Source organism: Amphiura filiformis, chromosome 4 (assembly GCF_039555335.1).
Source record: "Amphiura filiformis chromosome 4, Afil_fr2py, whole genome shotgun sequence".
NCBI lineage: Eukaryota > Metazoa > Echinodermata > Ophiuroidea > Amphilepidida > Amphiuridae > Amphiura > Amphiura filiformis.
In genome coordinates this window covers 25170347-25299196 of record NC_092631.1, presented here as the reverse complement: position 1 = coordinate 25299196, position 128850 = coordinate 25170347, and the positions used below count along the sequence as shown (strand labels likewise).

General features: G+C 36.8%; 3 protein-coding genes and 1 long non-coding RNA gene across 10 annotated transcripts; 2 read left to right on the top strand and 2 right to left on the bottom strand.

Moving 5' to 3' along the window:
- The first annotated feature begins 11192 nt into the window (after positions 1-11192).
- On the top strand, positions 11193-18920 carry LOC140150079 (uncharacterized). The gene is made up of 3 exons (XM_072172082.1): positions 11193-11342; positions 16294-17640; positions 18808-18920. Exons 2-3 carry the CDS (start codon positions 16296-16298, stop codon positions 18918-18920), a joined length of 1458 nt encoding a protein of 485 aa, XP_072028183.1. The 5' UTR covers positions 11193-11342; positions 16294-16295.
- A 10788-nt stretch (positions 18921-29708) lies between these two features.
- LOC140150726 (uncharacterized) lies at positions 29709-33879 on the bottom strand. Its single transcript, XR_011858837.1, has 2 exons — positions 30042-33879; positions 29709-29911 (listed from the first exon to the last, which is right to left on the bottom strand). It is a non-coding gene; the product is annotated as an uncharacterized lncRNA (long non-coding RNA).
- Positions 33880-34032: 153 nt separating this feature from the next.
- Positions 34033-73334, bottom strand: LOC140150725 (uncharacterized). Of its 3 annotated transcripts, none has more exons than XM_072172823.1 (6): positions 73260-73334; positions 72600-72706; positions 65998-66038; positions 47913-48008; positions 39773-40022; positions 34033-35616 (listed from the first exon to the last, which is right to left on the bottom strand). In XM_072172823.1, exons 2-6 carry the CDS (start codon positions 72675-72677, stop codon positions 35356-35358), a joined length of 726 nt encoding a protein of 241 aa, XP_072028924.1. In that variant the 5' UTR covers positions 72678-72706; positions 73260-73334; the 3' UTR covers positions 34033-35355. The 3 variants fall into 3 exon arrangements, with proteins under 3 accessions (XP_072028924.1, XP_072028923.1, XP_072028925.1); XM_072172822.1 differs by having other exon boundaries at positions 73187-73274; XM_072172824.1 differs by having other exon boundaries at positions 73246-73271.
- Positions 73335-89905: 16571 nt separating this feature from the next.
- Positions 89906-125796, top strand: LOC140150723 (leucine-rich repeat flightless-interacting protein 2-like). 5 transcript variants are annotated; one of them, XM_072172817.1, is made up of 14 exons: positions 89906-90166; positions 93655-93741; positions 94538-94591; positions 100749-100877; positions 104949-104987; positions 110792-110962; positions 111991-112083; positions 112908-113105; positions 114318-114447; positions 116231-116290; positions 121229-121300; positions 123120-123199; positions 124338-124442; positions 125003-125796. In XM_072172817.1, exons 1-14 carry the CDS (start codon positions 90032-90034, stop codon positions 125102-125104), a joined length of 1455 nt encoding a protein of 484 aa, XP_072028918.1. In that variant the 5' UTR covers positions 89906-90031; the 3' UTR covers positions 125105-125796. The 5 variants fall into 5 exon arrangements, with proteins under 5 accessions (XP_072028918.1, XP_072028920.1, XP_072028919.1 ...); XM_072172819.1 differs by lacking the exon at positions 94538-94591; XM_072172818.1 differs by lacking the exon at positions 104949-104987.
- Positions 125797-128850: the final 3054 nt, after the last annotated feature.

Below are 128850 nucleotides of genomic sequence, written 5' to 3'. Positions count from 1 at the left end.
TTCAATGCCTTGTTTATCCTTTAGGGGGTACTACACCCATGTGGTAAATTGGTGACTATTTGTGCATTTTTCTCAAAAAATAATTACACACTGGTAACAAAAGTTATGTATATTATTGGGGCAAGGAATCCAATTACTACACTGAAATTTCAGTGACTCAAGACAAGCGGTTCAGATTATATGATAGGAAATGAGGTACATCCTAGCAGTACCTTATTTCTGATCATAAATAACAACCTGCTTGTCTTGAATCACTGAAATGCCATTGTAGTAATTGGATTCCTTGCCCTTATAATATACGCAACTTTATTTACAACTTTGTTATTAGTTTTAAAAAAAAATGCAAAAATAGACACAAATTTATCGAGGGTGTAGTACCCCTTAAACTTCGATTAGATATGATTTTGGTCAAATGTTATTCTTTGCCAAATATTATAAAATATTATTAGTAAAAATTGTCAAGAGTTTGGTGGTAATTCTAAGCCAAACTAATGAGGTAAAATGAAAGAAAATTCACTTAGCTGCTTAACTGTGGTATTCTATTGGGGAATTTTAAAAATGATGACCCTTATCCAAATTTGCTATGTTGTCCTAAAACACAATGAATTTGGCTACTGAAATCAAATAAGGTGTGAGTTGGGACATGTGTAAACATCTATATAATAATACGCTATTCTCTGTCTGTGGATCTGTCTGTAGATCTGTGTGTCTGTCTGTGACTGCTAATGTGAGGCCAACGTAGGTCGTACAGGGCTCAAACTTGGTGGGTGGGTGCAGCTTGGTATGAGGAAGAACGAGTTTATATTTTTTAAGGTCAAAGGTCAAGGACGGAGTCAAGTTCAATTGAAGTCTAATTTCAAATACTTTAAATGGCAAATCCAGCCATGCCATTGTGTTGACCTTGGACTATCAAACAAAAAGTTTCCACGGTGACCTTTTTGTCAGACCAACGGTTAAGAGGTCAAAGGTCAAGAAAGGTAAAAATTTCAAACAAACTTGGTGGGTGGATGGAACTTGGAATAACAAATAAAGGTTTCCACGATGACCTTTTTTGTCAGACCTACGGTTAAGAGGTCATAGGTCAAGAAAGGTAAATATATTTCAAATTGCCCCTATGGAGCTCAAACTTGGTGGATGGGTGGACCTTAGACTAACAAACAAAAGTTTCCACGGTGACCTTTTCGTCATATCTACGGTTAAGAGGTCATAGGTCAAGAAAGGTAAAAATTTCAAATTGCCCCTATGGAGCTCAAACTTGGTGGGTGGGTGGACCTTGGACTAACAAACAAAAGTTTCCACGGTGACCTTTTCATCATACATACGGTTAAGAGGTCATAGGTCAAGAAAGGTAACAATTTCAAATTGCTCCTATGGAGCTCAAACTTAGTGGGTGGGTGGACCTTGGACTAACAAACAAAAGTTTCCACGGTGACCTTTAAGTCATACATACGGTTAAGAGGTCATAGGTCAAGAAAGGTAACAATTTCAAATTGCTCCTATGGAGCTCAAACTTGGTGGGTGGGTGGACCTTGGACTAACAAACAAAAGTTTCCACGGTGACCTTTAAGTCATACCTACGGTTAAGAGGTCATAGTTCAAGAAAGGTAATAATTTCAAATTGCTCCCATTGAGCTCAAACTTGGTGGGTGGGTGGACCTTGGACTAACACACAAAAGTTTCCACGGTTATCTTTTTCGTCAGACCTACGGTTAAGAGGTCATAGGTCAAGAAATGTCAAAATTTTCAATTGTCCCTATGGATCTCAAACTTGGTAGGTGGGTGGACCTTGGACTAACAAACAAAAGTTTCCACGGTGACCTTTTTGTCAGACCAACGGTTAAGAGGTCAAAGGTCAAGAAAGGTAAAAATTTCAAACAAACTTGGTGGGTGGATGGAACTTGGAATAACAAATAAAGGTTTCCACGATGACCTTTTTGTCAGACCTACGGTTAAGAGGTCATAGGTCAAGAAAGGTAAATATATTTCAAATTGCCCCTATGGAGCTCAAACTTGGTGGGTGGGTGGACCTTAGACTAACAAACAAAGCGTTTCCACGGTGACCTTTTCGTCATATCTACGGTTAAGAGGTCATAGGTCAAGAAAGGTAAAATTTCAAATTGCCCCTATGGAGCTCAAACTTGGTGGGTGGGTGGACCTTGGACTAACAAACAAAAGTTTCCACGGTGACCTTTTCATCATACATACGGTTAAGAGGTCATAGGTCAAGAAAGGTAACAATTTCAAATTGCTCCTATGGAGCTCAAACTTAGTGGGTGGGTGGACCTTGGACTAACAAACAAAAGTTTCCACGGTGACCTTTAAGTCATACATACGGTTAAGAGGTCATAGGTCAAGAAAGGTAACAATTTCAAATTGCTCCTATGGAGCTCAAACTTGGTGGGTGGGTGGACCTTGGACTAACAAACAAAAGTTTCCACGGTGACCTTTAAGTCATACCTCACGGTTAAGAGGTCATAGTTCAAGAAAGGTAGTAATTTCAAATTGCTCCCATTGAGCTCAAACTTGGTGGGTGGGTGGACCTTGGACTAACAAACAAAAGTTTCCACGGTTATCTTTTTCATCAGACCTCACGGTTAAGAGGTCATAGGTCAAGAAATGTCAAAATTTTCAATTGTCCCTATGGATCTCAAACTTGGTAGGTGGGTGGACCTTGGACTAACAAACAAAAGTTTCCACGGTGACCTTTTCGTCAGACCTACGGTTAAGAGGTCATAGGTCAAAAAACAAAGATTTCAAATTGCTTATGGAGCTCATAACTTGGTCGGTTTGTGTAACTTTGGCCAAGGAAGCCCAGGTTTGAGATCTGCAAAAGCCAGTAACTATGACAGCCGAGAACCGCGAAATACGGGTAACCGCCTAGTTATAAATATTAATGACAAAAAATCATGTTTGAAAAAAAATGACCACTCATATTAAAAGATCATACATTATGTCTTTAAGGTAGTTACTGGCCTTATCACTTGCACGGTATGTTAGCATATACGCATTTATACAAGAAATGCAAAATGTTTGATTTTTTTTGGATTCAGCAGATTTTGCAAATCATTGAGCGCATTCAGCGAGGTTCCACTGTATATAAATATCTGTGGATTTCTTATTTTGTTTTAAAGAATTGACTTCATTTATATATGTATTAGGCCAAAAAAAAAAGGTTCATCTCAAAGCTTGCGCGCGCGTTTGTAAAATCCTACGATTTGACAAAAAACAATGCGGAAATTTTTTTTTATTTAAAAGAAAAATATTTTTATAGTTTTTTCCAGAAAAAATCGGCGAAAATCAGACTTTTTTCTCAAAATACCATGAAAAAAAGTCGGGAATAAAAATTTTTTTTTTTAAATCGCATTTCGCATTTGTTTTTAAATTTCTCATGAGCTTTGAGACAACCTTTTTTTGGCCTTATTGTATTTACATGTACTGTACAATCATTCCATTAAAGGAGTGTTTCGTGATCCTAGCATCCTCTTTTTATGACATTTTTCAGTACATATCCACGAAAAAAGCCTATTCCCAAAATTTCAGTTGATTCCGATTTTGCGTTTGCGAGTTATGCATGATTATGTGTATTACACTGCTCCATAGACAATGCGTTGTAATTTCGTTCTGGTGCACCAGAACGAAATTCAAATTTCACGATATCTTTGCAAAACGAATTAATCTGCAAGAAATATTTTGTAAATAAACATTATGTAGCCAGAGGTTTCCAGTGATTAAAAATCCCAACTTTTTTTTTAGAAAAGTGGGGGGATGAGGCTGTGGATCACGAAATGCCCCTTTAACCGCATTGTCCGCTCACTGCCCAGGGTGCTTAACAAAGTCATTTTGGATGGGCGCTTATTTTTTACATTGCTTACATAATTGAATATGTAATAAATGGCCCGAATTAAAAGTATGCTGGATTTTATGTTCTGTGTTTGATCCATGTGTATATAGTTGAATGCACAAATTGATGGTGGCCATATGTAGGAAAGTCGCTGGTTGGGCACTTATCCATGGTGGTTAATGGAATGAATATTTGGAATACTGCTCTACCACAACAAAATTAATATTGTAAGGTTTCTGGAAAACATGTTAGTTTAAGATCACTATCAGTTATCTGCCCTTTTAATTTTAAGCTGACCAAATAAGGTACAATATATGAGAGAAAAATCATCATGGCAGCACCATATCGTGAATGCTTTTGTCGGCAGATCTGATTGGCTGCATCAAATCTTGGGATCCGGAGATATAACTGATTTTTGTCACAAAATGATACAGCATTTCTGTGTTTATCAGGGTATTTCAGTTAAAGTAAATTAATTCAAATTAATAATTGAGTCAACATCAGAAAAAGCAAAACAGATTGAGGGTGCCCTCAGCATAGGCTCATATAAATCCCAACTTTGAAGCCGTGACTCTAAATCCAACCCTTGTAAAATTGGTGAGCACATACGTGTGACTGTATGAGTCAATGTAAAGTAACCAGTAATTTAGCTATTACCTCCAATACTTGTATTTGTTTACATTACTTCAGCGCTTTTGTTATGTTGTAAGATAGAATGTACTCCCAATTCCAGAAAAATACAGTACTAATTTTTTTGGATAAAAAATATATCCTGTTTTGCCAAATGAAACAGCTAACTCTTAATCCTATACTAGTAGTTAGTACTAGCTGGTTATGGTAATAAAAATTTTTAATATTTTTACAATTTGAGGGACAATGGTCCCAAAATCAACAAATCTAGAAATCTTAACAATTGCAGTTACAAAAGTTTGCCTATAATTTTATTATCTTATGTTAATTTGGATTTTTTTTAAATAATAAAAGATATTTGAAAATTATATGTTTTCCAAAAAATAGAATGCATATCCTGAAAGTAGTCTTTGTAGTCTTTATTGTTACACCATACAAAGAACACCCTAAAAATGAATGTTTTAGGCCATTATTTCCGAAAATTGTCCAAATATTAAAAACATGATAATATTCTCTTAATCCAAAACATTTAGAGCCATATTGTTCTGGAATTGGGAGTAGTGTTGTGTTTACTAGTATTTTAGCCTATAAGTCACAGTTTGACCTTAAAATTAAGAGTGTTGTGTAAGAACAATCATTGATTTGATAATTGCCACAACCCTGGCCCAAAACACTATTTTTCGAAAAAGCAAAATGCATAAAAATATGCCTAAAATACATCCAAATGTGAAACATGAAAGTGTTAAAACCTGACATTATTTTATCCATGAAGGTTGGATAAAATTGTATATTAGGTGACAAAAAACACTTTTTACTGAGCCTGATCAACCCAGAGTTTACGTGTTACCTTTGGCTAAAATCATGTAAAATCAGCCTGTTTTGGGCCAAAATGTATTGCTTTTGACTGAAAATTATTGAAAAAAAAATTCAGAACATTTTCAAAATATGTTTGCAAAAAGAAACATCAAATTTTTGCTAAATTTTACAAGCTTTTGGTGATATTTTAATGTCATTTTAGCCTCCAGAAAATGTTTTTATAAAAATCCTGACTCTACTTCAAAAGTCCACCCTCCCATAAAACACGTTTTTTTTTGTCTCCTTCTGTAAAGACTAGCCTAATGGCGCACTTGGGCTCTGTTGCCATGGGATAAATAGAGAGCTACACCTGCTATCTGAAATCCAAACAAGAATTAAGGTTCCATGTCCTTATTTTGCTGGTGGGTTCTCGTCCAGGTTTTGGAAAAATAGGAAGAAGAGGGGCTTTTTATTTTTTATTTTTTGTTGAAAAAATGCCCTAAATTGCCCTATTTAGATGCTTTTTATCCTTTTTATAGCGTAAAGATTAGAAGCTGAAAAACATGAAGAGGCTCTTTTTATTTTGTTGTTTTGAGATGTCAACCCCTCTGGTCATCACAAAACACTTCACAAATAAAGGCTTATAAGAAGAAGTTGCAACTTCTCTAGTATATTTACAAAAAGTTATGACAGAAAGATTGCAAAATAAAAATAAAAATGCAAAATCTTCAAAAAAGGAAGCGTGAGGGGATGAGAAACATGTTTTTTTATTTACTTGGCCTGGGAGGGCAATTTAGGTTGTGCTTAAAATTCCACTTTATGTCAAGAGAGCCCATAGCATCATTTATAGGCGAATCTTTGCGGTACTTTTTCTTCTCTTGTGTGGTTGTAAAATTATGGCCAGGGTCGGAAATATATATTAACAGTTTTTAATGGTACTCTAGAATAGATTATGTAGTTTTTTTTATAACAGTTTTTCAAAATTTTCAAGTTACACAGTTTCATTCTCTGGTTCCAGAAAGACATGTAATTTCTTGTACCTATTTTATTACCAGTACATCTTTTAAGGGTTTTTTTTCTTTTTTTCAAATTTGTACCAAATTTCATTCAGTTATCAGTCGTTTTGCTCAATTTCTCAAACATTCCGATTTGTTTTTACACAAGTCCAGTATCATACTCAGGCCCATCCGCAGGGGTTAACTAAAAATCTGCACCCCCCAACAAAATCCTGCGCATAGGCCTGATCATACCGTAGATAGTAAAATTCTCCTTACATTCATCAATTTGATTGCTTTAATCAATGTGGTCAAAGTTATGATCACTGAAACAATTGCATTCAGTGCTTGAAATAAGACAAAATCTTCAAGGCCCTTGGGTTTGACATCTATAATGGTCCCTCATCAATTTCCATGAACGAAGCTCAAATTACACTGGTCCTTTTTGTATTAAACACTTTGTAAGACTTCAGATTTGCAAATCAACAACAGGTAATGCCATGGATTGATCAAGTGAGCAATGAGTCATGTCAATGTGACTTTGACATGTTTGATGATAAAATCTCAAATGTCATGTGGGCCTGCCAGGGGGAGGGGGAGGATGATTTTCACAGGCTTTTTGCCTGGTGACCATTCTTATTTCAAGCTCTTATGTACCCAAAGTAGCAAATTAAGTTTAACACAAAATGATTTTACTAACACTGTAAACCAACTTTTAAATTGGTAGATACTGACATACTTGTCAATCCACTACATCCAGATCAATGTAATGTTTTAGCTAGTGCATATTAAATAAAAGGTCTATATTTGAATGGTATGATAATTCATTCCATAAAAAGGTGTGTGGACAGTGTGTTTCCATTATAACATGTCCGTGTTGTGTTTCTACGGGTTTCTACCTCACATTGGCTATTCCATGTAAAATCCACACTCCCCCTGTGGAAGATTTTGGAAGTATCTTCCACAGGGGGAGTATGAATTTCAAATGGAATGAACACATTAACAGCTCCATTTGAAACTCATTCTCCCTCAGTGGAAGATTCAGATTGAAACTTTTTAGAGGGTGTATGAAATTCAAATGGAGCAGCCTAAACAAAGATAATGAATGTCATTCAGATTTTGTTATTAATCTGGTTTGTAAAATCGCTTGGAAACCACTCTTTTGTGCCGAATAACTTGATAAATATGCAGTGGCTCTGTATAACTGGGGGGCGGCCCCCTCAATAACCCTAGAGCCCCCCCCCCCAATAATCTGAGGTAAAATTCATAATTTTAGGGTAAAATTCATAATTTTAGGATCAGATTCATAATGTTAGAGTATAATTCAAAATGTAAGGTACAATTCATGTAAAAATGTATGCATTTCAAAAGCTTCCGCACCCACCCCTTCAGTGTTTCGCACCTCAGTGCAGGCCAAAAAATTCAAAATCTTCCGGAGCCTCTGATGTCACCATTATAAATGGCTGTTAATTAAGTCATTTAAAAAAACTACCCCAAGTAAGAATTTCCTCTAAAAATTAAAGCACCCCTTCTAGTAAAATAAGTGTTTTGAGACCGTAATTGCAGATCCCTGTTTTGCTTTTGAAAAACACCCTAAAAATGTTTTCTTTCATACAACTTTTATAATTGAGTGCCTCCCCCGTAAAAAATATTTAGTGAGTTTGTAGTTGATGCTAACCAGTATACTCTGGTATTTGAAAGGTTTTGGGATATTTCTGAAAATTAACATTAATGTGAAAAATAATGTTGTGCTTCTATTGATGAGGCTAGTACTAGAAATTCTATGTAGCTGGGAATGTAGCAGGTTGCATTTGACTCCCCTCTAAGTGTAAATGGATCAGCCCAAACCAAAGGATAACCTCCTAATTGACCCTGACCTTCCTCACAACTCAACCTCAACAACCAGTAAACAGGTTCCTCTCCATGCATTCTCATCATGTATAATACAGGTATGTTGGATTATCCTTGTGGTTCTTCTTTTATTTCTTTGTTCATTCAATTTCTGTATTTTAGTAAACTTTCAAAAGCATTTCATCCCCAATTTGAGCTATATGTTTGGAGTATTTTGACTCTATTGTGAAGCTCTAATCAGAAAGCTTAATGTTCATTATGATTCTTTGGATGTACAGACAAGAATTAGCTGAGGTAGTTGATTAATTATTCAACTCATGCTTTGTATCATTTGTTTATTCTCCAGTTCATATTTTGTGATTTGCTTAAGGGATGTGGAATGAGCGTTTTTAGTGTTTCGACAGTATTTTTTGTGGGACAAGAGAGCATATCAGACATATCGAATTACATTCTGAATACGAAGAATGTCTTTCTGATATCAAATCATTTTCATTTTTTGAAATTCACAATATAATACAAATTTTATGACAAATTATTAAAATTTGATATTTTTCACATTTTTGATATAACAGTCCTCAAAGTAAATTTGATAAATCTAATGGTATATTCTTAAAGTGTATGTAACTGGGAGGAAAGCCGACAATCAATTGAACATTTTGGCCTTTCATAGGCCCTATTGAAGATATGGATTTTGTTCCCAAAAAGACCTAATTTTTTTTTGGTGTTTTGGGGGAAAAAATCCATTGGATTTATATCCATTTTGAAATCATTAAAAGACTATGACATGAACACAAACTATAACTTTGCATATTAAAGAAACAAAATGTTGTTTTTTTAAGTCGCCATGAATGATTGTAGCTTTTAGCTCTAGCTAGGTCCAGGTCCACCAAGTTTCATGCCCATCCAACAGTTTTTACTAATTTGACCTCAGATGACCCCTGTTGACCCCAAAAATGATCTTCCCAAAATTTGACTCTAAATGTTGAATGTACCCACAAAGTTTCATGCCCATCCAACAGTTTTTACTTATTTGACCTCAGATGACCCCTGGTGACCCTGAAATGACCTTCCAAAAATTTCACTCTAAATGTTGACTCTACCCACCAAGTTTCATGCCCATCCAACAGTTTTTACTTAATTGATCCCAGATAACCCCTGGTGACCTCAAAATGACCTTCCAAAAATTTGGCTCTAAATGTTGACTATAGACCACTTGGTATGTGATGTCATTGCCCGGCAGTATGCGCGCGCATTATGGCAATTTCCATTGTTCTTTGCCCTGCAGTGTGCGTACGCATCGTAGTTTGCTATGGGCACTTGCATTTTAAATCGCCCGCCACATCTTAATACTATTTACAGAGTGTCCGTCCGCGCGCTTCACGTTCTCGCGGTGCACTATCGCGGAGTATCAACGGGAGTGTGCGCGGAGTACAGTGTAACTAACAGGTGTCCAGTTGGGTCATTAAGAGACGCATTTCATAGTAGTTTAAAAGGTCAGGGCAGGTATATGGGTAACGGGGGGGGGGGGGGTAATTAGAAATAGGCCTATCACGAGAACCGCCCGACCCAAGAACTGCAAAATCTAGTTTCATATAGTACAAGAAAGCCATTGAACAGTGTAGGAGAGGAGAGGAGAGGAGAGGAGAGGAGAGGAGAGGAGAGCATATCGATAGACTAGTCCCTCGCCTTTGTTGATAAACAGTGATGTCAAGTGGTCTATATCCACCAAGTTTCATGCCCACATGACAGTTTTTACTACATGTAATTTGACCTCAGATGACCCCTGGATGGCCTCAGGTGACCTTGACCCACTAACCAATACAAGCTTGTTCCATCTTGGGTCAAGATGCACCCACCCACCAAGTTTGAGGAACGTGCGACCCCTCATATGGAAAACTTTTGCCCTGATTTGTGCATTAGCTATTTGTTTGCAACACTCAGTGTGTGTGTGACCTTTTTGTACACGACTACCTAATTGCACTGCTCATGGGTAAACATTAGCGTAACAGAGTGAGTTATAGCAGGAAGTAGGCCTATAGCGTCGACAAACACATCCCTGTATCGTAAAGTGTTGTGACCCGAATCGCGGGTCAAATAATCGAAAAGTCGCCCAATTTTTCTCTTTACCATTGGTTTCTATGGGACAGGAAACTGTCGGAAGTCGCGGGAGACCATGTTGAAAAGTTGTCCAAATTTTTTCTTAACCATTGGTTTCTATGGGACAGGAAATTGCCAAAAGTCGCGGGGAAAATCTTCAAAAGTCGCCCAATTGGGCTACCAAATCGTGGGTTTGGCAACCCTGGAGACACGGTCCTTGTGATTGGACAAGTTTTGCGGGGCTTTTGCCCACCTCTTCCCATGAACCAATCACGAAGTGTGTTATGTCACTGGAAAGAGAATATTATGTAGATTATGATTCCGTCCGACGACCTCACATTTGACAGATAGTTTAATTTTGCTGATGAATTTAGCGCTGGCAACCCGCAGAAAATCGTCAAAAACAGGCACTATCCTCATTGAAGCTTGAAAAAAATGCCCAAACGAAATCTAAATTGCCCACCGGTTCCCGTCATTGGATATAATCGAATTTAGGCTTATTTGAAAGAAGAAGTGTTATATTTTATGAAACCGTCCAACGATTATAAGAAAGTTTATTTTAAAAGCCATCAACAGCAAAAGTTTTGTCAAAAACAAAAAAATGTGCCGACGGAATCCCGTGTTTAATGAACCAATTAGGCCTGTGTTGAGCAGATGCGCGCAAGTTTTGCATATGGTCTCAGAGAAAATAGGCGAAAAGAAAAACCTAACCAAAATGGAACGTACATACAAGGAATACACTATCGCAATATCCCCTCATGACTAAACCCAGGGGGATAAAAATGGAAGTGAAAGGATGGAAAAAACATTTAACCTGTTTTACCAAAATAATACTCCAAACATACAGTTATTACCTACATGTAGTTTATAAAAATCCAATAAGTTAAATTTATGTGTTCAAGTAAGTGTGGGAGTCCCAGCCTTGATACACTGTTTTGATAACAAACCTTGCTATTCCATTCCATTCCAACAGAAATACACAGAATCATTGAGGAGTCATCTCGTACCAGTAGTGATTAACATAGGCAACAGACCAACAGAAGACAAAGTATCGACAAGAAAAGAGTCAGGAAGAAAGTTTTAAAGAAGAAGAGTGTATAGCGAACCATCAACGCTACAACTATAGATTCTGGGTAAGTTTGGTATCAAAACTAAACCTAAAATGAAATGCATGAATCCTTTGATAGACTGGTTCCATTTTGGAAATATGTGCCTATTTAAGCATCAAGCGGCAAGTTCACGAAAAAGCTGGCAACCAAATTATTTTGGTTAATTTGGGTATGCTGAATTCAAAAATTTTGTCTGCCAGCTATATTGGAACCCTGTGACCCTTAAAAAGACCCCAAAACCCCTACATACTCATACGGGGTGGGGGGATGAAACATGCTCCAAATTCACTAAAAAACATGGCAAATTCTTCTGGGTCTAATGATTACAAGAATGTAACATATATTTGCACATAGGATTAATAGTTACTGAGGCTTAACAGGTCCAAGGTCAATTTGCATGTTATACAGGGGTGAAAAATTACAGTTGCTCCAATTTTTGTTAAAATTGATGCAAACTGTTCATCAGGTTCAAGGGATTCAGGAAAAGAATAGTTTATACTATCGGCGATGTCAAGTTCAGAAGATAGATGTAATTAAATGCAAATTCCATTGAATCCTATGAAAACCTGCATATCTTTTGACTCTTTGCTACATAACATGCTAACTAGTTGTCGCAGATAGTGCTATTCTATGAACAATTTGCTTCAACTTTTACGAAAATTGGAGCAACTTTGACTTTTTACCCATACACAACAGACAAATCGACCTGTGACCTTTTGTGCCATAACGATAGGTCGTAGAGGCACAAACATTACATTTCTGGGATCCGCGGGGCCGACGCATATAATTTGACATGTTTGAAAGTGTTATTGTAATAAAAATATTTTCCCCCTATGCTATCCTATGGGGTCATTTGGGGGTCTTTTTGAGGGTCACTGTCTCAAAATATTGCTTGGCAGACAGCAGATTCGAGTACAGCTGGTTGCCAATTTTTACGCAAAATTGCCGTGAGGAAAGCAGTGCTTAATTTATATGCAGACCAAAAATAGGGGAGGGTTATAATTTTTAACACCCAAAATAGGGGGGTTATAGAATTACTAAGGGTTGGTGACTCAAAATTTTTGTGCGCTGCGCACACATTCTTAACTTATTAAAACAATCAAAATGTGCGCACAATCTTTAATTATATAATGCAAAACCTTTGCACACTCCGAGCGTCTTCTTTGCACTTCGATTGAAATGTTAACATGCTCCGCACATTTTCTTCAAGTTTTGGCGTGCTCCGCCCTTTAGTGCCAGTGATGGATGTTTTGTCTAGAGTCTGTGTAAGAGGAAGGGGGAGGGTCATAAAAATTTTCGACCCAAGACAGGGGGGTCGTAAAAAAATTTAGCCCGTGATGGGGGAGGGGGGTCATTAAAAAATTGACTCCGGTCACCGTACCGACATATTCATGACCCCCCTGCCAAAGAAAATGACATCCCCCTAAAGGATTAGAATTTCGCTAGGTTTGGGTTGTGCTTAAAAGTCTGGATGGGAATCGGGTATATTTTTTATCCTAGGTTCTGCAACGAAGTACAGCTACCTTTTGGTGTATACATATGCAAGAAGTCACAAACAATTGAAATACACTAGGCTTAATTATCTAAATGCTATGACATTAAAGGAAATTGGGTTGAGGTAGCTGTCTGATAAAACTGACCAAGAAATATTAAGTTTTTGCAATTTATTGGCTGTGTTGACATTTGTATAGATTAGAAAATCCATGTTCCAAACTGCAATGTGTTCCATACTTTTTTAATTCACAAGAAAATCTAAAAGTGATAAACATTAACTCAATTCACTCTATCTCTGCCACATTTCCCCACATTTTTCATGTAACGTGTGCAACTTATTTATTAATTTGAATGCCATTTTGAAATGCGATATGTGGTGATGTGTATAACAAAAATTCAGCTCAAAGTGACCATAGATGCCTCATTTACCTGCAGAACAGTGTATGCTGCTCATTAATTTTATGCTATTTATGGGATATTCCAGTTAAAATCCATACACCCCCTATGGGAAGACCTTAATCTCCCACACAGGGGGTGTTGTTTTCAAATTGATTTCACCCATTCAAGTAACCCTACATTAAAGCCACGATTTCTCCATGATACGGAAAAACAGAAAAAAAAACACGGAATTTGGGGTTTTCACATAAATTTGAAAATGCCACAAAATAGTGAAAAGTTGTGTAAAATTTATAACTTTTGTGTTGATTTGCAAAATAAAACAAAGAAAAGTGACTATTAAACAGTATTCAGTAATCAACCATTAAACAATCCATTCTAGCATTAATTCTAGGCCTACGATGCAAGATTCTGGCCATATTACAGCTAAAGGTAAGACAAAATACACTTTTAAAACATCTTTGTTTGAACTTTTCATTGATTTATAGTGGAAAACGGAAAATCGTGGAAATCGTCCAATTTGTAACACAGATTATAAATTTTGTAACACAGAGAAATTGTGGCTTTACCCTACATTCACATTCCCTGTATGTCTCCTGTATGAGGGTACTGTGATGGATTCAACTAGAATATAATTATAGCCCAATGCTATTATGAAGTCAAGTATGTGGTATAATTATGAGGTATATGTGGTTTGAAGACAAAGGTAAAATTAATGTGATCAAAATAATGTAAAAAGAGAGCTTTCAAAAAATTCTTGACCCACTCTTGAATGTCTTCATGCACTAATAAATTTTACTTATTTTATCATATATTCACTTATGCATGGAGAAAGTTGACTATTGCAGGAATCTTTGACCCACCCTTGTTAATGGGTATTTCTCTGAAAAGGTGTACTATTGGAAGATTGGCAAATATAAATTTGAAAATGATTATAAAAATGTTTCCTTTACATATCTGTAAGGATGTAAGTCTCTAGTGCATGAAAACAATATTTGGCGCAATCTTTAGGGCGACCTCTATATTATAGAGGGCGTAATCTGCAGGTTGTGCCAGGTGAGCATCATCTCTGTCACATTTAGGCCAAAAAGGAAAAAAGGACATAAAAATTGTTAAAACTCTTAATTATGAGTTTTATGGATAACTTGTATGTTGCTTGATTCATGTTTGCTTTTTTCATTTAAAAAAATATGATTTTGTACTTTCGTCATTTAGTTGGGACAATGAGAGGCAGGCTGTACGGAATATGTTATGTCTGTTAGTATTTTTTTATACAAACTTAAGTATATTCATAATTTTGCTTGAAATAACTAAATAAATTTCTATTGACATAGTAAACACATACAATATCAATTACATTTCCAAATAGTAAATTCCATGTTGTCTGGGTCAAAGGTCAAATAAAGGTCAACAACAATTGTGATGGAGATGACAATGCTGTGATGGAGATGATAGTGATGTGACGGAGATGATATTTCTACACAAATTCCTATAGAGAATCATCTCCGTCACAGACATTTGATTTCAGTAATTGACCTCTGATATTTGGTCTTCACCTCCAGCCGTTTTGATGCCAATGTGACGGCAATGATGCAAAACCAAGGGACAGCAATTTTTTGACACAAATTTTTGAATTATTCCATAAAATTGACTTTAGAAGTGGTTTTAAGCATTTAAACCTTCTTAGACATGATATTTACCCCAGTCAGTGGTAATTTTCACTTCCCACACTTGCTCACAAAAATACTACAAAATCACTAAAATTTGGTGCGTGACATCGGGACATGGGGTTTTCAGGGGGTCGTCAGATATTGAAGAATTTTTTGACTCCAAGAAATTAATTTTTCCCCACTTGGAAGTTCTTAACTATTTTTATACATACAAAAGTCCATGACTAAGCCAAAAAAGAAAAAGAAAATCCGCTTTTAAAACTTTTATGAGCGCCGAAAGTCGCGGGACTTAAAAGTTCCCCTTTTCAGAGAATCACCCTAATAAAACAATAAGTAACTAGATCCGCGATACCTTGTGCTCACAGAGCACGACCCTTAGCCAGTGATGTTTAGCCACCAGGCGGTTTTGTTGATAACTGGAAGTGATCCCTTAAATTACCTTTGCCCCCGCAAAATATTACATAGTGCTTAGGATGTCATAAGGAATATTCCTGGTGAATTTAAGCTTAATCGGAACTTATACATGGATTTTGATTTTTTCTAAATTTATGATTGACCTTTTGACCCCTTTAATGACCTTTGACCTCAATGAAAAAAAAACCATATGTACACCGACAAAATGCATTGTTTCAATTTTAATTAAAAAATTCTACTATGTACAGTTGTTGATGACCTTTGACCCCCAAAATAAAAATACCGTGCATACATCAGGTAACACCGATTCATGTATGATGGCTTTATTACTCTGGTCTGTTTACATTTTGAGATAAAAAATTTTAAAACATTTTTGATAATTTTGGTTTTTGACCGGAAGTAACCCCTTAATGACCTTTGACCCCAAAACTGTAAGCATCCTAAAGACCCTAGATAGTAGCGATGCATGTGTGCTAATGGCGACTCTCTGCTATGTAATTTGTAAAGACAGTGATTTTTTGAATATTTTTTACCAATTTTGCAGACTTTTACCGGAAGTGCCCCCTTAATGACCTTTGATTCCAATTTTGTGGTATAACTTTTAGACACTGGCTATGGATAATGCATGTGTGTAAGTGACATCACGATGCTATGTAATATGTGGGAGGAGTAGCATTTTTAGTGAAAATTCAATTTTTGGCCATTGACCAGAAGTGGATGACACTTGACCGGAAGTTGATCATGTGTCATCTGTGGCACCACCAAACGGTTCTACTGACCAAGTATGGTCAACATGGCTGAAAGCATGTGGCTACGATAGCTGATTTAATGATGTTGACATGATGTTGACAGAAGAAGAAAGAAGAAGAAAGAACGCGGTAAAAAGAAAACCTTAGCCGTGAAACTGGCTAAGGCAAGAAACACTCTCCCATTCAAGTACGGTAGAGCATTTGGCTAATTGATATTTTGTAGAATATTTTTATATCTGTTTATAATTACAGTGATGGGATCCAGAGCCAAGGAATTCATCAGCCAGGCTGGAAACAGTAACCAAGGTAACAAGGAACTACAGGGTATGGCACATACAGGTGATAAACCACATAAATGCAGATATTGTCACAAATGCTTTAGCCATGCTGGCGACAAGAAGCAACATGAAATGACACATACAGGTGATAAACCACATAAATGCAGATATTGTCACAAATGCTTTAGCCATGCTGGCGACAAGAAGCGATATGAAATGATGCACACAGGTGATATACCTCACAAATGCAGATATTGTGACAAGTGCTTTAGCCATGCTGGTAGCAAGAAGCGACATGAAATGACACACACAGGTGACAAACCACACAAATGCAGATATTGTGACAAGTGCTTTAGCCATGCATGTAACAAGAAGCAACATGAAATGACACACACAGGTGATAAACCACATAAATGCATATATTGTGACAAGTGCTTTAGCCAGGCTTGCGACAAGAAGCGACATGAAATGATGCACACAAGTGATATACCTCACAAATGCAGATATTGTGACAAGTGCTTTAGCCATGCTGGTAGCAAGAAGCGACATGAAATGACACACACAGGTGACAAACCACACAAATGCATATATTGTGACAAGTGCTTTAGCCATGCTGGTAGCAAGAAGCGACATGAAATGACACACACAGGTGATAAACCACACAAATGCAGATATTGTGACAAGTGCTTTAGCCATGCATGTAACAAGAAGCAACATGAAATGACACACACAGGTGATAAACCACACAAATGCAGCTATTGTGACAAGGGCTTTAGTCAGGCTTGCGACAAGAAGCGACATGAAATGACACACACAGGTGACAAACTACACAAATGCACATATTGTGACAAGTGCTTTAGCCATGCTGGTAGCAAGAAGCGACATGAAATGACACACACAGGTGATAAACCTCACAAATGCAGATATTGTGACAAGTGTTTTAGCCATGCTGGTAGCAAGAAACAACATGAAATGACACACACAGGTGATAAACCACACAAATGCAGCTATTGTCACAAGGGCTTTAGTCGGGCTTGTGACAAGAGGAAACATGAAATGACACATGCAGGTGATAAACCTCACAAATGCAGATATTGTGACAAGTGCTTTAGCCAGGCTGGTAGTAAGAAGCGACATGAAATGAGACACACAGGTGATAAACCACACAAATGCAGATATTGTGACAAGTGCTTTAGCCTGGCTAGTAACAAGAAGCAACATGAAATGACACACACAGGTGATAAACCACATAAATGCATATATTGTGACAAGGGCTTTAGCCGGGCTAGTAACAAGAAGCAACATGAAATGGCACACACAGGTGATAAACCACCCAAATGCAGCTATTGTGACAAGTGCTTTAGCCAGGCAGATAACAAGAAACAACATGAAATGATGCATACAGGTGATAAACCACACAAATGCAGATATTGTGACAAGTGCTTTAGCCGGGCAGATAACAAGAAACAACATGAAATGATGCATACAGGTGATAAACCACACAAATGCAGATATTGTGACAAGTGCTTTAGCCAGGCTAGTAAAAAGAAGCAACATGAAATGACACATACAGACCTGTAGTGTGATACACCACACAAATGCAGATATTTGTAGCTGACAAGTGCTTTAGCCAGGCTAGTAAAAGAAGCGACATTTAGCCAGGCTAGTAAAAAGAAGCGACATGAAATGACACATGCAGACTTGTAGTATGATAAGTGCTTCAGCCATGCACTGCTGATATCAAGAACTGGCATTGCAAATAATGCTGCAATGATACTTTTATTGCGGTCACGTACATTGATATTTATTGCAAACCTGTTAAAAAGTTCTTAACACAAATTCTTCATAAGACATGTGTTTTCATTAGTCAAATGTATATTCCTCTTATAAAGTATATATTGGAAACTATGCCTACTCTCTTGTAAATGTAAGAAATTGTAAATGTAAGAAGCGCCCATCCATTTTGGATGGGCGCTTATTTTTACATCGTTTACATAATTGAATATGTAATAAATGGCCCAAATTAATAATTGAGTCAAAATCAGAAAAAGCAAAACAAATTGAGGGTACCCTCTCAGCATATCTTAACTTTAACTTTTAGAAGCATACGATGGATGGCTTCAGTGCCAGCTCATAAATAAACCCTAATTTTAAAGCCATAAGCCTAAATCCAACACTTGTAAAATAGGTGTGCATGTGTGACTGTATGAGTCAATGTAAAAGAACCAGTCTTTTCCATTTACCCCACAATACCGTCTGGTATCTGTTAACATTTACTCCAGCACTTTTGTTGTTGTAAGATAGAATGTAACATTCTGTTTACTAGTATTATAGCCTAATTTTGACCTTAAAATTAAGAAAGTTGTAGCAGCGTATAGACTAGCTGATATTGGACTCAGTCATTTTAGACATTTGCTTATAAAAATCTTTTTTGCCGTCTCGATTTGCAGTGATGTATTATAATAGCTTAATTACGACACCATCACAGTGTCTTCATTCAGCGTAGTGTTTACACTAGAACCACAGCCCCCTAATAGCAGTCACTGTCAGTCAGTGAACACACATCTGATTACGGACACAACATCAGTCTTGACAATGTGAAAGTCACCCCCAGGAAGTCACCGGTAGGGAAGATCGTATCTGGAAAGGAAGATCAGATAATCCATATATAGATTAAAACTCAAAAACCTACGCTCAACAGGGATGTCAGATACAACCTGCCTGCCATTAACGATGATCTATCGGGTGGTCATGTGACTGCGGAGGATTGTAAACACTATGCTGAATGAAGAAGCATACCGTGATGGTGTCGCAAGCTACATCACTGAAAACTAAGACTCTGAAAAAGGTAACTTTTTAAGCAAATTAGAGTGTAAGGACAATCATTGATTTGATAAGCCACAACCCTCAAGTTTGGATTTCTGCATATTTGGAAAATGCAAAATGCATAAAAATAAACAATCCAAATGTGAAATATGAAAACATAACAAAACCTGATATTTATCATGAAGGTGGGATAAAATTGTTTATTATTTACATACATTACATTTACATAATTATGGTTGTCCAATTTTGAAACCATGGTCAGGGGCGGAAATATATGTTAAACAGTTCGAAGAGTTATGTTACTAGATTATGTAGTTTTATAACAGGGCTGCGTTTCACAAAGACTTATGACTGATTTAATAGGGGTTTATGTGGTAAATCAATTGTAAGATCGATCATAAGATTTTTTGAAACAAGCTCCAGGTACCGTAACTACAACCCTGGACAAAAGGGATGGAATGAAATTAGTACGGTATTGCAAATGAGCCCCCGTTCCCCCCGATCAATGTTGAATCCTGACATTTTGTTCATGTGCGCTCAGTAGTACCCAACATTGATTGGTGGGGCAGGGGGAGGTATTGGGGGTGAGGGTAATGTTTAGACTTGACACTCAAGAAAGTGCCATTTCATCACTCTAGAAATAACGAAAATATGGCCATTACAAGGTGCACATTCTATTTTTCATTCCAACCTATTTTGTCTAGCATTGTATTTGAAAAGTTGAAAAAAAAATCATCTAATTTTGTTTTTTTGGCCATAAAATAAAAAGTAAATAAGATATGGACCTGCACTTTGGAGGCTAAGCAGCTCTTATCATTATCCTTTACCACAAAAAGTAACAATAGCTAATCCGTCATATTTAGGGACTGGTCACTAAAATTCCTAATATCCTATTTTTGGCCCTGTTTAGAAACACAATTGATCATTTTAAATGCCAAAAAAATAAGTCTACAAACTTGTAAAACATTATTTAGATCAACAAATATCTGACATCTATTCTGTATAAATAAATACTAAGGAAAAATAAAATATCGGGATCAAAATAAAAAAGCGACCATGCAGGATTCGAACCCACGCTGTAAAATCTGCTCGTTTAACTGGTACGCGCTCTATCAATGGAGCTATTTAATGTTACTTGATTTGTTTGCGATAATTTAGACCATATCAATGTATGAGTTTTACGGTATGCAGACGCAATAAAGATTTTAATACTATGTCCCTATACTGTTTACAGGTTTGCATACCGTGCATTTTTCTATTTATGTCAAGTTTTGGAATCTAATTTGTGAAGAAAAGGTCTGAATACCGTGGTTCTCTATTCAATAAGCCAATTATTGTTGCATAAAACAAGTGGATTAGTTTAAAACACTTTTTATTCATTTATAAAGAATCTCTAGTACAAAAGTGCACGTTGAATTACAACGCCTCAATAGCTCAGTGGATAAGGCGACTGGCAGTTAACGGAAGGGCTTGGGTTCAATTCCCGGCATTTTTTAAAATTTCTTTTGTTTTAATTTGCTTTTGCCAATGAATAAAAATTAAATTAAATGCTTCGTTTTTGTACTGAACATTTGATTTTAATTTTCCTTTCTACAGACTTACAATAAGAACAATATAGCTATAAAACCTGCAAAATATACTACACATGTTGACTATCTACTGAAGACGAAATAATGATTTTCTATGTATTTTGTATATTTTTTAACTTCAAAAAACATTTATTTCAGTTTTTCATGTTCTGTTTCTAAGATTATACTTTCATGAATTACATTTATGATATTTCATTTACATGTAAAGGGTAAAATGAACATTTCTTGGACGTACAACACTTATAATGCAATATATGACGTTATAATGAGCTACTTTAGTTGAATTGCATGAACTTCAAATTAAAGGCTGCATGTACATGAATTGACCGCTCCCTTACACTAGTGACACTAAAACAATTTTGGTTTTGTCATTGAGGAAAAGACAATAATTTTTGTATTTTGTTGTAATTTTTCATGTACATCGGACAAAGAATAAAACACCTATAGCTATAAAACACGTGTCATTATGTAATTTCGGTAGCCTTAGAGACAACCCTGGACAAAAGGGTTGGAATGAAATTAGTACGGTATTGCAAATGAGCCCCGTTCCCCTGATCAATGTTGAATCCTGACATTTTGTTCATGTGCGCTCAGTAGTACCCAACATTGATTGGTGGGGCAGGGGGGGAGGTATTGGGGGGGTGAGGGTAATGTTTAGACTTGACACTCAAGAAAGTGCCATTTCATCACTCTAGAAATAACGAAAATATGGCCATTACAAGGTGCACATTCTATTTTTCATTCCAACCTATTTTGTCTAGCATTGTAGGTATTTGTGATTTTCACAAAATGTTTGTTGTTTTTTCCAAGTTACAGTTTCATCCTTTGTGTTATTTTCTTTCCAGTAAAAATATGTAAAATTTTATTATATACCTGTTTTGTTACCTTAGTTTTTTTCTTTCAAATTCCACCAAATTTCATTCAATTGTCATGTACTCAATCATTCTGATATGCTTTTACACAATTGCAGTACATGTATCATACTGCAGATTCTCCGTGATACAAGTGTATACTGCAGATTCTCCTTGATACAAGTGCAGTATACTGCAGATTCTCCTTGATACAAGTGCAGTATACTGCAGATTCTCCTTGATACAAGTGCAGTATACGGCAGATTCTCCTTGATACAAGTGCAGTATACTGCAGATTCTCTGTGATACAAGTGCAGTATACTGCAGATTCTCCTTGATACAAGTGCAGTATACTGCAGATTCTCCTTGACTAGTGCAGTATACTGCAGATTCTCCTTGATACATGTGCAGTATACTGCAGATTCTCCTTGATACAAGTGCAGTATACTGCAGATTCTCCTTGATACAAGTGTAGTATACTGCAGATTCCCTTGATACAAGTGCAGCATACTGCAGATTCTCCTTGATACAAGTGCAGTATACTGCAGATTCTCCTTGATACAAGTGCAGTATACTGCAGATTCTCCTTGATACAAGTGTAGTATACTGCATATTCTCCTTGATACAAGTGCAGTATACTGCAGATTCTCCTTGATACAAGTGCAGTATACTGCAGATTCTCCTTGATACAAGTGCAGTCTACTGCAGATTCTCCTGGATACAAGTGCAGTATACTGCAGATTCTCCTTGATACAAGTGCAGTATACTGCAGATTCTCCTTGATACAAGTGCAGTATACTGCAGATTCTCCTTGATACAAGTGCAGTATACTGCAGATTCTCCTTGATACAAGTGCAGTCTACTGCAGATTCTCCTTGATACAAGTGCAGTCTACTGCAGATTCTCCTTGATACAAGTGCAGCATACTGCAGATTCTCCTTGATACAAGTGCAGTCTACTGCAGATTCTCCATGATACAAGTGCAGTATACTGCAGATTCTCCTTGATACAAGTGCAGTATACTGCAGATTCTCCATGATACAAGTGCAGTATACTGCAGATTCTCCTTGATACAAGTGCAGTATATTGCAGATTCTCCTTGATACAAGTGCAGTATACTGCGGATTCTCCTTGATACAAGTGCAGTATACTGCAGATTCTCCTTGATACAAGTGCAGTATACTGCAGATTCTCCTTGATACAAGTGCAGTCTACTGCAGATTCTCCTTGATACAAGTGCAGTCTACTGCAGATTCTCCTTGATACAAGTGCAGTCTACTGCAGATTCTCCTTGATACAAGTGTACTATTGCAGATTCTCCTTGATACAAGTGCAGTATACTGCAGATTCTCCTTGATACAAGCTTGGGTTTGTCATTTATGGGCACTCATCATGTGCCAAGTTCAAATTATGATGGTCCACATTTCTATTATTTTATAAGACTTCAGATTTGCAAAACAACAACAGGTAATGCCATGGATTGATCAAGTCACCAATCTGACTTTGACATGTTAGGGGGAAATCTCATGCATGCCGCAGTGATTTACAGTCTTTTTTGCCTGACGGGCCATCTTATTTCAAGCATTATTATTATGAACCCAAAGTAGCAAAATGATTGTACCAGTTGTATAGTACAAGCTACCTTAACTTTTCCTCATTATCAATATTTCTTATGTAGATTTAGGTTTCCGGTACTTTTGTGATTAATGGTACCCACTCTTTCTAATTATGCAAGAAGCAAATCTTTTGACAATTCTAAAAACCTGTCTTTCAATAAAAATATAATACTATGTTGGACTTGTTGGTAAAAATGGTGTCTGCTTTGAGATATGCCACAAAATTTTTTTTGGTGTCAATAATTTTAAAGTTTTTGCATTTAGTAGTAAGTTTGTGGTGTCATTTACATAAGAATGCTTGACAGCATGCATGTATTTACATATTTTGGTTATTTTAAAGAGTCATTTGCTAAAAAAACGAAAGCACCTGACTGACTGTTCCTATGCTATATGTAGAAAGGTCCATCCATCTATTTATTCTGAGACCAAATTTGTTTTTATTAAAGTTAAAGTTGTTATGTAAGTTGCTATCACTGTTGCATGTTGTTAATAAAACAATCAAAGTTGATATAATCTGTCTGCCTGCTAGATTTATTTCAGAGAAGTCTTATATTTTTGGAAAGGGGCGAATAAGGAGCAGCATGAGTAGATGGTGCCTGGCTGTTGTGGCCGGCTGCTTAAGGTTTTTCCACATGCTATTGAGGTTAGCGATAGTGTTGTTTGAGCACACAATAATGGTCAATTTCGCACATTCTGCACATTTCATGCTTCCCAAACTTGTGTTGAGTTTATTTACATAGTGAGTCCTGATTCACCTAATTTAAGCTGAATATGACTTTTTCAAAAAATAGCAACAACAAGAGCTCAAACCCATTTTGGTTCACCATTTCAGCAGTCAACTGATGAGTATATGAAAAACACATCAAAATACAGGTTTTTCTAACAAATTTATTGACACTGTTTTATTTCCAGTTGGATTATGATTGAGGCAAAATCTTGCAAAATATAATTTTTGCTAATTTGGGTGAATTGTATTCTTCCAACATCACTAGCATGGTACATATATTAAATGACAACACTTCTGGTATCAAAAATCAAAATTAAGTACTCAGATTACACAAATACTCAATAAATATGAAGATATTTTAATAAGAAAATATTGCAAAAATCATTCCAATAAACATACACATATGATTACACTATTTCCAAACTACTTCTATACGAGCAACATTCTTACCTCATTTTGTCATATTTTAAAGTTCATTCACACAAGGTTCTTCAACATAATATATTTTGCCCAGTCAAAACTTGCAGCATTTCTTTCCATTTTGTAGAAAATTTACCGATACTATTGAAAATTACCTTACAATGTCACTCATTTATATTTTTAAGTTTCTCTGAGTCTTCCAGTTAATTCTTTTTTGTTTTGGTGTCAGACTATGAAAACTTTTTGATGAAATTATTCTGTACAGATGTTTTACAAATTAAACATGTGAAATGTTTCTTCACATCTCGATGCACCGCCACTTTGATAATTCAGAAACAAACTGCATTCTGGGTAATATGGTATACTCGAACATGAGGTGGGATCTTCTCCATTGACAGCTGTAGAAATGGAACTGGGCTCGTCAATAATTCTTGGGATTAACAACATACATGTAATATCAACCAGGCTCATTCAATACTTTGCTTGTTTATATGCAGGTGCTGTGAAGACAATAAGGACCAAACAATGTGTCAAGTACCAAACATTTTTTTATAAAGTGCAAAGTTCATCGCCATTAAAATGCAGTCTGATTTCCCGTCTGCTTAAATCCCACCCCACCTTGAAATCACTCACAATGTACTCTCTTCTGAATTATCAAAGTCACTTATTCAGATCATAATACTCAAAATAAATATGTGACGTGTCATGTCAAAAGGAGACACTTTTGGGCAGGATCGTAAATGGAGAAATAACCAAAAATCTGCCCGGGTCGAATTTTTCACAATTTGGGTTTGTTGCGAATTTGTGATGTTATTAATGTTAAAAATATTGTCTGATAGTTTCAGACCGAATATAACTGGCATCTTGTATTTTTTCAGACATTTTTCAAGGTAATTCCTACTCTCAACATTGTCAATAATATTTTTAAAGGCCGATATCTCAATTTCCAATTTTATAATACCATAACTTACGAACTCAATATCTTTGCTTAGGAATGTCCGATTTCATCGGGGGAAACTGCGTTGTGGAGCAAAATATCTCTATATTTAAGATATATAAAAACCTCAAAATTTATAACCTGCCCAAAAGTGTCTCCTTTTGACATGACACGTCACATATTATATTTCCTATACACACTCAAATCAGAATTTTTGTTTACAATAAAACAAGATACATTCTATTGTTGAATGCACGAATAGAAGAACAATAAAATCAAAATATATGATCTTGAGAGCACTGCTTTTGATGCATATCTTTCAAAGTAATCCCAACTCAAACTGAGTTACTTTGTTGGACATTATTATGAGACCTGCTCCCGGGACCTGCTCCCACAAAATGCTCATATTGTCTGCTTTAAAATGATTTGTCACATATTATGATTATTATGGATTATTCAATCTTATGCTTCAAAATTCTTTTGATTTCTATTAATTTTGGCATGTTTATTGGATTGTACCTCAACTTTGCCTGGGTTTAGTGGGAGCAGGTCTTATATAATTCAGTCAAACCCTAAATTCAGGTCATCAAAACAGAGCAGTACATTTTATTTAGATTGAGTGTTTGTTGCCCTCTATGATACTCACTCTCATTGAAGATAATACCTGCACAAAAATAAAGGTTACTCCAAACAGTCGTGGAACATATGACATAAAAACATGATTTAAATTTCCATACATTCAATAATTGAGTGTTCATGTGCAATTCACTGTTACACAGTGGTTCTGTGATAGCCTGCACTCCGGGTTGACTAAACTCGCCAATATATTATGCATCAAGGCCAGCTTTGAATGGTAGATAGTATTTCAATTCACTCTGGAACCTCATGCAATATTAATTAACACTGGTGACATTAATCCACACTATAGCCACATGGCTAATTTCGGGCAAATCTGAAGTAAAAACACATTGTTTGCTTTTGTAACCACTAGCTGATACAGCCTCTTACTTAGACCGCAGCCTAACTTTTACCCTTTTAAAGTAAAAAAGGCAATATCTGTTTATTTACAAATACCACCTACATGTATTTGCTTTGGATTTTGCAGAGTAGAACTTTTATCAAGGACCCTGTTGTTTGATTCATATCGTTATGAATTCGACAGACGGCCGAATCCGGATTCGGCTTTTGGTAAATTTATTTTTGGCATGCATTACTTTTGAATTAGAGAACAAGGGATCAATGCCTTACCTATAGAGGGCAGCATATCGATTTTTTAACGGTTATCGTCTTTGACCGTACTGTGAGTCGCCGTTACCTAACCCTGAATGCCGCCCTCTTTTGAATACTTACAATGCTGTTATCATCTGATCTCTGTTAAAAAATTGATATGATGCCCTCTATTATGTATAGCATTGATCCCTTATTCTCAAATTCAAAAGTAATGAATGCGTAAAATGAATTTACCAAAAGCCGAATCCGGATTCGGCCGTCTGCCGAATTTATAACGATATTAAAGAGATCTAGTATGAAGCAGTAAATCACCATGGAGTGCAAGATCCTGCAGAATAAAGGTTCGTTCATACTACCACCGCATTTGCGATGCGTTGCTTTACGATGCGTTGCTTTGCGATGCGTTGCTTTGCGATGCCGATATATCGATTATTTTTTGCCGCAACTCATCGCATTTCAAGTTAAAATGTATTTAACTTTATTGCGATATCGCACCGCAGTAGTTTGCAGTACAATGCAGTGCGGCAACGCACCACATCGCAAAGCAACGCATCGCAAATGCGGTGGTAGTATGAACGAACCTTAACAAAGGTTCCCTAAAAGCACAGATAGTTGCAGCTTCAGCTTATAAACCACTACACAATGCAATTACCTGGGAACAGCCACTGGCCACATGGATTGGAAGCAGGGCTGTCTACTCTTACGCATTGGCCGTGAGTCTCACGCATTGGGGCACTTTCTCACGCCAAGGTAGTATAATCTCACGCCTAGGTAGTAAATCTCACATAAAATGAGTAAAATCTCACGATCGTCATGAATAATTTGTTACTCCTACCCCTACCCCCCTGATTGGAACTTGAACCTTGGGGTCCATAGCAGAGAAAGTATTATATTGGACCAATGTTGGAATCTAGACATGCTTCTCCACACAACCTTTAATCCACATCCACCTGGATTTGCTCTGCATTGATCTCAGATATATCCAGTCCAGATTCATTTGGACCCAATTGGTCCAGATCCATCTAAAACCATGCAGTTCCACTTTGATCCAAACCAATCCTGAGAGAGCGCCATCTATCATATTCTACTTGAGGTAGCCTTTCAACAAGGCTTTGCCTAAAGCACCATAGTGAGAGCGCCATCTATCATCGCTGTCGTGGCTTCGCCGCTCTGTCGCGCCTTTGTCCCCCCTAGGATCGTGAGGTCTTTGACAAAGACTAAGCCAATCCTGTCCAATAGGTCAAGATGCATCCAAAACCACGCAGTTCCACTTTCATCCAAACCAATCCTGTCCAATACACCTACTCTCACTCAATCACCTGTGTCACTTTAATATCTAGCTGATAGTTGTTGACTGATCCAGATAGGTCCAGATCATGACGCTTTATATAAACTGGTCCAGATACATCTAAAACCATCTACAGTTCCACTTTGATCCAAACCAATCCTGTCCAATGGATATACCTACTATCACTCAGTCATCTATGTCACTTATCAAGCTGATAGTTGTTGACCGGTGTTATTAATAATCCTTACCTTTTAATAAATGCTACATAGGATAATCATTTCTTTCACAGCAATTAAATTTCACATTTTTCTTACCATACTTAACAAGCTGTTGTCAATGTCTACACAGGCATGAAAACAGACATGGTCTCGGAAAAAAAACCCACCGAAAACCATGTTTTTAACCATTTCCTGTGAATTTGATTCTGAAAATAACAAAACACGCTGAAATCAGCTAAAATTTTTCATGCCTGCTACATCTTTAACCCAAACGTGGAATCAATTTTGGAAGAGTCCACATACAAAATATGATAAATACAAATGCTGCCTTGTGTAATTTTTGTATTAATATTAATTATGTACAGATACCTTTGTAATGGATAATTATGGAGCGGCACAAGGCAGCACATGTCATATCTCAAATTTTGTGTCCAGACTCTTACTTTCACATTGAAATTTTGCTTTCATTAACTGAAATTATAACCAGGTGAATATTTCCTACTATGAAAAATTCTATTACAACTGATTATATTACCACAGATGGATTACTTCTCTTTGTACAGAGGATGCACACCAGAGATATCTGAAACAAAAGATGTATAATCGGTACTAATATATTGTTATAGCCTGTGTGCAGATAAATCTTATTAGAGTTGGACTATTCCAGTTGAAATCCATACACCCCATATGAAGACATGATCTTATAATCTTCCACACATAGAGAGTGAATTTCAAATGGGGTTACCTGAATGGGTGACTCCATTTGAAACCTACACCCCATGTGTGGGGGATTAAGGTCATGTCTTCCATAATTGGTGTATGGATTTCAACTGGAAGCTGCTAATGACGTCAGAGAAATTCAACACTTTTTTGTCACGCTACGTAAACACGGAAGTGCGGTTTGAATTTGCCAATTGAAACATGCCATAAAATGCTGCTAAACATCAACACCTCATTTGCTAACCAAGCCGTGTAGCATCAACTTAATTCTGGCCTGACCCTGTCCTTTTCATTACATGTGTGTCGGCAAGTGCAAAACTCTTCTGGTTGCAAGTGTAGCTTGGGTGTATTTTGGTGAGCCCAAACATAAGTTTTTATCGCTTTCATTTTTGTCATATTCATGCTTGTTTCACATACACCCAAAACTGACTTTTGATGAATTTTACATCATGGTGTTCTTGTTGGGCAAATAATTGATTGCGCCTTAAAGCCATAATGTTTGATTTCTGTCCAATTTCAATTTTGTTATTCTTTACCCAAAATGCTGAAATAATATTAATAATAATGCCGACAAGGGGTTTTGTCCATTTGAAGCTGAAATAAAAAGGTTAAGTGAAAGAAACCACACAGGCTATTTTGGCTGTTTAACATGGAGTTCTATGGTGGACTATGTCAAAATTGCCCTGTTGACCTACAAAAACACCAAATGTGGCAGATGTGTAAACATTACAAATATGCTCAAACAAATCGAAGTTTGACAAAATTAACCAATTTCATATTATTAGATCATACATTATGGCTTTAAAGGAAATAAAATTCTTCACAGTTGGACCAAGTTCCATCTTATTACATGAATAATGTTACTTCCCCTTTGTGATTACCAGATCCTGAAAACATACACACAGAAATCTTATCATGCTTCACAATAAATTATACTATACAATAAATAATAATTATATAACAATAGTTGAAAGTCCATGTTTATTGTTTATATCATTTAAATAGAATAGACACAATAAATATTTTACAAAAATATGATTTTCTTTAAAACTATACAAAAAGAATGAATTAAGATGATATTAAAGCAACATATTCCATCTACAGATGATATTTTGATCAGTACTAATAATACAGAAGCTAGACGGGTACACCATAGCCTAGCTACTCCACCTGCTCTCACTCATGCTATACCTAACTGAACATGTCTGTAGTGCACATTTTGTGGGCTCAGGGCAACAAAGGCTTATCTCCATTACCTACCTTGGGTAATATTGTGTACATCATAGCCAAGCTACTCCACCTGTTACCGTCTGCATTTTGCTCTGGTTCACCCCTGCTCTCACTCATGCTACACCTAACTGAACATGTATGATGTAGCATTACAGAAAATTCTGTAGTGCACATTTTGTGGGCTCAGGGCAACAAAGGCTTATCTCCATTAGCTACCCTGGGTAATTTTGTGTATCAATGCAATGGTGCTTATATGTTCATGTGTATAAATTCAATCGTGCATTAACATTACCAAGGGAGCTAAGAGAGCTGAGCCTTAGTTGCATTGAGTTCTTAATCATAATTGTATAAACCGAGAACTTAGTGCAACAACCGCTATCTCCAATAGTTACCCCTGGTAATGTTGTGTATAAATGCAATCATGCTTATGAATAACATTACCCAGGCCATGAGAGCTAACGGATATGAGACTTTGTTGCACTGAGTTCTCGATTTATACAATTATGCTCGAGTTGCACTAGCCTCACTTTTTGTTTCTTTGATTAGTCAATACTCAAAAAACATGACTACGAGATCAAAATTTGACAATTTTTGAAGAGTTCAAATTCAAAATGCTACACACCATTGCTACATTGTGTTACTTTTATCATTATCTTTGCTGATGTTATATTAAATTTTAGTGTACATGTTTCCTTTTTGAGTTGACACAAAGTTACTACCTGTATTTAACCTGATTAGTAACTCAATTAGATATTACATGAAATAAATGCTTCTGATATTCTTGTGCAATTAAATATCACAGCTACATCTAATAAAAAATGGTGCAATTCTGTTATATACATGTACACAACAACTTACTCAATTGAAAACTACATTAAGTTGCTAGAGTTTGGTGATTGGTTTGGAATTTCCATCCAATTCCCACACATGCTAGCTTCAACTCAAGTGAATATTGTTGCGATCATAGCTTCAGCTGCTATATGTGTACAGTACATTAATATCTTGTCCTCCTGCATATCTTGGTATTAATTGTTATCTTGTAATTGATACCATTCTATTAAATTTAATTATGACATGGTTCCTTTTGGCTTTTGAGACTCTTGCCAATGTCACTTTTAGTCTACATTCTATTCCAAGAAATTAGACCTGTTTCCATAAAATGAACAGAAACTTGCCAGAGATACATGCCACAAATCAACAGAAAACAAAGCTCAAGAAAAAGTTTGAACACCAAGTGAGGAATCAACACTGACATGTCCTGTATCATTTTGAAAAGATGATCTTGAGAAGATGAACTTGGTCATAACTCAGAAATGACATTTTGCAACTTTCCGTTCATTTTGTAGGGACAGGTCTCAAAATGATCTCTGCATTGATGATGGCCTATCACGGACCAATGTCAAAATAGCCTGAAATACTGGTACACTAATTCCCAGACTCAATAATAATACAGCTAAGCTTCCTCGAAATTTGACAACTGCTAAAGTCACAATATAAATGATTACCGAAGTCTGGGATACAATGTGCCCAATTTAAATTAGGCCATAATCACCCAAATTCACCATGTAGCATTAACTCTGTGGAGCAGCAGGCCTTATTTTTGTTTTGTTTTTTCCACGTGTAGGGTGCAGAAGCCATTATTTTCACCATTGCCAATGATGATCATGCCTGGAAAAAGGTGGAGACATTTTACCATTTGGAGAGAATTTTTTTTGTCTTTTAAATCAAAAAATACCAAAGAAATAGTGGGAAATTGTGCATCTTGAAGGGAAATTTTGATTATGTCCCAGGAAATAAAGCATTTTTCCAGGCATCATGATGATCATTGACATTGATGAGTCATTGATTCCCCATGGGTTTGCCAAAAGCAAGCTTTTCTACCCAGTATTTTTAACATGAAATAGCATGCATACATCGCGCTGTTTTAGTACTGATCAAATTCTAACTCAAATTCTGAGGAGCGTACATGGTGTAGTATAATTAAGTACCAGATACACTATTCCAATAGAAATCCACACCTTCACTCTGTGAAAGAATAATAGTACTGCTATCTCCGTTCCCCTTACATGAAACGCCATAATCCAGTTGGAAATATTTGCCTGTTCATATGTGACCATCCAGCACAACTGAGCCCTGAAGTCGCCAATCATCATTTTTGAGATATTCAACCAAAATATTCTGCTTGAAATTAGCTTTAAAATGATGTAAACTGAGCTCAAAAAGAAAATTTTTCACAAGGTCATATCTTGAAATCCTGTCCATCAAATTGAACCAAAATTACACACAGATTTACTTCAATACTCCACTCTTAACACATGTCAGTAACCAAGCAGTTATCCAACTGACACAACAGCAAAATGCACTGACATGGGACAGCTTCCTGGACCACATTCACAGCCCAGCCCTGTTTCATGAAAAAAGTGTATGAAAAGCAGAAAGCAGCACAGTTTTATCATTTGTGCAAGGATCTTGTGTGCATTCTCACAGATTTTTTGTCCTGGGTGCCAAATGTTGGGTTGTGAAAGTGAAGGAAGTCCAGGAAGCTGTCCCATGACAGTGCATTTTGCTGTTGTGTCAGTTGGACAACTGCTTGGTTACTGACATGTGTTTTGAGTATTAAGGTAATCCTGTGTGTAATTTTGGTTCATTTTGATTGACAGTATTTTAAGATATGACCTTGTGATTCACAACTTGTAAAAAAGTATAAGTTTCTTTTTGAGCTCAGTTTATATCATGTCTATAGTACTTGACATTTTTATTTATTTTTCACTACTTAAAAGTAGTGAAAATCAATAAAACAGTCAATAAATCCTTTGTTTCCTATTGTTTATTGTTAAGTTCGAGTGAGCATATCTCAATAGTGGCACTGGCGACATCCGGGCTCAGTTGTGCTGGATGGTCACATATTAATTTCCAGATGAAAATGTTTAAAATTTAGTCGGATTTTATCTAATTTGCCCTCAAATGGGGCAAATTTTGCATAAAATCTCAAAACCTTCCATGCATTTTCCACTATATTTGGAAGGAAATTGCTGGACCTGGAGCAACTAAAATGGTTGAACTTGGTTGACTTCTTCCTCAGAGGGGTGCAGATTTCAAATGGAACAGCTCTATACAAGGTTTCTCACAATTGTGAGCAAATATATGAAACTTGTAAAAAAAATGAGAACATCTTAGTGCCTCTATAGCCTACATTGATGATATTATGATTTAAGTGAATACATCAAGATGATTACCAGTGTATGTATATATGTGATGTGATCAAGGGGAATGAGTCCGATGTCACTAATATTGTTTTTGAGATATTGGCAAAAACAGTGTTCAAATTATTTTGTTTTCTTTTATTTTCAGCGATTGATAAATTTACGTAACTTTCGACCAGGGTTGACATGTGACTCATTCCCCTTGATCATGTCACATGTGTACAATATCAAAAGGATGCACTTGACTGCTGCTACATGTGTCTCTTTTTATATAACAATAGTAGCTAGGAATAAATACCTGCATTTCAAGTGGCACTCATCCTACGTCACTTGGTTATGATACAGAGAACATTCCTGAATAAGTTTCAAGTTTAATTCAATTCTTCAGACCCCAATGGGGTGTACAAGATTAACAAGATATAAATGATGGAGTAACTATAAAATGTATGAAAGCACCATGAACATAGTTTATAAAACAGTGACTTGGGGATGGTTTGAAGTGACTTCCACTTGAGATGAGTCTGGTATTTTATTCCAAGCTACTATCAGGCATGAGACTGCACTTTCCTGAAAAAATGAAAATGTGCATGAAATTGGGCAAAAAGTATCAAAAACAGGTTGAAATCAAATGAATACCTGAGTGGAAGAAGGGCCCAACTCCATCAAAACTGTTTTTGAGATATTAAGAAAAACTTCATATTTTGAAAAGTTTTATAGACAGAATGTTTTCATCTTCAGGGAACCTTCAATACATGATCCTACAATATTACATACATTGAAATTATATGTGATGTTTCCATGGCAACGGTACAGGTCTTAATACTGAGCTGGAGTTGGGCCCTTCTTCCACTAATATACTGTAAGTACCAGTTCCTTAAGCAGATGTGTTATAAATAACTACAGAAATCCATTAATTGCGCAAGTAGAAGCATGTAATATGCTAGCAAGAAAGTTTATTGTCGTGAAAAGCAGATTTCATGGATGAACAAAATTTCTCTTTCACCCAATATTTGTGGAAGAAGGGCCCAACTCCATGGAGTTGGGCCTTTCTTCCATGAAAACCATGATTAAGTGTACATGGAAGACTATTTAGAGAGTGGATTTTGGCTCATCTTTCACACACAAGGAAGAACAGTCTGCTGGCCATAAAATGATGGGTCTAACTCATTTTTGTGAAAAATTGGAGTTGGGCCCTTCTTCCACTCAGGTATTCAAATAAAGTTCTGGAAATTTTGACTCCACTAAAAAAACTTCATTCAGCTTTAAAACTGAAAATTCTTATGCCTGTATTATGCAAATACATACATGTGTAGCAGCAGACAAGTGCATCCTTTTGATATGGACGTACACATATTGACAATTGACCAGATATAATGGTTATTGGTTAAAGGGACATGCAGACATTATGATAAACAAAATATTAGCTCAACAGCTTACAAACATATTATGCCAATTTAATCATAATAGCTCGCTTTTTCATGAAATGGTCAAGTTATTCCTTCTGTAAGAGCCTATTGGTCAAATCGGATAGTCTTTTATAAATTATTTCCACATTTGACTGCCCCGTTTGTGCTGATTTTTCTTTTCTTCTTAACTTTGAAGAATTGTTACACCAACACATTGTTTTGGTCTTCTTAGAGGGTCTGAGTTTTTGTTCAGCTGGCATCTTGAAGAAAATCGCTGTAGGCCTGTTCACAAAGTAGCCTCCTGAACCTTCACACAGATCTGCCATCTTGCTACCGATACAGGTTAACATTGCAAACATGCAAAACTGTTGGAAGTGATGAAAATCGTGTTTGTCCGTTGTCATAAAGTCCTGCATGTTCCTTTAATAAACAAGCCCTCTTGTATATCAATTATCCGCTGAATATACAAGGAACTCATGTTTCATTATAAAGATGATCTCAAATCTGTCTTTTCCAATAATGCACATGTGGCTAGTTGCTCTCAAAACAACGCAGAGGAGCACAAAATATTCTACTATACATAGACAGCACACATATACAAACACCTATGCCTCATAAAGAATAGCTCCCCTATGTAAGCTATATGCAGATTGTGTATGCTCTATCATGTAGGGCATAGTTAAATACTGTACATAATACAGGACAAACATGTGAAATACAAATAAATTGACATTGAAAATATCTACACATGAAAACTTCAAACAAGCGACAATTTTCATGACGCTGCCTGCGCTGATGAGTTATTACTATTTACACCCGTTATAGCCTCACTCGGTGCTGTCGGTGTATATGGAGGTGGTGGCGCTGCTATACCATTGTCTATGTGTGGTGGTGGTGGTGATACAATGCCATTTTGGTACGGCAAACCGGGTCCAGGTGGTGGATGTGCTGGGTCACTGGTTGGATAGGGTACTGCTGAGCCATTTGTGTTTGTGTCTTGGTAAGCTTTAGGGTACATGTCTGGTTTAGATGTCACCTGAAAATAGGAAATAAGTAAAAACAAATATAAATATGTTAATTGACAATATTCCCCAAACAAGATTACGTACAGTGTACTATTATCTATACAATGTAGTCAAGAAAAATACAAAATTTTGAACAGATCAACAGATGCTAAATATTGTATCAAAGACATACCATGTTTTATCAAGATATAAATCACAATATCATTCTGAAGTGGCATACCAACCAGGAAGGCACAGGGGGAACCACCCTTCCACCACCAGAAACACATGCATGCATCTTTCTTCAGGCATATTTCAAACTTTGATTGAAAAATTATTGTCAAAGTTGCCAATTTTCATGGGTCTAGCACAAATTTTACCAGAATATTGCTTTTTGAAGTGAGACAGTGGGACAATTTTTCCCAATGTAGTTCTGACAAAGAATTTTTTATGTTTTGACCACAACCTGCATTTAAAGTTTTTCTCCCCTCCCCTGTGCACTTCACATTCACACATTACATTTTCAAGCCAATCTTTTCATGCTGATGTTATGCAACATCTTAGCTTTCAATATCATCCTCATCTGATTTACAAAAATTGGCATTATACTCCTACAGCCGACATGACTATGAAATGAAGCCTTGTTTACTCCTACACATCGCACATGTTCTGTAATCTTTTGAAATGTATTATGTGTCGCTTGAGTGTGAAACCTTGCTTCAACATCTAGGCTCTTATTACTATTTTAAAAGAAACATCTTTCCTTTCAACTTCCTAAAAGCATTTTCCTTCTCAGTGTGTTTGATGAAATGGAAAAATCAAGTTAATTTTAAAGAAGGACATAACTGTGACCTATCCCCATGAAACCCGGACAAAGTAGCGTACATGTAAGGGCTCATATTGAAATTCCCTTACACAGGAAGGTGTGCGCCATCCTGCAGCTTTCCTGTGCCAGCCTTCTTTTGTTAAAATCCTGTGTGATTATAACACTGCAATTAGCCACTTAAATTAGGAGCGCGCTTTCCTGGGTTGTGCGATGAGCCGATTAGTTCAATTAGTTCAACAATCAATAAAATTGCCAGTCTTTGATAAACTTTTATTATAATCCTTGTCACCAGACCACTTCAAAAGGCAGGGTGTATCACTGATGCATATAATCCATCCGTTTTATGACCGAGCTTTCCTGAGGCGCGCGCTTAGCGAGGGTAATCCTGCCTTCTTTCTGTGTGAAAGCGTGGTAGGGTATTTCAATATGAGCCCTAATAAAATTTTTGAGATAAGTCCAGACTAAAATCCTCAAATTTCAAAAATAATGTATCAGAAATGAGAGTTGCTCATTCTTTTGTCTGTTAAAATCAATATTTTACTTCCAATTTCTTTTCCCCCTATTGAAATGTATCTCTAAAAGTGTCCTGGTGACTTAGTCCATGTTTTGACAGAACACCAAAATGCAAGAAGCCAGGCACACTATAGAAAACTTCTGTATTTCCTATATATCTAACCATCATCACTGTCGTTGTATTTTTTTACAACTCACGTAAGTTATAGAAAATGTGGACAAATGGGTTCCATTGTTATTTCCATTATGAAACAGTAGCGTCTCCGTTATTGCACAACAAGAACATAATGACATTGATACATGTAATTCATTTACTGAATGTTTAAATGTCACACACAGGAAACCAGATGGAAAAATGCTTTCCTGTCTTTTGCTGCCAAGTTTAACAACTGCTCACATTCACTCAAATAATTTATGTATGGTAGGAAAACTAGCTATTAAGGAAGCAGAAATTCATGAGGATTCCATTCCAAGGACATGCTTTCACTGGTTGTTACTTCTGTTACTTCAAAGAACTAGTAAATAAATAAACTCCTTGTAATTTTAATGTTGCGAGTGTATTTTTCCGTTTTTCAAGTAGTGATGTTAAATGGGTAAGGTATTATGGGTAATATCGAGGTGAGATAAACATTGTTGGAACTCGCACAGTGCTTCAATGGTGGTGAACTTTGCACTTTGTCAAAAGCACTTTGTACTTTCGTCTTGCATCTTATTTGGTCTTGGTGTGTTCACATTTTTGTGCAAGCTTGTTCTTCACATCAACACAATTCGACCCATTCTTTAGAGTTAGGATTAGATTACACGAAATAATTACATGAAGGATCGACCATTCATTCACACAGCTCTTCAATGGAGGGAATTGCATTATTCACCCAATTTCAATATCTTACCCACCATGCACTCTGTTCTGAATTATCAAAATCACTAATTGGCGTGTATGGTCTCATACTTGCACTACTGCATCTATGTATGGTATAGTAAACACAATACATTGTATAGTGCAACAGTGCATTACGGAATACACTCCTCAAAGTAATTAAAGGATCAAAAAATTTAATTCAATATTTTTCAAAAAGTTATCTTTCAAGATGTTTAAGTACCAGATGAAACAGTCATGACGAGACTTTTTAGAGTGTGGAGCATGGACAAGGCCACATAATATAAAAAGATATTTCGATTAGGTACAAGTATGGTCAAGATAATCTGGATGAAATGTTTTGATCCTTTAATTACTTTGAGGAGTGTATATAAACAATGCACTTGAGCAGTCTTTTTGCAGTTTATCTAAAAATAGCAAAACTCATCAATATCAATTGACCAATCAAATGGCAAGAATATTTGTATAACTTGTTTAACTTGACTTAAAGGGGCATTTCGTGATCCACAGCCTCATCCCCCCACTTTTCCCAAACAAAGTTAAGATTTTTACACCACTGGATACCTCTGGCTACATAAAGTTTATGTACCAAATATTTCTTGCAGATTAATTCGTTTTGCAAAAATATCGCCAAATTTGAATACAACACATTGTCTATGGAGCAGTGTAATACACATAATCATGCATAACTCGCAAACGCAAAATCGGAATCAACTGAAATTTTGGAAATAAGCTTTTTTCGTGGATATCTACTGAAAAATGTCATAAAATGAGGATGCTAGGATCACGAAATCCTCCTTTAAGACTTGGTACATAGGGCTATTCTAGTTGAAATCCATACATCTCCTTTAAAAAGATATGTCCTTAATCTCCCACACAGGAGGTAGATTTCAAATGGAGTCACCCATTCAGGTAACCCCATTTGAAATTCACACACCCTGTGTGGGAGATTAAGATCATGTCTTCCATAGGGTGCATGGATTTCAACTGGAATAGCCCATTAAGGTAAGAGTCACACCATATTACACACTTAAGTATGAGGTGGGGTCAATATAGTAAGTAGTTTTATGGTTGTAGCCAGGCCGCGACAAATTTTATTTTTTAGCTTGCCCGATCGGGCAGGCAATAGTCAAAAATGCCCGATTGCCCGAAAATTACCCATATTCCCGGCAACAATTGTCAGCAAAGTCACATCATGCAGTGCATGTAACTCGTAGTCGTAAGTACGTCGAATTTGGCAGTTTCATTCTTGCGGAAAGTTGATACATAAATGAGTATTCATGAAACTACTATAAAAATAAACATTTCATATGCATTCAATACTGTTTGTTTCTTGTGGAAAAAATGTGCATTTTATGTGAAATTTTGTCAGTAAAGTCACGGCGATTTACGTATTTTGCCAACCACTAACACGTCTCAATCTCGATGTACATGCAAATACATGGTCATTGACGTTATAAAAACTCATTATATATGCACGAAACAGTTTCTGTAATTGGCTAAACTATAGTTTACAATAGTCTCCTCCGCAGCCAGTTTGGTTACGCTCCCTCCACTGTGTGGAGGAGCGGAACCAAACTGGCTGCTGTGGAGACTATAGTTTACAACCAATACGTCACGAACGTCATTTCATTAGCATATATGTCTGGTATGGATATGAGTGCTACAATGTACATGTAGCATCGGAAAAATTTGAGGGCCGTTTCAAAAAGTTTTCTACTTGGTTTCGACTGTTTTTTACTTCTGTGAACACGCCAGGTTTGACAGAAATACTCCTTTTGGCATCATCAAGCTTTAATTGGTTTTATTTTAGTCTTGCCCGATCGGGCACAGCTCTTCAGAGTTTTAGTTGCCCGACAAAAAATTTGATTGCCCAGGGCTATCGGACAGGCGATTTGTCGCGGCCTGGTTGTAGCTATTGAACACATATGAAAGGTATATGATCTACTCCAAAAATTGCAAGTATACTTACTTCACTATATGATGGGGGTCCAGAGAAATAGCTTTGAGGTGGTGGAGCTTGTGGATACATCATCGGATGCGCTATAACGGTGTGTCCATGCATCGTAGTAGACGAGTATGTCGTATGGTTGTGATTGAGCATACCAGGTGGAGGACCGGCGGCAAGGCTGCTTGCCTGGTGCTGACGTAGGACAACTTGACGTCGACGGTAAAACCCGCAGCCACCGCAACATGACATCAAGATGAAGAATATGATGAACCTGAAATGTAGGAAGGGACAAGAATTAGTGATTGTAAGAACTTCATCATCACAGGTGGAATTGAAAACCACTGCAATGGAACATGGATCTGAAATTTATAAAGAAACATAAATTTACTGTCATCAAAGGTAGAATAGATAACCAAAGCTTTAAAAACCAATTAACATTTTATAAATTAAGCTCAAAAAGATGGAATCAGAGACTTCCTTTTGAGAGGAGTGAGAGCCAGGGCTTGAATTAACCGATGGCTGAGGCCATGGCCTCCGGTGCCCTTAGACTTGGCATTAATGCCTCAGAACTGCTTTAAGTTTCAAAGCATTCTTCAGCACTAAATTGCATTGGTGCCTTTGCATAGAATTTGTTGATGGCCTTGAAATGGGTGCCCTTCAAAATTCCTAATTCGAGCCCTGGTGAGAGCAATCCCCCCTGCAGCTCCTCTTTACATTGCATTTGCAAGAGCAATTTATAGCTCATCTTGATAAATCGTTTAACTATTTATGCTTTAATGGCCACAGGTGCAAACAGCTCTTCTAAAGCTCTACTTGAAGAGGGCAGGAGAGCATTTTACAGTTGCTAACTTCATTTGCTCAAGATAGTCCCTGTAGATTCTACAACCAACGCAACATGACATTAAAGATATGGTAAATCTGAAATGAAAAGGTTATATCATTCATTACAAGCAGTCGCTACATGTATCGGCATAGTATTATTTGATGAGATTTTTTTACTTCGGAAAAGTGACCACTTGATACATTGATCAAGAGTAACTAGCAGGCTCATCATCATAAGTGAAGTGGCAGATTTCAAGGCAACTTGAGCACAAGTAGTAGGTGCAATTTGACATGTCTGAATCGACCACTAACATTTGCACAATTTTGATCTCAAGTCCAGCGCTCTGTGGCTCTATTGCTGCGATTGACACCAGGGCCCAGGGTACTCGAATTTCATTTTGACAGGGGTGTACTGCTGTAACTCTGAAACCACTAGCAACCCATGTTTAGGGATTTTTTACCCCCCCCAAAGCGACCAATTTTCTCAAATCAGGACCCATCTTTAGGGATATTTTTCTCAAATCAGGACCAATCTTTAGGGATGTTTTTCTCAAATTGGGACCCATCTTTAGCGATTTCCTTCAAAAAAGCGACCCTCTAGTGCAACACAACCCAGGGCCTCAAATATATAGCAACTGGCCCACCACAGCCTTGGTGGCCTCCCTGAAATATGAACCATGATTAGCACTTCTACATAACATCAGTACCAATATATCATGATCACCCCCAAGGTTTACGAGGACATAATTTACCGAAGATTCGCTCAAACATACTTGACTAATGCATTCAATTCTTGGATGATAAGTCATATGCTTCCTTTTCATATCCACTGAGTCTACTAGAATTTTGTAAATGGATATTTTCATGAGTTAAAATTCTGAGCATTATCAGTACCACTATCATCTATTCCAATTCCAGCGACATCTCATGCATATTTTTCTGGGAAGGATAAGGCCAATGTTCACTGGAGGGGTCATGAAAACTAGCATTCCATTTTTTATTGATTTTTGAAGTAAAAAGCTAATACTTAATTCAATGAATCCCTAGGTCTGTGGAAATTAATGAGGTATCACAGGAGCTGGAATAAATAATAATCCAAAACCAAACCAAAATGGGTCAGATTTCTAAACTAAAACCCTTAACATCAGCAACCCAGTCTATTACGACATGCTGGTATTTTAAATGCCAAAAGCATTTGTGTCATCATTATCATCTTCCGTGTAAATAGATTTCATCCCAAAATAAACACATCCATCTACTTCTCTGTCTCCCTTGACGTGGCTCAAAACCTCTGATACGCCTACACAAGCCTGTTTACCATTCATAAAAACGCTATATAACTAACCCTATGCATGTGGCAAATAGATTCTGCTATGGCTGAAAGAGATTCTTTACAATGTTTGTCTGGAAAAAAAATCCACTAAACCAGTACTAGGCATGTTTGTACTCATTTGAAGGTTTTCTCAACTATGATTACAAATCGCACCATGAATTCAAAGTAATTTCCCTCCTCACATAAAATTTTAATTTCAATTTTGTTTTTTTAAGTGCAATCACGGGTAGGTAATCAAAATGCTAATATTATGACCTTCATCATCTAGAATTGATATTTTTACAGCGTTCTACATCCTACTAGTTTTTCATCGGGTCTTCTCGAGCTCTAATTGGCAATTAAGTGATCCTTCTTTACATAAATAAGTAAGGTGCGTCTAACCTGTGTATATAATATGTCTGCGTAAAATGCCAAATTGTTCATCCGTAATCCTAAACACCGCAAATGGGACTAGTGTCTGTAACCAAGATAGTTTACCATCCTCCAAACTACAAGTACTATTTTAAGTGTATTTTTCTTTGCAAGGCCCGCTCCAACTTTTTTAAAATAGAAATACTTCTTGTTTTTATCAAATACAATGTATGTATTTAATGAATAAAATGAGTGAATAACAAATATAAAATGTCCTTGATACTGTCAAAATTTCAAGGGTATTTTTCGGTCGGTCGCAGAGGGCAACCAAACATTTTTTTTTTTGCCTCCCAATTTTACAGTTGCTCCAGAGGCATCACAAATGTGATGCGATCAAGCAAAATCAGTCGGAACTCGGAAATATTAAATTTTCCATTTCTTATAGGATAGTAAAAAAATTTACAAATCTAGATTTTGCAGAAAACACCACTGAAATTGAACACCCCGTTCCAAAGATATGAGCAATTAAAGAGTTTCCAAAACAAGAGGAAACAAAAGGAAATATTTCCTTTGTATGGCTATATCTCAAAATCAATATTTCCAAGTTCCGACTGATTTTGCTTGATCGCATCACAAATAACACTACTCTCGACTTATTGCACATTTTTCATACACTCTTAGATAGAGAGAACCAATCAGAGCAAGCGTTAGAAAAATCCAAACAATGCATTGATTGTGTCTATTGTGCACTGCACGTACTACGCAGTGCTTTCGCACGTGTTCGCGTCCCATAGGCTTAATTCCTTTTCCGCGGGTTGATATTTGGTTCTATTTTCCAACATTTTTAGTGATAATTTTATTACAAAATCTCTCGTGTATGAAATACGGGGCACGTGCACAGCATTAGATGCATCAACATCGGCGTGCATGCATTAATTTGTCTAATTTCTCTCCCAACAAGTAATACGCGTTCAAACCTATAAACAGTGCACAAATTTTGAATGATAAAGGGCAGCTATTGAATATGATGCAGCTTCTCCTCACTATGGACCATAATGGCCTCATCCCAATAGCATCGTTCAATAACCTCAATTAAACAATCATAGTGCTAAATTAGACCTAAGTTGCAGAGTATGAGTTTTTGTACCCAAATTTTCAAAGGTCATTCAATGAACGTGCAAATGTATTAGGGTTAAAAAACTGTGCCTTGATAGATGAGCATGTTGTGGATCCTAGTGCCTGTACCAATATATCCACCCACACTGAATAATATTACTATATTTCAATTGGTAATTTCAGCCTCTTAGGCACCGACTGACCACTTCAGATTCAATTTCACATATGATACAGAGAATAAACATCAAGCAATGCATTAATTACAGTAAAAACAGGTCAACCTGCATGTTATTTGATAAGGTTTTGCATAATTTCTACCAAAGTGACTTACAGAAATTGTATATTTTATTTAAGCCCAGTATATAGTGTGATGTTTCGTGTGTGTTTTGCTGTACCAAAATTGCAGCATTGGTAATTTTGTTGCAGTGCTATTCCACACTCGCAAGAAAAAAAAACAGAAAAAAAAGATGAGAAGAAAAGAATGGAGTCCTGATGAATGTTTGCATCAGATTATCTAATATGGTAGCAAAGAACTGAAAATAGAATGTTAATACATGTAGCCAGTAGCAACAGAAAACAAGAGCACCAATGGTACTGTGGCTCTACGCTTCTTTGGTGGGAAAGCGATTGTTCTTGAAGTCGAATGCGCAACAGGTTGGTAGCTGACCCCTAGGTGACACCAGATGACCCCGAAATGACCTTCCAAAAATTTGACCCCAAATGTTGACTGTACCCACCAAGTTTCATGCCCATACGACAGTTTTTGCTCATTTGACCTCAGATGACCCCTGGATGACCTCAGTTGACCTTGACCCACTAACCAATACAAACTTAATTGTTCTTGCACCCACCAAGTTTGAGGAACATGCTACAGTATTGCTACCCCACAAAATTTGGCTCCAAATGTTGACTGTACCCAGTTTCATGTCCATACGACAGTTTTTAGTAATTTGACCTCAGAGATAACCCCTGGTTGACCCCCGGATAACCTGAAATGACCTTCCAAAAATTTGACTCCAAATGTTGACTGTACCCACTAAGTTTCATGCCCATATGACAGTTTTTAGTAATTTGACCTCAGATGACCCCTGGGTGACCTCGAATGACCCCGAAATGAGCATCCGAAAATTTAACTCTAAATGTTGACTGTACCTACCAAGTTTCATGGCCATATGACAGTTTTTAGTAATTTGACCTCAGATAACCCCTGGGTGACCTTGGATGACCTTCCATAAATTTGACTCTAAATGTTGACTGTACCCAACAAGTTTCATGGCAATATGACAGTTTTTAGCAATTTGACTTCAGATGACCCATGGGTGACCTTGAATGACCCTGAAATGACCTTCTGAAAATTTGACTCTAAATGTTGACTGTACCCACCAAGTTTCATGCCCATATACAAGTTTTTAGTGATTTGACCTCAGATGACCCTTTGGTGACCTCGGATGACCCTGAAATGACCTTCCGAAAATTTGCCTCTTAATGTTGACTGTACCCACCAAGTTTCATGCCCATACGACAGTTTTTAGAAATTTGACCTCAGATGACCCCTGGATGACCTTGGTTGACCCTGAAATGACTTTCCAAAAATGTGACTCTAAATGTTGACTGTACCCACCAAGTTTCATGCCCATACGACAGTTTTTAGTAATTTGACCTCAGATGACCCCTGGATGACCTCGGGTGACCTTAACCCACGAAACAATACACGCTTGTTTTGTCTGGGGTCAAGATGCACCCACCCACCAAGTTTGAAGAATGTGTGACCCCCAGTCTCTGAGAAAATAGGTTTTCGCCTGTAATGCACAAATTATGCAAATTAAGTATTTCATAACCATACTTTGTGCTCAAAATCGAATCAGGTAGAGACCCTCTAGTCATGCTACCCCCTATCAAGTTACATCATCATATCGCTAAGGGTTCTTATGGATCCCCATATACAGCTCCACAAGGCGGATTTCTTCAGATTTCCAACCATATTTATAGAAGTGTTCCGCATAAATTATGCAAATTAACAACTAAATGCGCATAATCTTTGCCAAAAAACTAACCAGGTGATCAGCAGGTGTGTATCGTTCCCAGGGGTAGCGCTAGAACTAAACACTCCAGTGTACGCAGGGACCCCCGAACTTGCAGAAAATTAAAAAGTAGGGGGTCCGGAGGTAGAGTTTGGCGAGTCCGATTTGCACAAATGCAGCATAAATATGCCTGCAATAGCGCTAGATTGAAAAAACTGGGGATCTGCAGGGACCCCTGATCTTGCAGAAAATGTAAAAATAGGTGGTCCGAACTCTATTTAGGTGGGTCCGGGACCCCAAAAAGCAACCTAGCGCTATACCCTGATCGTTCCTGCCACCAGGTTTCGCTACCATGCGCCCAACGGATCTTCAGATCTTGCTATCAATTTATGCTGATTTTCGCATTCACCGAAAACATACGGTTACGGAGCAAACTTGGATATGCTTCCTCCCTCCAAGTAGCGTCGTCGTTAGTCTTACGGTTCCCCCGATACAGCTCCGGACGGACACACACCCCTCCCCCACACACGGACAGACAGAAATAGTGATTACTAAGGCCCATCCTGAACGAGGTATCGTTACATGAGACCAGATATAAACATAGTTCAGACGAGACAAAAATCCAAAGCTTATGCTTACATTTACAACATTACTTTAATCAAATTCGGAAGACTGAACAGTCACTTCCGGGTCCATTTTATCAATATCTGCACCATTGATCCATTGATCCATTTCAGAATCCGAATTGATGCAGAATTTATCCTCATCTAACAAATACTCATGATTTTCTTCTTCATCTGAAACATTTGCGACATTATTTGCACAACTCACTGCAATTTAATCTTTCCAAAAACTACGACTTTCGCCATTAGAATTGTTTATTGTGAACACATGTGCGAATGGTAGAGGGCTGACATCCTGAATTAATTGCATTACGTCATGCTCATCACTCTCTACACAGCCGCTGTGGTTCCGGTCCCTTCACTTCTAGTGTGGAGCGAAGCGGACCAAAGCGGCTGGTGTAGAGACTGAAAATTATATTCATTCCTGATTCATTCATAAAATTCACGGGCGCGTCGATTCTACTATATGGGTGACGTGCATTTAATTGAAAACAGCAGCAAATTAATTTCCAAGATTTTCTTCGAGATTTATGAAGAAAATATGAATGTTTTTCAACAGATCATCAAATTACTTTATTATATATATTTTTTCAATTGGTAGCGTTACCCACACGCTTTATATATTGCTCCCACGCTTTTAGAAACCCACCATTTATTCCACAAAATTTTAACCCCACCCTTTTTACAGATTTTCAGAATTCCCAACCCCACGCTGGTAGAAAGCGTGCCACACAAACAATGCCAGCTGTGACCTTCGCTGGCGAGACGTTGTTTTCAGGGTTGTCAAACCCGCGATTTGGTAACCCAATTGGGCGACTTTTGAAGATTTTAACCGGGACAATTTCCTGCCCCATAGAATACAAAGGGTAAAAAAAAAATTGGGCGATTTTTCGATTATTTGATTTGGGCTGAATTTTTTTGGCAACCCTGGTTATTTAGCGTTAATTTAACTAAATTACTACGCCACTGGTCTCTAAATATTTTGAAGTGTTGTCCCATGGTGACGAAACTCCCGAGAACTCAATAAACAATCTGGACAAAGGAATCATCCAATCACGTTTCTAGCCACGCGAGATAAAAAAAAAAATTCATAAAAGGTCACTTTCCCAAAGAAAATAGTGCAATCCGTCAATTCCCGCCATGATCTCAAGAACTTAAATTACTCAGACCAAAATAATCTCTAGCGCATACAGGGAACCAAGCAAAAGATAGAAATGACTTGTTTCTCGTGACGACTTTTGACTTTTCTCACTTCAAAATAAGTACTTTCCTCACCCCAAATTCACCTCTAAAGGAGTGCAATCGATTGAAAAATAACTCGGCAAAGCTTAGAACCCAATTTGATATCTAAATATCACACACAAAAAAAGCCTTAGTATAAAAAGCAGCGCCGGAAGTTGCCGAAAAATGAGGTAAAATATGGCTACCATCGAGCTGGACTCCTTAGGCCCATTAGCTCCGCTAAGAGCCAAAAATGTCTATATTGAGAGAGGACTAAACAACTGCCTGTTAAATCCAATGTACACTCCAAATCGCAAGCGCGATATCGCATCTACGATTAAAACATGCAGAAATTTACAACCTATGTGATGAATATTACACAATCGCATCAGATGGATTTTGGTCATTGCCGAAAACAAATTTTGTTCAACTTTGTTGTGATATCGAAGCACTGTACTAGCACTTGCTCAGTGTACTAGGGGACTGTGCCAGACCCTCTCTGACATTACAAAATCTGTGCGCAAAGGCAGCGAATGTGCGCGCACGGGGCGAACCCGCTCTCCTGGGCGAGAAGAACTGCATCCAGTTTTATGCTGTACACTTCTGATAGGATCCTGGTTAATTTCATTGCATACAGAGATAATGGAGTACGCACATACAATGGATTAACTTACCAGAAGTACCATATATTCCAGAATCCATAGTCATAATGCCAGTCATCCAGACAACATGATGTAGCACCGCAGCAGTATTCATCATAACCATTACAACTGAAATGAACAACAAAAACACTTAATAATGAACAAGAGAAAAAAATATTATATCATCTTGATCATCTGTCGCTTGTCATCTTTGTAATAGTGTCAGCAGGTCTGTAACCAGTTGAACACCCCCTAATTGACAGAAAGGTCCACTTTTTAGGGGGGAAATGTGACTAGGAAGGTCCAAATCAGAAAGAAATATTAACTCTAATGCTAAACCTGGTTTTGGGCTATCGGAATGGAAAGGAGGAACGAAAAAGGAGAGATGAACAAATTTTTTACTTGGCACCCCAGGATTCAAACCTTAGACCCCTTGGGTGCCACACACACAAGAGCTACGGGGGTTTGGCTGGCCCGGCCAGCAATTCCCTGGGTATATATGACTTAGACTGATTGCGTCATGCCCGACATGTGCAATGCATGCATGTGCAGTGGTTTTCTTTGTAAGATTTTACAGAGTTAGGGTTAACAAACGGACAATTTGTCATGTCTAACTGGTGAAAATAGTCCAAAATGAAAGCAAATTTATCGTGGAAAAAAGGCCTTATTTTGGAAATTCCCTAGACATCCCGATAGAACAACTGTCGAAGCTTGCTGGCCATTTTACACTTGCCATTTGGGATGTTGCGGTTCACAACTCAGCCACTTAGCTAATAATACTGCATGAAATGAGATTGTATATTGTATTACTTTTAAAGCATGTTTCACTTGGTTTGGCACATCCATCCACACCTGAATGAGCTGAAATAGGAACTGGTTTTAATTATACCCGCTCAATATTACATGGGGGAAATTATGCATCGCAGAATAACAAGTTTCATCAGTTATTTTAACTAATTGGCATGTTGACCCACAGCTTTCATAATATTGCTGGTGCCAGCTGATGCGGAATAGTCTTCACATTCTGATACAGTGAATACATTAGCTGTTATTGGAAATTGGGTTAAATTTATTCACAAATATTTAAGGTTATTAACTATTTTAAACTGTTGCGATTTGGTAGTTCACAGCATCTTGCGAATGGCAGTGAGCTTTGGCAAAAACTGCACTGCTCATTTCATAGCGAGCGTGTACATGTAGAACAATTCAAATATCACACATACTATTGTAGGTCCTGTGGTTCTTGAATTATGTTGCAAAGAGGGCTGAAACAACAACACTTTTGGAAAACGTACATAACTCATTAACAACAATAAATTAAGCAAGTTTTCAAATTATAGGATTTGAAGAATGAACTTTTGCAAAACATCAAAGTGTTATTTTTCAATAATATATTGATCTAGATAATGAAAATCAATTTTTTGTTGTTGTTGGTTGCTTTGACTAACAATACGGTGTGTACCCTTAAGGCCATCTTAATTAAATCCTGTGTCTCAAAGCTTGTGAGAAATTGAAAACCTATTGCAAATGCGGGTTTTTTATTGTATTTTTTTATGTTTATTTTTTTATGTGTCAGTTCAGGATTTCGGACAAGAATTTTTTGCAAAAATTATCCAATGTTGCAGATGTTTGAATAGTAGACAAATAAATAAAGTCACTGCTACAAACTAGCATTCTTCTCTTTTATTGTTTTCATGTCCAAAATTTGCAAAAAAGATCTGAAACTCATGATCAAATATTTTGGGTTTTATTTTTACCTTTTTGTTAAAAATAAATTAAAAGACATACAAAATATGAATTTCTTGATTTTCAAAGAGGACTACACGTACGAGCTTTGAGGCACAGGATTTAATTAAGATGGCTTAAGCTGATGTCACAATGCTGTTTGCCTAGATGTTTCATATTACTTCCCTGGTTTTGCCTAGAAGATCCCTCCGATCGCAATGCCCAAAAAGAAGTATGTCACCGCAAGCAGAGGTGCGCAGCGCTGACAGCAACAAGCCTCAGATTGCACGTGGATAGGGTAGTGGCAGAGGTTCTTACTTTTCTTTGGTTCATCTCAAGTAAGATAATTATATCACTGTATTTTCGCAGTTGCGCTGTAACCATGTCACTGAACCGCCCTTGTACGCATGCTATCTTCATGATTAACTTTACGCACTTTCATCTGATGCAATCTTTCATTTGACACAGTGTTGTTAATTTACCGGTAAATTAAAAATGGCGGTAAATTACCGGTAAATTACGGTAAATTACCGGTAAAAAATGGTAAAATAAGTAAATTAAGTAAATTATAAAAGAGTTAAATTGAACGATCAAAATTCAATTCTTTTCATATTAAGAGCTACATAGATACTTGAACACAGTCCTGTTTTGTTGAATATACCTTTCCAGATGAAAATCGGCTTCATAAATAAAGCTGAAGTTGTAAGAAGTGAAACAAAAGTCATGTAGTATTTACATACATTTTTTTTAAATGTTTCTCTCATAAAAACAACACACGGACACAGAGCCTGTGTAGCCACTTGGCACAGGAGTCCTGGACTATATAGCATCGAAGAAAACTACATTCCATTATCATTTTCATGGTAGAACATTTATGCTAGGAATTTCAATTGAATGAACACGGCTTTTGACGCAAAAAAAATTGTCAGGCTGTGTTCATTCAATTGAAATTTCCACTGTAGACCCTATTTCATGGCTGATGGTAATGAACCTGGTCATTCATAATATTTGGATCTGGTTAAAAGTAAACTTGTCAAAAGTTATACAGTTATACTTCAAGGAAGGATGCTAATCACAACTTACATGTAGAATGAAATGATGATGTTTTACAGTGCAGTGGTACCCAAAATATGCAGGGAATACTTTGGTAAAACAGAGACAAAGAGCATTTTAATTATATTATGATGTGATATCAAAATAGCCATTCTTTAGTCACAAGTTCACTCATGTTTGTGACAAAAAATATGGGAAATTTTAATAGTTCCTTTTTTAAAAATATAGAAAGCTCATGACATAGTCAAGCCATGGTCAACCCCTCAAAAAGTACCATCAAGGGGGATTGGGAGGGGGTGCTGCTTTCATAATGAGGTGTTGTTTTATTTCTTGAATATGAGTGTTAAAATGCAGTATTTATGAACATGTTCATCACCTGAATGCACAATCACTGACACTTTCTCTACTTGCTACTTCAGTCTGTTGTACACTATGTAGTACAGTACCGGTATGGGACCTATGGGCAGTTATTAGGTAGTAGGGGTCTGCAAAATCATTATTTCAAGTAAGTTGTGCAAATATTGCAAACAAAATTGGCATCTACTGTAAAACAAACAAACAGAAACAATATTATTTGAAGTTTTAATAAAAAAAACCTTTTATTTCATATTTTACTTAATTTACTTATTTTACCCTATTTTACCACGGTAAATTAAGATGGCGGTAAATTACCGGTAATTTACTATGTAAATTAACCGGTAATTTACCGACTCACAACACTGATTTGACACATTCTTCGTTTGATAAATAATGTACAGGATTAAAAAAATCAATATTTCCATTATACATTTTGTTTACATATTAAACACTCCCTTTTTATACATGTACACAAAAGATGGATTTTAATTAAAAACTGAAATACTATACTAATGAATCATTTTTATTGATTGGGATGCTCACCGCCTCATTAATTCTTACTAATCAATACAGCCATATTAATCTTGATAAAATTTTCACTTCATGTAACATTAATTATTATTTGTGTTACATGAATGAGAAATGTGATTGGAAAAAGTGAACAATCAAGAATCTCCATCTTGAGATGGATTGGTATTTGGAGGTAAATTTTCCAGTTTTTTTTTCAAGCATGCAAGAATTCAACAAGTTTTTAGCCCCTCATATTATTTACATTAACATTAACAGGTTTCTGTTTTCCTGCTACTGTTTGTCAGCGGGTCAACCCCCCACCCTTATTATTTTTCCCCACGCTTTTTAGTCAGACACCTTTTTTATCAAAAAATTGAACCGCCCACCCTTTTGTGACCAAAGCTTACAACATCAAATTGAGAAGACTAAACGTCGTCGCTATAGCAAATTTCATAGTCACTTCCAGGTTCATAAACTATGTGTACCTGCATTGTCCATTTCAGAGTCCAAATTGATGCAGATTTATATTTTTTTTCAATTGGTAGCTTTACCCACACATTTATATATCGCTCCCACTAGGCCTGTGGTCGGCACGTTTTTTCCATGTCGCTTTGTCGATATAATTAAATCGGCAAAAACGCTGTATCAAAGTAAGAAACTAAAACATTGCATCACCATATAGGCCTACTAACCTCTTACATTTGCAGATCCAAGGCAAACTCATGTCCGAAAAAACTACTGTTAATGATGTTAAATTGATGATTTATTCCGATTTCATAACATCCAGTTCTATAAACCAAAGCAAAAATGACCCTAAACATCGGAAGTTTGAAGACAAAAATAAATAATCCAGTAAATCCACAAAGTTGATACCCGCATAACCAAAAGAAAATTAATTCCCGTATCTGAATCACACAATAAGTTGTTTTGACCCGTCTAGGTCAGTGCTGCAGTCAGGGTCCACTCATGCATGAAGTCGCCCCAGTGGATGGCAGCACTTCACATCACTCTGCACTTTGCACCTTAAATTTGATGTTTTTACTTTGATTTGTGTATTCTAATTTATATCAGTGGATTTGTTACAACTCCAGGATTACTACTGTGACTTTGTTTTCTCCAAATTTATGGAATTTTGCCTGTTTTAAATGGATTTGTTTTTCAAAATTTGTCAAATTATTTTGTCAAATTCTGCATTGGACTCTGATGTCACCTACATTTTCATCATCATTACTACAGTGGACCAATCAGGGAGCTGTTAATTGTCATATGACTATTGATAACATCAATGGACTCCTGTAATTTGCATATTACCCAAGCCACTTGACTGAACTTATTGGAATCCACTTGACTTTGCTTCACCTATAGAGGGTATGCAATACGACGTCACTCATGACAGAGTCATCCTCATTTAAATAAAATTCTGTCCTCCATAAGGTGCCACGGGGCAAATCGCATGATAATACATTAAAACAGGTGATAGGTATGAATGGATGTGGAATCGATCTAGAGACCTGTCCCTCTGTCATCTTAAGCTATTTTAGAACTGTCCTCCAACATGGCTGCCATCTCAATTGTTATACCGTTCCGGTTGGTTTATTGCATACACTCTATACTTCTTATTGATTATTGATTACTCTTCATGCATTACAATGGATTTACTACCAGTGACTTTGATAATTGGCCTACTTGTTTTCATAAGCCCAATTTGTCTGTCTCATCAAGATGTTAATGCCTGTTTCACTGTACATAATGCTCAACTTCAAGATTTTAATGCAAATAATGTCTACATGTCAAACGGAAATTTCAAACATGTGAAATTTCTAAAATCAAGAATTCCTTATGATGTGAACTCAAGTGCATCCTTCCAAATTGAACTCCTGAGGTCTATGGATATAAACCCAAACCCTGGACCATCATCTTCTGCTTGCTATTCACCTGATACTCCCACTGATAACTCTCAACATCCAAGATATTCCTACAGTACAGATACACTTCTTTCTCTGAACCCATATAGACAAGAACACAAATTACCCCATCTACCTGCTGAAGTATGGAGCAACATAAAGACACTAAAGCTCAACAGATTCTCCATAACTCGTCGCAGAAAAGAAAGAGGAGGAAGACGAAAACCCTGGTTCAATGCATCATCATCTCTTCAAATGAACACTGAACTATCTGAATCTTCCATTCCAGTTCTGACAACCGTATCCAGAAGGTTACCTGTTAGACATACTGACCATCCAAGTGGATCAAATCTAACAAACTTGAAAACTCTCCCTAAGTTCAACTCTAATATAATGTCTGGAACTAAAGTGTGCTTATGGAATGCTCGCTCTACAAGAAATAAGCATATTGAACTAACTGACTATATTTGTACACATGATGTTGATATAATGATTATTGTTGAGAGCTGGCTAGATAGTTGCTCTGATTCTGTAATTATAGGTTTCTGTACCCCTCCAGGGTACACTTTCTTAAATATACCTCATAACTCTGATAATCGTGGTGGTGGGATAGCTGTAGTTTTTAAGACTCCTATGAAATTGATGATCAAACAATGTGAAAGTGTTTATACCACTTGTGAATATGCTCATGTTACCAACAATTCCCATTCTGTTAATTTTGTAATTGTATATAGACCGCCTCCATCTACTGAAAATGGTTTTACCAATTCCATGTTTCTATATGAATTTGAACAATTTGTTACTGAAATGTCTCTACTCCCAGGTAAATTAATCTTACTTGGTGATTTTAATGTTCATTGGGATAATCCTGCCAAATATGATGTTATTCGTTTCTCAAGTGCTACCACTTCTGCTGGTTTCATACAACATGTTAATGGACCAACTCATAAAGATGGACATACTTTGGATTTAGTTTTTACTCGCTCTGATGAAACATTGTTGAAAGACTGCTTTACAGAGGATAAACTTATGTCTGATCACCGTGTTATTTGTTTCACATTAGATTTACCAAAACCTAAACCCATGAAAATTGTTTCTACTCTCACGCATAAATATTGTGATATCGACAATGTGAAGTTTGCAAAATCTCTTGATGAACTTATTTCTAATCAACCATCTCACATTCGTCATGATAGCACTGCCATGTTTGAGTGGTATGATTCTGGAATGAAATTTTTTACTTGATACATATGCTCCTTCAACAACTCGTACACGCCTTGTTAAAAACCGCATGCCATACTATAATGATTCAATTCACACTGCACGCCGTGAACGCCGTCGAGCAGAGCGAAAGTGGAGGAAATCTGGGTCTGAACTTGATCGTGAACTTTATTTAATTGAAAAACGTAATGTAAATGAACTCACCATGTCTGCAAAACAAGCATTTTCAAAGACAAACTTTCTACATGTTCAACAAAAGATGTCTATCGCACAATTAACTCGCTTCTCAACAAACATGTTCAACAACTACCATACTATGATTCTGCTGCAGACCTTGCCAATCAATTCTCTTCATATTTTGTAAATAAGATTGTAAATATCAGAATGAAATGACCCGCATTAAACTGGTTTCGTTCATATCTTGCTGATTGGTCTACCCAAGTGGATATAGCAGGTCAACTCTCAGAGCCAATTATCTCGCAGTTTGGTTTGCCACAGGGCTCTGTAGTTGGACCTGTTGGCTACACTGTGTACACCCTTCCAGTTGGTGACATTGCAAATTATCATAATATTTCTCATCATGTTTATGCCGATGATACACAATTATATGTATCATTTAATCCCAAAGTGCCGGGCGATCTTGACAGTGCAATAATTCGACTTCAAAATTGTGTATTGGATATAAAAAACTGGATGACTGCAAACAAATTGTCGTTAAATGATAGTAAAACAGAATTCTTTATAGCTGCATCACCATATTATTATAACAAACATTTGCCACCTAATATAACTTTATCTATTGGAAATGAACGCATCGAATCTGCAAAGACCATTAGGAATCTGGGTGCTTTTTTCGATACTCACATGACTATGTCTTCTCATATTACAAATGTTAGCAAATCTGTTATTTTTCATCTTCGAAACAGCGCTAGAATTAGGAAATATATAGACCAACCTACATGTCATCATGCCACACGTTCATTGATACTTTCTCGTCTTGACTATTGTAATGGCCTTCTCTCGTCATCACCATCTACTCATATTATTCGTCTACAACGTCTTCAAAACTGGGCAGCACGTCTTGTATTTGAAGTTGACCGAAAACACTCAGCGGGTCCACTTTTGAAATCACTTCATTGGCTGCCAATACGCCAAAGGATCATTTTCAAATTACTTTTGCTTGTATATAAATGTCTTCATAACCAAGGACCAACATATTTGTCAAATTGCTTATCATTGTATGTTCCTAAGAGACAACTCCGATCTTGCGATGATTATCTTCGTCTTGACTATCCCATGACTAGAGTCTTAGCTGGTGATAGAACTTTTACAGTTTTTGCATCAAAAGAGTGGAATAAGCTACCTGTCTATATTAGACAATCTTCATCAACAAATGCATTCAAAAAAGCGCTTAAAACTTATTTGTTCCCATAACATGTTCTTATTGATATTGTAATTTGTATTATTTTTAAGATGCACCTTCAAAATGTAGTTTTAAGTTGTAGTATTAAGGTATTTTAATTTGTAAGCGCTCTGAGCCTTATGGAAATGGCGCAAATGCTCTATGTATTGTATTGTATTGTATTAGGGTTGTGGGAAAGTGAATGAATAATACCATTCAACCGCTGGGACCCTGCAAGATATGCGAGGGCAATGCAGGCTGCCCCAGACCGTGGGCCTTGTAGACCGACCACATGGCCGTGCTGTGGGAAATAATGTTTTCAACAAGTTGAAAACTGATTTGGCAGAGCCCATGCACGATTGCACGCTGCCCTAGATCATGAGCCTTGTAGATCGACCATGCATGGGAAATTTTGCAATGCTCATTTAAATATAGCGAAATTGGCTTCAAAATTGTGCACAGAAATCCCAATACATTGTAATAGTGTAATTATAGTACTTAAAATGTGATACTAATGCCAGACTTTGTGATAACAGGATTTCTGCCAGCGGAGGTGAGTGCGATTAGAAGACTATACCCACGTGGAGCGCTGAGGCCTTCTAGAAACATGATGTGATTGTACAATGTTTTGGTAAACACATTGTTTTAATAGTACAGAAATCTCATTATCCTAAAATGCGCTACATGCATTGCATTATGGAATATATTCGAAAATTTCCTCTTTTACAGTACTCGAGGGGGACACAAGCTGCGAGTCGCAAACCACGGTGCCTCACAAATAGCGAGCGGAGTCGAGCTATGGTTTCCAAGAGTGTGTGGTGCCCAATATAGATGTACATGTAGCACAGACTATGCAGATACATGTATGATGCAGAAAACCTCTTTTATGGAGGTGAAAAACACAAGAGGCCCACAACCCAACCCAACCGAAGAAGTTTTCTTTTCCGTAATTGAAATACAAATTAAATACTTGGCTTTTAATTGGTACAATTTATGTGCTAATGAATACAGAAACAGGAATCAATATGAAGTATAATTATTAGGATGCAAGCCAAATGATTTAATCAGGCCAACTTATGGCAATTTGCACAAATCTATTAATTAAAGTTTGTTCAGCGGAATAATGAAACTTACGTATTGATATAGAATTATGCGAGTTGCACATTGCATGACTGGTGTATGCTTATGTGAATTAATGCGAGCATAAGTTTGCACTTCATTGACACACGCAGTAACAAAAACCGAATAATTTTCCCCAATTGTAAGCTGAACAAACTATAATCTACCAAAGTATGTCTAGTTCCCCTTTCACCATGTTCACCCCAATAGATCCCCATATTGCCATCAGCATCATCAATTTATTATTATTATTGCTATTTTTTATTGGTTTTTAAATAGGAGTAATTATTATTTTCAATGCCAGAGTATGTTTTAACTGCATATAATGGGAACATGACTGCTCACAAAGCAAAACACATACATGTAGAATAGTGTAATAAAACGCCTCTTTTAAAATGACAGATGTGATTTACCAAAATTCTGAAGCTATGCATATCAAAATAGACAACCTGTCATGAATTTTACACAAATCCGCAATTCTTGGAAATGATTACATCCATTATCAAATTCCCCAACCTAATTTCTCTCTTTGTTGCCCTGACATGTTTTTAAACATCTAAGAACTGAATTCCAATTGCTGCTGCAGTGTGTGCTATGAACATGATGAAGCACTGTCATCACAACACCGCACTTTCATTAACATCAGTACATCACACAAATTGAAAAATGAACTGTGGTACATATGTGTTTGTGTAACACAAGCTGGGCTAAGCTGCTAAACATTACAGTTATGAATGCACTACCCACAGTACAAATTACAATGTGGATCAATTCAGCTTGGCGAGTCCAATCAGTCTGTTAAAGTTGTAAAGGATGTGGAATATTTGATATATAACATATCGTCATTAAATCTATTCCCATTCTATTTCCACTGAAATTCTAACAAATGTTTCATGATGTAAAATCAATATATTACTGGGAATAGAATGGGAATAGATTAAATAATGAAGACATGTTACATGTACATCAAATATTCTATGTCGAATACTCCCAGTCTGAAGCGGCCTTTACACTATTATTCCCTTGCGTCAAATTAAAAGTACAACAGTCTGGTGTTAGGTCTAATTGTTGCCATCAAGTCACAATAATGAGCACCATATCTACCCATGCAGACTATATTTTACAGGTAGTATTTTGGAAGATGATCAAATCAACAACTTATCCACACTCTTTAAACCATCAAAGTGAAATATTGGATATCAACATTGGCGTAACCAATGGGAGCCAGAGGGCAAACCCCACCCCCCAGAAATTTTCACGAATAATTGTAAATGGGGACAGCAAAGAGCGAAGTGTCACTAAAATGACTAATGGGGAAAAAATTGGCAATTGGGAACGAAAATTTGACTTTGCCCCCTCACTCTTAAAAACTGGTTACATATTTTAGTGAAAAGCGCACATGAAAAATTAGGCCTGAACCCAAGACATGTTTTGTTTGAATTTAAATTGTAAACCAAAATGTGTCTAAAGCATGCCCAGTGGGTACATAAGCTAATTCAATAATTCAGAACCGAGTGCATTGTGGGTAACATTCTTGGCCAGTATTGGGGATATAATAACACAATCCTCCCATAGATGGCTGTGGGAATGGACTTTGACTGATCGGGAATTCTTGTGATTTTATTTGTCATTTACAACGTTGGTACTTCCAAGGTAGGTTCAAACTATCTTTGTATGTTATATAAAAGTTCTATGGGGACAATCAGACCCAACAAAAAAAAAAAAAAAAAAAATCAAAAAGGTTTTTTGAAAAGTGCAAAGTTCATCCCCATTGAAATACTGTGTGAGGCCTGGCTGTGATATCCCAACAGACTTTCACCCACAATGCACTCTGTTCTGAATTATCGAACTTGCTTATTGAGTGTAGTTACTAATGTGCCACCGATATGGGTGGCATATTTACAATGTACAATGTACATGTACCACTTACTTAACAATGGGGCATTTTCTATGATGTTAGAATGTGGACACTGGACAGGTCATTTTTTTTGTGCCAAATTTGAATATTATATAAATGGTGGGTTTGTTTTGTTTTTTTTGGTTTTTTTATATACCAGTTACTACCACTATTTCTGGAGGCTTCTACATATATGAATGGGTCATATTTTTGGAGGGTACTATAAGAATGGGTCATATAATTTGTACAATTGTGCTACTAAAAATCCATCGATTTGTTGCTCAAATATAAAAGACACTATAAGAGTACCAGTACTAAGAATAGCAATTTCCTTGAATCAGAAATAGATTTCATTGATCTGGATCAATATCATGTGCTTTCAAGAGTACCATCTAGATGGCTTGTAATGAGATGCCATCTCGTACTTGCTTACAGAGGACTTATGTTACCGAGTGTGAGATTTACCGCCGGCTTGGTTTATAAGTTGTAACAACTTTGTCAAGGCTGTTGAATAATATTGTTATAAAATCTGTCATTCTGGGTTGGTTGGTCTTTTGAATTACATTTTAAACAATGATGAAACTATATACAATACAGCCATATTGTAATATTTCCATAAACAGGGGCTGTCTTTTGGACTTTGCAGGAGAGCATTAAACAGATCTTCTGGAGCCTTCAAGGAGATCTGTTAAGAGCATTTACAATACAAAGCAAGGAGAGAATGGTCATCTGCAACTAAGGAGAGCTAAGGAGATTAGCAGAGAGTGATTGCTCTCAATCTCCTCAAAAGGCTGTCCCTGCATAAAAAATAGAATTACATTTTTTTTCTCGCAAAATGTTAAGTTTTCTTTGTCAAATATGTCCTCTTTTAATTTTGGCCCAAACAGATGAGTCAATGCAAAGTAAATTACTATCCTGCACTATGAGTATGTACTGTGTTATGAACATCATAATTATGCATTCGACTAACATTGCCATCATCGTTTCATATGTTTTATTCAAAATCTCAGATTTTGTCACAACTACAACACGCAAAGCCTTGCTGGTTTTTGCAGGTTATATTAATTTTTATACAATCATGTAAAAACAGAAGTTTAAAAAACATTGAGGGCGTCCTCCTCAGAAAATGTTACAATATGGCTTCAAATATAAGATACAATATTAAATTCAAATTCTGATTGTTTACACTCATTCAGAGTCATCCATGTACCTGTTATAAATGCAGCCATTCAGAGGTACCCCAAATTGTTTGAGCAAGTTTATTTCAATTTAAAGCAATATTTAAACATAAATTCTAAATTATACTAGAGGGCCATAAGGGCTCATATTGAAATACCCTACCACGTTTTCACACAGAAAGAAGGCAGGATTCCCCTCGCTAAGCGCGCGCCTCAGGAAAGCTCGGTCATAAAACGGATGGATTATATGCATCAGTGATACACCCTGCCCAGGATTTTAACAAAAAAAGGCTAGCACAGGAAAGCTGCAGGATGGCGCACACCTTCCTGTGTAAGGGAATTTCAATATGAGCCCTAACAAAATGGCATCTCACATCTTGGTTTTTGGAGCACCTACAGGTATCAAAAGTCTTTTGTTTAGTCAGATTCAGAGTAGACTTGTTGCTTTAATGTAGCCATTCCTTGAACATCATATATTCAATAACATAACTTACATGGTGCCTATATGCAAGTGCATGTCTGTGTACCAATACACCATGCAGTATTGATTTAGGTTTGCTGTAGACAGCATTGCGCATAAATAAACCTATAATCAAACTTTATTCTGATTTTCTCTACATTTGGCACCTGAGACCAGTGGCGGCGCCATGGGGGGATGAGGGGCAAATGCCCCCCAGTCAAAGTTCTTGCCCCCCTTGTTTCCCCCCAGTAAAAATCCAAAATTACGAAAATGTCACCTTTTTGCGGTAATTTTATGTGGAATTTGTTGATTTTGCCCCCTGAAATTCACTTTGCCCCTCAATGCCCCCGGAAAAATTCCTGGCACCGCCACTGACTGAGACATATTAACATGACTGCAGACTGTCAAGTTGCCCCTCTCCTGCTTCCCGTAATAAAAAATAAAGTCCTATTAAAATAAAAATGATAGTATCAGATCTATTTGCAACACGGACTTAAAGCAAAGACCCTACATGTAAACATACTTTATGATATATTCTTCAATTTAAAGAAAACCCTTTCTACTTTTGCGGCATGCGACAAAATGTCATTTTTGCGGCATGTAATTTTCACACAATTGATACCGAGAGAAGAATAATAGTATAGGTTCTATAAGGAGATTAAGGCTTGATATAAAGTTTTCCTTTCCACCCAGTGAATTTTCTTGGGAGGTAACACCCAAAACTTACAGTATTGGCCTAAAAACTCAAGAACCACAAGACCTATGGAAATATGAGATTATTATCTTCCTTGACTAATTTCCTATGAGATCCAGGCCAGTTATGAAGATCAATGTATAACATAATAAAGGAGGATTTCGTGATCCTAGCATCCTCTTTTTATGACATTTTTCAGTAGATATCCACGCTTATTCCCAAAATTTCAGTTGATTCCGATTTAGCGTAACTTGCGAGTTATGCATGATTATGCATATTACACTGCTCCATAGGCCAGTGTTGTAATTTTGTTCTGGTATACCAGAATGAAATTCAAATTTGACGATATTTTTGCTAAACGAATTAATCTGCAAGAAATTTTTGGTACACAAACATTATAGCCAGAGGTTTCCAGTGGTATAAAAATCTCAATTTGTTTTGTTGAGAAAAGTGGGGGGATGAGGCTGTGGATCACAAAATGCCCTTTTAAGAAGTAAACTACATTTTTTTAGCTAAATAGCTGAAACTAGACAAATAGACTAGTACTATCCCATTCACATTAAAGGCTTAGAGCGAGAAGAAATACCTGCGAGCATGAAAATTTTGTTAGTCTATTTCACTCGTAAAATTCTGAAATTTTCATGTACATGCACATTTCATGTATTACAATCTTAAGCGTTGCAGTATTTAGGCCAACATTGCATCTGTAACAACATACATGTGTCTAGACTCGCTATGATCATGTTGTATTCATTCAGACAAACTTAATTACTTAATGTAACCCTGGAGACATTCAAGGCATTCAATAAGAAGAAACACATGAAAGCAACTGAATGTGTACGCCAAGTCCTTTTACAAATGTACTTACATAATAGTGCTGTATTCAATCAAATTAACGCCACTCCCAGAATGTGTACAAAAAGCCCGGTTACAAAATGCACAAATATGTATTCAACCAAATTAGTGTTACTCTCAGAATTTGTACTTTTGTCCTTTTACAAACTGTGTTTAGTACTTATATTCAAGATATGTGTGTTACTGTCTTTCTGTACTGGTGCGAGTCATGGGTAATTACCAAGGACATGGAAAACAAGATCAATGCATTTGCAACATCTTGCTACAGAGTCATGTTAAACATCAAGCGTGTGGATCGGATTCCAAATGAAACCATCTACAACCTGACCAACACCACTCCACTGGTTGCCAGAGTCAAATTCATCAACTCAAATTTCTCGGCCATATACTGCGTCTTTAAGATGGCGAGCCTGTGAAAGAATATGCGCTTTATATTCCACCACATGGGAAGAGGAAACTTGGACGGCCGCGCACACTGTACTTACAGTATGTCCAGCACCTCCTTGGAGATACTGAAGGGATGCTGCAGCCAAACAAAATTGTTTCGCTTGCCCAAGATTGCATTAGTTGGAGAAAGCTTGTAGTCGCCTGCTCCGCAGCCGACTGATGATGATGATGATTCAAGATAATTAGCGACACTCCCACAAATAAATTTGTGACATTCGCACCAAAAGCGCAGTGGCATAGCTAGGGGTTGTGGTGCCCAGGGCTAAGGATACATAATGGCACCCCCTCCCCCATTCTTGAAATTGCGTGAAAATGTAGACATGTTGCAAAAATAACAGCCACTGTAGATTTACAATTACATGGTGCTTTATGAAATTCGAGGAGCTATATCTTATAAATAGCACTCCTACAATGTACATGTAGCTGTTCCAGCCAACCACTTATTTCTTCCCTGGTTTGCCAGTAGATTTTTTTTATCTTCTTATCATGGACACTTTGTGCATTCACTTCTCCTCCCCAAACAAATCTGCTAACTTAAATTGCACATATTTTCCGAGAAAATGTATGCATCACCATTTTTAATTTCATCTTAGTACCAAAAAGCATGACCAAGAAAAGTTCTCTTAAAAATCCTAGACCCTTTACTGAATAACAAGAGTTAAGCAATATGCACAACACAGATCCTGTGATGCACAATGAGATGACAGAAAATGCAATCCTATCCAATACACCAAAACACAACAGGATTCAAATGTCATATTATGTATGATTCTGCCAATTACAATTGCACTTCGTCTACGATTTGCGGTACTTGACATGAGCCAAAGCTTGTTAAAACATACTCACAATATGATCTCATACCCAATGACATCGTCCAGGGATCCCCATTCAACAATCACAGCTCAATATTTGACCTCTAGCTGCGAAGTATGAGTTAGCGTACCAAACTTATTCAGTGGTCATTTGTTGCATTTAAAAGCATATTGGGGTCTAAGAACTGTGCCCTGATAGATGAGGTTGTTTGATATCCAAGGGACTGGCTCAGTGTGCGCATGATGGTGATGATCATCGCTCATCTTGTGCAGATAGCAATCTATCTTCATTAAGCCCCATGATAATAGGTGCTTCTACCCTGCTTACAAGTATGTACCGTATATATTACATTAGATCATTTACAGGTTTAATATTCCGATTCACAGCAAAAACGCAACTTTTATGCCTTTTTATTGCCTTTTAAGCGTTGCTTTCATCTGGAGCTTTATGCAGCATGATTCGACTTGCTCCACAATGATAATTGTACACAGCTGGCTGTTTGACAAATTTCATATATTAATATTCAGTGGCCCAGTAAATATTCATTGGCCCTTGGCAGTAAATGTATTATTAGAATTAAATTTTAAAATGACATGGACTTTAAAATATAGTTATAGGTCTACATTCTAGTTCAGTGTGCATGGTTTAGCTTGTTACTGCTACATTTGATTGGTTCTGGGCCATCGCATATAAGGCCATAGATGACGGTGCATTGCACTGTCAGGGAACACGCTTGTAGAGTTCCGCACTTATCCGATCACAGTTGATGCTGTTCATTATCTGCTATTGACCGCTAAACATATAAGTAAATTTTCATCTATAAATTTCTTCCTTTTTTTATATGACTGGCATTTTCTGAGTGTATAGACTGATTGGATCATATCTAATACAAATTTTCATAAAGCAGGTAAAGGACCTGATCTCGGTGATGTACATGTGTAAATTGCAATTCGCCGTGTCTACTATTAGCATACGACAGTACAAATCACAGCCCTAACTTGGAAGCGGAGGACTTGACTTTTTTCCTCAAAAAATCAGCTTGCAAGTAAAAACTGTGAAGTCATGACAGTACCCCCCCTCACACACACACACACACATATACATTTAGGGGCTTTCTTAAACCATTAAAAAACTTGGGCACTTAGTAAGCGACAGGAAAAAAAAACACCTGTTCTACAGGTTGGCCTGTCAGGATATTTTTATGGAAAAGGCTATATGAGCCTAAACACAGAAAGCTTGAAAAATTAAAAAAAAAAACCATCTGAACAATTTTTGCAAGTTAAATATTTTGAAAATTGACAGAACAAATTCAGTCATAACCAATCCACTTGGCCTTCACACATCTTTAAAAAAAATCCTCAAATGCAAAAAAAAAAAAAAAGGAAGGTTTTATTTCAAACTCTAATGGTGACCCGCAGGTCAAATTGCTAGAATTGTACATTAAACACATCTAAACAGACACAATGCAATTTGCAGGCAGCAGCTTAATCAGCGCCAATATTGCAACATTGAAACAAACAACTATACAAACATCCAATCCAACCACATCCCCAGTAGGCAATGAGGATAAAGTGCCTTGCCCAAGGACACAACACGTTGGCAAAGCGGGCTCGAACTCACAACCTATGCATTATGAGTCGGGCGCCTTATCCACTCGGCCACACGTGCTCCCGTGGTCATAACACGTATTTGCTTATACCAAGCAGATGGGTTTGACTTTTTGAGTTTGTGAATCCTTTCATGGTAGAAGGAATGCTTAGCCGCGCTGATAGCTCTTTTAACCTTATTTCGGAGTTGCTTCCAAAATTTAGGATGGTAAAGCCTGTAGAACAGTGTGTTTTTTACCCAAGATATGTGAATTGTACTTTAAAATATGGACCTTTTTGGACATGTGCATCTGGCATGAAGATGATTTTCAGCTCTTGTAACATTTAAACTGAGCTCAAGGTCATATCTTGAAATCCTCTCCATCAAATTGAACCAAAATTACACACAGATTTACTTCAATACTCTACTCTTAACACATGTCAGTAACCAAGCAGTTTTCCCACTGACACAACAGCAAAATGCACTGACATGGGACAGCTTCCTGGACCACATTCACAGCCCAGCCCTGTTTCATGAAAAAAGTGTATGAAAAGCAGAAAGCAGCACCGTTTTATCATCTGTGCAAGGATCTTGTGTGCATTCTCACAGATTTTTTGTCCTGGGTGCCAAATGTTGGGCTGTGGAAGTGAAGTCCAGGAAGCTGTCCCATGACAGTGCATTTTTCTCTTGTGTCAGTTGGACAACTGCTTGATTACTGACATGTGTTTTGAGTAGAGTATTAAGGTAATCCTGTGTGTCATTTTGGTTCATTTTGATTGACAGTATTTTAAGATATGACCTTGTGATTCACAAGTTGTAAAAAATTATAAGTTTCTTTTTGAGCTCAGTTTATTTTTAAATAATTTCTCCATCTTATGGAAGTTACTGATACTTACTATACATTGTCAGTTCCAGGACATTTTTCATCACCAGTAACCTGAAGGAAATGGAAAAAAGTAATTGTTAACGTATCATACCGTAAATATGGCGGACTACTCAAATGCATTCAACAAAAGCACGATTGCAATCTACAGTAACAGTTCATCTCACATACATAACAAATGCACAACGACCAAATAGGTTGATGACATTTGATTGAATGGACTGCACTGCGCCATGATTACGATGAAGGACACCGGTTCAAATCCTTTGTTTGGAGCCATGCAGGGCCTCTACTGCTCAATAGGTAGTGTTGTATAGGGATTAATGAAGTAATTTAGCTCCTTTTGTCTCTATGATAACATCATGTAGACTCTCATAAAGCCTTGACATTTGAGGCATGTCTATAACTATCTAGAGGCCAAAATTGATTTTTGGCTAATCGAACAATTTATTGTAATAATTGGCTAAATTGAACATGAAAGGAAATCACTACTATAAATATCAAGTTTAAACTCAATTTCACTATAGAATATGTACCGTATGGAATGTGCAAAAATAAAAACCAGTGTGCTTTAACAAACTTTGATACACTTAGACGATGCTTAGCAAGACCTACATGTACATGTATACCACCAATAAAGTGCCCCTTCCCCGTAGCTTCTGCTCCTTCACCGACTATGCCCCTCTTCCCCCCCTTCATCATCATATTTTCATCTTCTCTTTTTCCTCCTTGGCCCTTTTACCTTGGAAATATTATCCTCAATGATTAGGGACCGATCGTTATTTACGGCAGCGGGGGGAATGGGTGTTTTGGCAAATATATCGACAAAAAATTTCGCGTTCCCCCCCTCGCGTCCGCTCAAAATCTTCGCGTTCCCCTTGTTTTCCCAATTTTCTCCATTTAAAATTTAACAATCCCCTCCTGGTTCAACTAAAATTTCAGGTTCCCCTCAAGACCACAAAAAATTTCGTGTACCCCCTAAATTTACCCATTCCCCCCTGCCATAAATAACGATCGCTCCCTTAAATGTGATCAATTTTTTTTTTTTCAAAAATATTTTTGGCCAGAAAAGCAAGTTATACATGTAGGCCCAAAAGTTATAGGCCCAAAATGACTTGTTATTCAAGATTAGAAACCAGAGAAAAAATGCCAATTTTTTTTTACAAAGTTAAAGTTAAAGATAAAGTTTTACATTTTTTACTTTTGCTTCTATTGAACAGCTACATGTAGCAATGCATATCTACTAATTCAATGTGTCCCTGACTATTCAATACATGTAGAAGCAAATGTAATCAAAATATACAACTTTATCCAACTTTGTAAAAAAAAATTGGCTTTTTTTTTTGTATCAGTATTTCCCTGGTTTCCAACCTGAAGTTGAATAACAAGTCATTTTGGGCCTATACATGTAACTTGCTTTTCTGGCCAAAAAACACAATACATAATTTAGATAATTAATTAAAAGTAAAATATAGGTCAAGGAAATCTACATAAATATGTTGTCTGAATGTCTATACTTCTTCACTTGACCCAAATATATATAATTTATTTTTGTGATGAGAGAATCACACACAATATTGAATTTTAGAGGGATTTTGATGAAAGTCAATCTTTGGCAAGATGTATGACAAAATGGTTTTCAGTTTGCTTTAGTCATCAGGGGCTTTAATTTTGATAAAATGATGTGGTTTGATGACAAATTTGAATTTACCTTTGATACCAGATATTTTTTGTTCCGCAGGAACTGTTGGTTCACTTACACCCTACCCTCCTGAACAGTACCTTAAAATATTTCTAGCATTTGAAAAGTTAGGAATCATAACACCCTAGATCAGTGAAGAGTCTATCTAAAATATTACTCAGTTTCTTGCACAGAGATGTATATCTTATTAGCTATTTGAAAAAGTGTACTGTGTGTGTGCAGTGTTAGTTGTGAAGAGTTGCTGACCTTGCATCCAAGAAATGAAACTATTGGAGCCAGTGATTGGCTCAGTTTTCTAACTAGTTTTAAACTGCTGGTTTCTTTGAAATGTTGTTGAATAAATGTATTAATGTATTGAAAAACACTACATAAGTACAGAATGAATCATTTCTGCTTGTGTGAAACGATTAACACGGGTATAATTTGGCTGATTTTATCGAACTACTTCAGGTGTTGAAACATAATACTGCAGGAGTAAACCGTCTTTGCCGGCGATGCACTGGGCGTAATAATTGTAACTTACTAGTATAACAAACTTGTGTTAAATCTATCAGCTAGTGAACCTAGCCCAATTCATTGAACTTGATGACCTTACAGGCAAAACTTGCTGTATGCCTTAAGCCTGGTGGATAGTCACAGCGTTTTACTTGCAGCGGCAAATCGCAGCGATTTTTTTTCCCGCCGACGAACAGCGACTTTGTCGCACTTGTTCAGCGGAAAACGCTAGCGAGTCCATTTTTGCCGCCGACGGAGTTGCGATAGAAAAAGTTCAAGTAGAAATTTTTTCTCCTGGAAACGATTTTAGCTGGCGATTTTCTGTACTTGTCCAATCAGGTCGTGTTATTTCCCCACGTGACTTGCCCCAAAGTAAGCATGAAGAAATCACAGACATCGTGGCTTAACTTGACCGATTTAACAAATTGAACAGCTTCAAATTAAAAGTGGAACAATATCCTCATCTCTATATCTTACATCGGATTGATTATCATGATGTCCAAAAGAAAATGAATTCCTTACAATCCATTGCTACTTGTTAAATAATCGAAGGAGTGGATGCAGGGAAGAGATAGATCTTTTGATCTTTTTCAATAGTCAGTATGTGCATCATGATGTCAGGCATAAGAATGATCAGCCATAAAAAAACCTTAACAGTTTAAAAAAAAAAAAAAAAGTGTGTGAAATGAGGCTAAAAAGGCCAAAAACGGGCTGAAATTATAAGAAAGTGCGGAAATTTGGACCTGCAAAAGCAGGAAGATTCTCATGCCTGTGATGTGCAGTGATCTAGGCTACTTTCATGATCCTCAGTGGTATAGGGCAGCTTAGGGCCTAACATAACCACTATATAATTATTATTATTATTTTAATATAGGCCTATTAGGTTATTTAGCCAGAACGTTTGACACCGCCGGAGTATAATTGTGCAAGACTCGAGACTATCTATTTGGCGGTGAATATTCAAAGCACAAGAGAGAGAGAGAGAGAAAGAAAATCTTAATCTTGTCCTTCAAAAATCACTGGTATACCATCCTATATATCATGCATTATTACTTCATACGAAAATGACACTGTTATAAAATGCATAAAAACGGACAAGACGCTATTATTTAGGCAACATATGTCACCATAATAGACTGGCAACGCCAGCCTATAATTTTTTTTCTCGCAATTGAAAGCGTGATAAGTCGCACACTTTCGCCGAAAAGTCGCACACGTTGGCGAGAAATCGCGGCGATTTGCCTCTGCGTGAAAAAACGCTGTGACTATCCACCAGGCTTTAGTGTGTCAAGTTATTTTGAAGTGAAGGTAGCAATACATTGAAAATACTCCAGTTAAAAAAACCCATAAAGCTCTCCAGTAGTTCTAGATAGGTACCAAGTGAAAATAATTTTGCTGTTTATTAATTTTAATGTATTATTTACAAAATGCAATACTGACTGAAGATCTAATATCTTGTACAAAATAATGATATCATTATAACATAACTTGCATAAAGACAATGTGATAGTTGCAATTAAAATGTGAACATTTTGCACATGATTAGATAGGATAGATGCAGGCCCGTACGCAGGATTTTTTTTGGGGGGTGCTGATTTTGAAAAAGTGGACTTTTGCCAAAGGGGGGGGCAATTTTGTGAAAAGTGGACTTTTTCCCCCAAATTTGGACCTTTTTTGACCAAAAAACATAAAAAACCTGATTTTTTGGCTCGCTACGCTCACAAATTCATAAATTTTGGGACTTTTTGTATACTTTTGCAAATTTGGGAGGTGCGGTCGCACCACCCGCACCCCCCCCCCTGCGTACGGGCCTGGATAGATGCCTTTCTATCACTATGGCTATTATAGATATTGCACTCATAGAGCATTTGTTGGGAAATTGTTGGGCTATTGTTGACATAGATAGCATACATTTAAATACATTTGCACATCTGAAAGGTGAGAATCTGTTCACCTGTCTTTTGTCAATTTAATAGGAGAGCAAGTTGAAAACTGGGCTCAATTGGGAGTGCAAACTGCGTGTTATACCATGTGTGCATAGTTTTACATGAGCAAATGTAAAAAGAAACCAACAATTTTTTAACTACTTAGAAAACTGAGCCAATCACTGGTTCCAATAGTTTCATTTCTCGGAATAATAATCAGTGACTCTCCACAACTAATGCTGCACACACTAGCAGCAAATGAAACAAAATATTTCATGTGATTTTAAAAATGCTCATCATCATCAGTCGGCTGCGGAGCAGGCGACTACAAGCTTTATCCAATTATTGCGATCTATTAGAAATACTACTACCTGTATATATAATATATATAGTAGGGGCTGTGCAATACTTATGAGCCTTGGGGGAGGGTAAAATTGGGAGGGGGCAAGAAATTCATGGGGCGCCTTTTTTTAATAAAACGCTCTAAAAAGGCTTAAGAAAACAGTACGGAAACGCTTAAATATGTAAATTTTCCTGCTCGCTGCGTTCGCAACATACATCTAGACCATTTAAGGTTTGCAATTTGGAATCCCCAAAATTTGGCATGTTCAAGGGGGGGGGCAAAGAATTTTTGGCGGGCCGAGAGAGAGTGGGGGGGGGGGCAAGCAAGTGATTTTTGGCGAGCCATTTGGAAATTTTACGGGGGGTCATAATTATTGCACAGCCCCTTAGGTAGCGCCTTCCACTGATGCTTTGCATCAAAGTGTTCTTGTATAGTACTGGATGGACTGGAGTAATGTATGATTGAAATTCACTGCCATGAGTCAAGAAAGAGAAGATTTATTTATTTTCAATACCAGTAGGCCATTAGCGGAACGTTGTCTTTTTTAAGGACTCTTCTTGTTTAGTTTTTTGTCTTCATATATTTTGTGTAACTTTTCAAGCTTCAAACAACAAAACAAAGTGATGATAAAAAGTATTTTTCTTTTCAGCAATATTGAATAACGATTTGTGGTGGTCACCATTATGGGTAGCCTTCTGATTGGGGGCATTGACCATGATTGGGGAGCCGGGCACCAGGTCTGATTGGAAGACAAGCCATTTCTTAGCAATTTTCCTATGGGATTTTCTAAATTTTGCAATCGATTGGGGGAGGGGGCATTTGTTTGAGGAAAGTGGGGGGGGGGAATGAGGCCATCATGACACGGCGCACTGCAGGAAAGATTTTCCCCACAGTAATTGAATTTGTGTGGATGCCTGGATGGCACTTGCTATTGGGGAAATGTACCAAATGAGTTCTCACCGTAGGGCCTACCGTAGTGAGATAGACACCCATATGATAAAGGACGCGACGGCAGGGTCTTAGCTAGATATTGAGGGTTGCCCGTCTTTTGAATAAAATTGCCTGTCCTAATTTGACTTTAAAACATTTACCAGACACCTATAGCCCATTGGGGGTTCAAAGAGTTCAAATATGTGCTGATATGGCCTTGTTCTACAAATTGGGTTTACTAAAAAGGTCAATTAGCTTCTCAAAACATACAATTTATAATAGCATCTGTGATGGTGGGATGTTTCTCACTAATTCCACCCATGCCATGCATCATGTACATGCTGATAAGGCCACTAACAGTCAATTTTGAGTTTCCCGTCACATGATTTCTGAAAACAAGTGAGGTAACTTTTTCATTATTCATTATTTTTCTGCCTTTCATTAAATATGACCAATACGCATGTAAAATGTGTTGTTATTTACTGCTCACTCACTTGAAGATGGATGTTTAGCCCAAATGAGATTCAAAAGTACGGTATATTTTAAAAAAAGAGTCTGCAAGGTTGAAAACAAAATGTGCGTTTTGATTTTGATTTTTCCACAAAAAATAAATTAGGGGTTCATTCATAGGATTGAGGGCATGATCGCTGTTTATGCCCGAAATCCTATGAATGAACCCCGTTCATACATACCCAACATTCTGAACATTGTTAGCAATTCAATACAAATGAAAATAATAAGGGTTTACAAGTTTAAATAACATTTCCATACCGTTTCCCTTCAAAAATTGGGAGAAAATTAGTAGGCCTACTTGCGAGCAGCTCATAAGGTCAACGGCCGGGAGTCAACGCGTTCATCTTTTGCACTCCGCGTGATATAGGCGCGGTGACATGCGCGTGTACGCAACACTAGCAAATCATGAATCACGTTAATTGGGTTCCAACGCTGCGTGACGCAGCTTGTTTATGCCCTGCATACTGGTCATAAACGGTATTTATGACCAGCGAAATAGGGCCCAAATCCAATCAGAAACATCGTTATATCATGAGTAGGCCTATGAATGGATATTCATAATTTTTTTGGGCAAATATAACCAGTTTTTATCGGTATTTTTTGGAAAATCACAATAATGAATTCAAGTGAGGGTCAGAAAATGAAGTGAGGGCGGGTGACGGGAAACTCAAAATCAACTTTGATTGGCCTAAAAGTGATATACTCACCTTGGTGATCAGAAAGAGCAGGCAAGAAATCAATAAAACTATATTCCTATGAAACGGTGTTATTCCCGTCTGTAGCATGATGAAAATATTGTCTTGTACTATTTAACCTTTAAAGAAACAAATATAAAACAAAAATCAAATTGGAGCTCCACTGAAAATAAAAGACTTCTGCACTGGCAGCTGTAGTTTTAGTTTGCGATTCAGAGTCTATTCATGTAAGCTGACCCAAACAAATTCCAAGTTAAATTTTATTGCCACAACAATTTACAAACATGACAATTTGACAAAGTTGTTTGTATCAAGAACAAATTACACTTATTCACATGGCACTAGATCACAACATTTCCGTGTATCATTGAGTTTATTTCCAGCACATTACGTGTTGTGTTGCGTCATATGTGTAAACTTACATGAATCCAAAAACATACACAGCTCAGTGCACTGACAGTACTATCAGCATGCAGTGTATCATGTATGTGGATGTAGACCAACAACTGTGGTATTTATCACAAAAGAAACGTTTGTCGACAGTATTTCACCAATCTAGTGAATCTTCTTAGTACAATAAACAATTGGCAATATTTTACCATATAGATGAGAACAAATCATTACACTAGAAAAGAGAAAACATCCAAATACTTTGTACCAAATTCTACGTACTGATGATTCACAATCACAAAAAAACAGGGATGTCCTTGTTTATTCTCGCTTCTTCTCGTAATTTCACGCCTCTTGTTTGCATTCGTTTGGCGCTCAGAGGGCGAAATACATGCATTTGATTTTTGGCAGGCCAATTTTTATTTATTTATTCTGCTCTTTGTTTCTTTGTTTGACCGGGGAGGGGGGCACTCCCATATATTGACATACATCATGTGCCCATGAAATGACCCCGTTATTTTTTAGCAAATCCTACGTCAGCTAATGACCCCGTTTTTTTCAGTAGACACTGAATGACCCCCTTTTTGAACGGTCCTCAACTTGCATTGAAATTTTCGGTGCGCTTCGCGCGCATTTTGAAAAAAAGTCAATGAGTTTTGTCTATTTTCCCGGTTCTATTTTGTACGGTAAAATTGGGTAAAAAGCTACCGGTATTTTTGATTGTTAATGTTGTGAAATTTTGGGCGCTCCCCGATACAAAATCACCCCATTTTTGCCAACACCGAATGACCCCCTTTTTTCTGAAAATTTATACACTGACAGACCCCTAGTTTCGTGCGCTGGTGAGCACAGGTAGGCCTACGTCACTTTCATATTCGAGTGCACCCCCGGGGTTTGTCCTAGCCTAGATTGGTCTGTATAATGTAGGAAAGGACTTGAACACGCCAAAGGCATAGCGGGGTAATTTTTCTTACATCACCATCAATGCATGGCATATAGTAGGCCTATTGTCATCATCATCATCAATTAGCCATCATCATCATATCAAAAGGTTTGGCTACAAAACGATTCTCTTAGGGGTGGTGCAATAAATTATGTGTGACCCCGGCCCCGGGGTGGTGAATTATCGGGGGCCAAAGATTTTTTGGCAGCGGACCAAAAGGGGGCGCGCAAGCATTTTTGGCAGGTCGAAAGCCTGGGGGGGGCAAGTGATTTTGGCACAGATATTTTGGGCACCGTTACGGCCGGGCCTACCCCTAAAAAGGTGTAGGAAAACCGAACACGTTCAAATATGCACGCATTATATGATAAGACAATTTAAGGTTTTAAATTCGGGTTCCCCCAAATCTTAGTGTGTATGTAAAGGGGGAGCAAAGATTTTTTGGCACGTCAAAAGGTGGGGCGCAAAGATTTTTTTGGCACGGCCAAAGGGGGAGAGGCAAGCGATTTTAGGCAGACCGCTTTGAGAATTTATAGCAAGGAGAATGTGATAACTCTCTGTTGAAAACGTTCACTTTACTATATCAGCTCAAAAAATGGACAGAAACACTTCACAATAATTAGGCCTATAGGCCTAATTAAAATTTATATTATTTCAGCATTTTGAATCATCATCATCATCATCATCATCATCGTTCAGTCCATAGGGTGGTGCATTGTGTATAGGCCTACACCAAAGACAAACAATTTTGGCAGGTTGAAAGAGGGGAGCGATTTTCGGCATAGATTGGGCACTGTTTATTACTCCTAAAAAGTGTGTAGGAAAACGTTAGGAACACGTTCAAATATGTTCCTGCTCCTTCAGTGCACTGCATTTATTAGGTTTTAAATTGGCGGATTCCCCAAAATCCTGCAAGTGTAAGGGGAGGGGGACAACAATTTTTTGGCCATGTCAAAAGGGGTAGGGCAAATGGATTAGCACGTTGAAAGAGGTGAAGAAACTCAACTTTGGGCAGACCATTTCGAGAATTCACCACCCCGAGGGTACATGCACCACATTATCATGAGGCCGACACATTGCACATCACGTAGGTCTAACAAGCCTCCACAAGTTAGTATTTTTGGGTACACTGTGTTATGAGCCTTAATATAATGACTCTAGGCCTAAATCACATTTTACCCCAATTCAACAAAACAAAAATACGCTGTTTGATTAAGTTAACAAAATCTAAGTCTTTAATTAAAAGTATAATAAAAATATGCTTGATACGTGACAACAAATGCACATACAATGATCAAATAATCACTCTTTTTCTTGGAGATCCGTTCTATTGCAATCCCGGGGGGGGGGGCACTTCCATAGTGGATACGCATCATGTGCCTCGGGAATGACCCCCTTTTTCAAACCGGCTTGTACCCAATGACCCCCTTTTTTGTGTTATGGTCCTACCTATTACCCAATGACCCCCTTTAAAAAAATCCATGTACTCAATGACCCCCTTTTTCTATTTCCTGCTATACCCAATGACCCCCCCCTTTTAATTCCCAAATTTAGGTGGTATTTGTGTTCTCCTCCAGAAATAATGAGATTTTTCACATTTCCAAGGTGGCCAAGTTGTTTTTACGCAGTTTGGCACTTATTTATGTGTACTTAATGATACTCTTTTGGCAATCCTGTACTCAATGACTCCCATTTTACTTTTTGTTACCCCAATGACCCACCTTTTTTAAACTTTCATACCGAATGACCCCATTTTTATTCAGGTTGTGTACTGAATGACCCCATATTTTTGTATTGTACATTTGACCTGAATGCCCCCTACTTTTAACATGGCCGAGGCACATCCCTGCCATTTCAGATAGGGAGTGCCCCCCCCCCGGGATTGCAATCATGCATGGCTGATGTATATATTTTCATTCATTTGTCCTGCGAAAATCACTGTTCCGCGAAGTCCACTACACTTGCATTTATAATCCTTTGCGTATAAAATCCTTGCATAGAAATTGTGCTGCTTTCTCCAAACACATAACACCTTGCGCAAAAGACAATCTCATTTCTTTCACCAACCACTCTCCTTCTCCAGGAAACAGGCGTCTTTCTGCACTGCTCCACTTTATTGACAGTTGTGTTGTTTTATAAACCAGACTCCAGAGAGTCTTTCATACCCTCAAAATCTCCTTCGTTGCTGTATTAAAATAGCACATTATTGGCTATGCAAACTGGTTCAAATGTACCTCGGCCTTTTGAAGCACTGACGATGACCAACCAATACCGTCTCTCTCCGATATTCTCTTATATTTTGCCAAGAGCAAATTTACTAACTTTCCACGTATACTCATCAAAAACCCATGATCTATTAAAAGACCACTGTTCTGTCACATGACATTACAACACTTTATTGGTATTCCCCATATAATGTCATATCCACTTTACAATATCGGGGATTCCCCTATGGTGTAATGCACTGAACATTGTATAGAGAGCAGGGGAGTTTCCAACAATCCAAAATTAGATATGACAATTTGTTTTGATCAACTTGATGCATGAGAGTGATTTCCCCAATATGAAATAGATTTTAATTGTAAACAAAGATAAATAGGCCCAAATTAAATTACTCAGTGCACATCAAACACGGCTAGAGGGGGTCTTTTTTTAGCCTGCCCATTTTCAGTCCCCTGTTACCTAAAAAAACAGGAATAGTAACAATTCTGGAACTGTGACAGTGACAGAGCTTATCAAAAAGTAGGGATTTTCCCCGGAATTGTGAAAGTGTCTACAGTTAGAAAATCGGAAGTTTGACAGTTACTAAAATTTGACACAGCACTATAGGCCTACTAGCTTATATAGGCCTACTGCACTAGCGCGCCAAAAAACCACAAAAAAAAACAACATTGAACAACAACAAAAAAAAACCCCACAAGCTTCTTTTAATCACTTAGGCCTACTCCTGCCAAGGGCTGTCTGTATCTGAGGTTTGGATGTTATGTGCAAAGAATTATCTGCCTCACCGCCCCTTACGGCATGCAAAAAAACCTTGAGTACGGCTCCGAGTGCCAAAAATGCCTGCCTGCCGAAAAAAAAGAGAAAATCTCTACCCTCCTTTGTTGCACATGTCAAATTTTACTTCTAATTTTCCGTCACTAAGCCTTTTAGAGTAAAAAAGGTCCATGAAGTTTGCCTAAAATAGCTTGAAATCTTTTGATATAGGCCTGCTGCCAATCTCTTGCCCCCGGGGGAGGGGGGGAACTCAACTTTGTTTGTTTTGTTTACCCAGGTTGGTCCGTGAGGAACACATGCTAATCCATGGAAAACCATGGACCGTTCCATGCTCATACAAATGCACAAGCCTGGATAGCCAGTGTAGGCTAATATATGCATGCTGGCCTACTATAGCTTTGATAAACAAAGCAAGAAATGGAAGAAAATAGCTAGGAAAAAGAGAAAAGAGAGAAGGCCACTCCCAAACACAATTGTACAATTTTACTCTTAGCCCTTACGTGAGAAAGGAAACTGGAATTCCAATCTCAGGCCCCGATGCAAAGGCTAACTTTGGAAGTGACGGTACGGTATGTGCGTCTTTTGAAGTCGACTATACCCGATGACCCCCTTTAAAAAATGTCATATCCGATGACCCCCCGGCCCCGTTTTTTAGTTGCGGCTACCCCAGTGACCCCCTTTTTTGCATGCGGCTTACCCACCCACATAGGGCCTGCACTTTGGCTCGACATTTGAAAGGGGTGTGAATTCATTTTTGGATACGCCCCTATTATAATTAGGTAATACTCGAACACATTCCCTATATGTATATACATGTACCACATGTAGTAAATCTGTCTGCTTTATCTGTATTGTGCCTTTCTTAAGCAAATAGTTAAACACGATTTCATCAAACATAACAATAGCTCTTTTACAGTGTGCAATCATCCCGGGCAATAATTGGGCAATAATAGAGGATGTGCGTGAAATTATTGATTAGCTCCATACAAAGGATTTGAACCGGTGTCCTTCACCGTAATCATGGCGCAATGCAGTACATTCAATCAAACGTTGTCGTCAACCTATTTGATCCTATAGTGCATTTGTTATGTGTGTGAGACGAGCTGTCGCGGTAGATTGCAATAGCTTGTAATCATGCTTTTGTTGAATGAATTTGAGTACTCCGCCATATTAACGGTATGAACGTCATAATCTAGGTGATTATTTGCATTGGATGTCTTGAATACGCTGGCGAAGTTGTGTAATAATCGGATTAATGCTATAACAGTAGGTGAATACAAGTTTTGAATATATCGCGTTGCAAAGCCCCATTCAGTGATCCCAGCGAAAGTGAAAAAAAATCAAATTGTTACTTTTATAAATTTTTTAAATGAAAAAAATGGAAAAAAAAACAAGAAAACGGCTGTATCGACGAAGTTGAAGCCCCATTCAAATAGGCCTACATGTAGCTAATTTATATATACTGTCAGTATATAAATTAAATCAGTTCAATTCACGCCGAGTGTCCTTGACAGGTTTGACTCTGCTTCAGCGGTCATGAAAGAATTCAAAAGATAACCTCTGCCCCAACAATCCCAAGCAATTGTCTGAAACTGCTCTTCGGATGATGATAGTCATGATCAAAAGATTATTACTGACTATATCATTGTACAAAATCTGAATTTTGATGATTTTTACGATCGTCCAGATGAAAAAATCACTGAATGGGCCGTTAGTTCCTCCACTCCTTACCCTGGCAATATGAATCAAAGAAAATAAAGAAAAAAAAATAAATAAAACAAGAAAAAAAAAAGACAAAGAAAAAGAAACAATAAAAGAAAAACAAATATGAAAAGTTCGAACAATATTTGGTTTATAAAATTAATGTGACCGTGATGAGGCTCGAACTCACCACCTTCCGATTTAAAGTTCGAAGCGCTCGTGTACCAAATTCTGACACCTTACCAAGTGAGCTGTGCTCCTGAGATACGAAATAAAAATAAAATAATACACTGTAGGCCTATACCTGCTTGTGTCGGTAATTGATTTGCTCAAATTCCATAATGGTACAGTGCAACAGAGCAAAAATGCCCAAAATTTAAAAGCTATAATTTATGAACAATATACACTACACATAAAAATACTAATACAAGGGAATTTCAACATAAGAATCCAAACAATTAAGTACCAACATGCACAGCTTTGTCCTTATATCACATTATTTTGGGTTTTAACAAAATGTTATCAAACCTCTACTGTGATTGGCAGCTGCACAAGGCATCTCTTTGATAGCTGATAATGGCCATCCATTCAGCAAGTGGCTACTAACTGACCTTGACAGGCTTGAATGAGCACTGTCATCTGCTACAAAACCATCACACTCTAGGACCTGGTCGCCTATATTAATTTACTAGTCAACATTTGCATAGGAACCGCATAGTCGGAGGCAAGGTTCATTATTGATTGGAGATTATATACGTATTTATTACTAATACTCAGAGACAAGTAATATATATATATCGTGTGTTTGCGATTTATTCCGTAATCAATAAGTATTCGCTACTTGCACGGTTCCGCCATTATGCACTATGTGCGGGGAGAGCCTCGAACTGGCAGCATACATGAATGGGAATTGAACTAGTCATAACGTTCTGTGTAAGGTTACATAATTCTTCCTTTCATGTATGCTGCCAGTTCGAGGCTCTCCCGCACATAGTGCATAATGGCGGAACCGTGCAAGTAGCGAATGATGAACAAACGCAGTTCTCTTACAGAAGCACTCACAGCGTAGTGGTATTCGATCTCGACTGTTAAATAAAAGGTTGTGGGTTCGAACCCTGGTAGAATTTTAATTGGAATTAATTTGTTTTTCTTTTGTTAAGGGCTGGGGTATGAGCGACCTTGAAGTACCGGTATCTGGAGAGGGGAAGCAATGAGTTACCCCAAATCACAGCGGCAGGTAGTGACTGGGCCGCCGAGTGCTAATATATATTTATTTTGGAAGGTTCGTGTTTGTTTTAAATTTTGGGGCGTTTTTCCAAAATTTGATATTTTTGGTCATAGGCCTATTTCAAAAAAGCGACATGCCAAAGACAACTCTTTGGGCACATAGTTTGTTATTGTTATTGCAGTTCTTTTCCACATACCTACGTTAACATTCGATTGGGTGATTTACTAATATTATATATTTTATGACTGCAATTTGGCGTTTTCAATGCGTTTTACACGTATCATGAAATTAACGCAAATATCTAGTCACGCTGCTTTTAGAATTTTTACCTGATCGTCGGCTTTTGCAGGCAACAGAATGCAGATTGGCTCACGATAGATGTCGTATTCCTCTATGTGGTTCACTCATTGATAAAATGAGTTTGCATTCTTTGTAACAACACACACATTGCCGTCTGGAAACCGGGTCTGGTACTGATTTTGGGACAGCCAATAGACTTCAGCGCCGTATCAAATCTCATAAAAACCACACGACTGACGACTATGTGTTTATGTTTCCCGCACGAAAGCTTGTGTCTACATCTATTACTATACTTCTTTGGAAACGTTGACCTTTGACCATTCTTTGTATAACGCCCTGATATGACCTTGATATGTTCGCTTGATTGGGTACGTTATAGCATCCATTTCATTGTTAGGACTTGGTCAGTAGATAATACTTGCAGGGATACAATAGTTTAACATGGTGTGTGAGCATGGTGAAAGACTCATTATTGATTAGGCGCGGACATATTAAAGGCACAGGTCCTTTGCGTGTATAGCAGAAAATTATAATAGAATGTGTGAATAGAATGTTTGGAATTTTGCAACTAAAATACTCACTGCATTCTGCATTATATATTTATTTATTTATTTATTTAGGCCTATGCCTATTTATTTATTTACTGACTTATTTATTTATTTTATTTATTTGGTATATTAGTTAGTAGGCCTAGTTAGTAATATTCCATGATAGGCCTACGTCGGTTTATTATTGATTGTTGATAACTTGACAACTTGATTGATTGATCGATTGATAGTCATTTCACATTATATTCCTAGTTTATAGGCCAATTTGAATAGCATCGTACATTAGATAAATAGACCTATCAGTATTGATTTATTCTATTCAGCAATATCAAGGATTACTATCAAACTTCTCATAGCTGATTGTCAGTTGGCTCAGTGGTAACGCAGTAGGTTTTACAACACCGAGGTCCCGGGTTCGATTCCCACCTCTGCCTATTTTTTGCAAGGCTGAGAAAAAATGAAATTTCTGGACTGCAAACTTATTTGGCGCGCGATCTGAGCTGGTCCTTTTCTGGTGGCTGTGTCTGTTACAGGCACACTCCCTCTGCATCCAAACCAGGTTCACGCTCATTACACCTCCCTTAAGTAAGAGGTAATAATTATGGCAATAAATCCGCCGTATAAAACTGAACACAGCTCAATCCATAATGCTACAGGGAGCACAGTACTTTGACAATGGAGTGAAAGACTATTATTATTGATTAGGCGCGGATTCTAAAAGTACAGCTCCTATGCGTGTGTAGCAAAAAATTGGAATAGAATGTTTGGAATCATGTAACTAAAATACTAAATGCATTCTGCAAAATGTGCTCTTACCAATTTATAAAGCATTTCATTAGCTTTAATTTGACATATTGTTTGACATGTTTGGAATTATGGTAAATCATTAAATAAAATATTTATTAATTAATCAATTATGTCAATTAATAAAAAATTTAATGCAAATATGCATATTTTCTCTGACAGAATTGTAGGATTTGACAAGAGCCATCTTTCTTGTAAGTTTGATTCTTATAACATACCGGTATCGTATTGCGTCCCGTTATAGTTGCAGAAAAATACGCGTGCAGGACACACATACGCCCCCCCCACACACACACACCCAGAGGATCGTACCGCTTTACAATCGTATAACATTCATTGGCGCTAGTAGTAGTAAATTCCAATTTTCTTTGCTTTACCTCACTTGTTCTGCTCAAAATTAAAAGGGACATATCTGACAGTAAAAGCTTACATTTTATGGAAATTATGTTTAAATTTGCTTAAACAGCACAAAACAGATAAAGCAGACTAATGTACTATACATAGGCCTATACATGTATGGTATGCCAGGGACTGTTTAAGAATATATCATTATATTTATGATATTTACTTCGAGGACTGTTATATATCAAAAATGTGAAAAATATCAAATTTTAATAATTTGTCATAAAATTTGTATTATATCGTGAATTCCAAACAATGAAATTTATTTGATATCAGAAAGACATTCTTCGTATTCAGAATGCGTTTTCTTTGTCTTTTTTTTTCTTTTCTTGTTTTATTTATTTTTTTTTTCTTTATATTGCCAGGGTAAGGAGAGTAGGGAACTAAAGGCCCATTCAGTGATTTTTTTATTTTTTTTCATCCCGACGATCGTAAAAATCATCAAAATTCAGATTTTGGATACTAGACTGCGGAACTCAGTCTTCAATGATAGTCAGTAATTTTTATATTTTGGACATTATTATGACTATCATTTGAGGACTGAGTTCTTATGATCCGAGGAGCAGTTTCAGATAATTGCCTGGGATTATTGGGGCAGAGGTTATCTTTTGAATTCTTTCATGACCACTGAAGCATAGTCGAACCTGTCAAGGACACTCGGCGTGAATTGAAAGACCATGTCACTCGCCACAAAAGAATGTCAAAGGTCATAAAAGGCCTATGGCTGATTTTGTACGTTTCGTCATTGTCATAGATGTGCTAACATAGCTTGCTAGTGTAGTGGTTCAGCCGAAAGCCGTGTGTCTAAGACAAAAAAATAATGCATTTACGTGAGTCTGTAATTTATATACCGGTACTGACAGTATATAAATTAGCTACATGTATTTGAATGGGGCTTCAACTTCGTCAATACTGTCGTTTTCCTGTTTTGTTTTTTTGCCATTTGTTTTTCATTAAAAATTTATACACGTAACAATTTCATTTTTTTTTTTTCACTTTCGCTGGGATCACTGAATGGGACTTTGTAGCGCGGATTATTCAAAACTTGTTTTTACCTACTGCTATATAGTATTAATCCGATTATTACATAACTTTGCCAGCGTATTCAAGACATAGGTTATGTAAGGGATAAACTGTACATGGGTATAGGGTATGCTAGGCCCTGCATGCTTTTATCGATTGGCTCCAAACAAAGGATTTGAACCGGTGTCCTTCACCGTAATCACGGCGCAGTCCATTCAATCAAATGTCGTCAGTGTGCGAGACGAACGATGTATAAATCTGGAGGTCACATCATCACTTATCATGCTTATTGTAAAAAGTTTGTCCAATGCATATACTCATATGGGACATAATCAAATTGCAGTGACTGCTTCCTTTGTTACCACATGTCAGTCATCTTGTGATTATTGGACCATGTAAACCTGCAAAAAACGAGCCAAAGTGCAGGCCCTATGAAAGACCCCCTTTTTTCTAGAATAGCATGATAGTGTCTACAGTCAGAAAATCGGAAGTGTGACAGTTCCTAAAATTTGACACAGCACTACACTAGCTTATAGGCCTACTGCACTAGCGCGCCAAAAATTTAAAAAAACCCAAAAAACCAACACAAGCTTCTTTTAATCACTTACTCCTGCAAGGGCTGACTGTTTCTGAGGTTCGGATGTTATGTGCGAAAAAAAAATCTGTCTCACCGCCCCTCACGGCATGCCAAAAAAACCTTGTTATACGGCTCCGCCTGCAAAAGTGTGCCGAAAAAAGATCTCCACCCTCCCTTGTTGCACATGCCAAATTTTACTTCTAATTTTCCGTCACTAAGCCTTTTTAGAGTAAAAGTGGTCCATAAAGTTTGCCTAAAATAGCTTGAAATCTTTTGATATAGGCCTGCTGCCCCTAATCTCTTGCCACCCTTTCGACCGGGGGGGGGGGGCACTCAATTTTGGAAGTGACTGTGCCTCTTTTGACGTCGACTATAGACCTACCTGATGACCCCTTAAAAAAAAATGTCATATTCGACGACCCCCCCCCGTTTTTTAGTTGCGGCTACCCCAGTGACCCCCTTTTTTGCTTGCGACTTACCCACCCAATCATAGTGATATATTTGAAGGACTTTATATAGCCTAAGTCCTAAAAAGTTATGTCACACTCTAGAAATAAATAAAACTGGCTCAGTTTGGAATTTAGAGATTTGATGTTTTCGGATATGTTCTTTACATTGCACAATAATATTCTTGGATGCTATTTCGAGATATTTCGAAATTTGGTGTTAATTTAACCTCATCGTCATATACAAAGTTCGAAACTTTATTCGCCGTGCGTTCACACCGCCCTATTTTGGAAATCGAGATCAGATAACAGATTATCCTACCCATAGTTCATCACTACCGGTTACTTGTTTGCATCGCTCGAATATCCACAGGGAATATCTCAAAAGTGCAGGGCTTGGGTAATGTATGCACAGGGAATGTCCCAAAAGTCATGATATCACTTAATCAGTATCATCATGAGTATTGATCAAGTGGTGTACATAATTATAGAGTCACAGGCACGCAAAAGAGGAGCGGGGTGGGGGGGGGGGAAGGCACCACCCAGTCAGCCTAAATTATACACCCCGGACACCATACAATTATTTAAACCTTAATGATGATATCGATTGAAATCAACTGTTGCTTAAGGGCTGAGGTGTGTATTTTTTGTGGGACATGAGAGCACATCAGACATATCGAATTGCATTCTGAATACGAAGAATGTCCTTCTGATATCAAATAATTTAGATTTTTTTAAATTCGCAATGTAATACACATTGTATGGCAAATTATTAAAAATGTAGGCCTATTTGCTTGAAAATATAAAATGTAGGCCTATGTTGTTAATAAATAGCGTTTGCCTTTCGTGCTATTATCCATATCCGTGGTTTTGTTTCCGATTATTTCAACAGAGTCAAATTATATATTTTGACTATGAAAACAATTAGGTATTTTTAAGAGTGTAAAAGTCACTTGGAACTTAAACTGACGTAGGAATCCCATGGAAGAAATCCAACTACTGAGTCATCAGAAAGAACATTTGAACACCTTAATCTTTAGATGCTTCAAATTATTTTGACCATTTTATGAAAGAATTATGCTATAATTTGTGAAAGCTTGTGAATAACCTTGTCCCATCACCTCCCTTTTAAAGGGATTTTATTATACTGATGCCCGACTTACTTGTTATTAGGCCTACAGCATCGCTGTTAATTTTAAATGGTTAAATCATAGACCTTCAAATGCCTATGGTTAAATAGACTGGGCCTACTGAGATCCAGATCATTGATCGAAATTTGAATGCGTCGAACGGATTGAAACTTTAATATTTCAAGAACGAAACGGTCAATTTTCAAAATATTTTATCAAAGCTATTCATTTCCAAAAGTTCAAACTAATCTATTCTTGAATTTTCGACGTGCACAGATCTTCATCAGAAGTCCTATGAAAATTCGGAAATTGTTGTGTTGAGAAGAAGTTTAACGTTTGGAAATTATTGTGAACATTCGGATATGAAAGCTGTATTATGCTTTTGGCAGGACTGGGGTAAAATGGGACACAGGGTAAGATGGGACAGTGATTTTCGGAAGTACTTTTATACCTTAAAATAGTCACATTTTGCCCATTTTTGCAACAAAATAACTTTGATTAAATGTCTATTTATATATTTATATAATAATGAAGCCGCTGCCGGACTGGCACCATTTTTGTGTGAAATAAGCCTACTGGACTCTTGGTGATATACATTTTGTTTAGTGTATGAGGCCTATAGCCGAGTAAAATCTGGTCGGTCCTACTGAGAGAACCAACATTTCAATATTCCGACGACACAGTTATAGGCCTACGTGAACAGAGGAGACTTACTTGACCATGTTGACATGCTTATGAATGTATATAGGCATATGATCGTGACTGAGCCATCAAAATCCATTTGGGCAAAGTTCACTTTTTATACCGAAGTCATTACCCCATCAACAGGATAGGCCTAATGAACTCCCACAAATCCATACAGCTATAAATTGCCGGGGTGCTATAGGACTACAGCCAGGGGCGTAGCAAGAGCCCCGGGGGCCCATGGACAAGAATCAGTGCGGGGCCCTAGTAGCATGGCCGGATTTTCCATTGGGACAGAGGCCCCCCCCCATTGCCCTGTGCATGTTCTTCTTAGCCCGATAACAGCATGTTTTGGATCAAAATATGGAAAATTGTAAAATTTTGAGTGCTTCTCGCATATCATATATAGGCCTATACTAGCCCATCACACATAGTAAAATCCACCTTCATTTTGGGCTAAAATGGTCTGAAATTAAAAATTTATTTCGCGCGCAAATGTCCTAGTAAGATAGGAACAAAATATGCTTATTGTCCTGTAATTTCCAATGTTTCTGCCACCACTGTCGATCTTATACAGGGTGTCCCAGAAAAAATTACCGGGCGAGTAAGTCGATAAATAGACATCAGAATCCAAAAATCTAAATATCAGCGTGTAGCCCATCTTATAATACATCTTGCACGCTAATTTTACTGGAATCAGTTAACTGATTTCGAAGAAATGAGCGATTACATAACGCATGCGTCAATTTACTTCATTCCAAGTTTGAAAGAAAGATCATTCAATACAATGCGCACGAGTGGTTAACACTCTCAATGGGCTTCATATTTTGTTCGGTGAAATCCTTTTCGTTCTTTCTAAACAATCTGTTTCTTGCAAAACATTTAATTAGGTTTTGTTCAAATTTGAAAACCTGCACGATATTGAAAAAATAAAAGCTTGCATATAAGATGATGCTCGGTACTTGTAAATATCTTTTTTCGTTAATGTTCAGTCACTTGATATAAATGTTGTATAAAGAATTATTGCATAAAGAATTCCAGCTGGCTTAAAAAATTCTCACACACATTAATGTGTGTGGAATATGTCCAATGTGTGTGGAATATGTCCAATAAATTGTAATGTAAAGTTTGCATTCTTTTAAACCTCCAACATTAATGTTGCATGGTATCAAAAATCACACGTTAAGCTGTAAGCACTTGATCATTGTCATTCTTGGCTCAAATGTTCTTTGGAAAGTTAAATTATATATAACATGTTTGCACAACCTAAGAATTGAAGTTGGAAAGCTTCCAATTGCAGAAATCAAAGTTTTCTCGGACAAACTGTTCCCGGAAACTGTTATTTATCTTCAGTGAAAGCATGAATAACATAACACCGTCGGATTGTAAAATAGATAATGTGGAGTAAATTTAATGAGATACACAAACTTTAGGAAGCGCTGAGTGAGTGAAAAAATCGCCTGTTGATCAAACTTGGAATGAACTGCATTGATGCGCGCATTATGTAATCGTTAATTTCTTCGCAACCAGTCAACCGTATCCAATAAGATTTTAGTATGTGATGCACAATAAAATAGGCTATGCGATACATTTTTAATTTTTTGATTCTGATGTCTATTTCTCGACTTACGCTCAATTCTATTCACTCGGTAATTTTTTCTGGGACACCCTGTAGTAGGGGCCCAATTTGTAAAACAAACTTGGCCTCTTGAGTGCACACACACCTTCCTCACGGTGAGTTTGGGGCCTCCAAATTTTGGCATGGCCTGGGTAAATTCGGCCCTGCTTTTTAGCATCTCCTTTAAATCATCGCTTATTTCATTTTCTTTTTTGCTTGGGGGCCCTGAACCCTCGGGGCCCATGGACTTTGTCAACCCTGTCCCCCCGCTTGCTACGCGCCTGCCTACAGCTGCTACTCATGCAATAATTTCTTTATTTGGGGGGCAAGAAAAAAATGGCACCCACTTTCAAAATGGTCCCAAAAGTCAATTGCATGCAAGAGATTTTTTTTTTGGGGGGGGGGGTCCACATTGGACATCTGCACCAAAATCCTGCGTAGGCCTACGGACATGATGATCAGTGGTAATATCACCGTGCTCAGCCAAGCATTAGCACTGCAAATCTCACGGTGTTAATACAGGGTGTCCCAAAAAAAAAGAGGCCCCTCATTGCGCCCTCTTTTTCTCCTATTTCCGAAAAGTTGATCAAGTATATGTTGGTATTTAAAGAAGCCTTAACCCGTTAGCTTTAATAAACCGAAAGAATGATTTCAATCGGCTTATAACTTTTGAAGATGTGCCCTTTTAAAGAAATGTATCCGTTTTTCACTCTGTCCACGGAGGAGGTTTGGTTACTTCAAAGATTGAAAAGTGCATATACCATGCATGAATATAAAACATTCCTCGGTGATAACTTTATAAAATAACAACTTTATTTTAGGGAATGGGCTTTACCGGTGGGCTTATGGATTATGGATATTGTTAAGTGTCATTAATTTGGACTAAATTGATGTGGGATGGGACTTCGTTTGCTATACATGCTATACTTGCAATTACTTATGTTTTTCTCGGTTATTTTATGCCTTTTTGTTTTATTATGTTTCGTACTTTCTTACTTTATTGTTTCTTGCTTTCTTATGTTGACAATATATAAGTCATTTCTCTTTTTGGAATAAAAGGTAGCCCTGAAAAGGGCTGTTTAGTGTGTCTTTGGTTCTTTTGAAGTGAGTTTACTGTACTGCTTTGCCCTCTACCTGTACCTGGTTGCCTCCTTGACGAATACAGGTTATGAGGTTTCAGCCGTATTCCTTATTGCATCAACTGCGTTGCGTACCAACCTTGTGCGCCGGATACTTGCGAATATAGCAGTAGGCCTAATACGTTTACAAAGATCTTAGATTTTGCCACAAATGAAGAAATCAAGTGGTGTGAGGTCTGGTAATCTCGCAGGCCAATCCACAGCATGACCCATCCCAACCACTCCGTTTGCATCCGTGGACAGAGTGAAAAACGGGTACTTGTCTTTAAAAGGACATATCTTCAAAAGTTGTGAGCCGATTGAAATAATTGTTTTGATTTATTAAAGCTTACAATTAAAGGTTTCTTTACATACCAAAATTTATTTGATCAACTTATCAGAAATAGGCGAAAAAGAGGGCACAATGAGGGGCCTCTTTTTTTGGGACACCCTGTATATTAACACTTAGAGTAACATAATCGCACATTCATGAATACTTGTGTTATAATATTAAACACTTTTTTTTTTTTTTTTTTTTTAATTATTATTATCGCTTGAATACAGTTATGAAAATGTTCATAGGCCTAGGGCCTACATGTATAATGGCCCGCTATGCCCCTATAGCTTGGGCGTAGGGGTAGGCCTATTTGCCGGCCTATTTGTTAATTAAAGTTGAACACAATTTGACAAAATTCCATGTGTTAATATTTAACACTTCTGTTAGCACATAAACAATAAAGCATTAATTAATTACGAACATTTGAAACTTATGTGTTAATAAATGAACATTTTCAACTTTCAAGTGTTAGGCGGGCCAGTGTCGATCACTCTTTTCCTGCTCTTTTTCATGTTTTTAGACGATCCCTAAATGGCACTTACCACGGATGCAAAAGAGAAACGATTCATCCGAAAGAAAATGGCTACTTGACCATGGAGAACATTCCGTAGAGGAAGAGCAATGTCTACATGCCGGTTATTTTGCACTCGAATTAAATATTCAGGATCAAGTAAGCTTGCAGAATTACGGATATTTTGAAGAACCAATCACCGAAAATTTGTACCGTTTGGTGTTAAAGTGACTGAATAAAAGCAAGTAGAAGTGTGGCCGAAAATGATAAGCTTAAAAATTAATAATACATGAATATCTGATATTGTGTCGTGTCATGTGTGTAGATACACTCACAGTACACATGAAGATACCATACTATACAGTAAACAGCTGATACCTGTCAAGTTTGTGATATTCTGTTTTCCGAACTGGCTAAAGAAAAGCACATACATTCTAATATTTCATCTGTTTTATACCATTTGAAGTACTGTGTCTGTCAAGACTAAAGACGTGACATCGACAGTAGTTTTTAAATTTCAAAGACGTGACATGCGTCAAGAAGTCACGTCATACATTGCACACAATTGACACAAATCATAAAAAGAACTAAGGTTCCTTTTAAATTGAACCTCCCTGGGTGCAACCCGGTTGCAAGAACTTTCATATTTCATAACAGCCTGAGTCATACTCATAAACCTCTCTAGTCAAAATGAGCAGTGCAGCAGCAGCCGCAGCAGCTATGAGTATGACTAGTCCAACAAGTACAACTCCAGGAGGGAGAAAAAGAACTACCACTCCAACTTACAAATCAGAAGAACAAGCACTAGATCAAATTGCCAAAGAGGTAAGAATGCAAAGATAATTATTGACAGCATGGATTTGCAATTTATAGCAAATACTGATATATATATATACAATTTTTTGTTTGGCAATTCAAAAATTTTGCACTATTCATTTTTTTTACTAACTTTTGTGTGGAGGGGAAAATATTGGTAAAGTCTTATTCAGATTTCATTTGACAGCTTAACCATCGCGTATATGCGCGCGACGTCAAGCGTGTACATTGGACCTCATACTCGGCAGTCCACGCTTTTTAATGCGTGCCGGTTCGAAATTCTGAAAATTGGTAAAAGCGTGGAGGTTTAAACTTTTTGGGTAAAAAGCGTGGAATGGTATAAAGCGTGGGAATAAAATAAAAAGCGTGGGCTTGTTTCAGCTTACAGTATATTTTTTATTGAATGTTAAAACAATCATAATTCCAAGAAAATCGCCAAACCCGCGCAAGATAAAATTCCATTTGATGCAGGCCAGCGCCTGTTTACGTGAGTCCAGACCAGCGCAATGTACACAATATCCTCCCCGGAAGCCCTTCCGTGATATGCAAATGTCCGATTTTTTCCATGACGTGTTACGATGTGTAGTAGTTAATTCTTTACATTGATCGTACGTATGAGTGACGTCATTAATCATGCATAATTGATTGAGCGAAGAAGGGTAGGATATAAGTCACTGAACACAGCGCACGCGAGATGCAAATCAGTTCATGACAATAACAGAACAACAATTAAAAGCAAAAAAAGTACAGTTATGCATTAAAATGTTTATTGTACAGTACAGTAGTAGCTTTTCACATAAAATTTGCATTGTTCACATAATGTATCAACTTCATGGAGAGAAAACATCAGACTTGCACGTGTGAAATAGGTGCAGAATTCGCATACTTGATTTACTTCAATTATGCAGACTTCATCAATGGATACAAAAAGTGGTGGGGTCAGGAATTTTCAGTATAAAGGGTGCCTCAGTAAAAAGCGTGGGGGTCAGGAATTTTCAGTATTAAAGAGTGCCTTACAATGTAGTAAAAAGGGTGGGGGTAAAATAAAAAGGGTGGGGGTCAAACCCCACTGCCGAGTATGTCCTTGTGCAAATAATACGCGCTGGACGGCTAGCAGTGTAAAAGGGAATCTGAATAAGACTTTAAATATGCACTGTTCAGACAAGCATTAAACATGCATGAATACTGTTAAATTTGGCATATAGGCATGTACAATGTATGTACTGAAAACATAAAACAAATGTTTGATCATGATTTTGTAATCACATTTTTATGCTACAAATAGCAAAATTGATTAGCAAGTATGCATACAATTTGTTTAAGTTGCAAATCCAATGCTGATTAGACCAACTAGCCAAGTAAAAATAAAAACATGCTAATAGTCAAATAGTGTCCTGGTTTTTTTTTACAAAACTGCTCTAAATACCGTACCCATATTTAACACCTTATTTTGAGTATTCGTGTTGTGAATGATATCTGAAAATGAGGTGGAGGTATTTTTTATTTTGTTGTTATGGAAGGCACAATGTAATTGTAGGCCCCTCCTGTGATCACAAAACTCTTCTGAAATGTGTCTATACAAAATCTCAACTTCTCAAACATCTTTGAGAAGAAGTTTAATATAAATACAATTTACAAAATAAAAAGAAATTTGAAAAATATCCAACAAAGGAGGAGGGTGGGGTCCGCGGGGACGCTAAACTTGTTTATTTTTTTTACTCTGCCTTATGGATGCCCACAGTGTACATGATGATGTAGCACTTGTTAGAATCACTTGAAACATCATGGAAATTAGACTGTAAATGGGTTTGTGTAAACAGCTCATAGCAAGCAACATTTTGTGAATGGGATGTTTTTTCGTACACATTTTAAGATTTTCTTAATATTTCATGACAAGTTGACTAACTTGACTAATTATGTTCTGTATTGTTGGGCAATTGTTTCTTTTGCCTACATGTAGTACGTCCAAGGTTGTTTTTGATCACAAAGATTGTTAGTATATGAGGCATCTTATTCCTGATGCGAATTCTGCATCTTTATACCTTGGTGAAACTGTGAAAGTTTGGTGGTAATTTCACAGTGAAAGGCATTTGATCCTTGATTTTGTTTCAATTGAGTGTTGAATTATCATGAGTCAAGTGTTTAGACTCACATTTTTCTCGCCAGGATGGTCAAGAATCAAAACATTGGGTGGAGTTATGAACCCCACAAAAAAGTGAGAAAAATAGTAAATTTGCGAGTGACTGAGACTATCAAATATCATTTTAAAATATTTAAGTAAATATTAACAATGTTTTTGGGCTTGAATTTGTTTCAATTCTGAATTTAGAATGCGATATAGTCGGGTGATTGTTAGTGTTGCATGACTGCTGAATTTTGCAGTAAGCTTACTACCGTATTAAAGTGATAGAAATTGCCACAAATTTTGTGGGCCATTTGGGCCCACTGGATGTATCTTTTGCAGGCATATTTCGAGGCCTGTTTTAATTATACATTGTAATTTTGTATGACTTTATTTTTGACTGACAAGCCTATGATGTTGCTGACAACACTTACTTTTGCCAATAAATCTAAGAATTTGAGTGTTTCATCCCCTCAACTTGTGGGTGCATACATGTGTATAGTAATCAGTTTCCCAGTCTGTAACACAAAAATAAAATCCTTAGAGTATGACTAAGCCCCGGCAAAAAACGCAAACTTCAGTTTTCTCGCCGCAATTCTTGCTATTGAGTAATTATCACGCTTTTACAAACAATAAAACAAGGTGTTTAATGCCGTAAAAACTTCCGAAAATCATTGAATTCCATGCCGTGTTGACAATTCATGTCATCAAGTAAGCTTAAAATGCACTCACAACTTCACAAGTGTGTAGTTTCAGTGCTTAATTGGTCTCTAAAATGTCATGTCAAGGTAATTGAATACCAAATTATAGTAGGGATACTGGGATAGTTAAATTTATTAAACTGAGAAAGGATTCATTATGTAAACAACATATTGAGGTAGAAATATTTGAACTTCTGTTTACGTTTTCATCCTTCGATCGTGAATCGGCACATGTTTACATACATTGGACTGATTGGAATTCCAGAGGGCAGTATTTTGCTTGTCATATTCAGGGATTTTTCTGTTTTAGGCGGCAATTTTCCGGTTAAATCTCGGTTTTTAAAGCAAATTTGGGGTAAATCTCACGTTTTATTTTTTTATATCTTGTTTTTTGCCTTTAAAAATTGCGTTTTTTGCCGGGGCCTAGGTATGACCCAATGGCCAACATTGTGATTACAAACCGAGTGCTTTATTTTTGTGACTTTATTGGAGGGCTTGGGGTATGCGCATGCAGTAGTAAAAAATAATATAGGGAGCCTGCAGATTAAACTATAATTGTCTTTGTAACCCAATTCAAAGACATGCTACATGTTGTAAAGTAAATTAGTAAATATATTACCAACTACATGTGTGTATACAAACATAATAAATTCACATTTACTTTAATTTCACAGGCGGAAGAGCGTCTTGCAGCTAGAAGAAAAGCAAGAGAAGAAGCCAGGAAAATACGAATGTACGAGTTGGAGAGACAACAAAAGGAGGTATGAATGATTTAAATTTATGTAAATTATCAACAATTTCAAGCTCAACACTTACATTTTGTAGGCTAACATGTCCACACTTATTCCTACTGTTGCTGATTGCATGAAAATGATAAAGAAGCACCCTGCAGATTCGCCTGTGTTTTAAAAATTACATACCTGGCACTGCCTACCTTTAGATGATTCCAAAACACACTTAAATGCATCCTGTAAGATAACTCCTCAAACTCACTTAAATGCATCCTGTAAATGAATGAAATTCACTGTATGTGTCAACACAATGAATATAGAATTTAGTCTTTAGTGTGAGAGAACTGCTATTTGCAATGTTTGCTTGCAGAGAAGAACTGCACTTGTTTACCTATATAGCGCGTACACAGGGGGAGTGTAAACACCAAACTGGGGTATCCGATTCATGAAAACATAAACACTTCCATTCACTATCCAAACCATGTAGCATCGTGTGATCCAGGCGTGATCCTTTTTTTTTAGCAAGATGACACATTTGGCCAGTGCAAGCTAGAGGGCGCTGTTCTTCTCTGCCAGCTACTGAAAATGCAAATTGTCTTAGAAATGTCAGATCTTAAATTATGAATTTGTATGTTGTATTAACAGCAGTGTCCTTTGGCCTAATATTGTTAACACTGAATCACTCAAATTCAAGTTTACAAGCACCCTGAAATTTACATAAATTAGCGAAATTATTTGATTAATTAACCCTGTTGATTAACTGCATTGCATTGCATGTCGTTGTGTACCCCTTCATCCTTATGCACACTGTTACCATGGTTACCAGGCAGAGGAACAGATGGATAAAGAGTTCATAATGAAAGCGGAAGAGAAGAAAAATGTAAGTCTTGAAAAATATTAACATATGTATTTATCTAATTGTTTTCTGTACTGTGTATAACAAAATTTAAATAATAACACTAACAGGGCTTATACGTATCCCTATATAACCTTTCAAATATTTTTTATATTTATATATTTTCATTTTTTTTTTTACCCAGTTTCTTTTCCCTGTTTGTTTGGCGATGGTATGCTTGTAATTGCAGTGGGTAGTATGTTAATGTTTAGAGGTTTCCATCATACTCTAGTGGAGATGTTCCAAGGGCAATACATTATCTACCTACACTGTTATTATATGACTTGATGGGCTCCAGACTTCAGATTAAGTCATATTCGTCATCCCATTACACAATTTGCACTTCAAATTGTAAAATTGGACTGTTGCGATACAACTTCCAAAGTGGGGGTTGCAAAACACAAAATTGCAATATAACTTTTTGAAAAAGATATAAACATTCTATTTGCATTTCGTACTCCCATTTTCAAAAAATTTTAACATTGCACCTCAACTTCAAAACTATGGCTCAATATAGATAGCATTTTGAAGAAAATTGCTGAATTTAGCCAACCACAACATCTTTTGCGCCACAAACCCTTTACACTATCAATTTTGCACTATTTATAAATAGTGCATTAAATATTATTTTGTTAGTCTAATTTTCATGAAACTCTTAATATCATCTTCACCAGTCACTCTATATATGTTGAGGATATTGACCATAGGATGAATGTGACTTTTGGAGTTTTTTGAGTTTCCCAGGTACATAGGAGTAATTAGAGAAAATATTGGAAGTACCAAGTGTTGAGGACCCCTTAGTAGTGGAATTATGTTACTTGTGGTCACTTAGGTTTTGGTTGGGTTCCCATGTTCTTGGACTAAAACTCCTGTATACAATGTCAAACACAAAAAGGTATCAACTGTTACTGTAAATCTTGAAGAATTCTTCATGCAAGTGGTATCAAGATTGTGGACAAAAATTATATAATTTTTAACGCAAAAAAATCTCCAAAATGGTAGCATCTTAAGGTACTGCATGTTGGGATCTTAAAATTCACAATTTTTGGACTTATTTAGGGTCACTTTTGGCACTGTTTGTATTAACATGGGAAATCAAAAGCAACACCCAACGCCCAAACAAATATCAAAGTGTGTTACATCTCATTAGAAATCCTTTTGCTCATCAAGAAAGCATCCATCTTTTGTCCAGTTTATTCGAACCACAATCCGATAAATGTAGACAGTACGGATTTTGCTGTGTTGGCTATCGTGTAGTGAGAAGTTTTGAAATGAGTTTATAATTTGTGTACATTCATGCATATATACTTCCCCTTTTGTAATATGAATGTTAAAGTTTCAACTTTGTAAGTTACATTTCTTCCATTGCATGGTGATTTAATTTGATCGACACCATCATTTTCATTTATCATTTGCCTTTATTTATTTATCCAGTATCATTTTGAATAATTCTCACTTTATTTTAAATTATTCCACTTTCATTATTCATTTAAATTATTATTTTCATCCAATAATTCAAAAAGTATATATGTAAATGTGTATGACCATGACCATATTGTAAACTATAGCCGTATAATAGATCTAACACCTATTCGTATGCTTCATGTAGTTTAAATCAAAATCTTTTTCTCTTCTGTAACCATCATCATCATCTTCCTCCTTTCTGCTCAAACTAACCAACCATTGTACTAGCACCGTCAAGTCCGGAGACTGGTAACTAGATCCAGAATATAGTTGTTGAAACTTGTGTCTCAAGTAGTACATTGGGCTGTTCCATTTACAATGTATATACACCGGATAACACCCCCTAGAGGGAAGACATAACCTTAATCTCCCACACATGGCTCGAAAAAGTGGGGAATTTGGGAAGCTCATTCCCAGGAAATGTTGGTGTTTGGAGGGAAATTCTGTTATTTGGAGGGAAATTGTGTCTCTTTTGTATATAAAAACATGCTATTAATTTTGGGAAATTTTGCTTGCTTCCCGGGAAATTAACATTTTTTCGAGCCCTGCTCCCACACAGGGAGTGTAGATTTGTAGTGTGGAGTCACTCATTTAGGTAACTCTGTTTGAAATTCCATGTGTGGAAGATTATTTAAAGGACTTGTCTTGTCTTGTAGATTACTGTCTATTATTGATGGTTGCGCAATGTGAGTGATGATGTTACTTGAGGTAGTGCTTACTGTATAAGTGGAAATTTTCATGAGGGTTTTATTTTTGAATTTCATGATTAGAGCTCCAACCGCTTGAAAATAACACCCTCATGAATGTATGCAATAATGTATTACAAGTATAGAGGAGGACTGGGCGAAAATAACATTCTCGAAAATGTGTCTCTCACTACAAGTCGCGAAAATAACTGTACGCGAAAATTACCACTTATACAGGTTAGTTGCTGCTTTGAGTGACTCGAGTGAGGTCATGTCTACCATAGGGGGTGTATGAATTTCAACTGGTATAGCCCATTTTCATGTAATTCTGTCAGTACTAGTTAAGTACATGTTTGTGTGTGTACATGTGTAGCTAGCTATTCATAATTTGCCCAGGACCCCACATATTGCATTTTGTTTTTCCATCAGTACTCGAAATAAGACGAGTCCATCAATATGCAGGTCACAGGGCATATGGATTTTTTGTCAGCAAAGTTGACAAGACTGAATCTGTCAGCAAAGTTGACAAGGCTGAATCATGCTGACTTCATCATCAATCCATTAGCCTTTTCGAGAAATGGCGGACACAGTAGGATGGCGCTGCACGAAGTGGGTCTTTTGAATTTGCCCGCTTTTACCCAGATTGAAGACTGCCCTCCTTTTGTGTAAGCCATACTTCGAAAAGGCTAATGACATTTACCTGATTTGCAAGTCTGAAATGTTGCCAAGTGTCGTAATTAATTGTGGACCAGTGTAACATTAGAATTGTCCAGTTTGGGCCAATGAACATTGATGAAGACCCATAGATTTCAGTCCAATACAAGGGCCTGATCCTGACTTATTTCGAGCACTGTTCCAATCCTTGGACAGCTTTTTTGGAGGTTGGACAACACATTGCATCCCAGCAAACACAGAAATGTTTGAAAAATGTTATTTTTGTTATGCATTTTAGTTACGGTTAAAAACATTTTCATAACATTTAAATGTCAGGTTATATAAAGGTCACAAATACTTTTTTTTAAATGTTTTTATATGAAAAACAGTACACAGCAGTTTATAAATGATGTCAAAATGTTATTACAAAATATTTTTCAGCAAACATGTTTGAAAAATATTTTGTCAAAACTTAAAGATGGGTGACCTAATCGACAACCTCATCGCCCAACTTTTTCAAAATGGAGATTTTGGCATCATTTCCGATTGTGGTATATCACACATACCGTTCTATGGACCATTGGAGAAACACATTTTACTTCCAATATCAAAATGGGTAGTGCATTTTACCTCAAAACTTGGGAATTGGATTATTTTGGTATAGGCCTCATAAGAGGTACAAAACACAGTACGAAAAAATCGGACCAACATTATGTTAGAATGTTTTGCATCAAGTTTTCTAAAATGTTTTCTGAATGTTAATGTTGTTAAAACATTTTTATACCCTTTATATTACCCAACATTTAAATGTTTTCTTTGAAAATATGCTTGGATGGGTTGCTGGCTAAGGCCTTTTTGGCTGATAATTTTGATAATTCACCACCCCACGGGTACATATGATTATTGCACCACCCCTAATTGAGGGAACAGGGGATACAACTCATGGGGTGCCACCACCCAAACCACCCCTTACCAGTATTGAATTAAACATAAAACTGATCAACTGGACTCACATTTATTTGAGAGGCTACAGTAGCGCACCTTATCCAAGGTGCATCTTCAGGCCGTCTGATGATCTGGCGGCAAAAGATCCACAATCTCTGGCAACACCACCTTGTCACAGGTCAACGACCTTTTGCCGCCAGAAGATGCACCTTGGATAAGGTGCGATACTGTAGCCTCTCAAATTAATGTGAGTCCAGTTGATCAGTTTTATGTTTAATTCAATATTTATTAAACCTGGATGAATGACAACCTTCACAAACGCACCCCTTACCAGTTTGAAGAATCAACCCATTGAATTTTATGTCAAATGCAGACTGTATATAGAATGGCAATGGCATTCTCCCCATCTTCTTGATTTTAATTGCTTGTCCATTGTAAAATTATTGATGTTGTACAATGCTTGCTTGTTGTGCTGTAAATGACAGTGACATGTTGATTTAATCAAATATAGCTATTACTGTATACACCAATACTTGTGTTATTTTTATTTGTCATTTTATTTGCAGCTGTTTAAATTAATTGCTGTCAATGAACGCACAATTTCTATTTCAGTTTCAAGTTGTCACTGCAGTTAATCTTGTTTATTAGTTATACATGTGTGTGTACAAACTGCAGAAGTAAACAGCGAGATTAAAAGGTTCTGGGTAGAACTCTTGTTGAGTAACGATGATTACTTTTTATGTAACAATACTTATTGGAAGGGGTGTATTAAATGATACAGGATTCAAAATATTATCTTATTCTTATTAACAGTAGGATATATAAAGTGTGCATGCATTGGGCACATGTACTGTGTACATGTAGAATTTAATTCACCAGTGTCAGAGCAGGCAGAAACATTATCTATGTACTGAATGATGTGACCTTTGATTTGACCTTTACTTGACCTTTACCCTGTCTATGTACCTATGATCCATAGAGTCGTTCAAGTTCACTGTCTCAGTCACACTCATTACTTCACCTACACAGTAACAAGCAATGAAACCTTATCTCTCTGTTGATAGTCGTCTCACCAAAATAGCTCTTATAACATTATGAGTGCAAATGACAATGTGCACCTACACATAAATACGTAGATACGTAATATGCATGTACAATTTCAGGAAATCTATTCTCTAATGTAAAGAATTTTAGATATTATACTCTATCAAACAAAGCTAATTAATGTATTTACAACTATTACACTATTACACATACTGCTTAAGTTACCATTCATTTCTTCAAAAGAGCATGTGTACATGTATAGTGTTAAGAGGAACAATGTCAGTGTAAGACAAATTGATTTACAAATGAAAATGGCACAAATTTAACACTCGACATGTACTTAGGTGATGAAGGAAACGTTACAGATCTAATTTCTAGAAAGAAACCTCATACACTAGATGTATATAATACATTTAAGGGTTGCACCATTAGATATTATTGGGGGGCTAGGGAGTTTTTTGAAAAGGAAAAAAAAACTTTGCCCACAAGTGAGAATGTGAGATGAAAAAAAATTGCCTCATTGATGAGTAAAAATGTTTTCCCTACCCAACACTGTATAATGGTACGTTAAAATTGAAAAAAGATAACTTTGCCGCCGAAATAAATTGCCTCCAAAGGCAGCGAAAAAAAAAATTCTGCTTGACCCTAACTACCTAGCCCCCCCCTTCTGATAATATCTAATGGTGCGTCCTAAAGTATACAACTTCAACCTCCTAGTCAAGGTGATTAAATGTAGGCCAATATATTCTGTTAATGCAACACTGAAAGTGTATTCATGGACACCATGTATATATAGGAAGTCATTATGTACTGTAGTTATTGTTTCCAGTTGCAATGCTGAAAGTTTTAACTTGTAAATTTTGTGAATGATCTGATCCACACATATGCCAAATTTGGTATCTAGTAAACATGCTAAATGCATATTATTATAACTTTATTGCCCACAATCATATACATAGACTTTAAAATACTGAAATCCTAGATCTCAGACAGACTTGTTTATACAATTGAAGTATTTGTATCTTAATTTTTCATATTTTCTCCCCACCCCCTCTATTTTGGTTTTTCAAATTCAAAATTTCTGATTTTGGCCTCAATGGATCAGATCATGTCACAGTGACACATGTATATATTAATTATTATGCTTTCTTCCAAACACATTTCATTTTCATGCTGTAAATAATACAAAATAATTGTGTGGATTGGTATAATGCTGTCAGCTCAACTCCAGTGATGCTATTATTATATTAAGTGTACTGTAGCTTTGTTTGTTTGGCATGTATTGCTCTATATACTTTAAATCACCAATTTTGTGACTAATTCTTTGTTTCTCATATTATTTACGGCAGTTAATAAAACATGCCAGTGTAACAGGGACGTCCTATACCGGCGGTAGCACCACCACCTCTGTGCCATCATTCACACCACACGAACATAGAAGAGGAAGCGCAGATTCCGCTGAACAGGAAAGCTTGAAGGTAAAATGAGCTCCTTATCTAATGACCTTTGACTTATTGTCTACCAACGTGTATGTTTGTAAACAAACTTGGGATTGTCCGCAATCACAAGCTCTTGTATTTTGGACTTACTTTTATTGCTTTTACTTCTAGATAGCAAATATTGTGACTCAATTTGATAAGCAAAAATATGTACCATCAGTTATTTCATATAACTCAACAGGATTGTTCCTGTGTTTATTTTTTCAAGATGAACTGGAAACGGTAAAAGATTTTTCTCAATATGTATAAGATTTTGTTTATTGCAATCATATTTTTTTTTCAGAGCTGAAGAAAATAAGCAAAATTGTGACAGTGAACTGTCAGTCATGAAATTCCTTCCAGAAGTAATTGATATATCGATATAATTTCACATATTGAAATTTACATACCCCTAAGTATTGGCTCGATATCAAGAAAGATGATATTCTAAAACGGAAACATTTCACAAAACTGTGATATGAAAGTTATTAACATTGTAAGATTATATAAAGCACATGATTTGAAATTGAAACTAATACGTAATAAGAGCTCGCTATTAGAGTGTCAGATATGATCTGCCAATGTTTAAATTTAACTTTTGTACAGTGTGATTTTCACTCAATGACGTATTTGATCAAACCGGTACTTTCGTACAAAGTTCTCTATAAGACTTTTGAGTCTGAAATTTAATTAAGATTTTGCTTACCTTTGAAGTTATTCAAAAGTATTTTGTATGTTGGAAAATTTTAATTTTTTTTTATGAATATAGATGTGTAAGTAACTTGAAAAAATCAATGCACAAAAAATGATATTCACTGAAAGATGTCTCCCATATAATTGATAAGCTTGTTGTGGATAGCATTTCTTCTGCAGTCAGTCATCATGGACAATAACCACCAGTTTTTACGACGATTCAGTCAACAATGGAATCGTTAAACAAGGCATTACACCATACTGGTGTGGGAAAAATTGGCATTTAGCCCATCCATGTGAAAAATACTGCATTGATGGTATCATCATGAAGCTTTGGTAGTATCATTATGGTGTGAAAAGGCTGTGTTTTACAATTAAATTGGAAGTTTCTATCAAAGCAATTTGCCCATCATCTCTGGTCTGGACAACCCACACTTTGTGGACAAATTAAAGTACAGTAGTAGCGGACAGGTGGTAGAGCGTGGGAAGTAATAAACATGGATGTAAATGCTAATGAAGATACATGGATGGATGTAGAATATGATCATGAGGATGATGATATTTATTGGTTAGCATGGGTAAGTTCAGACCTAGAAATCTGTGGCAGTACGGGCAAATTCATTTGGATTCTCGCAAGAGGATTTTGCGAGAATCTTTGCAAATTTGTGAGTGTCTCAATTTACCTATCTACCTCCCGCTGCCCAAAACAATGACTGAAAAATACTGCCCTCTGTCAGTGTGATTCAGGTAGTCGCCAAATTCAAGATGCCCGCTTTTTTACGAACAAAAGGTTCACGCAAAAAAAAGTAATAAATAATAAAACCGGGAGTCAAACTAGGTGCTCCACAAGTACATCTTTTTTCTTCCTTGTCAATCTTTATTCACATTGGATTTCTGTGTCTGAAGTAAGATATTGCACTTTACAGAATGCTGCTGATGACTTTAGGCCAGGGCACACTTTATAAACCACTTCAGGGACACAGCTCTCCAGTACAGGGCACAATACCCTGATCAGCCTGCATAGAATAACCACCACAGCCAGGATCAGCTCCCTGAGTTTCTTATGGGTACAACACCGGGACAATTAACAGCAAATTCTTGTCCAGGGGGATTTCAAACTAGCTCAATTTTGTGATGAGATTAAAATTATGACACTGCAGGGTTTTGAACCTGTACCATCACATCAGAGTCTAGCACCGTACCAGTTCAGCTAACTCAGGGATATTGAGTACTGGTCTGGAGTAGGGAATAATGGACAACTTCTTCAGTATGTGTGTTTGTAGTTATTGAGTGGCAGCACAGGCCCTTAAATTCAAGGGTTTGTGGTAGCAGTCTGGCAGGGAACCATGAGCCTGTAGGAAATGATGGCAGTACTATTACAATGTACCAATGTGTTGGACATGTTTGCTGTACCGGCATGGGGTCAGGTTTCATAACACTTCTGAGAGTATTTGAACTTTGTTCGGATTCATGATCTCATATAAAGTAGAGATTATTAAATTATTGTTATGATAATAATATTATTATACTTCCTTTACATGGTAACTATACTATTGCAGGTTTCTATATATGTATGCATGTTGTACCATGTACTCTGTTTAAACTAACCCTGTTGTCCTCAAATAAAATAAATCACAGTACTTACAGAACTTGACGAGAGTGGAATTTTAATTCTCCCCCAAATGTGTTGTCTTGAAGAGGTTGCTATTTGCTATATTAGTTGTCTCTCGGGGAAGTTGATCTGCGATTTTTTCCTGTACACTCTGGATCAAAACTGAGACATATATGCAGTGAGTACTACAGTGATGAACTGATCTCATCATCATTTCCTGAACCGGACTGATTCTTGGCTTTACTAGTTGTGAATTGAAATCGAGGGAGAATCCCCTCGTTTGCCAATCTACCTGGCTGTATTGTACATTTCATCAGAAAGTGAGCGTATTAAACATGCACCCAACAGGAATGTATTATTTTGACAGAAAATCACTGCTGTGGCTTCCAAATTGGAAATATATAATGAAGGTGGGTTGTTAACTCAAATACTAACTGTCATCTGTAGGTACATGTTTGTGTGTAACAGAAAGTTTATAGATGTACTTGTAATTATGTCAAAGACGTATCATATATATCAGTTTTGGACATCAGATACACTCAAGGCCAGGGTACAGCTAGGATTTTTATGAGGGAGTGCTGTTTTGGGGTGGGAGGAACTAACTTTTTTGTGCAACAGCACCAGAAAAGTTTTACCTTTTTGTTCAATTCTGGTGTTTTAAGGTGTAGGTCTATAATAAGTCAGTCATCAAGCTAGGAGTCTGAAATTGATAAACTACATTATAGGGGTAATGGGTTCATCACAAGAATTACATATCATCAGCCTGTTACGCTAATTGCTTAAGGGGGTACTACACCCCTGCTTAATTTTGTGCCTATTTTTGCATTTTTCTAAAAAATTATAGCGCATTGGGGAAAATTAAGATATGTATATTATAGGGGCAAGGACTACAACTACTGCACTAGAAAATTTATTTCAGCACAGACAACAGTTGTGGAGTTACAGTCAAAAATGAGGGAAAACCAATATTTGATCAATAAATCAATAACTATTTGCTTTGAGTTGCTGAATTTTCAGTACAGTAGTTGTAGTCCTTGCCCCTATAATATATACATATCTTATATCACCGATGTGCTATATTTTTTGAGAAAAATGCAAAAATAGGCACAAAATTTGCCAGGGGTGTAGTACCCCCTTAAGTCATTCTTACATGTTTCTCATTTACAATTTTGATTTTCTGAGTAATAAACCCATAATTAATCAAATTTCCAGCCATATTCTTCATTAACTTGTGGAATACATCAAAAGAGATGTATTCCACAAGGTAATGAAAAATGCGGCTGGAAATTTGATTAATTATGGGTTTATTACTCAGAAAATCAAAATTGTAAATGAGAAACATGTAAGAATGACTTAAGCAATTAGCGTAGCAGGCTGAAGATATATTGTGTATGATGCTCCCGTCCAAGCACCAGAAATGTTGTACCTTTTTGTTAAATTGCGGTGTTTTAGGGTGCACAAACATTGTGAGGTGGACTTGTTCATGCGTCCAAACTGATGGGAGGGGGGGGAGGATTCGTGAGTGACTGATGTTTTTGTGCCTCCTCCAATGATGATGTTCTAGCCAATTTTAACTTAGAAGAGAATACTTTTAGTTTGTCTCTAATTGTATTTTGCAAACTTCAATCAATACTGTGACAGCTATTTAAACATGGATCTGGTTTAACGACTTTGTCTACGAGCTACAAAAAAAATGTAACAAGTCATTCAGTACTGGGTTTTAAACCAATTGATGCTGAAAAGTTTTATATTTTTATGTGTCTTAGGATGATCAGACTATGGATGGTGACATTATGTCAACTAAGGTAGGAATGGTTGCTAAGCAACCAATCAATCAGCGCTAACCAACCTAGTTAATGAAACCAGCTTATTAGTTGATGCACTTACAAAGCTTTTTAAGTTTTTTTTTTCATTTTGTGTATCCATGTTAACCTTCTTATTATGGTCACATATCATTTCTTAGTCTAGTTTTGATTATTTTGTCATTATTTTCATAATAAACCAGCATAATTGTATCATTTTAAAATGCTTTTTAATGCTCTGATCTGTTTTGGTTGTCATATACAGTATATGTGTGCATGTGTTTACAACATATTTGATTTCCAAGAAGTGTATGATGTATCTTGATTTATATGAATAGAACATTTTTCTCAAAATTTCAAATTCATCATTGACTAAATATTTGTTTTATTAAAAAGAATTTGTTTAAATACAAATATGTATGCATGCTTTAAATCGGATCGATTTACAAAATTTGAAATTAATAATTTATGATTTTTTTACTCTTGAGTTTAATGAAATTCTTTTTCACAATCGCCATTGATAGTCAATTTTAATAATATTTTCATTATTTTTTCGTTTGTTTTTCTTTCTCCTGATACATGTACATGCATGTTTGGAATATGTATAAAACTTAATCGCCCTTTTGGTTAAGATTTTTTTTTGGTACAATACTACATTGTGTAAGATCATCAATTCATGACAAACCCCAACAAGTCATCAATATTGATTGTATTAACACATAAACATGTACAATATATGATGAAAATCATAAATCTTAATAATCCGAGCCAGATATAAAGATACTAGTTTGTGACTGATATCACCATCACCTGTCACTCAAACTCAGAAACTATTACAGATTACTCTGTGGTTAATTTTTCACCTTCAGATATACAAATCATCTCAAAAGTTAGATCTTAGTAATAAACGAATCTCAGGAGCCAAGTTATGGTCAGGATTTGGTCGGCCATTACTGGGACCCGTCTGTACCAAACTGGTGTTGTTACTGGCCATCGCTTAAAAATCGATGTTGAATTGTATTGTGTTGTAAACTTCCATCATTCTTTTGTGTACATGTAACACGGGTGATGAAATGCAGTTTAATATCCCCGCCAAGACCATATCATTCCACATTTTAGGTGGAATAGACCTAAGGGGGGGGGGGGGTCCCAGCTATAGCTGCCATTGAGGTGTAGGAATGCATGAAAATGGATTCGTCTATAGGAATCTTTCTTACCTGAAGGCACCATCATCAATGCCTAGAACAGTTGCTTTTTGCTTTATAAAACTACCATCAATTTTCTGTGATTTCTTTTCTCCACTGAAGGCACCAGATGAATCATCCTTCCTTTTATGTGCTACTTACCAATCAAGGATCGTAGGGAGTTTGATTGACAGTAAAGTCGGATGCAAACTAGTCTTTTTAATTCAGTCTCAGATTATAGAATTGATTTCTTCACCTTCAAATACAGACATGGATTGTGTAGTTTCATATTTTTTAATTTGAAAATGACTGTAATAGGCAACAGAAACCCCCCTATTCTATGGGCTCAACCAACTCAAGATTTTGCGGTTTGGTTTAAATTAAATGTTTTTAAATAGCTGTATGCAATTGAAAACAGCTGGTTTCTTTGCTGAAGTGGACTGATTTTGACTGAATTGTTTTGAAAATATGTGGAAAATAAAACAAATAAAAAACAACAACAACAACGTCCAGACCGCTCGACCCTATTTGGCAAGTCCATCCCTCATAAAACAGGTGGGGTTTTTTCGTTGCCTTATCTGGAATTAGGAATGAAGAGGCATGTGCATCCTTTATTTTTTTGCTTGATAATATTTTTTTACAGAGAATTTTCACAATATAATTTAATTTGTATCTTTCCTGCAAATCACTCCTGTACTAGTAATGGTGTTGTTAAAAAATGTAGGACCACAGTGATAGAAAATAATTATAACCTGTAACTTTGTACCCCATAGTCATGTAAATGCACTGTATTTCCAATGGCATAATTGTTCATGTATTCACTTGCATAATGTTGAACTTTGACCCTAGGTTATGAATTAAAATGAATAAGGTGAGAGGTCTTGGACTCTCTAATACAGCCTTGTGTATAATGGACATATTGGATTGTCACTCATGGAGGACCAGAATAAGTGTGACTTAAAAAGCCAGATATTGAATGATGGACTGGTTGCTAAGAGCATAGTGTTACAAAGAGTGGCATATGTTCCGTTTGTCAGACGTTTCAGTCATAGTGCATTGTAATGCATGCAAGTTGCTCTGAATGTACTTTAAATTTGCCATTCTCCAACTAGTCATTGACCTACAGTCTCTGGCAGAGAAGATCGGCACTTGTTCGCATTTTGTGAGCATGCGCAGCGTAAACACGGAAGTGGGGTTCCGATTGGCTGACATTATTATAACAACAAACCCATAATCTGATTGGCTGATTATTCGCCAAATCATTTGTTGGTGCAAGCTCCGCACATGTCGCTTATTAACAGGGGGCGCTTGTGTCAATCAAAGCAAAAGACTGCTGTACTTATTTCTAAGCTAGTGTAGCGGGGTTTCGGGTCTGACCAAAACAAAGAACTTCTTTGTTCATCTCTCTCTTTATTCCTTCCTTCCTTCCTTCTTTCATTTGCCATGAAACACAAGGAGAGTTAGGGTTAAAGGTGTTATTTGTTACAAGTTCACTATACTAAGAGTGTTGTACATGTATAAATCTAAATAAACATGCTTTTCTTAATCCTAACCTAAGTAATTATTGCCACAAAGTTAGTTGTGTTTACATTAGTAGTCATGGCAACATCCTGACACCATTATACATTCCCCTGTTGAAGTGACAGCTATTAAAAGGCTTGGTTGGGATCCTTAATGCTTTTTCATGCAGTACTTCACCAGTGCGTTTGCTATAACCTGGATAATTAATTATAGATCTGTATATTTGCAAAGATGTGATATAGTATAGGCCTACTGTTGACATAGACTTTGACTAACTCTATAGTATACTTTACTAGAAACTATTTGGCTCAGTAGTTCTCACAACTGATGCTTATGACAAGATATTGTACACTTCCCACAATGCATTTCTTCTCTGTACTGATTTGCTATTCAGTGCAACATAGGTCAACGGTTACCAGAAATACCTCAATTGTAAGTTGTGGATGAGCTCTGTTAATTCAAGTATTTTTGTCACTCTAGTATCAACCCATGTTGCACTGAATAGTAAATCAGTACAATGAAGAGATGCATTGTGGGAAGTGTAAGAGTATATTCTCTTTTCATGATTTCAAAGGTTGTATTTCAAGTTTTAAAGAACAAGCAAAGATTGCTAGAACTGCACATGTTAGTTAATGCCATCTAGTATTACTTTCTAATGAGTGATTCTCCTGTTACAAAGGAATGTTGACGAGACAGTTACGTGTAGTTTGCCTCAAAATCTTGTTGGCAAAGTGGTATTGAAGTGCTCCCAATTCCAGAAAATACATGTACATGTACATGTAGCTAAATCCTAATCCTGTAGTTAGTATTAACTGGCAACGAAAGTCAAATTTTAGTATTTGGTCAATTTTTCGAAATGCGGGCCAAAAACTTGCTTTTTTAGGATGTTTTTCTTATGCTGTAAAATCAAGCCCAAAGACTTGTACAAAGACTAATAACATTTCAGGTTATGTATTTTAGTTTATTGGAAACACATTTTTGAATAAATGTTATTTTATCAATTATCAAAATTAACATTAAGATAGTATTGAACTTTTTGAACAAACTTTTAGCCTATACAAAACATTTGAGTACTGAAAAACATACAAAATTGCATGTTTTTGGCATTTTCCCTTACATTGCAAACAATATTGAAATTTAACTTTTATTGCCAGTTTAGAACTAACCAAAGGATGAGGGTTTACCCGTGTTTCATTTAAAGCAATAACAGATAATATTTTTAATTAAAAAAATGCTGTATTTTTCTGGAATCAGGGGTAGGCAATACAGTGTTGTTTGTTTCCTTTAGTGGTGGTTTTTATATTTTAAAGGAAGTATGAATGCCATAATTGTAGAAGGAGATAGTAACACTGCTGTAAAGATATACTTATTTTAAGACCAGTTACAAACCACATAAGTACTTTTCTAATGAGTCACATACTGTCCATTTATATTCTAGTAGAAAATCTGCTGACAATCTAATGCTGAAACTAGCAGGGTGCATCAACTTTGCTCTGTGCTCAACTGTGCACCAACTAAAAATCCAACACTTGGAAATTGCATGCCAATTTAACAGATGTATTTAAAGATACTCACCGATTTGTTGTGTGTACATATAAATTGTGTATAATTTTAGAGGGAAAATGATTGCAACATGTACTTATTTTGAGTGAATTTTAAAGAATCATTTCTAAATTTATATGACAAGCCAAACTTGTGCACGCATTTTAATTAGTCTCTGTCAACTTTTATTGTGGTCAAGTACTGTAAGCCTTAGGCTAATTAAGTATTATCCAGATACTTATTTTGACACTTCTGGATCCTCTCACAATTTTTAAGCGTGACGAGTAGAAGGAAGTAATACTTCAAAATTTATTGTAATATCACATTGGGCTATTCCATTTAAAATCCACACTACCCCTGTGGAAGATTTATCTAAAGTCTTCTACAGAGGGAGTATGAGTTTTGGGTAACTTCCATTTGAAATACTCACTCCAGTTGTAGAAGATATAGGTGAAGCCATAATACAGGGGAGTATGGGTTTCAAAATGATTAACCCTGACCAATTACATTTGAAAAACATACTCCCTCAGTGGAAGATATTTCCAAAATCTTCCACAGGGGGAGTGTGGATTTCAACTGGAATAGCCCATTGCGTGTGAAGTATCCAATAGTTGTCCAACACTTCCTGTCATAACTTGATTAACTATAAGATATAGACCTAATAATAAGATAAACTGAAGTACAAATGACATAGATCTTCATCAAGACCATAGAACTGTTGCTTGTACAAAATCAAACTTTTTGAGCGACATAGAACATGACATTGTCAAGTGCTAATGTCCCATTATTAATACCAATAATCCATCAATATAATACATTGCATATAGACATAGTTCATGTTTATCACTGCCATCTTTATGGATTGAAAAATTATGTGCTGCATTGCATAGTATTTGTTGGTTTGTTTTGCCCATTTTCGCCATTATGGTTCAAGAATGTGTATGGAATTCCTATTGTCTGTCAGAGAATGGATGTGGGGACACCAAATCCCAAAAATTGGGAAATAGTGTAACCTATTCCAACTCAAATACAGAGATACCTGTTTTTCTGAATTTTGCGATTTTGACAAAAAATTTTGATATTGTTTTAATTTTTAAATATTATTATATATTATTTATTTGTACATTTTTGACAAAACTGTAGTTCAAAATCCCAAAAAATGTTTACCCCCAACAGAATTTTTTCAGAGGATCTACTGTCATCTCTGCAACTAGTCTAAAAGTGTGAAAAATTGTAAAATTGAGTTTAATAGTAGGTATAGCCTCAACCGTACAAACTACATGTTAACCACCCTGAGTCTGCATGTAGCTTACATGAAGAGTAAGAGTAACTAACTTTTCAGCAAACAAATTTGTTACGTTTTCTTTTGTTTTTACCATTTCCTAAGTTTGGACATCAAGACTGATTGGATGAGATCTCGTTTCAAAATGAAATGAGATTTTGCATATTTTTAGTTGCCAATATCAAGGTTCAGGACGTATTTTGGTTTTGTCTGCATCCCTGGTGTCTAATATTATTGGTTTTAAAAAACTAATCCACCTCTATTCATTTGCACTGCAGGATCAATTAATAGATCTCCAGGAGAAGTATAAGAAAGCTATGATGACCAATGCTCAGCTGGACAATGAGAAAGCCACGTTAACGTTTGAAGTGGACGCCTTGAAAGATACGTTAGAAGAACAAGAAGAGGTCATGATGGAATTACAAAGAGAAACTAGGGATAAACATAGGGTAGGTGCATGGCCTGGGCGTGCGAATTATTGTTTGATTTTGAATGTTTGGGGTTTTTTTTGCTGAAAATTTAATTTTGGTGTAATTTTAGAAAGACTGATGACTAATTGTTAGTGCGATTTAATTAGAGGATAAAGGTATTGTTTTTAGCCGCGGGAGTGCATCTGTTGTCTCATAACATTGGGGATATCATTATTATTCGCCTCGTTGTTTTATGCCAAAAATAATGATGTCGCCCGTGTCATATGAGATGATAGATGCACGACAGCGGCTAATAAAATACCTTTAATCTCAATCTCAAACACTTCAATTCAAATAAAAATATCATAAGTATACCAAATTTTAATCAAATTAAATCCTACATTTGACATGGAATTACCTATGGCTTAAAATCGATCAGTCCCGTTGTTGCTGTGCACCTCTGATTGGTTCAAATAGCACGTACGAGTATCGTGTCGACACCCACATGCTAAAGTGTGTGATATCGTGTCATATCACATCGGTAAGAACCAATAAGGTTGCAGGAATGTTCTCAAGTGTTTAAGAATAGGGTTTAATGAGTGATAAATGATTAATTAAGATCGATCTTACGCATGCGTTATCAAGCATCAAATGTGTTTCTGTAAGTGGGTTGAATGTGTCGTTAAGGAGGTAGTTGACATCTAAGTTAATGAGCCACAGGGCCGTAGCAAGCGGGGCGGCCGGGGATGCCATGGCCGCCCCACCTTTTGAGAAATTTGTTATGTTTTTCTTTATATCTTTATTTCAATTTGGGCATATATTTGCATTTTGGCCGCCCCACATTTGTTATGGCCGCCCCACATTTTTCAACCTTGCTACGGCCCTGATGAGCCATCTGGGGGGAGGGGCAGGGCAGGTGCAATCTTTCAGGAGTCAACGAGTCTACTATCAGGTATACAAGATCAAGCAGATCACAGACTCATTCTTGCTGAAGAATAAATTTTGAGGTAGAAATCCATAATTTTTTGTTTTAAATCATAATTATGTTTTTCTTTATCATTTTGCAGGAATTAGAAGGAAAGAAACGAGAAAATGCAGTAATCAAAAAAGATATAGGAACTTTGAAAGAAATGGTATCACAAAGAGATCAGCTTATATCAGTAAGTATTCCCCTCTGTAAACAGGGTCGGCTAGCCCTACTATAGGGCCTTTTAAACAAACTATATCCGAGAACCGCTAAAACCCACTAACCGCTCCACCCGCAAATTTTTCTGGGGAATTAGCAGTCACTTTTCCAATATCTGTGCTGGGTTTTAGCAGTTCTCTGGATATAGCCAGGTGTTATGATACAATATGGTTTTGGATCACCACAGTCAAAAGGCCGTATACTAGAAGTAGGGATAGGGTCGGCCTCGATGTGCAACAACATGAACGTACATAATAGTATTGGGTAACATACCATGTTTACTTTATTAAACACCCCAGGGGTATTACATGAATGTTATCATGACTGCGCTTTGAAAAATACACTGTAACAAATACAGAGTGAATTAAGCAATTTTGCCTCGCTCGTTATGGAATGATAATTCTTGACTTTTTGTAGCCCTTTGTCGTGGGATCTGTTTTCCTGAAATGTATGAAATTATCATAAAAAGTAATGAAGGTTTTGCTATATGACTGCATGATAACAAAGGGCATAATTAGTCAATTTTGATGACGGGTTGGTCATTCAGCTGTTTCTTCAGATCATTTGAACTGTACAACCAAAAAAACTTTGTAGTATGAATTGTTTCCATGATTACTTGTTAAGCAGTGAACAGGTTTACCAAACACATAATAATTGTAGTCTCACTGGTGAAGCGAGTTTGGAAGATAATCACCATTTTCTTCTTAGTATGAGAATTTGCTGAAAAATAATACTGAAAAATAAAATCTATGCGTAAATACTAACCATCTTACAAACTCTTGCCTCCTTCCTCACCAGGAACATGGCCTTCTAGTAGTCGGTGACGAGGATGAGAATGATTTACCAGAGGGTCAGCGCTCCAATAAACGAAACAAAGTAGGACAAATTGTAGTTGTATCACCGGAAGCGGCAGAATTACTAGACGTTGGTGGAGATGGTCCTCTAGATGTAAGACTTAAACATTTCGTGGAAGAAAAGAAAACACTTTTAGAAGAGGTAAGTGCTTGTATTCATTGTAGCAAATACAATTGGCTTGCTTCTACAGAAAGCAATCCCTGTGGCGGTAAATGATTGACCAGTTACCGATACAGGTTGTGCCCAATGGCAACAAGTTATGAAAATGATGGGGCTAGCCTATAGTAAGAATCCCAATTGAATGAACGCAGCTTTTAGCAGCTGCACTCGATCCAACCGCGATCGTATATTGCGATTTCAAACTACATAACGCTAACGCACGACCTTGGATACAATGCTATCCAATCACGAAAAGTGCGTTGGCATGTTTGGGTTCACTTCCGCGTTACTCACGCACAGTCGCAACACGCTGGCGTACATCGCGCCGTGTACGCAAAAATTCGTCACGCTATTGAAAGCTGCGTTCATTCAATTGGAATTCCCACTATAATTAATACAGCATATTCACACTTCTGAAAGTTTCAGAGAATTGGGTTGTATTGCAGTGTTCCCGCTGTCCTTGAAAGTCCTTGAATTTGAAAACATCTTTAAGGCATTGAAAGTCCTGGAAATTTGTGCAAGGTCCTTCAAAGTCCTTGAAAATTGGAATTTTACCTAAAGTATAATTTTGAGAAAATTTGGGGAGTGGAGAGGAGCTGTCACTTTTGTTAATACGCACTACATCTCTATTAAAAACCCACCCCAACAAAATTCCAACATGAAAATGCACTTTTTGATGGTATTCAGCTATTGCTGATAATGTTGTTGGTGCCATTGTCAAGTACTTAGCTATTGCTGGAAGAAAATGTACTTTTGGATAGTATTCAGCTATTGCTGGTAATGTCGTTGGTGCCATTGTCAAGTACTTAGCTATTGCTGGACGAAAATGTACTTAGTATTCAGCTATTGCTGGTAATGTCGTTGGTGCCATTGTCAAGTACTTAGCTTTTGCTGGACGAAAATGTACTTTTGGATAGTATTCAGCTATTGCTGGTAATGTCGTTGGTGCCATTGTCAAGTACTTAGCTATTGCTGGACGAAAATGTACTTAGTATTCAGCTATTGCTGGTAATGTCGTTGGTGCCATTGTCGCTTGAACCAGCTTTTATAAAGGTAAAAACATACACTATAAATTAATCCCTAATAAACGCCCACCCTTCATGAAATGTCACTGCCCATGTGCGCTTATTAGGAACAATACGGTAAGTGAATAAAGAGCAAATACTGAATTTGTTTTTATTATGCAACTTACAGATTAGGACATTAAGAATTGAACTGGAAGATGAAAGGTCCAGAATAGCCACAGCTGAGAGGCGGAGACATGTAGCAGCACCCTTACCTGCTGAGAATGGGCCTGATCTTCATGAGATGTTAGACACACAAAGTAAGACATGTTGCTATGGTATATGTGATTATGTGTGGTGTGTTGTATGAATGCAATGCAGGTTGTCCTTGAAAAAGAAAAGGGAATGAAAAGCGGTACAAAAAATACCAGAAAGTGGTATGAAATGCTCAAAATTATTACGAAAAGTGCAATATCACCGCAGGTAAAGCATTCTGTGATATTGCCGTATTGCAACTTTTGATAAGCAATAGTTTTTGATCAGTGTCCTCTTTAGAACTACCTAATTCCAACTAAAGATTCTTTGGCAAGTTTCAACATGATTTCAAGACTGCGTTTGAAGAAGGAAAAAATTAGCAACGAAGATTTGTACGGTTTTCTTTTTTGATGGAGGACACACCTTGGTCTGGGGCGGACATTTTAAAAATGAATTAAGAAGAGCAGCAACGACATCACTTGCATTACATTCCAGATGTTAAATCGACATCATATGCAAAATTTGAGGAAATTCGCACGAGTCCGTTTTATTTTAGGGCCATTTGTCTATAACTGGTCTTTACATGTAGCTCTATGGAGAGAGTGCCCGTTGAGGGCGCTATAACCCCCATTTTAGGAACAAAAATGTGATTTAAAAAAAACGGACTCGTACGAATTTTCTCAAATTTTCAGAGTATGTAGTATGAACATGTAGAAATATAATCAAGTACTTGCCCTACCTGCTCTTCTCCGAAAAAATAAAAAGTCCTATACCTCAATGATAATGAAACCTAGGTGGTACACAGTATGTAGTATGTTGTATCTGTGTGATGTGGTACTCAGTGCACCTTTTTGGTACATCCCATAAGGGATGAAATCAAATCTTGACAGGTTCTATTTATATTCTAAACAATGGAAACCAGACGGAACCAGAGCGGAACCGGCGGTCAACTGTCTGTTGAGTTTTGATTTCATCCGTAAGCCTTTGCGATTGGACCCCTGATGTCGTCATGCTGATACGCACATTACTGGCACTGGAAATAGGCAGTAACAATGTTCGTTAACTATCTGCACAAATGGCGATATCATGTGAACACACACGCAAAGGCTTATGAGATTTACAAAAAGGGGAATGGGCAACAGCAAGTTCCTTTGGTCAGTTAAAAAAATGTTGGTATTTATACAGCGCCTTTCACATGTGAACATGTACCAAAGCGCTTTACATTTATTTCGCCGTCATTAGAATATGTCAGCTGCCATACAATGCCCAAGGCATGCTCATACCTTTGGACGGCGCTCAATGGACAGTATTCATAACAGCTCCCCATTTCACACCTGGGTGGAGAGGAGTAATCGAGATAAAGTGCCTTACTCAAGGGCACAACACGATGGCGTCGCCGGGGCTCGAACCCGCAACCTTCCGATTATGAGTCCTAGCCCGTTCCGCTCGGCCACCGTGCCCCAGTTTAGCAACAAATGCTGGAATGACGAACATCCTGTCAGACTCACACTTTTTGAAAGTGTATATGGAATATTGTTTTGGTTTCTGTGGGTACTGATATAAGTATTAGCTTTGGAGAAACAAAATATACTGAATATTAATTCAAGCATCAATTTGAAGCTTGAACCCACCTACCTCAAGCCTCTTCATATTATCAATGAATGAAGGAGTGAGTGAGGTTTGTAAGAAACTATGTGATTTTCTTGTATGTGTTGTCTTGTTCAATGTCATGTAACTCATAATATGTGTATGTGTTGTCTCGTTTGTTATCTCATAATATGTGTATGTGTTGTATTCATTGTATTGTTTATCATTTACAATAACTCAATCTGTTGTGTTTAAATGTAGAAAAAGGTCAAACCGCCGAACAGATGCGTGAAAATAACGCGAAAGAATCGCTGGTCGTCAGTAAGTCCTGTCATTGTTTCGGAATGATTAAGATTAATTAATTATTTGGTTCAATTGACCAAACAATTTTTTTTGATTCCTACTAACATGACCAGTTATTTTTTGTAATCACTCCCAACGATTTGTTTACCTTGATTTTGCACTCGTAGTGTGGTTTCATCAGTTCCAATGGATGCCAGTTATATATACTATTCACCTTGTAGTTTTTTCCCAACCCAAGATTTTCACCTATGCACGTGGAAGATTGTGAAACTTAAGGAGCCACCATAGACCACAAGTATTGTATAATAGTTTCTGTTGAGACCTAACATGAATGCTTCAATCAAACTTGTCTTAGACTTTTGTCGACTTGTAATTTGAATCTAGATATAAATCCATTATGTTACAATTTGAGCATATTCAGCCTTGAAATTTAAACACATTCCACCATAAAATTATACAATGAATAAACTTAAGATGTACAATAAGTTATCAATGTCTTTGTATAATAAATTAGCTGTCACAATTCTTAATTAGAATTTTGCCAGTTATAATGGTAATGACACTACACTTTGGCAATAAATGAAATTTGTGTCAAGCAATTCATTCAGTTTTGCAATTTGTGACTTGACCAGTCACTTGATTTAACACAGTATGGCCCAAAGTTTTCAGCCCCAAGTCTCTTTTGGCATGAACCTGCATTCAGTATATTATTCACTTATTATTTATGGCAAATTTAAAATAGATTTTAAGTCAATTTTATTGAGTTCTGTACCTATTGGTTTGGGAAGATGGTAAAAAAAACCCTTTTGAACCGGAGACCAGAGTGGATATGGAACATGAAGACGGTAGTTATAAAATAGTGTTCTTAAACAACCAGGTCTTGTAAACTAGGGTAGATTACTTGCTTTCTTGTCATTTACAAAAGCTTGTATTCAAATAAATTTGTAAGACAGTGATGATAATTCATTCTCTTCAAATCATTTATTGTACTTAGAGGCTATCATAGATTCTAACTTTAGTTACATCATGTTCTGAACATTGCAAAAACAAACTTGACGGAAAACGAATCTGTGTTGTTACAACTCACAGTAAGCACTATAGTGGGAATCCCAATTGAATGAACGCAGCTTTCAATAGCGTGATTTAATTTTTATGCACACTGTGCGATGTACGCCAGCTGCAGCGATCAAAAGCGTGAATAACGCTAAAGTGAATCAACCATGCCTAACGCACTCGTGATTGGATAGCATTGTATCCAAGGTCGTATGCTCGTTGTAGTTTGAAATACGCAATATACGATCGCGGTTGGATCAAGTGCAGCTGTTAAAAGCTGCGTTCATTCAATTGGAATTCTTACTATAGTAAAAATGAATTATCTTTCAAATAGTTGATCCTGATAGCATCCTCTTCTATTATTTGCATAGCAAATCATACACATAAACATTCCGATAGTAGTAGCCATGGTAGCGACAAGGACAGTGTAGGGTCAGGAGGTCAGCGCAAAAAGAGGTCGAAGGACAACCATCAACGTGACCACCACCACCAGCGTGACCATCATGGTGGACATCATGGTGGCCACGGCCATAGTAAAGATGGGCATAACAAAGATGGGCATAGTGGTGGTAGTAGTAAGTGTGCATGTGCATCATGGCAGACTTAGGTTGTTAGTTACAACGCTGGGAGAAGGTGGTATGAGTAAAATAATGTACAAAGAAAGGAATTGGCAGTGGCATTTCACTACGAAGCAATTTTTGATAAGTAGAAATATCGGTTCTCTTCCTTACCGCCATCCATGGGCATTGAGTAATTTCAGTGACAAATCAACCCCTAGATCTTAAAGAATGATAATGATATTGATTTTCAGCTTCATTGTAACAAAATTATTAATCAAATTGTAATGTTTGGTCTGGAATTCATGTTTAAAATTTCCATCAAAGTCAATTGTAATATCATTTGTTTTGGATATGAATCCTTTCCCTGAGTTATGCAAGAAGTTCTTCACATAATTTGTTTTATTTATGATCTTGATCACATTTCTGCCAAGTAAAATTTGTATTTTTGTTACAAAGGGGTTGGCACTGACTTCCATTTAGCTATTTAGTGAATTTCAGTTGTCAAAATCTGAATTACAAACAACAATTATAATGTTCTTCACCTTTATTATTGTGTGTCCCCTGCATCTTGTACCTGTGTGCCCAACACAGTGTGGCTATAGTCCAATTGGCTTCCTCGAGAGAGGGATTTAGGTGCGCACTGCAGTGCACACCCTAGTGCGCACAGTATTAAATCATGTATGTTGAATCGTGTATGTAGATGCAAATTACTGACGTGTTTACACATGCAATCAAAAGCGTTACATCTGTACACACGCGAGGTAACTCTGACAAAGTACTCAAGTCATTTTCTCTATTAAGCGAAATGGACTATTTTGCATTTAGTATTTAGTATTAGATAGTAGAGTCAATCAACAAGAAACTTACCCAAGATCCCACTCAAACTAGCTTTTGTGCATTGGAGCAATGCATTTGGACATAAACTTTAAAAAACCAACATATATTAAAATGAAAAGTAAAATACCTTTGCCTGACACATCTCACAGTTTTGCAAATAAAAATATTACCCTTTTCACAAAATATGTGCCAATTCTTTCAGGTATTTTGAATGGCATGTAAAAATACACATTTTGCAATGTATTGTAACCAGCAGTACTAATACAACTCTTAAAGTGGTGATACCAGGTCCAAACATTCTGGCAATTTGTATGGCTATTTTTAAATATTTTAATTTGCTGCTTGAGTTTCTTTTAAAGCTTTATGTAAGATGCATGTTACACTACTGCTGCAAAAAATGCTGATAACTAATAAGGACCTGGACACCAGTAATTTTTTTTAAAAGTATTACCTACAGAGTACTGATCATTGATGGAAGGTATTATCATTAGTGTCTAAAGGAGGTTTCTAGACTGCATAAATATACCGTATTGTTTGTAATAAACGCTCCCCCTCTAATAAACGCCCCCCTCCAATGTTTCTGTGAAAAATTTACAAAAATGCGAACATTTCCATGACATATCGTGTAGGTAAGCTTAAAACTTGCATCAGTCATGATCGCTAAATTGAATGGACAAAACCTATTATGACTCAAATCCCATCCATTTCATTGCCTAATTATGGTAGAATTTCACTAATTCCATGCACTTACAGGTGTAATTTTGTTGTATTCCCCACGAAAATATCATTTTCCGTGGGCGCGCCATCATGTATAGTGTAAATCCCTCCTTTTAATAGGAGCACCATCGGGAAATTGAACACAATTTTTAAGCTTTTTTCACTGACAATTCACTTCCAATAAACGCCCCCCTTTTGGAAAAATGCAACGCCCCCGGGGCGTTTATTACAAACAATACGGTAAATGATCTTCTTGCCAATGACCAGTGTACTGCACCTTGGGATGCTACTGAAACATGCCTTTTCCTGAAAAAAAAACATGGTTCATGCAACAGGTGTGGATTTCAGAAAGTGTTTAATCCCCTTAAATTTTAGGGTAGGTTGTCTGATTTTCAGGAGTTCGGATACTAGAATATATATCAACAATCTGTATAATGGGCTATTCCAGTTGAAATCCATACACCCTGTATGAAAAACATGACCTTAATCTCCAAGACAGGGAGATTGAATTTCAAATTGGGTTACCTGAATGGGCAACTCTATTTGGAATCTACACCTTGTGTGGGAGATTAAGGTCATGTCTTCCATAGGGGGTGTATGTATTTCAAATGGAATAGTGCAATAGTACACCACTTGTCTCTTCATAGCATCAAAGTAATGCATATCTCATATCAGACCTAAATATCTTCTGCGTTATGAGAAAAATATGAGCTTCCTTCTGATGCTAAAATCTCAATTCTGATCTAATAAAAATGGATTGAAGCTATAGACGAATCCGACGAGCTACATTCCTACACCTCACTGGCAGCCATAGCTGGGGGCCATCCATCCATTTTACGTGAGGCCAGTATCATACGCGTGCATCATTTACCACTCCCGTGATGCAGCGCAAGTGCTACGCGCTCCGATGCACTCGCGATAGTGGTCTTGGATCGCAATTCAAATGAACTAAGCTAGTTTGGCGAGGATGGTCCCCAGCTATGGCCGACTTAATCCTGACCATCACTTGGCTCATCGGATTCGTCTATAGATCAGGTAACCCACCTTTACGTAATTCATAATCTTCATTTATTTGATGGGGTAAACTGGTAGGATGAGGGAGTAGATCAGATCATCCACCTTTAGGTAACTTCATGATCAGTTTCACTTATGAATAGGTATTTATAATTGTATAGATGAGGTGGCAGCAGTGTACATAAACAGGGACTGGTCTGGTGATATGCTTGAGCAACAGCATGTGACCAGTTCAATTCAAATTAGTCTTGTTTGCCTTTGATTGAATTGAAAGAACAGGTCCTCAAGAAAACTAGATGCACACTCATACTGCTAGACAAAGAATAATGACAACTGCCGTCAAACTTTTTGGTCTGATGTCACATGTCACCTCGTCTATATTTCCTTCGTGAAATTGTACTTACTATAATACCAAGCTTTTGAGTTATGATGCATCTACAAGGGATGGGCCATTCCAGTTGAAATATATGCAGCACCTGTTGAGATACATAACCTTAATCTCCAACACATGATGTGTGGAGTTCATTTCAAATGGAGTTACCGATTCAGGTAACTCCATTTGAAATTCACACTCCCTCTGTGGGAGATTAAAGTCATGTCTGCCATAGGGGTGTATGGATTTCAACTGGAATAGGCAGTGAAATCCACCCAGATTCCAATAATAAACACAATAGCTATTAATGCATGGTGTCATGACAAGAAGGAACAACAAGGCATGGTAGTAAGTAGTAGCTATACATGTATGATGACTATACTTTTGTTGTGTGTCGATCAGAAAATTCCTCTCATGGTAAACATAAGAAGGATAGCGGCCATCACCACCACCATCACCATGATGACTTTGAGCGTAAGTTGCCTAGCAACCCATTGCTTGGTGATGACGAGGCATGGTACCCTGCCTGCATGGACAACTACCCGCATTTTGATGTCATTTTTTTGTGTTTAATTTTTATTTAATTGTATATTTTATTTTTAAGCAAGAAGTAAATATAAAATAGACTGGTAGTAAATTATATGGTTTTTTTAATGTTTACAAAATAATTAAAATCAAGAATAATAACATTTCATGCACTTTCTTAGCTGAGTGCTTTGACCTCAACAGGCCAACATTCTTATAAATGTAGTCTTTTTAGCCTGGTTTGAGCAATGAGCTTCTATGGTTGCATCAGGAGCTAAGGCTTAGTGTGTCTCCACATGAAGCAACTGTTTTATCATAGATAAGATAGACATTTTCTGTCTCGGACACTTTTTGATTTGAAGGTCAATGCATTTTTCAATATTGTTATTTTAGGGGAAAATCATTCACAAAACTTTACTTTTTGAATAATGAAGATAGGAATAAAGATTCAAATTATGAATTAAATTGTTGATATTAAAAGAAAGACTTCCAACTTTAACAAAAGATGACTGCATCGACACTTTGTGCATGTGAAGTAAATACAATGAACACTCAGAATGAGAACCCTTCACATCCACATCCAGTATGTAATTAGAGTGTCTTTTCACAATGTCTTGTAAATCATATTGATAGTATTTTGAACTGACGAGAAATTCAAGATCATATTGCAAGCTGTATGTGTTGAGCTGTAATTGTAGGACTTGATATATTGAGTGATCCATATGCACGCATCACTGTGTGTGTTTTGTTTTCCAAGTCAATTATCAATTATGTTCTATAAATACATTAAAACAAGTGAATAGAATCAAACACATCACTTTGCAAGGGAATGAATGGTAGCTATTACTAACAGAATAAACAACCCTTATCTGCAGGATTATCAGAGGAATGTCAAGTACTAATGTCAGCTATAAGATAAGAAAATACTTCTATGGATGTATAAGATAGTGGGAGTCTGGTTTACCAGTGTTATCCTGAATTGGGCTATTCCAGTTGAGATCCATACACCCTGTGTGGAAGGCATGACCTTGATATTCCACATAGGGAGTGGGAATTTCAAATGGGTTTACCTAAATGGGTGACTCCATTTGAAATCTACACTCCCTCTGTGTGCGATTAAGGTCATGTATTCCATGGGGGTGTATGGATTTCAACTGGAATAGCACATTATTTATGCGCACATGTCAAATATGAAGGGGGGGAATGTCAGTCAGCAAGTGGGCAAGTGGCTGTCCAACAACCGACTGGCAATTACTGTAAAATAGTAAGTAAAAACTAAATCCTTCACACAACAATATCATCAATAAAAGGTATGATAGAGGGTAACACCAAACATCTTCAGTTGCTTTCTTATAATTCGGATTTAATTTTCCAAGACAATCGGCTTCATGCTGCAAATTGATTTTCCATTTTAGCAGATACATCTAGCCCTGCCAGACCAAATCCCCCCATAAAAAAGGGGAGGAAAATAATCATCTATACAGGTTGCAATATTCGCCCTTTGCACGGATCCGCCATCTTGCTACCAAAATGAGGTTCTCCCTGCAAACACATGTGCGAAAAGTGCATTTTTATTTCTCTTGCTTTTCTAGCAACATGCCAGGATGCTTTTGCAAAACGTACGCGGTCATTAAAGCATGTGTTTGACAGGCATATGCACACACAACACACACTTTGCGGGTATAACCTCATTTTGAGATGACTGTGCAAAGGGTCATTAAAACCAATTATTCACATTCTCTGTTTTCCTTATTTTACCCATCTGCAGGAGAAATGGGAAGACAAATCCAAGAGTATAAATTTAAACTCCAGCGGACAGAACAAGAGGTTACTACATTAGAAGGCAATGTAAGTAAACAGCTAAAAAAGCTTTGGCTCTTGCTGAAATTACTGGACACAGGACAGTGAAAAGGACAAAGATAGGTATCCTCTGACTTACCCTGTGCTCTGAATGAAGTGCAGAGATTCCTTGCATTTACCTGTCCATATATCGCACAGTGTCATCGCCCCGATATCTTCATGGCAGAAATCGCCATGGTAGGTTGAATCCACAGCCACTCTTTTCCATTTTGTTCCGACCTGTTTAATAGTTTTGAGATGCATAATGGGCTGAGGGTTAAGGCTATTGACAATAGCCCGGTGACTAACCTCACTGTGTGTGAGTGAGCATGATATGCGCCATGAGGTCCAGGCGAGGTCATCCGCTTTTAGACTGCTTCCACGAGTGTCCTACACTGCGCTATAGTTCGGCACATATAAAATCAGAATTTTTGTCAGTTTTTGAGTTCAAGACGCACGGTTCTTACTTAAGACGCAAGCTAACGACTTTCATATCCATTCAACACATATATTCAAGTACAAGGAACAAAATATGGCTTCTTTAGAATAAATAAATTACGGGAGATATTCATCATTTTCTACCCCGATATCCAAAGATTTATCGTCTGAATATCAAATCGTGCATAGCACATTCACATGTATCGATCCCGGGTATTGATTTTACTATCTCTGCTGTACCAAGTAATTATTAGCCAGGCAATGTCGGTGTGTATCGATAAAAAAAAAATCAACTATCCAATGATATCGATATCGCCGATATCACATTCTGAAGAAAATGGATATATCCAAGTTGCCGATAAGGGAAAAAATATCTCATTGGACGCGTTGTCGCCAATGTGTGATTGATTTGGGTTTTTTTGTGTACCGCACACAACATCTTACTGAACTAATTTCCAAAGATTTCCAATCAGCTGCTGAAAAAGTTGTATTGCCAAAACACATTTCACACACTGCAAATAAAGCACCCACTTATAAATTGCCTGGCATATTGTGAAATAATCCAGATTCTGTTGTTCCTAAACTCATTGGTTTATGCACAGAGCAATTAAAGCAAAAATAAGTCAATCTGTCAATCAATCAATCAATATTAGAAGATACAATTATGCAGACATTTTATCAATACTTTGTTGTCTGTGATTTATTTCAGGTACTACGACTTGAAGGTCAAGTTAAACGGTATAGAGCTTCATCTGAGGAGGCTGAAGCAAATGAAGAAGAACTCAAGGCAGAGAGAAGAAAAATTATGAGAGAGGTAGGATACACTGCTCAATCTAGAAATACTCACCAATATTCACTGTTTTGGCGTAAAACAACTCGACTTTGCCACATTGTTTTACTTAAAATAATGATGTCCTGTGTTATATGAGATGTACGACAGTGGCTAAAAACAATACCTTTATTCTATAAATACTATTTAAGGTTTTTGAATCTGCATAACACCTTGTTTTGCCATGACACACTTCACATTGTGGGGTCCACCCCATAATTAAATCTGCAAGACAGACAAGTCCAAGAGTCAGTGCACAGCCTTGACACATGTGTACTACGGCACAGCACTGTGATGGTAAAACTATCGCAAGAAGAGGCTGATAGTAAAAATCGTTGCTATTCTGTCAAAACCTTGTAACTCCAATAACTATTGTACATTGCAATATATTATATTGCACATATTTAACACCGAGCAGCTATTGGAGTTACGAGGTTTTGACAGAACGAAGACAAAATGTTGAATGGTAATGAACCAATGAGCTGTTTTTGTTTGTGTGATATAAACCTAACCATTCTCACTTTGGATACTTTATTTCATTTCAGAACCGCACTTTAAAGGACAAGGTAGAAGAAATGGAAACCGAAAATGGCCATCTTATGAAGAGACTAGAGAAACTGAAAAGTTCACGACTCACTGTTAAGTAGTGTAGTAGCTTAGGTAAACAATAAACATGTTTTTTTAGAATGTTCCCTTTCAGTTAAAATGTGACCTTTGGTGATTTTATTTTGAAGCAATATTTGCGGGTCGGAACATGAGGCAAGGTCATATTTTATCACAGATTGAACATATTATAGTACCTTGTGTATATGGTTGGGTGGTATCTGATACAAGTATTTGCTAGCGCATTTTGTAAAATAAATTTGTATATTCAATCCTATGGATTAAAAAAGTCGTACATTAATACTATTATAATACAGGAGGCTGTGATATGCTAACCCACCATGACCGCTGTGATCAGCTGAATGTGATCCAAGTTTTTGTCCAGTGAAGATCAGAGCGGTTGATTAATGTTCAATGCAATGTGTTTTTGATAATGACATGCCTACTAATATACTGTTAAATATATAAGTAGGATTTTTTAGAAATATATTATTGATGTTTACAAAAGCTTTCTTTTTTCATGTTCATGAATTGTTGTGGACTATAATAGTTCGTAATATATCAGCTCGTAATCGGTGGGAATTGTTAGACTTTTACTACTGTGACGAAATGTAGTCCCACGTTAGGAGTGATATTTTTGACCTGTCTAGTTTATATTTTGTGTGTTAAAGAGAGTAGACAAAGTAAATGACTTGAATTAATAATTTGTGATGCTTCTAGCGAGATGTCACAAGACAGTTCTCAAACAAATACAATATATTCATATAATCTGCCAATTATGAGCTGATCAAACTATATGGGTGTGACTACACCAAGCAGAGTTGTTTAATTAGGCGGCCTTCAAATAGAGGCTTGCTTTTGGCCTCTGTGTAAACTGGGCTTTGTGGCCCCTGGGTCTGGGGTAATTGTTACCCAGTGAGTTATCGCTCACAACAGACTCAAACAAATTTTGTGCGAAAAAAAAAAGAAAGCTTTTGAAACTTTTTTGTACAAACTATTTCTGTTTGTGTTTTTCAAATACTTGATAGGTACCAACCAACCATGTAAATTTTCTGTATCATACAGTGATGTACTCGTGGTACCCAGTGTTTTCTTCTATGCTAATTTATTTACCATAAATAGTAGTGTGACTATAGCAAAAAATAAATAGACGACAGTTGTATCATTTGCTCTGTGTTCAGCCAAAACAAGATAATGCAAGGTGGTTTCTTTTTTTAGGCCACATAAAAAATAAATTTGTTTCACGTCCGCCTTTCTCCTCACTTTGTGGAATCAGTTCATCTTTAAAAAATTATTTTTCAGTTGTCATGTTAAGTGGTCTAACTAAAAAATGGCCTCATCGTTTTTCTCAAAGATGCTGGAAACTGCTAGCAATGTCAATTTTGCATTGAAAACAGCTGTTTTAATATCAATATTCGCATTAAGAAACCCTCCCACACTCTTCCAAAATTGTGGGGACGTGAAACAAAATTTTTTATTTTATGTGTCCTCAGCATGGTATTGTTTTCCTCTTTCTTCTTCCAATATGCATTGTTAATGTTTTATATATGCAAATATTTAAAGTGCATATGCATATAAAATTGCAATATAAATTTTTTTTGCAGCGATTGAGTTGCTATTTTTGGTGTGTCCAAGTAATGTTTCTAGGTTTTCTATTAGCTACTTGCAGTTCGCCATTATACTATGTGAGGGAGAGCCTCGAACTGGCAGCATACATGAAAGGAAGAATTATGTAACTTTACACAGAACGTTATGACTAGTTCAATTCCCATTCATGTATGCTGCCAGTTCGAGGCTCTCCCCGCACATAGTGCATAATGGCGGAACCGTGCAAGTAGCGAATAGGTGAAAAACATTGTACATTTCTTACTGTTACTTCTTATAAAGAGGTGTACATATAAAGCTGAATAAGTCCCAGATCGGTCCAAAACAGTGGACTTGTTTATCCAAAGCATACTTGATCTCACATAGCATGTATATTACAGGGTAAGTCAGTATGGTATCGTTGATTATGTAATATGTAACAATTTAACTGGATTTTAAAGAAAGAAGTTAGACTCCCAGTTTAAATTTATACCCCCTATGGAAGCCGTGACTTTAATCTCACACAGGGGATGTACTGGTGTAGATTTCAAATGGAGCCACTCATTCAGGTAACCACATTTGAAATTCACACTTCCTGTGTGAGAGATTAAGGTATTGATTTTTATAGGTGGTGTATTGGTTTCAACTCCAATAGCCCAGTGGGTTATGCTATTAAAAATCCACCATATAAATAATGTACCGCCGGTGTTTATTCTCAGCACGAAGCATTACATGCTGATGGCCAACAAGTACATACTTTAAATCGAAGTTTGCCACACACATGGCGAAATAATTCAGAGACATACATGGCAGAGTCTGGCCACTTTGAATAGGATAAAAAATGATTTGTCTACCCTTGCAAAGTGTGAAACAAAATTACTAAACCTAGTTCATTCTGCCTTATTGAATGGGGGGAATCCCTGGCTTTTATGTCTACAAATGTAACTTTCTTACAATGTAAGTGTAATAAGGTTTCAAGCAGTTCCCCTAATATAGTCAACCATATATCTTTATATTTTTCATATTGAGTAAATAAGATGTATTGATGCAATTTCATGCTGTTTGAATTTCTTATGCAGAGCTAAACAATTTTATTTTGTTGAATTTTGGATAAGGTCTTAGCTCCATATGCAAAGTATTGAATTGTCAAGAAATGTAATATTTACAACTAAACTATAAGTAATATGATTAAAACTTTGTATGTGGGTACGATGAATTGTGTGGATCCATACATTTCAATGAAGTATTATAATGACACAAAGTTATAATGTATTTTTAGAGAATTTATGTATATCAGCCAATTTGCAATATGGCATCAGGTTGAATTTGGCTGGTGCCAGTGTTCTTTCTACTATTATATTAAATTAACAATGGTACCCGAGTACATCACAACGCTTAGAATCATCATCACTACACCAAACGTGCATGTGAAGTCAAGAAATTGTACTTTTTTTTCTTTTTTTTTTCATTTTATAACTTGACTTTAATGTGCAACTCATACTTTAAGTTCAAATTAGAATATTGTATATAAAGGAAGTACAAGCGTTTTGTTGATTTAATTCATTTTATTTTAATTAGGACATCAGAGTGAGTGGTAAACATTAACTGGAAAGCCAATATTATTCCATATTATGTACCTTTTAATTAACAAAATCATATCTGTAGGAATTTTATTATCATAATCTTGTTACAGCTGTAGCAAAAAATGGACAAATTATTAGTAAAAAATGAGATCAACAATTTAGGGCAATCCTTTAATATTGTTTTCCCATTGTTGATTAATTAATACACAAGCAAAAGATCTTTGTTTGCTTTTACACTGAAGTGACAGCTTGTTTCATTGACTGATTGTAAAGCTTTGTGTTAAGTTTGAAATTCACCAATGCTATGCATGGAATGTTTTGTTTCAGCCAATCATGACATCTCTTATATGCTAGTGTAAAGCTGATAGGTGTATGAACCTCGCATTTCAGCCAATCAGGGCTGGTGTTGTATTTCTAAATAAATCTGGGTGCTGCATGACCCCATTTGTTTAAGCCAATCCGAGCTCACCTTATATTTTGAAGTAGGGCCTAGTACCTGCATGATCATTGATGTATATTTGTTTACATTGGGATGCACAGTGGTATCATTTAAGGAAATAAATGGTTGAGATTATACAACTGATATTTAAATTTACAGTTAATGAAATCTCTGAATAGTTTGT

Bases quoted from the DNA above. Each gene is read 5' to 3' on its own strand.
- LOC140150723 (XM_072172817.1), top strand. From the start codon at position 90,032: ATGAGCAGTGCAGCAGCAGCCGCAGCAGCTATGAGTATGACTAGTCCA. The intron at 114,448-116,230 runs GTAAGACATGTT...GTTTAAATGTAG, and splicing joins TGAGATGTTAGACACACAAA to AAAAAGGTCAAACCGCCGAA. The intron at 124,443-125,002 runs GTAGGATACACT...ATTTCATTTCAG, and splicing joins GAAGAAAAATTATGAGAGAG to AACCGCACTTTAAAGGACAA.
- LOC140150725 (XM_072172823.1), bottom strand. From the start codon at position 72,677: ATGCTACAGACGGGAATAACACCGTTTCATAGGAATATAGTTTTATTG. The intron at 66,039-72,599 runs GTGAGTATATCA...CATTTCCTTCAG, and splicing joins TGCTCTTTCTGATCACCAAG to GTTACTGGTGATGAAAAATG. The intron at 40,023-47,912 runs GTAAGTTAATCC...CCTACATTTCAG, and splicing joins TGGAATATATGGTACTTCTG to GTTCATCATATTCTTCATCT.
- LOC140150079 (XM_072172082.1), top strand. From the start codon at position 16,296: ATGGGATCCAGAGCCAAGGAATTCATCAGCCAGGCTGGAAACAGTAAC. The intron at 17,641-18,807 runs GTGATAAACCAC...ACACCATCACAG, and splicing joins ACATGAAATGGCACACACAG to TGTCTTCATTCAGCGTAGTG.